Source organism: Nannobrachium achirus, assembly GCF_963921795.1.
Source record: "Nannobrachium achirus genome assembly, chromosome: 5".
Taxonomy (NCBI): domain Eukaryota; kingdom Metazoa; phylum Chordata; class Actinopteri; order Myctophiformes; family Myctophidae; genus Nannobrachium; species Nannobrachium achirus.
The window spans coordinates 12,531,815-12,675,993 of record NC_137814.1 but is presented as its reverse complement, the minus strand read 5'-3'; the positions used below and the strand labels follow the sequence as shown (position 1 = coordinate 12,675,993).

Below are 144,179 nucleotides of genomic sequence, written 5' to 3'. Positions count from 1 at the left end.
TTTAAGCGAACATTTGTAACTCAAATTTTGCTTCTGGGGGGGGGGGGGGGGGGGGGTCCCTGGAACTAAATATTTTGAGATGGGGGTCCGTGGCCAAATTCATATCATTTTGGGGGTCCTTCACATGAAAAAGTTTGAGCATCACTGACATAGAAACATGGGTTTCTTGCACACATTTTCACAATTTCACAAAAATAGCAGATCTACAAGCTTGCAGCGCGGCACTTGGTGCCGCGCTGTGAGCTTGTATATCTGCTATTTTTCAATAGTTAACATTCATGGGGGGCCCGCAGTGAATCCTTGTACCCAGGGCCCAGAGTTTGGTGTGACGCCCCTGATTGTTGCACGTTAATAGTGCGACGATTCGTAAGGATCAAAGCGAGTTCAGGGGGCGGTCCCAAGGGAGCGCGCGTGCGGAGGGGGGTGGGTCACTAGGTCCTGCCCCCCCCCTTACCCATAGTTCTTAGGGAAGTCAGATGGTGGGACTCAGTCTTGTTGCATAGCACTGCATGCTGCAGTACACACACAAGTGCCACACTTGTTGCTTGCAGGTAGCTGTGCTGTTGCCCACCGCTTGGAGAGGGTGCCTAACTTGGCTGAGTATTTCTGTCTGTTTCTGCTATTTTTCTATCGCTCAATTCATGTATGTTCAATGACCATACATGAAGCTAGTTAACATTTGTTTGTTAGGTTTCTTTAGAACTTGATTATATTGTGTTTTTCTCTAGATAGATATCCATTTACATTGTTATATTGCTGTTAATGTACTGACCTATTATCTTGTTTATTATTGCGATGTTGTATCTGCTTATTGTAAGTCGCTTTGGATTAAAAGCGTCTGCTAAATGCCTAAACTGTAAACTGTAAACTGTAAACTTAGCTGCCAAACTAAGAAGCTGTGTTCTTGGCCAGGTTGTATGGGAAGTTTGAGATTGTTATTCTGGTAATCGCTGAATTCTAAACTGCTGTTTCAAGGTTCAGATTTCTTGCTATCGTTGCTGGTGCCTAGCTGATTTCTGTACTTTCAGTTTGTTGCTAAAGCTATTTCAAAGGTGTTACAGGCTTGCTAAAGTTGCTAAAGGTAAACTCAGTATCATAGAAGTTGGCTGTGGCTACGGGCTAAATGCTAACTTATTTCGTGCCCTGGTGGGCCTTTACTGGGCTACCATGAGTTAAAGTAATTTCAGTCGTTGGGTTTGTCGATAACCATGTCAGTACTTTGCAACGGCGCGCCGCGGGCCGTATCGGCTAACGCGGAACAACAGGTTTAATGTATAGTCAGCTAGGAGCTAGCTGGTGGCTATTGCTAGCCGGCTATTTCGGTAAGGATGCTGTTAGCTGGTAAATCAATGTGCTAGCCATGTCAAGGCATAGAGCGGCGGCCCGCGTGAAAACACAGCCCCGTAGCAGGTAATGAATCACGCTAGGAGGATTCAGTTTGTAGGTTGCAGGTGTCTGTAAACGGCAGAGTTCACCTAGCTCCTGAGCTAGCCGAGTCACGTCAAGCGGTGATTTACGGCATGACGTTCGGCAGCAAATACTAAGTGCTGCGTGTGGGAAATGTAGTTCTCTATCATGCCAAGCCTCGGCGTCGTGCTAGTAGCAAGCTTCGCCCGCAGCGTGCTTAATCTAGTTAGTATGGGGCCTATATTGCTTCTGCCTCGCCTCGGGTTATGTGTATGTTTTCCTCTTTTTGCACTGTCTGGCCGTCTTAACAGCTGCTGCTTATGAGGTGCTAGTTGCTATACCTTAGCAGCTACTAAATGGTTCCTGTCGCTTCTTGGACCATAGTAGGGCTGCTGCCATTTACCGTGGCGTAGAAGCCCTCGCGGGAGGAACTATTAAAAACAGTAATCGCCTCTCTTTGAGAAGCCTATTAAGGATGTTTTCCGTGTGAGCTCCTGGGAGGAGGAAAACCCGCAGGCTATACAGTTTACGTGCGAACTTGTTTTGCTTCCGCTAACACAGTCGTGCCTGTCTGTCCTGACGTCACCAGTTGAACTCGCTAGTGCATGCAGGGAATCGTAGTCTACTCTAAATGCTCGATAGACCACCCTCCCTCCCTCCTATCCAGCTAAACATTCTCTTTTAGTTTCAGCATCCATCAGCTGTAGCTTTTCCTCGCATCGTAGGCTTTTAGTTGATAAGTTCTAAGTTGTCAGCGGTACTGCTATACTAAATGCTATAAAAACCAGCAAGTGATTGTTTCTACTGCATGTCAAGCTGTTACCAGGGTGTTGAGTGTTTTCTGCTAACATGTTGTCATTAATGCTCCAGTATGGCAGCTCCAGGCTAAAGCGGCACAGGTCCAGCTAAATCACTTTCTTAACAGCGTCTCGCTGCGGCGGCTATAAGGGCGCAGCTAACACCAGGTCTACGTTTTAACTTCAGGTTCCTAACCTAACATTGTGTTTATTTTTCAGGTTTCCTAACCCTAACATCAGGTCTATCTTTCAGCTTCGGGCTAAAGCCGACGCATAGCGACAGCTACAGCAGGTCGTCTTTGCAGCGTCGCACGGCAGCTGCGGGGTGTTTCTACTGCATGTTAAGCTGCTACCAGTGTTTCAGAAGTTAAAGGGGTTTAACTCAAATATTTGTTGCAAACTAAGGTTATAGTACTGGGTCACATAGCACACCGTATGTTCTAGTGGTGTTTCCGTAGCCGCTGCACTTGGCTCCAGTACTGTTTTCCTTCAGCTCATGCTAAAGCTAATACTTGCTGGTTGCTATTCATCCTGTCTATTATTCCAGCTTCAGGCCGGCGCGGCTGCAGGCCCACGGCTAGGACAGCAGGTTATCATGGCAGCTTTAGCTGCAGGTTCCACTAATCATGTCATGAAGGTTATGTTTCTAGCTTCGTCTAATGCTGTGTGCGGCTGGGAGTCCAGTCGGGAGTCGGTCGGCACCACGGAGGGTATCGCTGCGACGGCCACAGCTGCTTCCGCTGCTGCCTTGGGACAGCCGGCCCGCCAGCCTCCTGACTTCCCGGCGGCCCGCGAGCCCACGACGGAGGCACGTAGGGCACAGGCTCATCTTCCGGGGGGAGCGGCACACCGACACCGCCGTCACGCCGCAAAGGAACGCCAGTTCTAGCGCCAACGGCGGGAGCCAGTTTCTCGCCAGCGACGGCTGCCCTGGAAGCACGGCGGAGCCAGACTCTAGCAGGTAAATAGCAGCGCATTTGCTTGTTAAGTTCTGTCAGGGTGCAGTCGCTCTAAGCTGGGGAATTTACGCATATCGGTTGGGCCACGTTTTGGTATGGTTTGACTTTAAAAGTCAAGAGATGGGTTGTAGAGTTTCTTATGTGTGCATCAGCAAACTCTGCAGCAGAACTAACTCACTTTTCCGTCCTGTATTTCCATGCTGAAACACCTGGCTGTCCGCCCGATGTCTGCCCCAACGACCCTCTGTTCCATGACGCATGCTGGTTCGCCGCGAGACTGAGGGAGCAGGGCCAGAGTGAAGGCGTCGCGCCATCTCTCTACACGCCGCATTCCCTGCGGAGCGGAGCAGTTTCGGCAGCGGTGCCCCGGGCGCGGAGCAGCTTCAGCGGCGGCGCTCCGGGCGCCCTCGGGCTCAGCCAGATGCCCTGAGGAGCCACACTCTAGCAGGTAAATAGCAACGCATTCGCTTGTTCGATTCTGTGAGCGTTCAGCCGCTCTCTAAGCTTGCTAATAATAGGCAACCATAGTTACATGGCAGCGTCTTACTTGTACTGAATGTTGGGCTTTAGCCGCTCTCTAGGCTTGCATAGCTTGCCTTTAAAGGTCAAGACGGTCAAGAATCTCCACGTATCTCGTGGAGATTCTCATATGTGCAGCAGCAGACTCTGCAGAGCGCTCCGTGGGCTGCGAAAAATTTCTCTGTGATCCTAAAAGTCAGCGTCCTTAGGCGCGGTTTCATTGTTATGGTCAGCTAAAGCTAAGATTGTAATTTCTGCGGCAAGCACATGCGGTCACCAAGGCCAGGCTTAAGATGCGACTAGCACATGGCCTCTGAAGATTGCAGCTCGCAGTTTAAGCAGGGAAGGTACACCAGTGTCAGTCGCAGAACTAACTCTCCTTTCTGTCCTTTCATGTCCATGCTGAACACCGGGCCGTCTGCCCGACGTCCTCGTCACACGACCCCCGGAGAGAGCTGCCAGATTTGCGGCCCGCCCCTCTTCACTCTGCATTCTCTCCGGATCGGAGCAGCCACACCACCAGCACTTCTGGTGCCCTCAGCTAACTCAAGATCCTGCACGCCAAGCTATCAAGCACACACAACACAGGACTGACCGAAGCGTAATGGTTCCAGTTAACGCTTCTGCTGCTGATGTTAATAGTGCTGCAGGCACTATTAGCAGGGTTGTTCCATAGGGTTTTTATTTGCTGCTTCTGTTGCGTTACTCGGGGCTCGCGCCCCTGATAGGTTGCGGGCCACGATAAATATTACGCTTTAATATTTCAATCTTGCAAAAGCTAGGTGGTTGCTGGGGTGTTAGTTAGGTAGGATGTGAAGCTGTATGACGCTGTAGTTATATGAATTAAAGGTTTCATCGCTGCTTGGTTCTGCTGTCTATATATATATACGTCCATGTTGCTGCTCCCGCTTTTCTCTAGGGTGTTTTAGTATGGCTTCAGTCAGATTGCAGTATATCGTTATAGTCAGCAGTACCACCTTCCTCACCGTTGGTTCGGTCTGCAGCTGCTAACATTCTTAATTATTAAATTGCTTTAGCAGTACTTATAGCGTTTTGGCAAGCTGCCAATATCATTGCTTAGTATTTTGCTTAGAATATTCGCTCTGCCAGATGCTAATATGCTTAATTAGTATTTTTGCGTTAGCAGGAAAGGCAGTTCATAGTTTGCCCCGCAGTAATGATAACTTAATCGCTAGAGTCACAGCAGAGCTGCCTTCCTCGCAGTTGGCTAGCACTGGCATGGGATTCTGAGATTTTGGCGTGCTTTGGGGGTTTGTAGTTTTGGGGGTATCGGGCCAGGGCTCGCTGTAATTAGATTATGCCCTCGATGCTCATGGTAACATGAGGATCGTGGGTTCAGCGAGCCATGGCCCGAGGCAGAACCCCATGCCAAACCATGCTAACTTAGGCTATAGATTCTATGCTGTCTTATAGTAGAGCTAAGGTAGGCTGCCAATACTATGCGCTTAGATATAGGCTTAGATTCTATGCTGTCTCTATAGTAGGGTGCTCAATATGCCATGTTGTGTGATGCTTGCTTTCTGCTTCATTCTGGTCAATAAAGTATATCTTAACCCAAGTGATCGTCTCCTGAAATAGTGCGACGATTCGTAAGGATCAAAGCGAGTTCAGGGGGCGGTCCCAAGGGAGCGCGCGTGCGGAGGGGGGTGGGTCACTAGGTCCTGCCCCCCCCCTTACCCATAGTTCTTAGGGAAGTCAGATGGTGGGACTCAGTCTTGTTGCATAGCACTGCCCCGCCACCACCCCAGCGCCACCTTCAGGTTCTGCCTTAGATCCCCCTCGGGGGGTATCGGGCCAGGGCTCGCTGTAATTAGATTATGCCCTCGATGCTCATGGTAACATGAGGATCGTGGGTTCAGCGAGCCATGGCCCGAGGCAGAACCCCATGCCAAACCATGCTAACTTAGGCTATAGATTCTATGCTGTCTTATAGTAGAGCTAAGGTAGGCTGCCAATACTATGCGCTTAGATATAGGCTTAGATTCTATGCTGTCTCTATAGTAGGGTGCTCAATATGCCATGTTGTGTGATGCTTGCTTTCTGCTTCATTCTGGTCAATAAAGTATATCTTAACCCAAGTGATCGTCTCCTGAATTATATTGCACAGCGCTAACAACGCATGTTTCATCTCTGTTTCAGATGCCCTTCGTTCTGACCAAGGACTTCATTCCTGATGATGAGAGAGTGGATGATGATGGACTCCAACTTGAAGTGCCTCTCCTTGGTTGTATTGTGAAAATGACGCCAACACAGTATATCACATACAGAATATATACATGTTGTAGACCATATTATGTTACATCAAAGTGGTTCTTTGAGGACCCCCATAATAGTCCGATAAAATTAAGGCAGAGGTTGGTCAACATTTTATTATTTAGTTTTTCAACTGATTCTGTTAGGAAATTAGGTCTACTAGCCAGGATAAAAAAATCTACCATGATCTGCTCACTGCAAATACCCACAGTGGCCAAATCAAGTTGGGCTCCCATCGACTTTCTATAAAATACCCAGAAAAAGAATCTGCTTTAAGTAGGATGTGAGGGGTCTAACTAGGGGTTTGTCATGATGCTGAATCCATTGCAAGCATTTGTTTTGCACAAAAAAGAAAACGCCAACAAAAGATGGTTTTCTTTGATGACTCATCACTTTTCATCACTAAACCATCATTTTCTGGGGCCATTTTTAGCCCAAGGAATGTTTTTTGTGCAAAACAAAAAAGGCATAAAAGCCAATCAAAACAAAAAGCGGGGGAAAAAAATATGTAATAACACCAAGGGAGGGAATCTATCTTTTATTAGAATGGTGCTCCATTCCTTCAGTACATTCCACTTTATGTAGTTTTTCTTCCTTTAATTTGTCACCCGTCTTTAGCTATATAAATCCACACAAACACGTGCACAGACACACACATGCACAGACAGACAGACAGACACAGACAAAATAACCACAACATTGTCCAGCGCTCCATCTTTGCCCTGTGGACATGCTGCCACTCTCCCAGAGTCATTACGTCCCTGTCCAGCGTTGCCCTGACCTCTGCGGTCAGCATGAGTGACATCCCCGGTTGTGTCCCTGTCCGTGGGCATATCTGTCTGTCTGTCTGTCTGTCTGTGTGTCCGACTGTCCCTTCCTCCCCCGGGGGCCCCTGACTCATCTGTCATCTCCACTCACGCTCAGCCCCGCCGCCCCCCGCCTCGCCTCCTCCTCACGCTCAGCCCCGCCGCACCCCGCCTCGCCTCCTCCTCGGCTTGCCTCGGTGAACATTCAACGCTGTCGGTGAGTTTGGTATGGATCACACAAAAACCATCGACCGTTGACTGTGCCCCGCGGCACGCCCCAGCATCAGGAACGCACGCAAGGGACAAGGATGGCCTGCCCGCGATGGAGCCCAAATGCAGCCCAGCACTGCGAAAACCGCAAATTATTCATGTAGACCGCGGGGGCGCGGGCACGCACGCACGCAATCGAGCCGAGCAAGCACGCAGATGCCCACAAACACAGTCACACACACACACACACACGCGCATTTGTATTACTATATACTTTTGAGGACCACAACCCATTTTTAAGCCTAATTCTAAAACCCAAAATAGCCAATATACTGTATAAGCGTCATATTGAGACGCTTTGTGGGCTTGTAGATTGGCTATTTTCAGTGCTCGACACTGGTGCACAGCTAAGTATAAATCATGCATAACTCTAACTCGAACCCTAAGCCCTGAACCTTTAACCTTTAAATGTCTCGGCCAAACCCTGACCCCAGCTTGCATCTTTTCCTATTTCCAACCATAAAAACCAGAGAAGACCAGAAAAATTCTACTACCGTATGTGTGGGGATATTTTCATCCCTCGCAAGTAGAGTAATACAAGCACATACTCACATATACATATAATATATCACATACCGGTAGACCCGCGCACACTGTGTTCCACTGTACCCCCAAAAGGACCAAAGGTCACAATCAACATTCATTGCTGTCGCTGGGTTGGACTGTGTGGAAAAGCTCACTGAACAATGAGTGCAACTGTGGCCTAGATCTGCCTGACTCAAGCCTCCGACCAATAAGCCTACAGTACAGTACTACCGGATGTGAAGCGCTCCACTTCTTTACAGTATCTATATATCGTTGTTGTCGGGTGCAAAACCGTTTGTTTTGTATTTATCATTTAAAAAAAAAATATATAAACTAGTGAAAATAGCCGATCTACAAGCACACAACGCCTCGCAACGCAAGGCGTTGTGTGCTTGTAGATCTGTTATTTTCACAACTTTTGTGCCACAGTCTTGTATGATGAAGCAGGGCTTTACTTTACGAGAAAAAAAAACGTACACATCATTTGAAACTTGGAGATACAAGGTTTCTGCCCGACAGTGTCGATATATAGTATCTATACCAAGTATTGTTTCCCCCTCCCCCCTTTCTATATTTCTCCTTTCTTCCCCTCCTCCCATGTCTCTGGTAGTCTTCAGGGGAAGAAAGAGAGGGAGAAAGAGAGAGAGAGGGAGGGAGGGAGGGAGGGGAGGGGGGACGGACGAGGAGAAAAAGAAAGAGACACAAATAGACTTCAAGTTGCTGGCGTTTTCCCCCCATCCTCCCCGCTCTGCTCTCTAATTGGTGGTTGTGTGTGCAGCGAGGAGGAAGGAAGCCCAGTGAATGTGTAATCATTTGGAGTCTTCTCCTTTAGCCCTCGCTTTTTTGTTTGTCTAATTATATGGTGGGGTCCAGTTAACCCGCTCTGCATGTGTGTGTGTGCGTGCGTGCGTGTGCACGCGTGTGCACGAGAGATAGAGGGAGAGAGAGAGAGAGAGAAAAAACTAGAGCTAGGGAAAGAAAGAGATAAACCCAGAAAGAGGGGGAGGAGAGGATTATGACACCTACAACATGATATTCCATAGCAGTGGTTCTTCTCAGCCTTTCTCTGCATCAGCAGGGCCCACTTATCCCACCCGTCTGACCACTCAGCACGCTCTGATGGGTGGGCCGCGTGCATTCTCAGCTACCTATGATCAATCAATCGATTGCCTGATCCGGCTTGGATCAATGGTACTATGGTACACTTCAAGTTCCTTTTTTAGCAGCATCAAACTCACTTTTCAAGGATTTTGAAGAAGAAAATACCATACCTAACCCAATACCAAAAAATAAATAAACATTTTAGATATTATGATATATTATCATTGAAATCTAAGTGTTTTTGTGTGTTATTTGGGGGCCCCACGTAGCAATATCCTCAAGCCCACTGGTCGAGAACCCACATTTCAATTGTCATGAATATACTTTGTTATAATCTGTGTGTGTGTGTGTGTGTGTGTGTGTGTGTGTATGTGTGTGTGTGTGTGTGTGTGTGTGTGTGTGTGTGTGTGTGTGTGTGTGTGTGTGTGTGTGTGTGTGTGTGTGTGTGTGTGTGCGTGCGTGTGTGTGTGTGTGTGTCTGTGTGTGTCTGTGTGTGTGTGTCTGTGTGTGTGTGTGTGTGTGTGTGTGTGTTTGTCTCTCTGGGTGCTGCTGCTGCTGTGCTGCAGCAGTCGTGACTTCACTCCCAAGTTAAAATTAGAAATTAGATCATTTTCACCTTTCCTGACTGAGCCTGCCGTCTCATCCGTCGCATCATTATCGGCGTTTGGAGTTTGGTGAGAGACTGTCTGTCTGGCTGCCTCCCCCTCCTCCTTCTACGTGCGTGAACAGCCGTGCGTGCTCACGCGCGTATATGTGTGTGTGTGAGCTTGTATCACTATACTAACTTATGATGTAAAAACGACATTCACAAAGATCGCCTTCACAAAAATATTGCTGTCCTCACAAGCATGGTAAAGACAAACGTGTGTGTGTGTGTGTGTGTGTGTGTGTGTGTGTGTGTGTGTGTGTGTGTGTGTGTGTGTGTGTGTGTGTGTGTGTCTGTGTGTGCAGTGATAGAGGACCCGTCTGGCTATCTCTGCAGTGCAATATCGTCTGTTTCGGGCAGAAACCTCGTATCTCCAAGTTTCAAATGTGTACGTTTTTCCGTGAAGTAAAGCCCTGCTTCATCATACAAGGCCGTCGCACAAAAGTAGTGAAAACAGCAGATCTACAAGCACGTGTGATTGTAGATTGGCTGTTTTCACTAGTTTCATCATTTTCAAAATGATAAATACAAAAGGAACGGTATTTGGACATACAAGGTTTCCACCCGACAACGACGATATGTTATTACCTTCTCCCCTAATGCCTGGTCCCTGCCTGCAGACTGTAACCTTGGCTCCCTTCAGACAGTCTGGGAGGAGGAGGTGAAGGAGGTGGAGGAGGAGAGGATAGGACCGGGGCCGGCCCGTCCTTCATTATGCCTGCTCCGTATCGGCTATCTCACGCCGACTCCAGTCCGGCGTCGCTGACTGACTGACTTGCACAGTCGTGTGCAGGGGCGTCACATCAAACTCTGGGCCCTGGGTACAAGGATTCACTGCGGGGCCCGGCCCCCCATGAATGTTAACTATTGAAAAATAGCAGATATACAAGCTCACAGCGCGGCACCGAGTGCCGCGCTGTGAGCTTGTAGATCTGCTATTTTTGAAAAATGTGTGCAAGAAACCTATGTCAAGGACCCCCAAGATGATATGTATTTGGCCACGGACCCCGATCTCAAAATATTTAGTTCCAGGGACCCCCAGAAGCAAAATTTGAGTTAGAAATGTTCGCTTAAAAAATACATATATTCAAAGATTTTCACACATTATTCAAAAATAGCAGATCTACAAGCTCGCAGCGCAGCACTGTGAGCTTGTATATCTGCTATTTTTCAATAGATAAAGTTATTAGGGCCCCTCCACCTTGGGCCCTGGTAACTCAGTCCCACTTTCCTACCCCTTGTGACGCCCCTGTGCACAGTCGTGTGTGTGCGCACACGTGCACTGCACTCACACAGACGGACAGAGCGAGCGCACGTTATGCATTCATTATACACACACACACACACACACACACACACACACACACACACACACACCCCCACACACACACACACACACACACACACACACACACACACACACACACACACACACACACACACACACACACCACTGTTTCCCCAACAGTGGGGGTCTGGGGAGGAACCCATGTCGGGAGCGATTGTTTATGGGTCGCGAGTAAAATGACCCCTATTCTTCGTGTCCTTTTCGGCTTAGAAGAAATTTAAAGAAATATTTAAATAAAACAAATCATAATTTCAAATTATTTCCATTAAAAAAAATGTTTAAGAAGTAAAAGATCTATAGGCTCACAACGTGTTGTGAGTTGTAGATGCCGGGCACACTTCTAATCTCTCTTTTGGGTCTTGAGCTAAAAGGTGCATTATACAATTCAATTCAAAGGAGCTTTCTTGGCATGAGATAACACATTTATATTGCCAAAGCTAGTGTCAAGCTAAAAACAATTAAATAACAGCTATGTCCCATTGCAACAAACAACAATCTTTCTCAATTTGATATAGCCTATACTGTACATTTAGTCAAGCATAGTTTGATGTAAAGACTTTTTAAACAAATAACATTTTTTTCCCTCCAGGAATTTGCAGGACCGTGATGTATACATACCTGTACAGTGCATAATAATACAGTCGGTGCTCAATCACATTTGATGAAAATAAAGGAGATATTTGCCATATGGTATGAGGACATGGTATGAGGACAAGGATTTATCTGCTGTGTGACTCAATAAAGGTTGAATCAATGCCCCCAAATGATGAGGTGTTTGCTGGTTATTTGCAGGTTCTGAAGAAGTTTCAAATAAATACATGAATTGAGTACAAAGGACCCCAATGGAAACAAGCCTTAGGCTTTCTTGGGCTTCTTAAAATCCTCTTAGCAGACCTTGTATTAAACTGTACTTTTCTGATTATTTTCTTTTTGCAAACTGCTAATAGTATTAAAAGTATTCAATCAATCACAGTGGTTCCCAAGATCACAGTTCTACCCCAAGCTTTTAAAACTGGTGTTTGTGACCCACAAAAGTCCCTCCTGTATCTCTTGCTTTCCTAACATTGTGCTGTCTCTCTCCATGTCTTTTAAGTAATCAACCACCCACCCACCCACCCCCATCATGCCCCCATTCCAGTCCCAGAATCCCCCTCTCTCTCTCTCTGTATTATTCATAGAGAAGCACTCCCTGTGCAGTCGTGCAGAAGAACAGTGATGATGATGATGATGATGATGTAATAATGTCTGGGAGCATGCATGGTTCTGGGACTGTCGTTTGGGATGTATTCATGCATGCCACCGACCAGAGAGAGGAGGAGGAGGAGAGAGAGAGAGAGAGAGAGAGAGAGAGAGAGAGAGAGAGAGAGAGAGAGAGAGAGAGAGAGAGAGAAAGCACAGTTTACAGTTTGTTCAGCTTTGAAGATTTCGTCCACTTTGGGCACGAGTTGGACAGACAGACAGACGGCTGACAGCTATATTTCATGAACCATGCAGGCGAGTCTTCTGTAGTCTTCTTTGTTCATAAGTATTGCATGCATGCTTTGCTTTGGAAAGACTGTTTGTTTGTTAAAAGCCCAGGAAAGCCACTTAATCCATAGCCTAATACTACTACGACACGTAATACTGTAGTCTGCTATTATGCACACATTGAAGGGGTTTATTTTTTTATTTAACCTTTATTTAACCAGATAAAAACACATTGAGACATGATCTCTTTTTTTGAGTGTGTGACCTGGCCAAGAGGCAGAAATTACACAATCCTTGCTTACATACAAGACATCACAACAAAAAATAGAACATCCATGATACACAAACAGATACCTAAGAACTCCAAAAATACAAAATGTACACTAAATACTAAACTAGTTTACAATTCACAGGTAACAGTACACGCGCAGTATGCCCAATGAATGTACCCAAAGGAAGAGATCACAGAGCAAATTAATGACAGGTCTGAACAAGTGCAAGTGTTTGTAGATCTGTCTAGAGTGATTCTCTTAAAACTTCTCAAAGGAATAAACACAGACAATTTGAGTCTGGACTGAAGGTCATTCCATGACCAGGGGCCAAAAAAGGAGAGGCTTTTTTTGCCTCCCTCAGATGAAAATACAGGTACTACACAGCGTAACCAGGCATTTGATCTGAGATTTAGCCCATTCTTGACCCGTACAAATTTGGAGGAAATGTAAAAAGGAAGCTCACCAAGTAAGGCTTTGTATACAAAATTCAACCAATGTTGTAACCTGCGAGATGTCAATGAAGACCAATCAACTGCAGCATACAACATGCAGTGATGAGTCCTGAAAGGCGAATTTGTTATGAATCTCAGAGCTGCATGATAAAGTTTAAAATACACTTTTCCCCCTAGCCACTGTCCTACTCCTCTTGTCCCCCTATAGCAGCATCAGCCATTTAAGCCCTATTTTTCCACTCTCTCTCTATCTCTCTCTATATATACTGTAACATTTTCAACAAAACAAAGATTCCAAAATGTTGCCTATAATGAAATGCTCCAAATAAGGAAGCCAGGGATCCAAATTATCCCTGCCATGAAAAAGCTTCTACACAGGGGAAAGATGTCTTAGCTTTAGATTTTAGTGCGCAAGAACATTAAAGGGGGTGTAAATTATAATATTATAGTATTATAATGATTTTGTAAAGGAAAAAACGAAATAAAATGGTTTGGAACACATTTAAAGCTCTATATTCTGATAATAATCATTGTGTTCATCAGCTTAATTTATAGTGTTCCAGTTAAAGCGCCACTTTCACGAAGTGTTGCAACATCGCCATCTAGTGTTCAAAAGCCTCAGAGCTAGTCCAAGGGAGAGCAATTAAATGTTTAGTCTGAATACAGGTGGTATAACCTACTACTATGCCCTCATTTCTATTAATATCAGTATTTTGTTGTGTTTATATTTGTGTGCTTAAATATGTTCATATTTTTTTTTGCATAGTAGCCTACACACGTTTGTGCGTATGTTCAAAGATATTTGCAAAAGCGTGCTATGAATGACCAGTAACAGCATTATTTACCTATAGTCATGATGACATACTGTATGGTTCTCTTCTGGTCTGGGGACCACCAGAGGTCCAAATGGACCCTTCTGAGAGTGTATAAATGGAACCAAATGGACCCTTACCATGCGTTATATGTTGAGTATAGTAATAACACTATAATTAGAGTTATAAGCACTCATGAAGCTTTATGGCAATCGTAACACATTAATAAAGCACTTCATAAAGACAGAAGATCAAGTGTAAATGCATTATAAACCGCCTAATGCTTATTGCGACCGAAGGTCACAATTTACCGTGAGAAATGTCACAGCTTGTCCGTGTCCGAGACACATTTACACATTTTTGCGTTCTATGGGTTGGTTCCCGTGACATCACCTATGTAAAAGTCCATATATGGGTATTCCCCAGAATCCCTTTTGTGCCCATATATGAAGATCCCTGATGTCATCGATATACATCACTGATGGCCAAGACATGGCCCATATCTGTGTGGCTGGTTCAGATAGGGATCTCCATGTATGGGCATAAAAGATATTGTATGTTGTGATGTCATGGGAACCACTCCAACAGAATCCCTTTTATGCCCATATATGGAGATCCGGAGATCTCTGATGTCATCAATATTAAGCCCATATCTAACAGAACTTCATATGGGAATGCCCATATATGGAGGATGACAGCCCATATCTGTGCGGCTGGTTCAGACAGGGATCTCCATGTATGGGCATAAAAGGGATGTACTATACAGTACATGGAACTCCATATATGGGTAACTGGTTCGATATACATCACTGGCCAGATGGTCAAGAATTGGCTCGACCTCATCGCAAGCAGAGTGCACAAGTACTGTAATCGTATGTATGTATGTATGTATGTATGTATGTATGTATGTATGTAGGTGTCTCCCTTTTTTGAAGACCGTAGCCCTGAAATGGCTGGGATTCTGGGAATGTATGTATGTACATCGGTGTCTCATCATTAACAGCCAATGAGGGACCAGCATTCCTGGTGATGCCACTGGTGATGTCAGCAGAGTTTGGTATATAAGAGCATTCTTGGCAATGTCTTCATTAACATTCATTGAGGCTAGCAGCGCACACCTCATGGCGTGCTCTGCTTGCTCACAAGTAGGCCATGTGTAGCCTACACTCTCAGAGTTATAGAACCATAAGGGTCCATTTGTAGCCTACACTCTCAGAGTTACACAGACCCATGTGGTTCCATTTGAATCCTACACTCTCAGAGTTACCTGCTGTACTATAAGGTACCTACAGTGGAAATACCTGTATTTCTACTTCCCGTAAATCTCCAGTCCACGTCGTCAGCACTTCCTCATGCTGATGTCACACCATGTCACACCATCACTGCTGGAATTTCTCTCCACACAGCCACCGCAACCCATGTAGAACATAATGCTACATCATGGTGAGTGGCAGGTGTGTGTGTGTGTGTGTGTGTGTGTGTGTGTGTGTGTGTGTGTGTGTGTGTGTGTGTGTGTGTGTGTGTGTGTGTGTGTGTGTGTGTGTGTGTGTAGTGTAGTGCACAGTGTTGCGTGTTGAATGAGTGATTTCTCAATAACAGAACCAATATTCAGTGCAAACGTTAAATCTGGGTAGCACTTTCTATGCAGCCCATGTTTATAATGCATATAAATAATAATACTAATAAAATGCTTATAGTGTGATTAACACGAAAACGTATACCGGTAAATGCTTATAACTGCAATTAGACAGTGTTTTAAGCAGATTATACTGGATGTACAGTATACTTACTGTAAGTCATAAGTCATTATAAAGTTCTTTATAATGTGTTATTTTTTATAAAGCTTTATGAGTGGCAAAAACTATAATTACATAGTAAATGGTAAATGGTGCATTTATATTGCACCTTTATCCAAAGCAATTTACAATGTGCATTACATTCACCCATCCACACACACACATTCACACACAGGGACGTGCTGGGCCCCTGATTCAGCCCGGGAAAAAGAGATGGAGAGGCCCTCATTTGCCATTTCAGATCATGACAAGTGACAAGCCAGTGGGCCAATTACTGTACATGAGTTATATTTCGTCGTTGTCGGGTGGAAACCTTGTAGGCCTATGACCCAAAACCGTTGTGTGCTTGTAGATCTGCTGTTTTCACTACTTTTGTGCAACGGCCTTGTATGATGAAGCAGGGGCTTTGCTTTGCAAAAAAATTTACAAATTTGAAATTTGAGATACAAGGTTTCTGCCTGACAGTGACGATTTACTTTGTTGGCCGCCCAAAATGGAACGAAGGCCGACATTTTATGTTTAATTTTTTCCTAATGGCCGGCCGGGAATGAACCGGCCGTTCGGGAGTTGTCCCGCTTTTCCCAATGGCCAGCACGTCCCTGTTCACACACCTACCACAATGGAGGGAAGCATGCATGCAAGGCACCCAAACTGCTCACCGGGAGCAGTTTGGTGTTACGTGTCTTGCTCAAGGACACTTTGACACTACCGAGGGCAAGCCAGGGATCAAACCAGGAGCCTTCCGCTCCTCAAACGAGCCCTCTCTCTACCTCCTGAGCTGCTGCCGCCCACTACGTTGGCTTATATCAGTGTTTGTAAGTACTGTAGTTTGTAATGGAGTACAGTTTGATACTCTTGCCATCTTTGATAATTGGTGTAACACCCATGATTCACAATAGTGTAGCCTACTGCTTTCCGTTGCATGCGGTATGGCCTACACTGTACACTTTGAACCTATAAATCAGGTCACTGAAGAGATGATTCATTCACAAAGCATTTATTGGTGCCAGATACAGTAACAGTTACAACCAGTTGCAACTACACAAACATACATTTGCAACATATATGCAGTAAGTAAAACACAAATATTGTGTTTGATGCTCTTAAAACCGAGCATACACAACTCTCTATTGCATAGCAAAACAGTTTTCTTTTTAAATTATTAACAGTATTTTTTGTTTAACAAAATACAGACAGAAGTTCAAGTTCTAAACAGGACATGGAAGCCTATAAACAGTAGTACAGTACAGGATGGAAATGTAGAGACCAAAATATAAAAGTATAAATTATAGTACAAAATAGCATCCATCCTTAGGAGCCAACAGGAGTTCATTTGGAAGTCTTGTCATGCATCTTCTGTGCTTTGTTCCTGAAATAGCAATTGTATAATTAATAATAATAATATTATTAATAACATTTATATTTAAGTATGCAATGGTGTTCAGTTATACATGTTGCTAAGATGAACACAGAATGTGTTTACGTCTTTTATTTTAAAAAAAATTAAACCTTCCTTACCTTAAACGTTCAATGTAGTTCATCACCCAGTCCTCGGATGGGTTGGCGCATGCCTCTTTGCCCTTTTTTGTGTGGAAGCTGCAAAAGACACACAAGACACGAATGATTAGTGCACTGAATGCATGCCTAGTGCATTCCCCCAACCTGCTGCAGACCCCGATATATTATAACTCTACAGTATGTGCAGACCACAGCCAAAGATGTTACACTTCTCCACCATGGAGGTCAGAGGTCAAGCATCCACAAGACTGCACACCACTGTTAACCAAACATCACTGCCCATGCATGTTGTGTCCCATTCTTATACGTAGGTCATGAGAAGCAAAGACATTTCTGAAAGAATGTTTCAGAAATGTTCAATTAAAAAGTGAAAATGGTGACAAATCCAATTGCATGCATTGTCTGAGCATGTAGATTGGCTATTTTCACATTAAACAAAATAGGGCTTAAATGATTCATTCCTTTTCATTTGTATACTTTTACTAATTTCGCTTTTACCCTGGGAACGCCTGCAATCAGGGGCGTCACACCAAATTCTGGGCCCTGGGTACAAGGATTCACTGCGGGCCCCCCATGAATGTTAACTATTGAAAAATAGCAGATATACAAGCTCACAGCGCGGCACGAGTGCCGCGCTGCAAGCTTGTAGATCTGCTATTTTTGAAAAATCGTGAAAATGTGTGCCAAGAAACCTATGTTTCCATGTCAGTGATGCTCAAACTTTTTCATGTGAAGGACCCCCCATCTCAAAATATTTAGTTCCAGGGACCCCCCCAGAAGCAAAATTTGAGTTACAAATGTTCACTTAAAAAATACATATATTCAAGATTTGCGCACATTTTCACGACTTTTCAAAAATAGCAGATCTCTACAAGCTCGCAGCGTGGCACTCGGTGCCGCGCTGTGAGCTTGTATATCTGCTATTTTTCAATAGCTAAAGTTACTAGGGGGCCCCTCCACCTTGGGCCCTGGTAACTCAGTCCCACTTTCCTACCCCTTGTGACGCCCCTGCCTGCAATAGACAGAAGTGACAAGGCAGAAGGACAGCTCTGTCAGTCCACAGTCGAACTACGTTCAGTCCATGATACTCACATGATAGCATTGATGGAACAGTTCTCCTTGTCCGTCTGGACTGAGTAGCCTCTGATGGCACTGAATGGTATCACGTTGCCGTAAGTTGTACAGCAGCGGCGTCGCGAAGGTGCTCGTCCTGCCAAAACAAAAGACAATCAGATTGTTATAAAACTGAGATATTAAAATTCCTTTTGACACTAATTACCTCCTGTGTGCATATAGGAGACGTGAGAAACAAGTGCAATGTAAATGTTTTATTTTACACTCTGTGTACATAGTACAGGTGCAATAATTCATAGATATTTATCTGCCAATAATCGGAGCCTCCATAATCCATAATTTTCACTCTGATTATGATTCTGAACCAATGGAAGAAACACCAATCCCGGAGTGTTCATTCAAAGTGGTAAAAATGTGTCCCTTAAGAGTTAAATGACACATCCGGATTTCACTGTGTGACAAACAAAAGAAAACAGAGGCATACTTACTTGAAGGAGCTGCATGTGTTGCGAGCAGGCCGACTGCCAGGAGCATGAGAAGGGATAACATTGGAGCCCTGATGTGCACCATGACTTCTGCTGTGGATGATGATTAAGTTCTCTTCTGTTCTGTCTTGGAGGTGTAGAGCTGCTGTTTTCTCCTGTCTTTGGGTGTAGGAGTAGATCCCTTGTGTTCGCCCGTCTTGGAGGTGTAGATATCTTGTGTTCTCCTGAGGTGTAGTAGAGCTGTTGTGTTCTCCTGTGTTGGAGGAGGTGTAGAGGTGATGTGGAGAGGTGCTGGCCCAAGCAGCCTTATATACAGTATACTGCAAGCCGGAAACTTTAAACCCTCATGGGGACATGCGGGTTTTCCTGACTTGTGTGCTGCCTACGCCGGCCTTGTTAACTATTACATCACAAAACTTCCCCCTCACTTTCCCCAGTGAGAAAAGGGAAGGCCTGTCAGTCACAGTGATTGGAGGAATGTTAGAGAGTAATCTTACTCGCTTCTTGCATTGCATCTAATATCTGTCATGTAATTTTTTCACCATATTCACATGTTGACTGCAATGTGTGTGTAACTACTACAATGTGCTGCATAACAGATCATAGTAGTAATGTATAGTTAGTACAATTGCCATTTTCATTTAAAGTGATATTTTATAGAGATCAACAAACTGTTATTGACATAATGAGGCAGACTCTGAACTATGGACCTGTGAACAGTCACCTCTTAAGAGCTTCATGGATTAATTAAACATTGTCATACATAGTGACGCAACATGAGTTACACGTTTTTACAGTAATATTATTATGTAACATAATATAATAGATGGCGTAGGAGTACAGTAGAATACATGGACAGTACAGTACAATATAATAAATGTAATCAAAGAGTAGATCTGTGACGCAATTTTAGTGTTATGCTACAGCTTTGTTTGCAAACCAATTCAATTTGTTTAGCCTAAAGCTAAAAACTAGTTTTGCACTCCCACGCATTCCTCAAATCTGTTGAAGTGGTGGGAATTTTATCGGGGAATTCAACGCCAGGCTATGAGGAAGTTGATATGCCCATATAGTGTAATGTGACCGTGTGTTTACAGAAGTCAAACAGTTCTTTTGTTTAGAGTCTAAACACAATAACCTTAGCTTAGACAATTGCATAATCTGCTGATTAGATGCGGGCTGCTGTACTGTACCAGTGTGGCAAGTCTTTTTCTGGGCTGATGAATTGTTTCTAGGTCAAAGGAACATGCAGCAGCTTCAACCATGAGCAAAGGGGAAAATGTATAAATATCAAATAGGTCAGAAGAATGAATGGCATATACTGTTGAATATCATAACCTTTTCTCCGAAACCACAACCTGGTTTTATACGTGCAATTTATGTGTGACACTGCCGCAATGTTGGTTTTATAATGTTTGACTTCTATTTCATGCAAGCACTATAGTCTAGTAGCCAGAAAGTGAACCCGGACATTTTGAGTACCTAATGTCACAGTAAAAAGTTAAATGTGACTTTTCTTTGTTTTGTAATGAGATGCTGCTAATAATGGTGTTAACATATAGTTTAAAGGCCCAGTCAGTCGGTGATACAAACATTAACAAAATAAAAATAAAATAACAATGAAGACATGTTCATCATCTCTACATAAGTGAGTGTGAGTATTCTACTTGTATTAGATGTGCAGCATTTTGTTTACATTTACAAAATAGAACTACAGCATACATAATAATGCATGAAAGTTCAAATAGCATTTCTTTTATCTACAAATCAAACTCCTTCAGAATATGTACATGTGTACCTTCACGTAGGCATATGTTCAAAACAATCCCGTATTGGGCCTGGCAATATCACATTCAAGTTTAAAAATGTAATCAACTTAGATACAATAATCTGTAAATACTATTCTATTATTTATTTCATGCATACACATGCTTTCTCACAAAACAAGTCAAAATTAATTGGTTAACACAACCAATAAACGTTGAGAGTGTGACATCGTTATGATTCTAAATATGATGAAGCAGATTCATATCTACTAGAGTTAATAATCTTTGACCAACAGAATTTGCAATACAAAACAGCCTTAAGCAAATGTAAAAAGGTCACCTTGTTATTAAGAGACAACAGCATGGAAATATGGTAAACATCTGTTATAAGACAGTCATTACATACACTCAGAGAGGAAGGGGCTTTTGCACCCACTTGTCACGCTAGCAACCTGACCCAAATACTGTACAATTTCAATAAACCCCTGCCCTAAATGAATGTGGTTATGTGGTTGCAGAGGAGCACTGCATCTCCATCTGAGATGGAATGAATGGTAGATCTTTCTACCAGTTCATCAGAAGTAGATCTGTGGGAAAGATTGCAAGACTCACACTGTCTCTCCAACCTTACTGGTACTCATTCTTGGAAAAAATAATCCCATTTCTTTAGTATTAATACTGCAATGTGGAAATACTCTGTTACGTGTGAAAGTCTGTTGATTGAAATTGAGTTGAGTAAAAGTACAAAAGTATTGGTATCAAAAGTACTTAAAGTACTCATTTAGAATGTTCCATTTCAAATTTCCATCCATCCATCCATCTTCACTTAGCCGGAAACTGTTTCCAGTTCCAGTTTCCAGTTCCAACCGAGATTTCCAGAGTTCCTTATCCCGACTCCCGAGCAAATTTCACCTTTTTAAATGTATGAAATGTATACAAGTATTTTGAAAATAGTAAATTTATAAGTCCACAATGAACATTGTGCCAAAATGCCCGAAATGTATACAGAGCTGGTTAATGTATGTTTCATTGTAACTAACTAATAATTAAGTTGTCAAATAATATTTTTGTCTGAGTTGTGGTGGAGTAAAAGTAAAAAGCACTGAAAATTGTAAATACTACAGTAAAGTAAAAATAATACCTCCACATTGTACTTAAGTACTGTCAGTACTTGATTAAATCTACTTTACACCACTGCTGGTACTGATTGTGGCACTCGTACCCTGAAGAATACAAATGGAGTAAAATGGAGCCATTTACATTCTACAAAATGTAGAGTGTCCAAAAGGACCCTTGCAGTTTTTCAAATGGACCCTTAAGGGTTTTTCAGGGGGTCTTCAGAGTTACATTAACACTAAACGATTTCACTGTGTAGCAATGGGTCAAAGCAGCTTTAAGCAGGCCTCACATTTTCATTCTGTACAGTCATACACCATCCTAACACTGCAGTGACGTCATTACTTGCGCATCTTTGATTGATTGATTGAAGACTTTATTAGAAGTTTGCATAGGAAAAGGTACAGTTTCATGACGGTACAGTTCACTGGTACAAGGTCTACTAAAAGGAGATCCATGAAAAGACTAAGCTTATTTCCACTGGAAACCATTGAAGTATCTCATATAACATTGAATGACAGACAAATAGAACACAGTACTATGCAGTAGATATGTAAAGAAAAACAAAAAAGAAAACAGTAAGTCTAAACAAACAGTATATACAAAGAAGGGGCAGGGGAGGGTAGGGTTGGGCTAGGTTCATTTTTTTACCAGTTGCGAACGGCTGCTGCCTGTAAGTGGTTTTTCAGGGCAATTTTAAAGGATGCTAGTGATCCACACTCCTTTATGGCCTTCGGTAAGGCTTTCCACATTTTGGTGGTATAGCAGAAAAACGAGTTTGACCCTTTGTTGGTTTTGACTCTGGGTTGGAAGTGATCTGTGGCGCTGCCTCTGGTGTTGTAATTATGGACATCCTTAATGTTTATAAAGTATTTTGACAGGTACTTGGGTATCATAGTGGTGTAGTGTATCTTGTACACCAGGCCCATTGCAAGTTGCTGTACTCTGTCATCTACTCTGAGCCACCCCACTCTTAACTGGTGAGTAGCGGTGAGGTGAGTCTGATAGGGAAGGTTAAGCAGGACCCTAATTAGTTTATTTTGGGCTGTTTGGAGTTTAGTTTTAAGGGCTTGTGGGGCGTCACGATACCATACGTGAACTCCGTATGGCATCCCGCATCAAAAACTCATTCAAGTCGCCCAGGGACTCATTCATGTCATGGTCCTGGGTCCCCGGGGATGCGCCTCCATTGGAGTCCATGTTAAAATAATTTACTTCTTCTACTTAAGTTGCTATATTAGTTTAGATAGTTTAATTCGTTTTTTAATGTATTGTGTAAGATAAACACTGTAAAGATTTATTATCAGTTAAACCTGGAACAGCTAAAAACTATTTTCACTAGTGGTTCTCAAAGTGGGGTCCTGGGTCCTTGAGGGAGTTCCAGGGGGTCCCAAGATATATGATAGTTAGGAACCAAATAGAACTTTATGGGTCTGTAACTCGGTGAACAAATGGAACCAACTGGACCTGTTCCATTTGTACTCTAGTATTTTAACATTTAATATAAATTGGGGTCCCAGTTAGCCTAGTTCCAGACCCTGAATCGCTAGCCACACCCCTTTAATTTTTTTGTTTTGGCGAAATGTCAATTCAGGCTGAGTGTCAGGCTAGGTCCCAGTGATATAAATATAATTAAATGGGTATCTGTAGCCTAGTGTATTTAGAAATCCTAGTTCTAAGTTCAAACATTAGCCAAATTGTAAAATAAATATAAGAAATAGGCAAACATTTTGAAAATAGCCGATCTACAAGCTCACAGCGCTCGAAAACATTGTATTGAGGACTCATAAAACTTTTCTGGGACCCATTTGAATGACCACCTGTGGGTCCCGGGACCCATTACATTGAAAACCTACCGGTATCACTGCACTGTGATAATACAGGATGCATGATGAGACTGTCATGTTAGATACACTGATAGGTCTATTTTTACATCCTGTGACCCACCATCATTATGATAAACAGAAGAATGGTTTTTTGGACGACCTTTCTCTCAGTGTGCTATGATATGTTGCTTCTTTGTCTTGGGAAATTCTGCAGCACAGAATACAATGAAAAGCAAATCCCATGAGGATGCTGAAACAAGACACTGAAGCCTTCCTGCTTCTGCTATCCGTGTGTGGCTGTGTGTGGGTGTGAATGGGTGAGTGTAACACACGTGGTAAAGCACTTTCAATAAAGGCACTTTAGAAATACAGACCATTTGACATGATTGAATCCAAGTGGTCGCAGTGGTCTGCAATGTCAAGGCTGTGGTGTAAAGCAGTGGTTCTCAACCTTTTCAGGCCGCGATCCCCAAAATAATCATATTTTAAATGGGGCCCCCACCCCGACGAGCACTAAGAGTTGAGGCATTACATTCTGTATAACACGGTTGGCGTTGTGAGCATGTAGATCTGCTATTTTCACAATTTCTGCCTCTAATATTTGACAAATTGACCAATGTTTAACTTGTCATTTTAGAGGTATTAACAAGTCCTTAAATTGTCACTTTAGAAATGTGCAGATACTCTCACCATACACTTAAACTTTATGTTGGTTTGTTTACTGTTGAGTGAGAAAACAATGTTGCACATTAAGTTAATCATCTGGGGACCCCCCAAAATAATTTGGGGAGCCCCCTGAGGGTCCCGACCCACAGGTTGAGAACCACTGGTGTAAGGAATGACATTACAGTGCCTATTATTAACTATTTCATCACTCAAGATGTGTCGCACAAAAGTAGTGAAAATAGCAGATCTGCAAGCACACAACACCTCACAATGCGAGGCGTTGTGTGCTGGATTACTCTTACATTCTCCAGAGACATTTAGGCCTATTTATACCACTGCATAAGGATTTTCCAGAACGGGCGATCCCCCAAGGTGGGGCATGTATTCCCAACTTTCCCAACTTGCATTGTATCATTGAGTAGGGCGCCAGTGTAGTACTATGAATTTACTGAAGATATTGCACTCTTTTCAGTGTGGCAGTAATTCCCTCGGGCCTGTCCTATTGGAACAAGTAATTCAAGATTAAGTTCTCTTCTTCTTTGCTGGGGTAAAGAACAACCTAATTAACCTCAAGGTATCACTGTAGCTCTTACTGGAAGAATGCATTTTCACTAAGGAGCTCCACCCCTTGTTGGTAATGACTATAGCACAATGTAGAAAGTTTGATCAGAATTTGACAATAGACAGCATTGGGAGAAATATGCAAAGACAATATATTATGTGAATTGTTATAATGTGAATTGTTTTTAGGATTAATGTAGGTGTATTTAACAAAATGTATTTACTTTCAAGCAGTTTTCTAACCTGTTATTTAAACATTATACCCCATGAAATATACCGGTATTAGCCAATAGGCATTATCTTTTTCTCATTTCTCATCATTGTATGCATGGTGCATTGTTAAAGCACACACATTAAACTGAGTATTGACCTGTTTGTTTCATTTAATAAGGATACAGTAAAATACCAATGGCTAATAAATGTCATTATCTTTCCATAATCATGTTTTTGTATTACTTTGTTTGCATTAATGTTAGGAAGTGGTGGAAAAAGGTAGGCCTACTCAAATGTTTTACTTAGTAAAAGTATCAATACTGCAATGTCGTAAAAGTACAAAAGTATTGGCATCAGCTTAAGGTACCAAAAGTAGAAAGTACTCATTATGTAGAATGTCCCATTTCACAATAAATTTGTATAAAATGTATACAACTCTTTTGAAAATAACAGCTCTACAAGCTCACAATGTGTCGCATCGTGATACATTGTGAGCTTGTATGGGCTATTTTCAAATGGCTGAAATGTAGCCTATATGTAGGGCTGAAGTAGCTAGTTCCAGACCCTGAATCGCTAGCCACACCCCTTTAATTTTTTTGTTTTGGCGAAACGAAATGTCAATTCAGGCTGAGTGTCAGGCTAGGGCTGAAGTGGTTAATGTATGTTTTGTAATAATAATCCAAATCTACAAAGTAACTAGTAGCTAAAGTTTTCAAATAAATGTAGTGGAGTAAAAGTAGAATATTTGGATCTGAGATGTAGAGGAGGAGTAGAAGTAAAAGTAGTGGAAATTGGAAAAATGCAAGTAAAGTCAAAATACTTCAAAATTTTACACAAGTACAGTACTTAAGTAAATGTACTTACATGGCCACAGTTACTTACACCACTGCTGACAATCAAATCAGAAATACAGCTTACCCAATATGAACGTTACCACTGTGTGTAGTTATAACATACGTCCACTGGGTGGCGACCATACCCAGCAAAGGAAGGATTCCCATGCGTTCAACAAAAGGTGTCATTCCCGGAAGAGGCGTGACGAATAATATTTTCTTTCAGAACAGATGTCGCTGCGCTTAGCGATAATGCACAACTTTACGGTCCTTATGAGGATAACGTTATGATAAGCATATTTTACCCATTTTATCTTGTATATTTAGTGTGAGTAGACGGTAACATACATGCGTGTAATGATTAAGCGACGTGGAGGCGATATGTCCATGTTTTGATGATGAGCTAACAGACGCTATATAGCTGGATGTGTTGTAATAATGATGATCAGCAGCAGCACCAAGACAAAACGCCCTGAAGTGATGCAGGACCAGCGAGGTACGGTAACTATGGCAACAGAGGGATGCTGTGCTTCCAAATTGATGTAGACTGACAGACACGTGGTGATGACATGTACCCGGAGTTCACAAAAATAACCAAATGCAATTAAACTAAGACTCATTTGTATGTACACACAGGGGCGTCACAAGGGGTAGGAAAGTGGGACTGAGTTACTAGGGCCCAAGGTGGATTGTAGCTATTGAAAAATAGCAGATATACAAGCTCACAGCGCGGCACCGAGTGCCGCGCTGCAAGCTTCTAGATCTGCTATTTTTGAATATATGTATTTTTTAAGTGAACATTTGTAACTCAAATTTTGCTTCTGGGGGGTTCCTGGAACTAAATATTTTGAGATGGGAGGTCCTTCACATGAAAAAGTTTGAGCATCACTGACATGGAAACATAGGTTTCTTGGCACACATTTTCACGATTTTTCAAAAAATAGCAGATCTACAAGCTGCCGCGCTGTGAGCTTGTATATCTGCTATTTTTCAATAGTTAACATTCATGGGGGGCCCGCAGTGAATCCTTGTACCCAGGGCCCAGAATTTGGTGTGACACCCCTGTGTACACATTAAGGTCAGTTATTACTTTACTGTGGGTTACTGTTTATCATCTTTACCTTTGTTCTCTTTGGAAGGCACATTCGTCCCAATTACAATACCTCTTAAAACATGCTCATTTGATACAATGACAATTGTTATTTTTTTTAGCAATAACCCCTTGAGTTGAAGCATCTCATTTTCGAGGTGGTCCTAAATACAGCAATACAATATAGTGTAAAACATACAATACAAAAGAATAGCAACACATGTGAAAAACGAAATATCAACCAGACCAAAACACAACACATAAGACCAGACAAAAACAGGGTATTATATTCTTAAGCAAGCACAACAAGATGGATCATTCATTCACAGTGAAATATCATTGTCATCATTTTCAATGTCAGCGTTGGCATACAGTTGATTTGAAGGAATATTTAGTCGGTTATTATGATGTGAAATTGTGAATGGATGCAGTCAGTGTATTGAAATATGAGCTGAAAGGGTTCATCACACCTCCTTAACCCACTGAAATATAGCTGTGTGTTTACAACTGGTGCTGCAGGAGAATGGATGAGCTCTCAGATCAAACATGGCAGGGGCCAAGGCGTGCAGTTCTGAAACAATACGGGAGAGTGTTTTCTGCTGGTGTTTCAGTCCGAGTGTATCAAAGGGTGCGTTCGGAAATGCGCACCGGTTTTGGTTAGGGTTAGTTTTAGGCATAGTTTTACTGAGGTTAGGGTTGGTTTTAGGCGGTTAAGGCATAATTTTACTGAGGTTAGGGTTAGGTTTAGCCCAGCGGAAAGCCTGGTGACGCGAGGTTAGGTTTAGGCACTCACTACACTGAGCACACACCCTTTGATACACTCGGACTGAAACACCAGCAGAAAACACTATCCCGAAACAATACATCGTCTCTGTCAGGAGAAAACCTCATAATGTCCAAAACTGATGTACTTTTCAGGATTTAAATTCATAAGCATCAAAAGTAGCAGATCTACAAGCTCAAACAGTGTTTCGAGCTTGTGGATCTGCTACTTTTGATAATTGATTGATAATTGATCTGCCCGACAGCATTGATATTATGAAGACACAAGCTGATCATATTGTGCTGTTGTCATATTTAGGTTCAGGCTGAATGAGGGCCGGGGCACATAAAGGATAAATCACTTGTTCTCAATGTCTGGTCCACGGATGGGCCTCTTTTAAAACATATATTTTATTGAATACTTTATTAGTCAGAAATGTAAACAGCACATGGTACAGTAACGTATTAAGGCTAAAAGTCCTGTGGACATGTTTCCATTGTTTTCAATTCATCAACACACTGTAGCATGGTGTCAGGGAATTCCACATTTCAGATCAGTAGAAAACTTTCCCATGTTTGTTCTACTAGCCCTTACCCGTTCAAAGATATGAGCTCCAAAATGATGTGCAGTGTGTGGGTTATGGGATGTGCACTGTGCACACAGTATATGAGGGATGGAAAGTAACTTTAACTGGTGCTTGCATGATGTAGGAGCATCAATGTAAGAAACCCGTTTCGTTTAATGGCTACAGAGATACTGTAGTCTCTAGTGTTGTTCCCTGAAGTAGTTAGTTAGACAGGTATGAGGGTATTATTGAGGGCACTGTGCTTTTCACTCTTCAGTTCAGTTCAGTTTGATTATTTCCAGCTTTTGGACAATAAAATACATAGAGTATATACAATGTGCATTAGTGCAATTTAAGCTAGGCACAATCACAAAGAAATTAAAGGAAAGTCCAATGCAGAAGTTGTCAAATCCATTTGACATAATAAAGTGTCCAAGATGCTGGAAAAGGGGACAGGGAGAAGCATAATGATTATCAAGCCCTACCCCTGGCTCAGTTTGCAAAGTAATAATAATAAAAAAGAAATACATTGACAGTGTTCACAGCACACTTCAAAAAATGCGTAATTGATATGGTATATTTGCATTCATACAGCATATCTTCCCACACATGTGACTCTCGCTCTCTCACACGCACACACACAACTCACTACAACTCACTGTCATATGAGAGACAAGACAGCAAAGAGCTATACTGGGCATGTCTATCACTGTGGAATGGGTGGCGCAGGTCTCACTTATACATACAGCAACATACGGCAACTTTTGGGCAAAGAGATTTGGTAGAGAGTGAAAAAAAAAAATACTCTATCAAGTACGTCATTTCCAGGTCCGTTTTACCAATTATAGAGGGTTTAAATGGTACCGCATATGCAGCTTGGCAAATAAAAGGTGAATTGATTCCAGTGCATGACGGAGGATCATTTCACGATAAATTTAAATCTCCACGATATGTTTGTTTTTATCACGATAAACGATAATAACGATTATCCCATCCCTAGATGCAGTACAGCTGATCACAGCCAGTTGACCCCGACGACAAAACACAAAACCAGCCAGGTGTGGAGAAGCCAGCCAGCACTGCAGCAGCCATGAAGGACGAGGAGGACTGGGATGGAAGCAGAGGTGAAGGTCTCTTCGAGGACCTCCACTTCCCCGCCGATGACAGCTCCTTGTTCTCTGACTTCTCCACGCCCATCGCCAGGCTACAGGGTGACATCGTCTGGCGTCGCCCGCAGGTAACTAAATAAAAAAACAAAACCTTGGTTGTCGTAAATCTGCTTGGCCAGTAATCCACTATGTAACTTTCCTCTTCTTCTTTGAACCCAGTTTGCTACGCAAGTGCAGAAATGTATTTTTTTTTACCATTGATGAATCTTGACTATCAGGTCAAAATCCGAGTTAGATCCTGTGTCTGGGTGAGACATGCCCTTTGACACCATCTAAATGTCATAGAAGAGCAGGGAGATAAAATACAACCACCCCAATTGTATCAGTTATTATTGTAATAACAAATGCTACCATACAGATTGGACAGAATTTATATTTTATTCATTGAAGAACACTATTCAACTACTAGCAGATCTACATGCTCACAACGCCTTGCAACACAAGGCGTTGTGAGCATGTTAGATCTGCTATTTTCACAATAGAACAGTGTTACACAAAATGTAATTCCTCAAGTCTTAGTGCTCGTCTGGGTGTGGGGGGGTCCCCAGTTAAAATATGATTCTTCTGGGGGTCACAGCCTGAAAAGGTTGGGAACCAGTGGTGTAATGAATGGTCATGGATGTGCGGTCCTCTCCAGGAGATCAGCCAGTCTCCTGCCCTGCTCCCAGACAACATGAACCAGGGCCACGCAAAGCAGGGGCTGCTGGGAGACTGCTGGTTCCTGTGTGCCTGCACCGTCCTGCTGAAGAACCAGCATCTGTTGGACAGGGTAATGCCATCTGTTACATCATGTCAATGATTTGGGGGTCCGGGACCCCTTGGCTGAGGGGCACACAGCTGAGGAAGGCCTGTGTGGCCGAAACGTCCACTTGTCCTGGCTGCTGGGGGAAAACTATTTAATAAACAAGAAGAAGTCTATCTAAAGTGAGTGCTGGCGTCCTTGCTCTAAGTTCATTGTTCACCTGAGCCGTGCACCCTAGACGAATGTTTATGTGAACCACTTTTTTGACGAGTGCTTCTCTTCTCTCTTCCTGAAGGGTCCTCAGAGTTACCACATGGGGGGGGCACCAAATCTTTTTTAAGATTTTTTTGGGGGGCTTTTATGCCTTTATTGATTGATAGGACAGTAGACTGATAGGAAATGGGGAGAGAGATGGGGAGTGACGCACAGCAAAGGTCGTCTGGAACGGGACTCAAACCCTCAAACGCTGTCAGGCATCAGAGCCGATGTGGTATGCGCCTGGACCGCTAGGCCATATCTTTGTATGATGGGAAAAACAATAAAAACACTTAAACCCTAGCATCCCAACTCTGAGGGGAACATTAGCCCCTAAACCCTAGCATCCCAACTCTGAGGGGAACATTAGCCCCTAAACCCTAGCATCCCAACTCTGAGGGGAACATTAGCCGAAAATAGCAGATCTACAAGCTCACAACTGCGAGGTGTTGTGAGCTTGTAGATCGTCTATTTTCGGCCAAGAGGTTTGATGTAGAGGGGGATAAAAAGCAAACCAAGTACAAGATTTTTTAAGTATTGAGGGTTTAAGTGGTTAATTGTAAATACACATTAACATGAATCCAACACAACACTACACAATGACAGCGCTGTCAAACAAGTCTATGAAGCTATCTATGAAATCTATGAATACGTTTAATCGGCAACACATTTTTTATACAATATGTAGTGCTATGTAGTGGGGGTCCCTGCTTCATCTCTCTCTTGGGTCATGATTTACAGGACAGTCCGACCGATATAACAGCTAATTTTGGCCTATCACAGATATATTGTGGTTGCTGTGTTGCTAGAGCGATATATATCGGAAACCAAATCTGGCTTACCATCGTCAAAGTTCCTTAGAGAGAATCTGTTCTCGATAGATATCGGAAACCTAACCCCTATTATTGGTATCGGCTTCGGCACCTGCTTTGATTGCATATTATGCATGCTAGTTTCTTTTGTTTTAACGTAATCCATCCTGTGTTGTTTTTGTACTGTACTGTATGTATGTATGTATGTATGGAATGTATGTATGTAGGTGTTACCCCCAGACCAGCCACAGTGGGGCGCTAGCGGGTACCGAGGCTGCTTCTGTTTCAGTCTATGGCAGCAGGGTCGCTGGGCAGAGGTAACCGTTGACGACCGGCTGCCCTGCATCGGCGCCACGCTCTGCTTCTCCCGCTGCCACGCCCCCAATGCATTCTGGGTAGCTCTGCTGGAGAAGGCCTACGCCAAGTGAGCATCCCGTGAACGGGCATTTACAGTTACTTTTGTGAAATTTAACAAGGGTTTGAATTTGACTGTATGTGTAACACATTCTGTGAGGATGGGTGATGGAGGCACACAGAGATCTGAGGTCAGTGACACGTAAGCCGCTTTCCAATCCGAGGGATTCACACTTTGAAGTGCGCATTTCAAGGGCTATTACGTCACTGGGTCGCGCCAAATAGCGTATCTACAAGCTACAATGCGTTGCGTTGCGACGCATTGTGAGCTTGTAGATCTGTGACCAGTGACGTCATAGCCCTTGAAACGCGCACTTCAAAGTGTGAATCCCTCGGATTGGAAAGTGGCTGTAGAGTGCGTGGTCGCTTGATGGGAAGAACGAGCGGTGAAGGACTGAGTACCATCGAGCGATGCGACGCATTGTGAGCTTGTAGATCGGCTATTTTCAATTTCAAATGGCCAAAATGGATATAGGGCTGAAGTGACTAATGTATGTTTGTTTAGTATCAAGATCTATAAAGTAACTAGTAACTAAAGTTTTTAAATAATTGTAGTGGAGTAAAAAATACAATATTTGCCTCTGTAGTGGAGTGGAAGTAAAAGTACTGAAAATCGGCAATACTCCGAAGTAAAAAGTAAAAAATAGCTCAAAATTTAACTTAAAGCTATACTGTGTAAGTTGTTCAACTAGTGGTCAGTAGCAGTAGAGCAAACCGCGGTCGCGTCTGCTTTTTTCGGCTGTTTTTCGCCACGGACCGGGCATTCAGACCACCGCGTCCGCCTCGCCTTGCCGAGACCTATCCATAGAGGTCTCTCGTGTCCCTCTACGAGCCTCGGTTGGGGAGTTACATGCTAGACTCCTAGCCCAGTGTAAACACTGCAGTGTACTTCCTGAAGAGCTCAGCAGTGTATGATCTGGGCTTTGATTGGCCGGTAGGGAGACACGTGTACAGAATGATGCATATGACGTAATTTTGCCGGGGAAAAACAGCCCCGGTCACGGCCACCAGGGCTCAGTAGAACACATATAAAGAAAAGGCTTTGGGAGCTGAAATGAACAGAGTGGGGGTTCTAAAACTTTAGCGATTTAATAGTTAGGACAATTTTAAGATATGTTTTATAAAAAAAGTTACATAGTATAACTTTAAGTACGGTACTTGAGCAAATGTACATATTTACTTTACACCACCGTTTCCCAAACACTGGGTCGGGACCCATTTGTGGGTCGCCGACACATTTTTATGGGTCCCTTAACTCATTCCCTGCCAGGCCCGATAGTCCCGAGATTATTCCAATGTCTTTCCCCGCCAGGCCCGATAGTCCCGAGAATTAAAAAAAAAAAAAAAAAAATTTTTTTTTTTCAAAAAATTTTTTTGACCCCCAAAAATGGAGTAGGCATGATAGCAATCGCGAAATTGCATGTTTAACCCCCATAGCAACCCCATCTTTCAAGCATGGCAGCCATTTTGGCAGCCATCTTTGTTAAACATAGTGGCTGTTATCTCATGAATGCCTGAACGGATTTCCATTCGGATTTTTTTGTTTGAAAGCTGTGAGCAATGTGGACACACGTGGTGCATTATCTAGGCATGGGTGTGCATGATCCGTGCACACCCAATTACATGGAAGTCTATGGAGACGAATGGCAGGTGGGAGTACGGAGGTATGTTAAAATGGCGGTCAATGTGTTAATTATTCTATTTTGTTTCCTATATTTAGTTTTTAATATTATTTCAAAGCATTTTCAAAAAACATTCCCAAAAAGGCTAAAAAAGTTAGTGAATTAAAAAAACGAATTCAATGATTTTGAATGGATTTAATGGATACATAAAATTAAAATCTAAGAAATTCCATAAATTAGAAAAACAAATGTTTAAGAAGTATTGAAAATAGCTAATCTACAAGCTCACTACGCGCTTTGTGTGCTTGTACATCTGCTGTTTTTACTAGTTTGGGTTCCGGGCAAATGTCTAATTTAATTTCTCTTTTGGGTCTCAAGCTAAAAGGTTTGGGAACCACCGCTTTACACCACTGCCCTCCTATTAATTTCTAGGCTCCACGGGTCGTATGAGCGCCTCTGGGCAGGCCAGGTGTCTGAGGCCCTGGTGGACCTGACCGGAGGCCTGGCTGAGTGCCGGAGCCTGGGGTCCGGCGGGCCCCCAGGGGAGGAGGAGCGGGGGTCCGGCGGGCCAGGGGAGGAGGAGCGGGGGTCCGGTGGGCCAGGGGAGGAGGAGCGGGGGGCCAGCCAGGACAGCGAGAGCCTGGGGTCCGGCGGGCCCCCAGGGGAGGAGGAGCGGGGGGCCAGCCAGGACAGCGACCGGGGCCGGAGGAGACGCCTCAACCTAAACCAGCTGCAGGCGGTCAGAGATGGCTGCGCTCTCAGCTGCTCCACTCACAGCACCCCCGCAGGTCAGGAGGGGGCTTGATTTATCTCTTGTAGATCCCAGAGATTAGTGGAACTTCTCGATATCGAGTCCCCGAAGTTAATTAAAGCTGTCTTAACGGCATGTTTTATTTATAATCTGTCTGGGAAACGTCCTTTTTTTATGTTCAGAGGAGATGTGTTTTAGAGAATCATTCATGCGTCATTCAGGGGTTCCCAACATTTTTCCTTGGAGCCCCCCTTACTGACAAAAGCTAAGACCCCCACCCTCTTTTTTGTTCTTTTATTTTTTTTTACAATTTCTTTGCAATACAACAAAATAGGGAACACCAGATTGAAAGTGGATGTTATGATTTTGTGCAACCCGTTTAACATGCTGGGCAAACAGAGGCCTCACGCCCCCATGTGATCTTGCCTGTATGACCCAGTAGGTGGCGGCGGTGAGCTGGCTCAGCAGCACCACGCCCTGAGTGTCATGGAGTGGGTGGACGTGAGGAGGACATCGGGTGGGACGGTCAGACTGCTCAGGATCCGAAACCCCTGGGGAAGACGCTGCTGTGGAGGGGCCTGGACTGAGAGGTACGTGTGTGTGGGTGTCTTTCATCAACATTATAAGTGACCCTTTTCAACACCAGGAGTTCCTAACACGTTCCCTCACGTATTAACGATTCCCCCCTGGTTACCATGGTAACCAATACCCCCCGCACTACCGCGGCCGGGAATGAGGGAAAAGACTCAGTTTCCCATGATGCCTTGCGAAAGCCACTTTCGGCGACTTCTGTTCGTCCATTGAATTGTGTTCATCCTGGCTGCAGGAAAATGCATATATCTCCTTTTACACATATTAAAACATAGCTACAGTCTGCAAACTCAGGGGCACGGTGGCGATTCCCGCGGGGGACGCTGTGTGCACTGGGGGCGTGTTCTCTCCTCCGTGTCATCAGTGCCTATACCCTAGGTTGGCGAAAGGACCTTTCTATGTGGAGTCTGCATGTTCTCCCTGTGTCCCCTTGGGTAGGTACCCTCACAAAAACATGCCGTAATCCTGGTCTCTATAATGCCTCCCCCTGGCCAGCCGGGGTGCCTGATGGAGGGGAAAATAACTATTTGGAATAACGCGCTCCTTCCGCGCGCTATGTCCAAACCGGGGAAGCTCCCCTCTGTCATGTGATTAGAAGCGGCCTGCTCACTCCTCATGCACTGAAGGAAGCATGAGCAAAATCGTGGGATAACATTTTTGAAAAAGAAAAAAGTGTTTTAGGTCTTGAGTGCTTGTGTGTCTCCAGTGGGGAAGGCTGGGGCTCTGTGGACCCTGTCTGTGCTCTGGGCCTCCAAGGCAGGACGGAGGAGGGCGACTTCTGGTTGGACGAGGCTGAATTTGTGTCGCAGTTTGACGATGTCACCGTAGGCTACCCCATAGACCAGGAGGGCCACCTGCAGAGCATCTATACTGGTAATCATCTCGTTTTAGCGCGATTCAGGATGTGTCCACTAGTCGGTTAAAGGTGATACACCATGAAATTTCACTTTTCCTATTTTAAAACCTTTTTTTGGGGTCCCACTACCACCTTCTATCCTCACAAAGTCCCATTTTAGACCGTTGTGTCTTTCTCTGGTTTTGGGAAGGTGGAGGTTAAAAGCATCCCACGGGTTCTCAAAACAGGCTGTCCAGATTTGCTGCCGTCGATGATGTCATCGACGGCCGTTTTTGAAGAAAAAAATATGTTTTTTTCAAAAAGATTTTTTTTTTTCAAAAAGATTTTTTTGGGGGGGGGGGGGGGGGGGGCGGTTCAGGCCAAAGGTGGTACTGCAGCTGCAAATGCTCTGAGCCATTCAAAAATGAGAGGCTCTCTATTCAGGAGTGGTAATTTAGCCTCAAACCTTTTGAAAAACGTTTTTGGGACATAAACAATATGACATAAATACTTTTTAAATGCATGGTGTATCACCTTTAAAGTGTTATTTTGTTTAACCAACTCTGTTAAACCATTAGGATTTTACTGTGTAGTAGACCGGGGCCCTGGAAATTGTAAAAGACCATATCAAACTATGCAATTGTACGTATATCAAACTGGCGATCCCTGAAATTGAAAGGCCAGGTGTAGGCGTGCTCAACTCAAACAGCTTCAGAGGTCAACCGGGTTGCAGATTCTTAACAACCCGAACAAAAAGGCAACGCACCTGTCCTGCACTCATGGAACGAAGTTAACACATATGGTGCCAACCCCGAGTTTCCTAAGTTTGTATTGGTACCACCGCTGTGCCAACCCCGAGTTTTTTTCAAATTTTCTTTTTCCAAAAATGTTTTTTGGACCTCCAGAAATGTGTTAGGCATGATCGCGATCGCGAAATTGCATGTTTAACCCCCATACCAACCCATTCTTTCAAACATGGCAGCCATCTGAAGAAAACATAATGGCTGATAAATCATGAATGCCTGAACGGATTTCCAAGCGGATTTTTTTTGTTTGAAAGCTGTGAACAGTGGGCACACACGTGGTGCATCATCTAGGCATGGGCGTGCACGATCCGTGCACTATAAATTACATGGAAGTCTATGGAGACCATGGCATCGCGGGACATTGAAGAGAAAAAATCATGGCACCAAAAAAGTTAAAAGAAAAAACTTTAATATGCCGCCGTGGTCATCAAACAACGTGCGTGTTTCCACATATTGGCTTTCGTCCAGCGTTTCTGAGCGCTGACCAAAGGCAGGCGGGTCTCGAAGCGCTTTCGTTTTTCGACGACGACGACTGCTGCAGCAGCATATTAAATACTTGTTTAGCTTTGTTCGCGGTGTGTGGACGGTTCCTTTGTTGTTCCTTAGAATTAACCCATTCAGAACGGGTACACATTATTGTGTATCATTATTTCATGCTTTAACTATTGAAAAATAGCAGATATACAAGCAGCGCGGCACTCGGTGCCGCGCTGCGAGCTTGTAGATCTGCTATTTTTGAAAAATCGTGAAAATTAGAATTTTGACCCGATTCTATAAGTGTCTTTTGAATCCTTCTAAGATTTTTTGAAAAACCTATGTTTCTATGTCAGCAATCTGGCCAGCCATCGTCAAAGAAAAGGTCCTTTTTCACGTAACTGGAGCTCAGTTAGTCTGTTCTTGAGAGACTACTATGTCAGTGGTTCTCAAACCTTTTCATGTGAAGGACCCCCAAAATTATATGTATTTGGTCACGGACCCACATCTCAAAATATTTAGTTCCAGGGACCCCCCCCAGAAGCAAAATTTTAGTTACAAACGTTCGCTTTGAAAAGACATACAGTAGTATATTCAAAGATTTGCACACATTTTCACGACCTTTTCAAAAAATAGCAGATCTACAAGCTCGCAGCGCGGCACTCGGTGCCGCGCTGTGAGCTTGTATATCTGCTATTTTTCACTGGTTAAAGCATTCAATGATTCTAGGCCTAAATGGGTTTTAAAATGATGGACGAGAACCACTAATGTAATTGGAACGCCCTCCCCTCCCCCTCCAACAGGAAATGTGCTGACTCACAGTACCCAGCTGGTGGGCCGGTGGATGAAAGGCCACTCGGCGGGGGGCTGTCGGAACAGCAGCAGCTACGGCAGCAACCCCAAGTTCTGGCTGAACGTGTGTGAGAGAGGAGAGGTGCTGCTCTCCCTTCTGCAGCACGGGAGAGGCAGGCACATGGCGGCAACGCAATACGCACAACGACCACAAGAGGGCACCAACAACACTAACCACCAGCACTACCAGGCTATTGCTCTTCACATGTGGAAGGTTCGTTAGTATGACATATATTTGGCTGTTCTAAAGAAAAATTAGAAGACAAAGAAAATACGAATCAGGTGTGTGTGTGTGCTTTGCGTGCGTGCGTGCGTGCGTGTGTGCGTGCGTGTGCGTGCGTGCGCATGCATGGATGGATTCAAGTTCTCAGTCGCAACGACTGATTTCAGTCATTGTACAATTTGGCCAGAATCCATTTTTGGTTATTTTAAGATTGGCACGTTTGAAAGTGGTCAATCTAGCAATAAGTTCAGAAGTATCTTCTTTTTCTTTTCTATTTTTCAAAGCATCTTCCATTAGGAGGAGATCTGATGAGTAGACAGATTGACCCGCACACTGCTGCTTGTCCGTTTCAGAGATTTTATTAATAATGCAGCAACGTTTCGGTCAAGAAAGGTCTTACGACCGAAACGACAGATACTCGTCAGATGTTTTGTTACCCATGCACCTGCTAGAGAGAAACTGGGTGTGCAAAAGCCTTCTCTTCAAAAGCATCTTCCATAAAATCATAATAGCCTGGGATATTTCATATAAAAGCAAAGGTTAAAGCCTCAATCTGTGATTTCTTCACCTGGTTGGCACAAAACAGCAGGAAAAGTATTACTAAAAATGCCATCATTTGACATAATATTGTGTTAATTGTTTAGGGAACAGTGCTAGTGTGTGTGTGTGTGTGTGTGTGTGTGTGTGTGTGTGTGTGTGTGTGTGTGTGTGTGTGTGTGTGTGTGTTTGTGTGTGTGTCTGTGTGTGTGTGTGTGTGTGTGGGGGGGGGGGCACCTTTCACACTGTTAAACAAATCATCATTATTAGGACTTGTTCACAGGGTTCCCACGGTCATGAAATTCCTGGAAATATTTTGAAATTAGAAAAATATTTTTCCAGTACTGGAAAAGTTTGGGAATTTATCAAGGGTCCTGGAAGGTCATGGAAAAAATAGCGATGCATTGTCTTTGGTCATTGATTTACCTCTTAAACATGGGCCAAATTGTCTTGCGAGGCGTTGTGAGCATGTAGATCGGTTATTTTCACAATAGAACCGTGTTATACAAAATTCCTCAACTCTTAGTGCTCGTCAGGGTGCTGGGTCCCCAGTTAAAACATGATTATTTCGGGGTTCACGGCCTGAAAAGTTGAGAACCACTGGCATACACTACCTGTCTTTGGGCATTGCGCATAGGAGTAAGCGACCTGTTATTGAGCTGAATTATTGTTATATAGTCCTGGAAATTGGGTTAAATATTCTGGAAAAGTTTGGGAAATTAATTGGTAAAAATGTGTGGGAAGTTGGAACTCTGTGTTCATCATACAAACATATTCAGGCATTTTCAGATTTTATCAGCTTTGATCCATCTGTGTGTAGGGCTGTCACGATATGACATTTTATATGACGATTAATTGTCACTCAAATAATTGCGATTAACGATTTAATTGTGTTTTTTTTCGTTGATAATTACATTTCTGTTTGGCTTTTAGGCTTTGAAGTTGTACATGGTAGATATGACACATAACCTAAATATACAAATAAATTACTGACATATTTGACAACTTACTATTTAAAAAATAACTTTGATGCATCGCGACGCGTTGTGAGCTTGTAGATCTGCTATTTCCACTATTTCTGAAAATGTTTGTAAATGTATGAACATTTTTCAACATTCACGATTATGACGATTATGACAAAATATTTGCGATTATGTCAAATAATTGCGATTAGACGATTATGTAATAATTGTGACAGCCCTACCTGTGTGTCTGATCCACCGTGTCCCTCCCAGGTGGAGAAGAAGCGTCTGAACCTGGCCAGGACACTGAGCAGCCCTCCCTGTGCGTCCTCTCACTGCCACGCCTACCAGAGAGAGGTGGTCCTGCACGCTCACCTGGAGCCTGGCTACCATCTGCTGGTCCCCAGCACCTTCCTACCCGGACACCAGGCCAGCTTCCTCATCAGGGCCTTCTCCCTCTCCCCCTTATCCCTCAGGTAACTGGTTCCCAAACTTTTACGTTTCAATGTCTCCCCTTAACACCCACTGAATGCCTGACTTTTATATTATTTAATGGTCCTTGTTGCCAGCCATTTTGTTTAATTTCGGCTAAACGGCTAACGCGCACGAGCGTGCACGGCCGGGCTATAAACATAGAACGGTTGGGTCGGCGAATTCTTTCTGTCTACATAGCAAAAAAAGTAAGACGATCCGATAAACGGTTATGGAGATATAGGCCAAAACGTTTATAATTTAAGCTGGTGTAAAACAATAACAGAGGAAATATGTCATATTTGAAATACGCGCAAAATTGATATGACATGATATGATATCATATTATATCAAGTTTGCGCTCATTTCCTGTATATAATGTATATAATACACCTATATAAGTGAACATTTTTAGTTTGAGTTGTTTTAAAACCATATTAAAAAAAAAGTGTGTTAAGTGTGTTTTTGGCACCGGGAACCCTTATTAAAAAGTGTGTAAAGTGTGTTTTTGGCACTCAGGGAGTTAACTCTGACAGTGTTGGAACCAAATGGACCCGTCCATTTGTACAGTGTCAGAGTTACAGACTTGTATGGTTGAATTTAGACCCCCCCTAAATGAACCCACAGATTCCCTGGAATCCACTTTGAGAAACACTGCACTAGCCCATTCTGCAAAAAAAGCCTTTAGTGGTGGAAAAAGTACTCAAATGTTTTACTTAAGTAAAAGTATCAAATATTGAAATGTAGAAGTACTCTGTTACAAGTTAATGTCCGGAATTCTACATTTACTTGAGTAAAAGTACAAAGGTATTGGTGTCAAAATATACCGGTACTTAAAGTACCAAAAGTAGAAAGTACTCCTATGCAGAATGTCCCATTTCAAGTTTTCAAATGTATAAAAATCTTTTGAAAATAGCAGATCCACAAGCTCAGAATGCGACGCATTGTGAGCTTGTAGATCGTCTATTTTCAAATGGCCGAAATGTATATATAATAGGGCTGAAGTGGAAAATGTTTGTTTTGTGATAATAATCCAAATCTACAAAGTAACTAAAGTTTTCAAATAATTGTAGAGGAGTAGAAGTATATTATTTGCCTCTGAGATACAGTATAGTGGAGTAGAAGTAAAAGTACTGAAAATTGGAAATACTCCAGTAAAGTAAAAAAAAACTAAAATGTGTAAAATTCACTTAAGCCCCTTTTCGACTGCAGTTTTAACACCACACCACACCACACCACACCACACTACACCACACCACACCACACCACACCACATAAAAATATCTACATTTTCCATTACACAAAAGTACCCCTATCGGTAAGAAACAAATTGACCCTTTTAACTGTGATTATAATACATAATAAATTTGTATTACAACTATCCTAATTATAATGCACTATAATGGATTATAACTGTGATTATAATACATTATAAAGTATTAATGTATTACTATGATAATTATAATATACTATAATAGATTATAATAGTGGTTATAACACAATAGAATCTATTATCATGTATTACAACTATATCCTGGTGGTCTAAATGAAAACCCAGTGAGTGATCAGTCATTATGATGTGTTTGGCCCTGTGTGGCCTAGCTCAGACCTACTCTAGAGTGGATACTTTTTAGTACCCCGTTTAGTACCACTTTTACACCACTCTACCCAGGACCTTGTAGTGGAAAACCTCACACAAGTGTGGTGTGGAGTGGTGTGGAGTTGGGCCAGTGGAAAAGTTACTTTACACCACTGCCTTCCTTTACATAAACGCTAAATTGGTGTTCATACAATTGCAATGTTAACAATCGTCTGGCTGCTTTTTTGTGTGCGTCTGCCTGGATGCTTGCATAAGAAACTGTGCTTCCTCCTCCTCAGTGCGCTGAAAGCTCCGGGTCCGTCGCTACCGCCGGCTTCAGACGGAGAGTGGGAGACCAGCGTCTTCCGTGGCGCGTGGGAGGCGGGGACGACCGGCGGAGGAAGCAGGAACTTCCCCTCTCACTGTCGCAATCCCCGGTTTCCGTTCACCGTACGCGAAGAAGACCCGGCACCGAAGACGGCGGGCGCCAATAACGTCAGAGTCCACCTGCACCAGAACCGCGCAGACACTGACCTCCATCCTATCGGCTTCCACGTCTATAAGGTCCGCCGTTCGTTAGTTGATGCTTCTTGTTTGTTTTTTCTTTCTTTTTGCCTTGTATTGCTGTACAGTGTACACAACAGCACTTTTTATTTTTCTTACTCTTTACGTGTAACTCTGTAACCTTAACTGCCGTGCCACCTCTGGCCGACTGAATTTCCCTCGCAGGATAATAAAGATATCCAGGGGGCACGGTGGCGCAGTGGTTAGCGCTTCGCCTCACAGCTAGAAGGTCCTGGGTTCGATTCCCGCCGGGGGACGCTGTGGGTGCTGGGGGCGTGTTTCTCCCTCCGCGTCATCAGCGCCCACACCCTAGGTGGGGTCGGCGATAGGGCCTTTCTGTGTGGAGTTTGCATGTTCTCCCCGTGTCTCCTCGGGTTGATACCCTCACAAAAAACATGCAGTAATCCTGGTCTCAATAATGCCTCCCCCTGGCCAGCCGGGGCGCTTGACGGAGGGGAAAGGAACTGGTTGGAATAACGTGTTCCTTCCACGCGCTACGTCCATCCCGGGGAAATCCCCCCCTGTCAGGTGAAAAGAAACAACTTGGACTACTCATGCATTGAAGGAAGCATGAGGTCAGTCTGTTGTCTCCCCAGGCACGGCAGAGGGAGAGCAGAGCCCAGGATTACATAGGCAATTGGCACTGGGTGAAAATGGGTTGCAAAATCGTGGGATAAAAATTATAGAAGTAAAAAAAAAAAAAGGATAATAAAGATATCTATCTGTCTAGCATTACTTTAATCTAGCTGTGTTTATGTTAATGTAATACTAAAAGCAACTGTTGTTGAAACCATGCTAGGCTCAGCTATGCATAACATCAGTATGTTTTTGCGCTTGTTTTGTCTCAGTGGAAAATCAATTTCCTCTGAGGACAATTACAAACCTAACTCTTAAGCTGTGTTTCAGGTCCCGGGGGAGGGAGTGCCTGAGCCAACTCTACCCAGGGATGAGGAGCCAGTGGCCAGCTGCCTTCCTCACTGCTACATGCAGGATGTGAGCCTGGCCTGCCGTCTTCCTGCAGGCCACTATGTCGTAGTGCCCTCCACCTACCAGCCTGACTGTGCAGCCAGCTTCACTCTCACCGTGGCTCTCACAATACACAGGTAAGCACTGTCTGTTTGTTGCTTTGTGGCCTGTTACTTTGATGGTTTTTTTTTTTTGTTTCATTTTTATTTTTGTAAAATTTAGAGTAGCCAATCATTTTCACCCCCTTTTTTCTCCCAAATTTAGTCGTTAATATGCCAATTAATTCCTTCCCACACACATTTCTGTGTTGAGCCCCCACCGGGAGGATGTAGGGCCTACGTCCCGCACTAGGGCCTCTCCCCGCTGAGAGTTGCCGCCCCCAGCTCGTAGGATTACGTGCAATCAGGGGTGTCGCACCAAATTCTGGGCCCCGGGTACAAGGATTCACAGCGGGGCCCCTGTGCTTTAACTATTGAAAAAATAGCAGATATACAAGCTCACAGCGCGGCACCGAGTGCCGCGCTGCGAGCTTGTAGATCTGCTATTTTTGAAAAAATTCTGGGCCCTGGGTACAAGGATTCACAGCGGGGCCCCTGTGCTTTAACTATTGAAAAAATAGCAGATATACAAGCTCACAGCGCGGCACCGAGTGCCGCGCTGCGAGCTTGTAGATCTGCTATTTTTGAAAAATCATGGAAATCTTTGAATATTTCAAATCCTTCTGAGGTTTTTTGAAAAACCTATGTTTCTATGTCAGTGGAGCTCAAACCTTTTCATGTGAAGGACCCCCAAAATGGTATGTATTTGGCCACGGAACCCCATCTCAAAATATTGAGTTCCAGGGACCACATAGAAACAAAATTTGAGTCACAAATGTTCGCTTAAAAAATACATATATTCAAAGATTTGCACACATTTTCACGACTTTTCAAAAACAGCAGATCTACAAGCTCGCAGCGCGGCACTCGGTGCTGCGCTGTGAGCTTGTATATCTGCTATTTTTCAATAGCTAAAGTATAAAATAATTAAGGCCCCTCCACCACCTTGGGCCCTAGTAACTCAGTCCCAATTTCCTACCCCTTGTGACGCCCCTGCGTGCAACGATCAATATCACCCTCCCCGCCCGGCTTCCTTCACCTGAACACTGACCATTTGTGTGAGCATAGACGCCCGACAAAGCCGGATGCACCACCGGTGTCAGTTTTTATTGACACTTGCGGTGCAATAATAATGTTATTAACAATATAGATTTTGTTTGTTAAAGTTCAATGCAATCCATGCAATCCCGGGTAGATTAAAGTTAAGGATTGCAGCCTTGGTATTGTGCTGATGATGAATACGTTCATAGTAGCCCAAGTCATAAAGGATCTTCTTGTCTTCTAGGAGAGTGGTGAAAAGTCAGGAGAGGCTCGGAAGATCCATACAAGAGGTCAGTAAGATGGTAGTGTCAAGCCAGTTGAGAGCTGCTATTTTTGGTACCTGACACCGACCTTGACAAAAACTAAAACTAAGGACATTTTCTCTATTTTTGTTATATTTTTCTGTTTTTAATCAATCAATTAATTGTTGTTGTTAACTAAAGCCGGGGTTCTCGGCCTGTGTGTCGAGTCCTCACATGATTTGAGGGGTCCCCAGATGACATTGAAAGGATTTTTAAGACCTTTTAAAAAAAAAGAAGAATAAAGACTGCATCAAAAGTAATCAACGACATTAAAAGAATTGTCAAACATTGGCCAGATTGTCAAATAATAATAAGAAAGATTTTTTTGAAAATATTTTCACAATATTTATCTGTGGAACCGAGTCCGATAAAACTTGAATGCCTCAACTCCTACATTCCAAGTGCTTGGGGTTGTGGGTATGGAGTTCAAATATGGTTCTTTTGGGGGGTCTCGGCCTGAAAAGGTTAAGAACCACTGAACGAAAGTGTTATTCCCCCCCCTATTCTAGATTGAGTTATGTAGTTAGATAGATAGATAGATAGATAGATACCTTTATTATCCCAAGGGGGAAAATTTGTTGCCCAGAGGCAGCACAGCAGTATAAGGTTATTTACAAAGTTACAGAGAAGTATGAAAAAGATAAAAAGAAAAAACAAGAACAGAGTACAGTAAGTACAGTAAGAGCAAGGTACAACAGGAAAGGGAACGAATAATATATATACATAAAGTGTCTTAAAGCACGACTATCAAAAAATAATACAGTGCCCAAATCAAAGTGACCATAACAGTCAATGCTAGTTAGTGCAACAAGTATCTCTACATCATGTCAAACACAAGCAGAAATACTAAAAGAAAACTACTAACACAACCTAATAGTGCAGTGTCCAAAGGTTAGTTGTAGTTAACTATAATACTAACCCTGGTCAATAGATGGCACTATTGAATGCTCTCTCTGTGTGTGTGTGCGTGTGCGTGTGCGTGTGCGTGTGCGTGTGCGTGCGTGTGTGTGTGTGTGTGTGTGTGCGCGCGTGTGTGTGTGTGCGTGTGTGTCGGCAGGTCTCTCACATCTCGGTGATGCGGAGCTCGTTCTGAAACACTGCTGTGGGTTCACCTCTCTCTGCCTCTTGGCCCGACATCACAGGAGCCTGTTCCCTCCCCCCCCCCTTCCGTCTCCAAGGGCGCTCTGAAGAGCCACATGCTTTGTGCATTTTGTGTGTGTGTGTGTGTGTGTGTGTGCGCGCGCGCGTGCGTGTATGTTCCGCCGGTGGCAGACAACGTAGACAGGGAACATTATGTGGAAGTGTGTGTGTGTCTGTGTGTCCGTTTGTTCCGTGTGTGTGTGTGCGAGCCGGGACATTTCGAAACCCTTTCATCCTGAAGCGGCAAAGACTAGGACCAGTGGACAGTTTTACACGCACGCACACGCACACGCACACACTCACACACACACACACACACACACACACACACACACACACACACACACACACACACACACACACACACACAGAGTAGTGATTAGCACATCAGAGGTTGTCGGTGGGCTGGGCTGCTAATGAAGGATGACGGGGGCTGGCTGGTGTAAACAAACAGCCGCCATTGAAGAGGCCGATCTCTCTCTCTCTCTCTCTCTCTCTCTCGCTCACCCACCCACTGGAGCGCCTGTCGGCCCCACACACAAAGGGCCCTCTGATGAAGCTGCTCAAACTGAGGCCCAGGGGACGGGCTTCCAGACCAACCGAGCCAACTACACCGTGCCATACCATACCATGCCACGCTGTGCCCCCCAAAAAGAAAAACACCACACCACACCACCCAACACCACTCCACACCCAGTGGTGGAAAAGGTACTCAAATGTTTTACATATAAGTAAAATTATCAATACTGCAATGTAGAAATACTCCGTTACAAGTAAAAGTCTGACACATCGCGACACGTTGTGAGCTTGTAGATCGGCTATTTTTAAATAGCCTAGGTATAAAAGTGGTTTAAAGTGGTTATGTTTTATAATATTATACTTTATATATGCAAAGTAACTAGTAACTAAAGTTTTCAAATACATGTAGTGCAATAAAAGTACAATGTTAGGGTCCGGGATGTAGTGGAGTAGACGTAAAAGTATTGGAAATTGAAAATACTCAAGTAAAGTACAAATACCTCAAATTGTACAGTACTTAAGTGAATGTACTTACTTCGGGAAAGTCCTGTTCTGGCGAAGCCCGAACTGGCGAAGTGGGGATTTGTCTCCTACCGTAGCGATCTGGCGAATCGATTGTCCACGACACTGCAAGCGGCGCGAAGGCCAGCGGACCTTGGTCCTGCTCTTCGCCCCCGAGCGCCGCAGGCGCGAGTGGCCGCGAAGAGCGGGCCAGGGCCGCGCGGCCGGCGGAGCGCCGCGCGAGTTACGAAGCCGTGGTGAATGCAATCGTTATATTTATGACCAGGCCGTAAGGCCTGGGCAAGCGCACGATAAACGCCCTGTCCAGAAGACGTTCGCCAGATCGCTACGGTATCGGACATTTCCCCACTTCGCCAGTTCGGGCTTCGCCTAAAAGGTACGTGCCCCTTACTTCACACCACTGTCCACACCACACCTACCCTGCACAGCTCATGCACACCCCCACAGCGGCGATAGAGGGATGGTGCCTCGGTTCCTTCTCCTCGCTGACATTGTAACTTTTAACATTTTCAATCATGTATTAATTTATTTTGTATCTTTCTACATTCTTTTATTCTTTCATGTGTTTTTTATTGTTACCACAGCGTCGAGGAGCTTGGAATCAAAGAAAGTTACTCTTGTGTACCTTGTGTTCATTATGTGACGAATCAAATGTTGAACCGTGGACTGCTTGACTGAGCCCAGCGCAGAGTGGCAGGACTCTGTCTCCCACAATCCCAACCACTTAAACCCTATAATGTATGTATACTGTACTTTGTTGAGCGTTGTCCCCCAGGGCTCTATACTAGAATCTGTGGTGTTTCCCTCTACACCAAATCTCTTTGCCGAGCTTGTAGATCTGCTATTTTTTGCAGCCATCGCCGGATGTTCGCCCCTAGAATAGGGATGCTACAGTTCAAGTGAATTATCACAGTAGAAAACAAAAGCGAGCACTCTCAGTCTGTACGGTATATAATGCAGTTTGAAATGACCAAAACGTCACACTGGCAGGCAGGTTTCTGAACTGGTCCACACACAGCCCTCCTCTGAGACACAGAGCAAGGAGACAGAAACGCTGTCATCATCTTGTGCGAATTAGTGCGAGGACCAATTATATGAAGAGGGGTTGAAAATGGGTGAAGTGCTCCTTGTAAGTGTGCTATACCTCCCCAGACCAAGCATGCATGCCAGCCCAGCAACCTTAGCCCTCAGACAAACACCTTCTCAATCCCTTCATCAAAAACAGTGTTGTATCTGTGATTCAATGTTTGGGGGGGACGCAATTTCAATGACATCATGCACACGTCGTTTAACACCTACGTTACAGGAGTTAACGGGTCAGACAATGGTCTATTCATACAGGCTTGTTCCTTTGTTAAATCACCCTGGTGTGACACTTCAGCGTATGTAAACGTTGTCGAGGTGTGAACTTAAAGGTTGTTTTACATCGATGCATGTCCGTGAGCGTGAGAAGCGTGACACTGCTCAAAAGAGATACAGGACGGCGTCTACACACCGTGTGACCGGACCAATACAACACTGATCCCAAAGGCAGGTCGGGAGCTCCCCCTCCCACCCCTCTCCGGGCTCTCCTGACCTGACCCACTGTGTGAAGTGGCTGCAGGAACAGAGCAATGGAAGGGATTAAACATGGGCCGCAGCAGTGCATTAATAGAAGCCGGCTCTTATGAAGAAACCGCCACTTTTTCTTCTTTTTTTTTTCTTTGCTGAGCTTGCTGAGTTCTCCTGCTGCTGCTCATACCCCATGTCCATGCGTGCGTGCTTTTGTGCACTAGTCACACGTTTTTAAGCCTAATGGTTCTCAGACTTTTTAATTTCAAGGACCCCCGTTATAACTCTCAAGACTTAAAGCCCTCAAGGAACCCTGAGGGACCCCAGTTTGAGAATCACAGTTTTTAGACAACACCAGAACCGTGGTGGACAGACTTAGCCTAACAATAGGCTTTTAAATGATGATGGCGATGATGATGTATTAATGTTATTGGTACTGTACGTATTGCTGTGCCCGCACTGTAGGCTTGCCTACGTGCACGGTGTGTTTTAATTTGATCATGTGTTTACCTGTTAAAATGATGACAATTAAAGACGTCTTTAAAAGATGAGCATGTGTTTCTGTCCCATAAATCAGTGGTTATCCAGTCTGGGAACTCATCCCAAAAATGTCAAAGACGTTACAACAAACATCACGTTTATTAAGGCAGTAGTGTTGACAGATTCTGCTTAATGTGGCTTGGGAAATGAGTGTCTCTTAACGTTTTCATGTCAAGGACCAACAATTTGGGGGGTTAGTCCACACCAATGAAATGTCTTGCAGTTGCTACTAGTTGCATTTTTGAGGACTGTTAATAAGTAGCAATGTGGGGGCCAGTAGTTAAATATAGCATAGAAATCTGTTGAGCCACTTCAACCCTATATATAGGGCCTACTTGGGTAACTGGACGACTCACCCCAAAACAGGCTTGCCCCCATTATTTCCCCGCCGTTTCTTGTATTTGTTTTACTGAGGATAAAGGATAGAAATACGTTTAGGTTTAGGCATAGTTTTTCTTAGGTTAAGTTTTAGAAATAGGGTTAGGTTTAGGCATATGGTTTATGGTTTGGTTAGAGTTTTAGACATAGTTTATTGAGGTTACATTTGTGAATACCAGGTAGAGACCGTTCCGAGGTCACCGGATTTGTGTCCAGGGGCGACTGTGTTTTGGGGCGAGCATTTTGGTATTCCTTTACTTCCTCGACATTTGTCCGTGGCAAATCATAGATTTAGTTTTTTACATTTTAATTATTTTCATCACAAGACCCAATTACTGATGGCAGTCTCCAGGTTTTCTCCTAAATATGTATGACACGTTACTTATTTACTATTACACTATGGGATATTAGGAGTCCAGTGCCAGTGGTTCTCAAATGTTTTATTTTCAAGGACCACAACACTGTGCACAAATGGAACCAAATGGACATGTAAGGGTCCATTTGGTTCAATTTGTACACACTCTGTATGACAGACCTGTTATGGGCATTTAGGGCTGTCTCTTTATGTGTTTCTGGTAATATTATTGTCTTCCCATTTTGTATGTCCGTGGCAAAAATGTAATTTTTACAAAAGTGTCCACCACAAGCCAACATGGCGATGACCCTGGCAATTTAGTGTATGTACACTGACTATTTGGTAACATTAAGGCCATTTTCTTTAGCCTTAATTTAACAGTGCAAATCTGGTATGACAATTTCCATCTAGGGGCCATATACAACAATTCATGAAAAAGTTTGAGAACCCCTGCCATTTTAGAACCACTGAACTTTTTTTCCTTTACCTTTTTTTTTTGGTCTCTTTCTTTTCATGCACTGACTCTCAATGCAATGATTGCAATCACATTCCTGGCTGTCAGTCAGCGTGCACCCACCCCACGCCGTGCACGCACGTACACACACCGACGACGACGAGTGTACGTGCGTGCACGCGCGCGTGTCGGGGCGACGTGCACGCCGCCATTCCTGCGGAATTCATTGAGGACTGAGAGGAGGAGGCTGTGTGTGTGTGTGTGCGTGCGCAGGACTACTGGCGGTGGTCGCATCAGACAAGACTTCATATCCTAGTAGAGAATAAATAATGAACAACAAATTTGACGCGTGAGTAATTTAAGCCACCCGCGATTAATTAACGCTAATAGCACGGAGCAGAACGTCGTAGTGTTCAATAATAATGTTGTCAAAGTGTTGTTGTTGCAGCGGTGTGTGAGAAAAAGAGGTGTGTCGGCTTTTTTTTTTTTTTTTTTTTTGCAAGTGCTTTAAATTGTTTACTAGCGTAACGTTGACGCGTGTAAACACAACGACCGCACGCCGCCGCACTAATAGCGTGGCTTTATGTCAGTAAACAACAATAAAACATGACTTATAAAAGCTGAATTGGTCGTTCTGTGTTGCAGGAAGAACGCAGCCATGCTGCTGTCTGTCAGTGTGTGTTTTAGCAATATAGCCTTGCTGTTATTTCTGTACTTTAGTTGCGTGCCGGTGTCGTGCTCGTCAAATGGCTAGATCTACAAGCTCACCACGGGTCACGTACGTGACGCGTGGTGAGCGTGTAGATCTGCTATTTACTGCATGCGACGCCAGCACAGCACGCAACTGAAAGCGTAAACGAGCCTTTTTTAGCCTTGTTGCTTGCAACGCCGTGCACCAGGCCCTGCTCACCCCGGGGCCTGCGCTGAAGCCTCGGCGTGCCAGTAGGTTGAGAGGCCGGGTGGAGGTGCAGGCGAAGTCGGACGCAAACTATCTTGAGCTGCGTTTGGGACTCGTTCTTTATTGACACTGGTGAAGCAACCCATGACCATCACGTGTAGTTTGGATGGAGAATCAAATACACACTTTGTATTATGAGTGGGTGACATATGGGTGGGTGTGCAGCGTGCGTGTGTGCGCACTGCACGCACGCGCTATCATATGCCGGCCCTAGACAGACAGACAGACCAGGTCACAGACGACAATGCATTATTTGGGGACAGATTAGATTATGCCTGCTTTCTTCTCATTTGTGATGATAATCCCAACAACACGTAATCTGGAGCTGTTATATTTATATTGTAAAGAACAGTTTAGCAACCAATGCTGTTAGCAGGTGAGAGTATCAGTATGCCAATACTGCAGTGGGTGGAGGTGGTCTCCCTAAATCTTCCATTTGAGACAGTCAGAGACATTTACACCCTGGTGTCGGGTAGGACATCTACTGATTGACAAGCAGTGGTGGAAGAAGTACTCACATTTTTAAATCAAAGCACCACAATGTAGAAATTCTCTGTAAGTATTGGCATCAAATCGTACTTAAAGTGCCAAGTAAAAGTAGTCATTATGCAGAAAGTCCCATTGTCACACCTCACTTTTATTCTACCATGCATTTAAATGGGAATGGATCGTCTTTTTGCAGAAATCTGCAAATGGCAGCGAGCCACTCCATTCCCTTTGAAATTCATTGGCAGAATCCGCCCTCATAGGTAGAACAGGTAGGCGTAATCGTGCCCTTACAGGTTTCAGTCGTTTTTTGCTGAAAATAGCAAATAGGACGTTCGTCTGACGCCAGCGCCCACTCGGGACCATTTTGTAGGATGTGTTAATGTGTACCATGTCGCTTTTATTGGCTCCAATCGGGATGGCATATCTCTATCTCACCATCTTCTGAATTGCACCATCTTTTATAAAGCCGCTAACATGATGTCCTCTCTTGTGTGACAGTCTGAAAGATGACGACAGTGGGGATCACGACCAGGACCAAGGCTCACCGAAAGACGGTGAGAAGGAGAGGAACGAAGATGAGGACAAGGAACAGAACTCTGTCAAGAAGCAGCGGGTGAGATGAACATTTTTCAGGCCAAGGAATCTTTAGTTGATAGAGAGAGATGAAGCAGGGACCCCCAAAACATGTTCATAGATTCCATATAGTGTCATTGTTTGACAGCACGATCCTCAGTGTATTTGGGATTCATGTTAATTTTTGTTCTCGGGCATTTAACCACTTGAACTGCCAATACTCGCAGTTCTCCTCAGAATATGGACGCTAGGGTTCAAGTGGTTAATGTAGAAAACGTGGGAAAAAAAGCTCCCATCTCAAAAGATTTAGCAGACTCCCCATAGTAACTCTGAGGACCCACTGGGGGTCCAGGACCCCCTGTTGAATGGACAGTAATGCAGTAATGGACCAAAAGACAACAACTGACTCTGACTCATTTCATTTGTCCTGAAGACGAATTGCGTTTCGTCTCCTTTTCAGATCGCAGTGCCGGGAGTAGGAGAGCACACTCTTCAGTATAACTACACCTTCTGGTACTCCAGACGCACCCCAGGGAGACCCGCAAGCACCCAGAGCTACGAACAGAACATCAAGCCGATTGGAAGCTTTGCTTCGGTAGGCCTGTCACAATTTCTACATAATCTCCTTATCTGAGATAATGTTTTTTATTTTATTTTATTTTTGCATAATCATTATAATAATAAAAAAAAATGATCATGATATTTTCAAACATTAAATAAATGAATAAATAGTGGAAATAGCACACAGGTTTTGTGCATACAAGCTCAAAACGCGTCGCAACTTTTTTTGAGAGGATAAAATAATTGATAATTGTGTTTTGTCATATCTGCCCTTTACAACTTTGTTTCCGAAGCCCAAAAGCCAAACAGAAATTACATTTTTATTCATAATGTTCAATGACAGATTCACAATTAAATCTTTAATCGCAATTCATTTAACTTAAGTATCGTGAAAGCCCTATTCCTCGGTCAGTTCCCCGCATATATGCTTCATTTGTAGTCAGTAGTGCGATGGCGTCCACTCGCTGAAAGTAGCCGATGTACAAGCTCAATACATGGATGCTTTTACAGATCTGTTTACATTTACCGGGCATGAAACCCTGAGATTGGTCGAAAAATACAGGTTCCTGGGGGAATTGCATTACAATTAGGGATGGAAATAGGAATCGGCCAATATCAAAAATGACCTGCCAGTCACCGATTCGGCCGGTTTGATATCATACCTGCCGAATAGGTGACCGGCAGGTCAATGACATAAATACCGGTTTTATGCCAATTGTGTCTATGGCACTGCACAGCATGATGCTCTGGTCCTGTGACTAAAGTAAACATTAGAAAGTAGCAGCCAGTCAACTTAGTGGCAGCCTACAGAATACAGATGGTGCTGATTACCTTTGCAATGTAAGGATATATTCCATAATCCTGTGTCAATGTCGTCTCCAAAAAGAAGGGGAAAAAAAGCATGAGTCACCTGCTTTCCTCCTGCCTAGTCCAGACGGTCATATTAGACTGGATATTGTCTGTGATTTTGGATATTGTACTATTGTGATTGATTTGGCATTAGTGTTCTTCTAGCTTATTGGTACTCAAATTGAAGTATGTCTTGTAGGCCTACTTGGCCTGAAAAAAATGGTATTGGAGCAACCCTATTTTCTAGTTCTTAGCTAAAGACATCGGTATCGGAAAAATCGGTTTTGGCAGGTCAGACCTTCATAAAACCGGTGAATCGGTATCAGCCAAGAATTTTGCAATCGGTCCATCTAAGTCCCGCACTATAATAGACTTTCCTCCTACGTATCACGTACAGTTACATCTGCTGCTATCCTCTTGCACCTCTATATCTTACCTCAGGTACTATGTGTAAATATGTGTAGACAATTTGTTTTCTTTGATTGAGCTCTCTTCCCACCCCCTATTCTTTCTTTCTTTCTTTCTTTCTTTCTTTCTTTCTATGGAAATGACTAAATGATAGAACCTTTTCACTTCTGTAAACCTGTGATGTGACAATTAAGCTGATTCTTTCTTCCACAGGTGGAGCAGTTCTGGCGTTTCTACAGTCATATGATCCGCCCCGGGGATCTGACGGGTCACAGCGACTTTCACCTCTTCAAGGAAGGGATTAAACCTATGTGGGAGGTGGGTGATCCTGGCTTAACTCTACAGTCCTATGTGGGAGGTGGGTGATCCTGGCTTAACTCTACAGTCCGTACCTATGATTAAACCTATGTGGGAGGTGGGTGATCCTGGCTTAACTCTACAGTCCGTACCTATGATTAAACCTATGTGGGAGGTGGGTGATCCTGGCTTAACTCTACAGTCCGTACCTATGATTAAACCTATGTGGGAGGTGGGTGATCCTGGCTTAACTCTACAGTCCGTACCTATTTTCATCATGCATAATGGTCAGCAGGATGTCGCTTTTATAATTCTTTGTATGTACCGAAACCTTTTTTTTCCTTCCCATAAGCATATCGGTCGGTACCAACTCTTGAGTACGGATCCGATAACTGTGTAATTTAAAACAAATCTAGGACCATGGTTCTCAAAGTGGGGTCCAGGGACTCTCAGGGTTCCTTGAGGGTGTTCCAAATGAACCCTTGCAACTAAATGGAACCTAATGGACCCATACACTCTCAGAGTTATGGGGTTCCTTGAAATTAAAAGGTTTGAGAACACTAAATCAAAACAGTAGTGCAACATCAACTGAAGCATTGATTACTGTAAATGACATATCGTCATGTGAGGAATTGTGAAGGCCTTATGGTATTGTAAAGCCGTAAAGGTCTTATTGGGATGTTCCTTTTTGGACTGGATGCGTAACCGGACTGTGCTGCAATGCTGTGTTGTTTGTACTTGTCAGTGTTATTTCATGTTGTGTCCAAATCAATCAATCAATCAATGTGCCACACGGCACGAAGTGGATAGTAACAGGTAACGTGATAAATGATGTGGTATGGGAAGAGCAAAGACTGGCATACTCACCGATACCAATACCAGCATATTAATTATTTGCGCCCCAGTGTTGAGTGGCAGAAATATACAATCTACATGCTCGTACATCGCCTATTGTCGGTGCACCACATGGCACACAACCAAGTATAAATCGGGCATAACTGACAAGCTCACAGCGAGGCACCGAGTGCTGCGCTGCAAGCTTGTAGATCTGCTATTTTTGAAAAAAAACAAAAAACGATTAATGTGTGCAAGTCTTTGAATATATTGACTCGATTCTGTAAGTGTCATCTAAATCCTTCTAAAGGTTTTTATGAAAAACCTATGTTTCTATGTCAGTGATGCCCAAACCTTTTCATGTCAAGGACCCCCAAAGATTTGCACACAATTTCCATGACTTTTCGAAAATAGCATATCTACAAGCTCACAGTGCGGCACTTGGTGCCGCGCTGTGAGCTTGTACATCTGCTATTTTTCAAGAAATAATTCTAAGCCAGCAGACACGCAGCTCAAACACAAAACACTCCAATGATATTTGGTAGTGGAATTTACGAGTGTGTGTATAATGCACCATACATCCAGCTACCGGCTATACTGTACGTGTACAAAAATAAATGCTGTATCATACACCTATTGTACGTTTATAAGTCTTGTGTTTTTGGATATGTCCAGGACGATGCCAATAAGATGGGTGGCAAGTGGATCATCCGTCTGCGGAAGGGCCTGGCGTCTCGCTGCTGGGAGAACCTGATCCTGGCCATGCTGGGGGAGCAGTTCATGGTGGGAGAGGAGATCTGTGGTGCCGTGGTGTCTGTGCGCTTCCAGGTACACAGCAAACACACCGCGGCCTGTCTTTCCTTTTGAACCCATTTAGGACTGCAATTATTCTATGCTTTAGCTATTGAAAAAGAGCATTTCTACCACTTTTTGTGGTCACATGTTCAGATACTGGATTCTGATTGGCTTAAAACAGTGGTAAATCAGTCAACAACCTTGAGTTGGCTCATGGACCCCGCCCACTGTTTGTGTTGCAGTTCTATAACTAAATAACCTTGCAAGTTACAACTGTGTTTTCTTTCATTTATATGGTAGAAGTGGTAGAAAAGCAATTTACCATTCGAGGGTCGTGGGTTGTTGGCTGATTTACCACTGTTTCAGGGTTGTGGCACTTTCGCCTCGTGCCACAACCCTGAAACAGTAAATCAGCCAACAACCCACTCCCTCTCATGGTAAAGGGCTTAATTCTACAAGCTCACAGCGCAGCACAGGGTGCCCCGCTGCGAGCTTGTAGATCTGCTATTTTTGAAAAATCTTGAAATACTTAGCAAATCTTTGTATATAACTTTTTTAAAGCGAACATTTGTAACTCAAATATTTGCTTCTGGGGGGTCCTGGGACATGAAAAAGTTTTAGAAACACTGATTTAGAAGGATTTAGAAGACATTTATAGAATCGGGTAAAAAATATTCAAAGATTTGTACAAATGTTCACGACTTTAAAAAAATAGCAGATCTACAAGCTTGCAGAGCAGCACTCGGTGCCACGCTGTGAGCTTGTATATCTGATATTTGTATTAGTTACAGCATAAAATAATGGTTAAAGTGGTTCAAATCTAAAGTGACACAGATTTGCGTTCAGTAGCAGGCAATTCCTGCCTGGCTTGGATATGACTAAGAGAAGATAGGAATGCAAGGGCAGAAGAAAGCACTAACGGTTGCCTGATTGCCTGGGGCGAGTAAAAGAAATGATGTTCATGCAAATATGAGTTTGCTTCCTGGCTGCCTGAGTGAGCAATGTTGTGTACCGTCTTACACAACATGATATTAGGGGTGCAATAGTTAACTGAACTAATCAGTTTAATCGATTATAAAAAACAAACGAAAAATCACAAACAACATCGATAATTGATCTAAAAAAAAATAAAAAAATATTGAACTCTTGTCTCCATGGCATGACTAATCAATAGAAAAAAAAACATTTTGGGGGTGAACTACTCTTTTAAATCATGACCAAAATAAATTACGAACTAAAACAACCCTTTTTTTCCCTAACTAAATTAAAGTTAGTTTAAAAAGATGTTTTATCAATTATTCCTTTCAACGGAATAATTGCTATACAAATAATCAGTCGTTGCAGTCTCAAATATATTAAAGTAGATTCAGACAATATTTAATAATAGTCTTCGTACACATTTTTCATTCCATATTTTTTTCTTTGTGCTAGAGAACGTCCCATCAAGGGATATACTGTATAACATGAATTCTGCCATTTCACTTCCCCCACAATGAAGTAGCAGGACTGGTGGATTTGACAATATTTGCACAAGTCACATTGTTCAACCAAGTAGTAAAGTATAAACTATCAGCTGTGAGGGGAGCCTCACATGTACACCAAAGTAAACAGCCACGAATGTGTGCTTTCACACACTACTGGCAGATAGTATACTGATCAGCCTATTGCGAGACAGACAGACACGAGTAATGAAAAAATGTAATGGCAAAAATAGCCTAGTAGATCTATAAGCTCACAACGTGCCATGATGTGACGTGGTGTGGGCCTACAGATTGGCTATATTTGCACGCCACCATTGTACAACAAGGTGATTAATCAGATTAATTTAAATGATTTAGTCGATTATAATAAGAATTTATTAGCATTACATTATCTTGAATGAACCAACATGAGCAAAGGCAAGGGGGTTAATTGGTTCTAAATATCAGTCAGCTTTGATATCTTTTCGGTTAATTGCCCAGCTCCAACGTGGATCTATTTTATTTGTGCTAAAGCATTTTTGTAACAGTGCTAGTTTGTTACACGTGTGTGTGTGTGTGTGTGTGTGTGTGTGTGTGTGTGTGTGTGTGTGTGTGTGTGTGTGTGTGTGTGTCTGTGTGTCTGTGTGTCTGTCTGTCTGTCTGTCTGTCTGTCTGTCTGTCTGTCTGTTTTTGTTCACTGTTTCACAAATCGCAGATTTAAAAAAAAAAAGTTCAGCCGTAAGTAGGGCTGTCACGATTATGACATTTTACATGACAATAAATTGTCACTCAAATAATTGCGATTAGCGATTTAATTGTGTTTTTGTCGTTGACAGCTACATTCCTGTTTGGCTTGTAGGCTTGGAAGTTGCACATGGCAGATATGACACATAACCTAAACATACAAAGACACTACTGACATATTTGACAACTTTATACTTAGAAACGAACATTGATAGTGGAAATAGGCGATCTACATGCTCACAACGCGTCATCATGCGCCTACATTATGCGCCTACATCACAGAAAATGTGAAAATATATGAAAATCTTTCAACAAGGAAATATATGAACATTTTTCAACAAGGAAACGATTATGAAGAATTATGACAAAATAATTGCGATAATGTCAAATAATTGCGATTAGACAATTCTGTAATAATTGTGACAGGCCTGGCCATGAGATATAATCTTTGAATGCGTGCCTCCCAGGAGGACATCATCTCCATCTGGAACAAGACGGCGAGCGACCAGGCGACCACGGCGCGCATCAGAGACACCCTGCGGCGGGTGCTCAACCTGCCCCCCAACACCATCATGGAGTACAAGACGCACACAGACAGCATCAAGTATGTATGTTTGATCGCCAGTTTATTATTTATCTCTCTGTCTGCTTTCTCTTCTCATCATCAGTTTGTCATTTTATTTTGAGAGAGAAAAATAAGCAGATCTACAAGCTCGCAAACCCGTTGCGCCTCTGACGTGACACGTTACGAGCTGGTAGGTCAGCTGTTTTTGTGGTGCGATTCTGTTGCATGACAACGTGTAAAGTACTGCCTAAGTGGTAAATGTGTGAACCTATAATGTAGGTCGGGCTTTGTTGTAGACCCGTGTGCTAGCAAGTACCTGGTTACATGATACATATCACGATAGCGGTGGTTACGACTCAATTATATTGCAATATACTGTATGTTGATACTGTTAAAAAGGTGATGTATAATTAAACACATTACCACACATTACCATATGCATTAAAACAGTTTTCTTTTTCATGCAATCAGAACAGTGGTATCTGCATTTGTACTTATCAGTCCCTGGATGATGATGATCCAACATCACCTTTTTTACAATCTAAGCAAAAGCATTAACATTTTCTTATCTCTAAGAATGGAAAAGTCATAGAGAGAGAGAGATACATATATATATATATATATATATATATAGTTTTACTCAATGCCGTATCATTCATATAACATGTCATTACAAATGTATTGATATTTTCTTGCAGAGTCAAGTCCTACCTGTTTTTGTTTTGTATGTGCCTTAATCACTGTCACGTTCTCAAAGGGTTCTACAGGCTTTACAGGTTTAGCAAAGGAAACCAAATGACACTCGGCTTGTTGTGTTTAACGTACTTGGTTGATATTCGCTGAAACCATGTACTTAGTAAATCACTCTGATTAGTCTGAATTGTACATTTATATTTGATCTAATCTCGCACGCAGACACGCACACGTGTGTGTGTATATATACTGTTCCTGTGAAGAAAATAAGCCCACTTCCTCGCAGGGAAGGATGGCTTGAAACAAATGTGTTAATTTAGTTAACTTTTAAGGACAAATAAAATCAAGATTCTGCAATCCTTCCCATATGATATTATGATGACTGGTTTCCTTTTTATAAATCAAATAATACTGTGCATTGTCTGGTATAATGCAATGACTGGCTGGATCCATAATGGAATCAAAACGAATCGTGTTAATCCAGCCCAGTCCACCTGTTATCTGTAGATGTTACTGCGTGTGTTTTGTGCTTCCAGAGCCTGGGAAGACTTCCATGGTCTGGTGACTGTTAGCGCACACGCTAACGCCGGATACTGAGATTCCTTGCCAAGGGTAGGAACACTCTCCGTTCAGTTCATTTTTATTTTCGGATGCTTGTCATATATCGTAAGAAAATAATATACAGTTCAAACAAATAACTAGAACGGCACGCTGTCGAGGTGCCAACTTGCGCCTTACGCTCAAGCAGGCCACACATGGCCTACTTGTGCGCAAGCAGAACGCGCCACGTGGTGTGCGCTGCTGGCCTCATGTCCCTAATGTCTTCGCCCGTTAATGAAGACATTACCAAGAGCGCTCTTGTATACCAAACCAAAAGAATTGGCTGTAGGGGGACACCTGCATACTGTACGTACGTACGTACGTACATACATACATACATACATACATACATACATACATACATACATACATACATACATACATAGATACATACATACATACATACATAGATACATACATACATACATACATACATACATACATACATACATAGATACATACATACATACATACATACATACATACATACATACATACATACATACATACATACATACATACATACATAGATACATACATACATACATAGATACATAGATACATAGATACATACATACATACATACATACATACATAGATACATACATACATACATACATACATAGATACATACATACATACATACATACATACATAGATACATACATACATAGATACATACATACATACATAGATACATACATAGATACATACATACATACATACATACATACATACATAGATACATACATACATACATACATACATACATACATACATACATACATACATACATACATACATACATACATACATACATACATTCACAGAATCCCAGCCGTTTCAGGGCAAGTAATAATCATAATGATAACAACAAATAAATCAAAGTAAACTAATTTGGTGATTCACATCTGCTATTGCAGATAAATTGTCCAAAGTACCCGAAAAAGGCATGGTTGCAATGTGCAAGGCACCTTTCATCTCCGTTTTGTTAATTAATGCCCTGCTTCTATCATTCTGTCACACAAAAGTAGCAAACTTGCTGTTTTTTTTTTTCTTGCTATTTTTGAATTGGAATACTGTTTTCTTTTGTTGTTGCTATTTTTGAAGTAACATTTTTTTATTTCAAATGCATTTAATTATACTCATGTTAAATGTATGAACTTAAATACAAATACAAATACTTTGGACATAAAAAAAGACAACTGCAATGCTTATTCTAGGTTTTCATTATGTTGTTTAATTCAGCATTCCACAGGAGAGCAAACTATAAAATCGCTATGGGTTTCATGCCCCTTTGACGTGCCATGTTCAGGCATCTGCCGCTAAAACGCTTTTTTTGTTGTCTCTTTCTTGTCTGTGCCCCGCTCCCGCCCAGATGTGTACACTATAGCCGATGAATTGGGGAGTTGGGGAAGTCCAAGGAAGGATACCTCGGTATGGATTGTTGCCGTTGTCCTCGGTGCCAGAGTGAGGGTCAGAGCCAAGACACAGAGGCAACGAGAGTCATTCCTTGTTTCCCTTTGCACATGGAATCCAATGGGCGCAAAGTAACAGGACTCCCATTCAACACTTAACATGGAATGGAGCTGTCTGCTTGGAGAGAGCAAAGTATGTGTGTGCGCGTGTGTTTTTTTTTTATCTGTCAGAGAAGAATCTCTGTGGATGTCTTTAGTTTTTGTTTTGAGACATCACTTGCTGGCCACCAGAGGGAGCCTGCTGCGCTGCAGATGGTTGGTGATCTGCCTCTGACCAATTATCTTTGTGACAAAAGAAGAGTCCCTTCTTTTATAAATGTAACAAACCTGAACAGTGATAACACATAGATCCGATTTTTATTGTGTAACAAACATAATCACAGCTCCCTCTGTTGAGTTTGTAGACGTACATCTATCGGAACTGTTTTATTGGGACTCTGTAATAAAACAGGGTTGCAGGTACAGTACATGTAGATGTTATTTTATTACAGTCGCTGTATTTTAACTACAAATCCTCTTTGTCATTTGAACCAGAATTGCTATTATTGTGTACAAAAATATATTTGTAAAAAAAAAAACACAAACAAAAAACAAAACAACCAACATCAACCAACTGTCCAGTGTCCCACTTCGAAGATGACTCAACGGGAATGCGGTGACGATTCTTTCAACTTTTTGGCCTGGAAGTTGAAATCCCAAAGGACGAGGACCATGCTTAAGGTGTGCGTTTAACCTCTAAACCTCTTTAGAATGGACTTGACCACGCTGCCTGTATCACTGTGCCTGGCCCTCGAGCTCCACCACCCCCAACCATGTTTCTGTTCTGACACCCCCCTCAAATCACCACCTGTGGGACGAGATCGTCTGTGATTTCCCCCAAAGTCTGCAAGAACAGCGCCAAAAACACTGATCTGAAATCAGTGAGCCTGACGACGTCTCCTCCTAACCAGACTCCCATTTTGTAATGAAGAACTAAAACTGGGCCCGGGGGGTCTGGGCTTGGGGCGCAGTCTTATCTCCGCCCTCCCCTGTTACAGTTTTGAATCAATTCCCTTGGGAGTATTTTTTATTTTATTTTGAACTGTTGAGGCCAAATTGAATTCATGCACGGAGGCAGAGACTAGCTAGACCTCGCAAGTGAACTTGTAGGTCTGCTACTCTCTACGCGCAACGAAGTATGAATCAGGCTTTAGGATAAAGAGCCTAAAGTGGTTGTAAAGAAAAAATAATGTCTTTCATGAGAAAAGAAAACTGTAATGCTGCCTAGGTTTGGATAAGGTGCTGGGTAACGGCTGTGTGTCCACAGAGAGGGAACGATCGTGCTGTGTGATCTACACCTGATGGATTATAGCAATAAAATGTCAAATATGCATCTGCTGCTATAACCTGGTTCGTTGTCCTTTTCTGTTAAAGTCTGGCATTTTATCTGATGTGTTGCATCAGGCCATTCTCTGAACAAGGTCCACTGACATGCTCTGTGTGTAGTGATAAGTGATGATGACTTTATTTATATTTGCCGTTGGCTCATTTCACCCATCAGCTCATCTCGAAGAACATGTGATTCTACGGGAGAGAACAAGGCAGAGGTGGTCAGTTATAAAAGCCAGGTCATGTATGTATATACAGTAAATGGTAAATGGTGCATTTATATAGCGCTTTTATCCAAAGCGCTTTACAGAGATTGTGCATTACATTCACCCATTCACGCACACATTCATACAACGGTGGCGGAGGAAGCCATGCAAGGCACCAACCTGCTCACCGGGAGCAATGTGGGGTTCAGAGTCTTGCCCAAGGACCCTTCGACATTAACTCAGGGGGAGCCCGGATTCGAACTGGGAACCCTTCGTGCTCTAATGTCGGTTTCTCTACCCCTGAGCTATGCCGCCCCAGTAAAGTATGTAGTCATCATTAGGGATGAGCGATTAATCGGTCGCATCGACAATTTTGTCCGTAGAAATTTAATAACGGTATCGAATCAATATCAAAATAATATAATCTGTTTTAGCCAATATATTATGTTTGAATGTGAATCTGAAAAAAGACTTGTAATGCTGAAGGCTGCAGATTTCATCCATTTTCTGGGGAAGCTTTCAAAAGGGTCAAAAAGTTGAAAACACGTTAAGTAAGAAATACTACATTAAGTAGTTTGAACTAATAAGTGCATTTAGAAGTATTTAGAAGTCTTGCATCGGCACTCAGAGTAACCGTTACGGGGAACATTGAAGGTGTAAGTAAGGTAAACCCCTCTGGAAACCTGTACCACAATATTGGTATCTGTTGAATGGACAACATGCTATTAATAAACCGTATCCGGATATCGGCCAAAACTTTGATACCATGCATCCCTAAAGGCCCTTTTCCACCGGCAGCGATAACGATGACGATCGCCATAAAATATCACAGCGATAATTATGCCTTCACATTGATGTCCGATAAAGTTATCGGACGGACATCAATGTGAAGAGGCGCCAATTAACAGCCGCTCGCGCAGAGCGCACCTCGAGCTGTTTGTCAGAAACCCAGTTCCATATCACTGTGATCTTAACCACATCGTTGTTGATCCTAATGATGTAGTTGTCGGCTATCGTTGTCTTTATCGGTGTTGGGTGGATGCTGCCGATCCACTTCAATTGAAAACCCACCTTTTTAAATCGTTATCGTCATCGTTATCGCTGCCGGTGGAAAAGAGCCTTAATAGTGAGTATAACGTTTTCATTGCAGAATTGCCACACTTAATTTCCAGAGAGCCATAGTTTATTATGCAGACGTCAGCTTACCAATAAGAAGGTGGCAGCCAGCAGCAGTAGTTTGGTGTTTGAGTCCATGTTGAGCGGCACTGTGGTTGAAACACATTTACAAATGGTTGAATATGAAAAATGGAAATGGCACAGCTGGCGTTACTGGTATTCCTTACTGTACATACAATTGGTGATATCGTCTATACATCTACCTCAGTGGTTCTCAAAGTGGGTGCCGTGTCACCAGGGGTGCTGCAGAATACTTTGATAATATTTTTTAATCTATATCACTTCAGTTTAACCACTTAAACCCTCTATGCTTTGTAAGACGGACCACCAAACCTCCTCGACAAAAATAGACAATCTATAAGGTGTGAGCATGTAGATCGGCTATAGGGCTGTCACGATATGACATTTTACATGACGATTGTCACTCAAATAATTGGCGATTAACGATTTAATTGTGTTTTTGTCGTTGATAATTACATTTCTGTTTGGCTTTTAGGCTTTGAAGTTGTACATGGTAGATATGACACATAACCTAAATATACAAAGAAATTATGGACATATTTGACAACTTTCTACTTAAAAAATAACATTCATAGTGGAAATAGCCGATCTACAAGCTCACAACGCGTCGCGATGCGACGCGTTGTGAGCTTGTAGATCTGCTATTTCCACTATTTTTCACTTAAAAAGAATATATACGAAACATTTTCAACATTCACGATTATGAAGATTGTGAAAAATAATCGCGATTATGTAAAATAATCGCGATTAGACGATTATGTAATAATTGTGACAGCCCTAATCGGCTATTTTTGGTGAATGTTCCCCCCAGAATGGGGATGCTGGGGTTCAAGTGGTTAAATATCAAGTATGAAGTTAATTTTCGTAATGGAAACTACTATTCTCTCAAGTTCTCCTCGTGACACATTACTGTATCTTAGGGAAAAGATTTACATATTTACGTACCGTAATATGCAGGGGCGTCACACCAAATGATGGGCCCTGGGTACAAGGATTCACTGCGGGCCGCCCATGAATGTTAACTATGGTGCCGCGCTGCGAGCTTGTATATCTGCTATTTTTGAAAAAACGTGAAAATGTGTGCAAGAAACCTAAACCTAAAAATCTAAATATTTAGTTCCAGGGACCCCCAAGAAGCAAAATTTGAGTTAGAAATGTTTGCTTAAAAAATACATATATTCAAAGATTTTCACACATTTTCACAACTTTTCAAAAATAGCAGATATACAAGCCGCGCTGCGAGCTTGTATATCTGCTATTTTTCAATAGATAAAGTTATTAGGGCCCCTCCACCTTGGGCCCCAGTAACTCAGTCCCACTTTCCTACCCCTTGTGACGCCCCTGGTAATATGACATAGATGTAAGGTTCTATTAAGTAATAACAATGGAATTGGCTCTTTTTCTTGGATGAAAAAGGTTCTTTACAGGGGTGACCTGAGACAAAAAGGTTTGAGAACCACTGATCTATCTAATGATCTATATCTTATTCAATCTAATCCACTGACCTTCCAAACCAAAGTATTCATGGTCCATGTTACATTCGTCATTAAAGCCAGGCCATTTCTTCCATATTGAGCCGATTCTCTCGCCAATCATGGAGACAAGCTGGTTGATTGACAAAAACAAGACAGTCTTTAGATTGTGCTATAAATAAATGTATCTGGGAACCCCAAAAGATTGATGATGATGGCACTATATATTACAGACAATCCATTTTCTCTAGTGAACACACTATAACCTGGAATTCCTGGTTGGAGAGACAGCGACATGGACAGCAGTCACCCTGGATTCTGATGGAAGCGGTTCCCTCTGAGTCACACACTTCTAGGAGAGGCGTGAACATGCTCCATCTGATGGTACACACACACACACACACACACACACACACACACACACACACAGGGGCGTCACAAGGGGTAGGAAAGTGGGACTGAGTTACTGGGGCCCATGGTGGAGGGGCCCTAGTAACTTTATCTATTGAAAAATAGCAGATATACAAGCTCACAGCGCGGCACCGAGTGCCGCGCTGCGAGCTTGTAGATCTGCTATTTTTGGAAAAAGTCGTGAAAATGTGTGCAAATCTTTGAATAATGTATTTTCAAAGCGAACGTTATAGTAACTCAAATTTACTTCTGGGGGGGTCCCTGGAACTAAATATTTTGAGATGGGGGTCCGTGGCCAAATGCATATCATTTTGGGGGTACTTCTCAAGAACAGACTAACTGAGCTCCAGTTAAGTGAAAAGGACCTTTTCTTTGACGATGGCTGGCCAGATTGCTGACATAGAAACATAGGTTTTTCAAAAAAAACCTTAGAAGGATTCAAAAGACACTTATAGAATCGGGTCAAAATTCTAATTTTCACGATTTTTCAAAAATAGCAGATCTACAAGCGAGTGCCGCGCTGCGAGCTTGTATATCTGCTGTTTTTCAATAGTTAAAGCATAAAATAATGAAACACAAAATGTGTACCCGTTCTAAATGGGTTAAGAATGATAATATAACACCGGTAAGACGGCAAATGGTGAAAAGAGAGGTCGCGCCATGTCTTGGCCATCTGGGCCAAAGGGATTTGGTTCCCCTGGCATCACAGGGATCTCCATATATGGCAATAAAAGGGATTTGGTTCCCCTGGCATCACAGGGATCTCCATAATATATGGCAATAAAAGGGATTTGGTTCCCCTGGCATCACAGGGATTATATATTGGCATTCACAGATATGGGCTTAATATTGAAGATATATTGACGTATTCTGCAGTATTCTGCAATACTGGAGGTTAACGTTTTGACTTGGGCAATTATTTGACTTGGGCAATTATTTTGAATGTAACAAGCATTCTGATAGGCTGAGAACATAGGCAATAAGGCAGGAGGAATCAGCTGGCCAAGACTGATCTGCTCTGAGTGCAGCTTTCTCTTGGAGATGAACACGACAAAATGAGTGCGTGCGTGCGTGCGTCTCCCTCCCTCTTTGCAGGCAGCTGTTTTGTTTTGTGTGTTCATCCTCCCAGTTTAAACCTCACCCTTGCAGGGTGAAACAACGGAGAGCTGCCCCCTGCTATTTACAGACAGGCATCTATCATGGTGGTCCAATAGGGTTGGAGGCCATGGCGTACAGTAAGTACTAATGTAATGAGTAGAATGGAAACATGTTTAAAACCCATTAAAAACAGGAATGCATCAGTGCAATTTTAGATTTTGGCTATATATACACACAGTATACAGCACATTGGTTCTCAAAGTGAGTCTGCTATTCAACAATATATACAGATATACAAGCTCATCATAGCATGTCACTTTGCGCTATATGCTATGAGCTTGTAGATCTGCTACGCCTCCGAGGGACCCCAACACTATGACTCATGGTCTGAATTACTATTCAACTCGGGTGACGCCGAGTCGACTCATGGTGACTTCGCAAAGCTCGGCACGGCAACTTGCTTGCTTTAGCTCACTCCAAATCAAATGGATTCAGATCTGAGCCAAATTGTCCTGCAGGAGGCACATCTGAAGCCTGTCCTGGAGTCTCCACACATAAGATGTATAGTGTATAGAGTAGGGCTGTCACAATTATTACATAATCGTCTAATCGTAATTATTTGACATAATCGCAAAATATTTTGTAATAATCGTCATAATCGTGAATGTTGAAAAATTTTCATACATTGATAAACATTTTCAGAAAGAGTGGAAATAGCAGATCTACAAGCTCACAACGCGTCGTGATGCGACGCGTTGTGAGCTTGTAGATCGGCTATTTCCACTACCAATGTTATTTTTTAAGTAGAAAGTTTTTAAATATGTCAGTAATTTCTTTGTATATTTAGGTTATGTGTCATATCTGCTATGTGCAACTTTACAAGCCGAACAGAAATGTAGTTATCAAAGACAAAAACACAATTAAATTGTTAATCGCAATTATTTGAGTGACAATTAATCGTCATGTAAAATGTCATATCGTGACAGCCCTAGTATAGAGCCAATGAGATGCTTATCTCTGATGTATAGAGCGTGCGAATCCTAAAAGCACCCTGGTTTAGTGTGGTTCTTGTAAAGGAGTGCTTGTTTTCGGTGGAGATGACCGAAGCACGCCGTCTCGGGCGACCTTGATCCACGCGAGACACCGCCGGGCGAGTGAGTCACCGTGTCGAGCGTTGCGAAGGTCGCATGAGCTGACTCAGCGCCGTTAGAAGTTGTAAATCAGGGGGCCAGAATAGTAAATCTATGCCCCCACTTTCGCCACCTCCGCACCGCGTGGTCCAAGTGAACAGAGCGGAGCGCTCCCTACCTCCAGTTCAGCCAATCACAAGCTTCCGCGGGTGGGTCTTAACTGTACCGGGGTGCCTTCTGGATACATGCGTATAGAGCCAATGAGATGCTTACCTCTGATGTCGAGCCAATGAGACGCTTACCTCTGATGTATCGAGCCAATGAGGCGCTTACCTCTGATGTATCGAGCCAATGAGACACTCACCTCTGATGTATTGAGCCAATGAGAGGCTTACCTCTGATGTATGGAGCCAATGAGACGCTTACCTCTGATGTATCGAGCCAATGAGACACTCACCTCTGATGTATCGAGCCAATGAGAGGCTTACCTCTGATGTATGGAGCCAATGAGACGCTTACCTCTGATGTATGGAGCCAATGAGACGCTTACCTCTGATGTATGGAGCCAATGAGACGCTTACCTCTGATGTATAGAGCCAATGAGACGCTTACCTCTGATGTATCAAGCCAATGAGATACTCACCTCTGATGTATCGAGCCAATGAGACGCTTACCTCTGATGTATGGAGCCAATGAGACGCTTACCTCTGATGTATGGAGCCAATGAGACGCTTACCTCTGATGTATGGAGCCAATGAGACGCTTACCTCTGATGTATGGAGCCAATGAGACGCTTACCTCTGATGTATGGAGCCAATGAGACGCTTACCTCTGATGTATGGAGCCAATGAGACGCTTACCTCTGATGTATGGAGCCAATGAGACGCTTACCTCTGATGTATGGAGCCAATGAGACGCTTACCTCTGATGTATGGAGCCAATGAGACGCTTACCTCTGATGTATGGAGCCAATGAGATGCTTCTGTGGGGTGTAGGCCCTGATCTCCATCAGGCAGCAGCCCAGGCAGCAGGCGTCGGCCCGGAGGGGCCTTTCAAAGTGGAACACCTGGCATCCCTGCTGGTCGAAGCCCTGCAGGGAGCAGGAGCGAGCCGGACCACAACACTGCAGACACAGGCAGGAGCTCTCTGGGAGCAGGGAGGGGACAACAATGTCTTATAGACCAGTGCAGGGGCGTCACAAGGGGTAGGAAAGTGGGACTGAGTTACTGGGGCCCAAGGTGGAGGGGCCATAATAACTTTAGCTATTGAAAAATAGCAGATATACAAGCTCACAGCGCGGCACCGAGTGCCGCGCTGCGAGCTTGTAGATCTGCTATTTTTGAAAAGTTGTGAAAATGTGTGAAAATCTTATGAATATATGTATTTTTTTAAGCGAACATTTCTAACTCAAATTTTGCTTCTGGGGGGTCCCTGGAACTAAATATTTTGAGATCGGGGTCCGTGGCCAAATACATATCATCTTGGGGGTCCTTGGCACACATTTTCACAATTTTTCAAAAATAGCAGATCTACAAGCCCGCGCTGTGAGCTTGTATATCTGCTATTTTTCAATAGTTAACATTCATGGGGGGCCCACAGTGAATCCTTGTACCCAGGGCCCAGAATTTGGTGTGACGCCCCTGGACCAGTGGTTCTCAACCTGTGGGTCGTGACCCCCAGGGGGGCGTCCCCAGATGATTTACTTAATGTGCAACATTGTTTTCTCTCTCAACAGTAAACAAACTAGGGCATTAACGAAAAAGTCAACAAGTCGACTCAGTCGACTTCATTACACAAGTCGACTCCCACCAGAGAAAGTCGAAGTTGAAAAAAAACAAAAACGTTCTATTGTGAAAATAGAAGATCTACATGCTCACAACGCCTCGCGAGTGTGAGCATTTAGATCGACTATTTTCACAATTTCTGCCTAGCTATATATTTGACAATTTGGACAATATTTAATTTGCCATTTTAGAGGTATTAAAAAGTTCTTAAATTGGCACTTATATACATACACATATACCCTCTATACACTTAATGTTTACTGTTGAGTGAGAAAACAATGTTTCACATTAAGTTAATCATCTGGGGGGGTCGTGTGTGATGTGATGACGTCATCAAACGATAAAGTCGACTTCAATTCAACTTTTCACTGAGTCGAGTCGACTTGCAAAAATCACAAGTCGTTAATGCCCTAAAACAAACCAGCATAAAGTTTAAGTGTATAGAGGGTATCATCTGCACATCTCTGACAATTTAAGGACTTTTTAATACCTCTAAAATGACAAATTAAACATATTGTCAAATATTAGTTTCAGTTTCAGTTTATTTTTTATTTATGGTGCAACATCACCCAAAGGGGTCTCTGTGCACTTCACAACAAGGCAAACAGCAAACACAATAGCAAAGAAAAGGGAACAAACATTAAAAAGTGCCAGCACACATGGTCAAACAATTTCCATGCAGCAGTACACAGCTGAAGATGCATACGTCAGCAAAGAAATGAAAGGAAAAACGAAATAGGATAAAATAAAACAACATAATGTAAAAGACACTGAGCAGGGTTAGGTCATATAAGTGAAGTTCGGAGATTAAGGCAGACCGTAGTGTAGGCAAAAGATACGTTAATGTCTAAGGCTGGACTCACACATATGCGTGAAACATCTTCTCCGTATCGTCTGAGAATGGCCACTGGGGCGCTGTACTAATGCATTGTCAATGGAAGGTTGTTTGGTTTTTTTCTCGTTGCCGTGTCTCAAGCTCAACCGCAGCCTGTCTTTTGGCCAAGAGACACGGCAACGACAAAACACCAAACAACCTTCCATTGACAATACATTAGTACGGCGTTCCCAGTGGCCATTCTCAGACGATACGGAGAAGATGTTTCACGCAAATGTCTGTACAGCGCCTAAGGAGTCTGCATCCCTGACAGCTTGAGGGAGTGCATTCCAAAGATAGGGCTCTACCCCCAACTGTTACTTTGTTGTGAGTTGTGACCGGCATCCTGGGAGCGTAATGGTCTCGCAGGGATGTATGGTTCTATTAAATCTGACATGTAGGTTGGGGCAAGACCATTTTTTAGAGCTTTAAAGGTCAGGAGCAGCACCTTGAAGTCGTCGCTGGCCATGTATCGGCAGCCAGTGTAAGTGCAATGAGTGTTGGTGGTGATGTGGTCAAATATTAGAGTCAGAAATTGTGAAAATAGCCGATCCACAACGCCTCGCAAACGCGAGGCGTTGTGAGCATGTAGATCTGCTATTTTCACAATAGTACCGTGTTATACAAAATGTAATGCCTCAACTCTTAGTGCTCGTCAGGGTGCGGGGTGTCCCCAGTTAAAATATGATTATTTTGGGGGTAGCGGCCTGAAAAGGTTTAGAACCACTGTTTTAGACCAGTGGTTCCCAAACAGTTGGTCGGAACTCATGTTTGGGTTGGCGAGTAAAATAACCCCCCCTTTTTATTTTTTATTTGTTTCCTACATTAAAAAAATATATATATTTCAAAAGATTTTAAACAAAAAGTTAAACAAAAAACAAATTCACAACTTTTCATCAATTTAAAACAATTCCACCATTTTTTTTAAAAGTATTTGATAAATAAATAAAAACAACGTTCAAGAAGTAATGAAAATAGCTGATATACAATTTTACAATGTGGTGCGGCGAGGGGCAAACCCTCGAGGAATTGAAGCTCACTTCTGGGTTCTCGTTCAGCCTGCTGTTCCTATTAATGGCCCAAGAGATGTCACCTTCTACCGTTACCACAAAAATAATCTCAATACGAGTCAATGAGGTGAGTCTTCTGCCGTGGTCTGAAGGCGCGTTGTGTGCTTGTAGATCTGCTATTTTCACTAGTTTGGGCCGGGGAAACATCTCATTTCTCTTCTGGGTCTTGAGCTAAATTTTGTTTGTGAGCCACTGATTTAGACCAATGGTTCTCAAACCTTTTAAAGAGGTGGTGCCATAGTTTTGTACTTTTTCTGTTTTTCATGTTTCTAGGAGGTTGAAAGTACTTCATTAGACCCCCTGATGTGTTTTTTTTTTAAATTATGTATTCTCTTAGTATTTGTTTGTTTTCTCTTGGAGGCTGCCACCTTGAGGCCAAAAGTGTCAGTTAAAAAACACAGATACTAAGGGTGTCACAGTATCAACTCCTCCCCAATTGCCATTCACCCAACACTGTGGGGTGTGGCTATATCAGCTGGGTCACCACCCACCATGCCATCCATGCATACTTAATGAACTGGGGGTGTGGCCACATAAAAACCCAATTTTAACTCTTTCTGTATACTTTTTTGGAAAAAATCTTCCTCCTGGTATAATCATAATACCTGATAATCATGTTTTAGAGGGGGGGGGGGGGGGGGATCATGGCACCACCTCTTTAATTTCAAGGACAAGCATAACTCTGAGACTCTGACCAAATGGATCCATATACAGGTCCATTTGGTTCCATTTCTATGCTCTCAGATTTACAGACCAGTAAGGGTCCTCAACCCCCCCTCAAGGAACCCTGATGGCCCGTGGACCCCACTTTGAGAACCACTGATTTACACAGGTGATTAGCATACCTTCCACAGCCACAAACAGCTGCTCTCTGCTGCCCCCTGTGGCGATGCTGTAGATCCTTCTGGGAACACACTGTAGACCTGCAATAAGTGAAAGGAAACGTGAATTATATATATATATATATATATATATATATATATATATATATATATATATAATATATACTATATATATATAATATATTTCAACTTACACGTTTAGCTGTGTTGCTTCTTTACAAGTTAGACTGTACCTCGTTGTAAAGGTGACCAATCAACGATAAAAATTATATCAAATACAATAGCAAACGAATGGTATTATTGAAGTTGAGAATATAATCGACAAAGTTAAGTTTCCGAACTTTTTTTGCGGGCAGTTTACTTGGGCCTACTAACCTTGTAAGTCTGTTCTAGCTGTGATGTGAAGCTCACTGACGGTGTCCAGCATTGCACCAGAGTCCCCACCAGACCACTGCTCCCCCATCATCTCTGACCGGCTCGTCTGTCCCAGAGGAGGCCGCCCGCCATGACCGTTCTCCAGCGTACCCCTCCTCCCGGCGAGGTGCAGGTGTGATTCCTGGTGGGCATCGGGCCCTCCTGGCTGGGGCTGGGGGTCCTCAGGTGAGTCCTGAGGCCCACCGGGGCGGTGGAAAGCTCTGAAGAGCATCTGGATGTGTTTCTCTCTCTCCAGTCCACCGAAGGGTAGCGGCTGGCGGGTCACCGCTGACCCGGGCTGAGATTAATAACACAATAAATAACATACGTCGTGGTTGTCGGGTGGAAACCTTGTATGTCCAAAACCTTCCTTTTTGTTGTTATTTTTAATATAGTGAAAATAGCCAATCTACAAGCACACAACGCCTCGCATTGCGAGGCGTTGTGTGTTTGTAGATCGGCTATTTTCACTAGTTGTGTGTGACAGTCTTGTATGATGAAGCTGGGCTTTACTTTATGAAAAAAATTTACATATTTGAAACTTGGAGATACAAGGATTCTGCCTGACAGTGACGGTATACACTATGAATGAATGAATGAATGAATGAAAGAAAATGTTATTTCCGTGTCATGCCACAATATATATATATATATATATATATATATATATATATATATATATATATATATATATATATATATATATACTGTATATATAATATATATATACACACACACACACACACACACACACACACACACACACACACACACACACACACACACACACACACACACAGTATTCTCTACTGTGGTGGCTGCCACTAATGACCATTGTGTAGAGACTTGCACAAGTGACTGTGAGTGCATGCCACAATGTAGAAGAAATGCTGTCAGTGAAAGAGTGTGTTGTGAAAAAAAATATCTTGACTTAACAAAAAACTAACATTTTTACAAAACACACGATGCCATACTCTTATAATAAAGTTTCTATTATTTTACCAAAACAAAATATCAGGCTATACTGCTATACTGTACATATTCTACATAAACATCCTACTGTGACAAAAGTCATATAATATTACACTAATGTAATTTTAGACTCATTTACTAAAGAAAGGTCACTATACAGTACAAATTGTCTTTCTGACCAATGCTTGCTTTATTATAGATAGGACAGGCATTGAAACATCCCTGTGGCCCCTTCATTGTGACATACAACACAATATAATATACAGTATAGCTACAACTCCACAAAGGGATACACCAAAACAGAATGGCAGCACCAAAAGGTGAGATGATAAACATTTTACAGATAAACCTACACCCAACATATTTCCACTTTGGCAATAAACATAGCATAATAGAACAGCCCAATAAGCCAAAAACAATGGACAATAAAACACAAACTAGTTTCATACCATCTGCGGTCCACTTCCAGGCATCTACAGAATGTGAGAACACAACCCGAAGAAGACGTGTGCGTGAGAGTGGGGCACCGGGGCGAACCACTGCGAGGTCTTGGTGATCCGGAGGGGTTAAGCATGCGCCTCTCGTGCACTCTCTCCATGTGTTTGTGTGTGGGGCAGCCTTCAAGTGGCAATGTTTGGCTTGGTGTGCGTACGTTTGTACAGACCCCTTTGTGCAGCGGCGTGTTTGTCTGGAGACCCTCGCTCTCACTCACTCACTCACTCCCACCCCAGCTCTCTCCCCAGCTCTGTCTCAGTTTCCATCCCAACCAGCCCGGATCTGCCTTTTGTTGGAGGCAGAAAAGCACCATTCAGCCATGTAATTGAAATCCTGCTTCCAGAGATGGGGTGGGGGCTACAGTGAGGGGTAGGCTATGTGTTTTTGGCGGTGTAGGGTCTCCATCCATGTGCCCACCAGGAGATGGGAAGCACGCACTAATCAGTTTTCCACATAGTCACTATCAATGGTGCACAAAGTGTACATTTTATTCACGAAAAGCAGAACATTTTGGAGCACATTCAACGGAACTGTAAAATCTGTCCTCTGTCACCTAAGATGTTTCGGTAACACTTGCTATGCATTTATGAGTGCTTATAACTATAATTATGCAATGTTATATGCATTATCAACGTGAGATGCATGGCAAGTGTTACCGTTTGTCCGTTTCATATTGGCTTATGTCATTGCTTTGCTTTGGTCAGACAGACAGACAACCAGGACAAAACAGATACAGGTTCAGAACGTTCTGAGCGAATGAAAGAAAGAAAGAGGGAAAGAGAAAGAGAGAGAGAAAGAAAGAAAGAAAGAAATAGAAGTTATCAACGAATCAAAGTTATTGCAAAAAGGGTTATGTATAGTTCTGGAAAACACTGCATTGAATGAGAGGGTTGATATACCTGATATATCTGCTCACTGAGAATGAGCGATCATAGTGTCATGTCCTTTTTTGTTACACAGACTTGTGTAGACTATCCACTATCGAGCGTTATGAACTGTCAATACTGTCCATACAATCCTTTATCATGACAAACGTGTCACTCAACTTGTGATAGTCCACAGATCCACATGTAGCCACCAGTGAGTAAAACGTTGAAGTATGTCACCTCATTGCTCAGGAGGTGACATGCACTATTGATGTGTTGGTACCGTATACAGTATGTACAATATGTATGTACCGGTACTTCATATTATGCAGTATTTCCAGCTTATGTTCTCTACTCAGTCTCTCTCAGAACCCCAGCTGTCACGGTGAGCCTCTCCAAAGGGAGGTCCTGAGCTGTCCAAGGGGCCAGAAGAAGAACCGGTGAGTCCCTGTTTTTAACTGCTGGCTCAGCTCAGTCGGGTGATATTCTGAGCCAGGTCGCCGAGATCGGTGACATTGTCCAAGGGGGGCAGATATGTCCTGGGGTCCCCGTAGAAGGGCGTGGACGGGGCCTGGTTGAAATGGCCCATCAGGAAGATCCCGGTGGTCCCGAAGAAATACACAGTGGCCATGACGATGAAGCACACCCTGTCGATGACCCGGGCGACCAGGAACCACTCTTCATTCTCCTGGAGAGGTGAGGTGAGGGGGGGGGGGGGGGGGGGAGTGGTTCAGTTGAGTAGGTTAGCAGTGATGGAGTGACCATAGTTAAATGAAACACTTGTGTTAAAAAGAATATAAATAAATATATTATAAATGTGTCATCTCACACTCTGGAAGTCGTTCTGCTTTCTGGTGGTCTCTGCGATGTGCTTGCAAGACTCGACGCACTGTCTCACTTCTGGAGAAACCGTTGCTAGGCTGTCTTCAAGCTTCTGGGCTGAACCGTTCTCTAAGCCGTTATCTGTGTGTGTTTGGGGGGGGGGGGGGGTACAGTTTAGTTTTTTCACATATAAGGCCAGTTCATGCTTCACGACGACATTGTCTTGCAGCGAAAATAACCGGCATACAAGCTCGCAGTGCGCCGTGGTTTAGACGCGTTGTGAGCTTGTAGGTCTATTATTTTTGCCGCCTGATCGTGTATCGGTACATTATGCAGTAGCCTATAGTAACTTAACGCTTACCACCATCACTTCCAACTTGCAACACAGTGAAGAGTTGGGCAAGATGTAGCGTGACGGGCTCCCGGAGCTGTCACGCTGCTTTTCAACATTTCAGGTTGTACCGCTTCGTGTGACAATGGAATGCTGACAAGCGTTCTCACTTCCAACTCGTGATACAGTAGGTTGACGACGAAATGCTGAAAATGTCTGCTGCTTGGTCAGACGTTGCCCAGCTCATCACTAGGACATGACACCATTGTGCAACGAAGCATAATTGCTATGTTTATTTTATGCTTTGTGAGCTTGTAGATCGGCTATTTCCACTATAACAATACATTTTATGGGAAATTTCTTTGAGACTTTTTTATCTATAATGACATGCCCGATTAAAATCATGCTTAATTATACAACAGGTAGTTCCGATGAAGCAATCTGATTGGTTGAAATATCTATCTACCCGTGATGATAATGAGCGTTATGGAACGGGTCTAATCAAACATAGAAATCGGCTGTGCCGGGCTCCCTCTCCCAACACTAGGCTAAGCGGTTACGCTAGCAGTTTTCATATGAAGTTCAGGGACATAGTAGCTAAATGTGGCATTAAAAAATTCAAAATTTCTATCGAATATCTTAATTACAATGAAATGAAGTTGACGTGTTTTTTTTTTAAGTGTAATTGTTGTACAGTATAATCACAATATTACACTTGAGGGTCGTGCTTCACCGTGATTATTGGCACTTCAGCCCTGCCTGCGAAACTCGGCTATCGCCTTGTTCCTGCAGCAACGCTGGCGTGCCGATAATAACGGTAAAGCACACCCTCTTGTGTAATGTTGCTTAATTAATGATCGATTATCGACGATGTTTTAAAATAATTCATTACTTCCGATTAACTGTCAAACCTTTTGAACGCACACGCGGCCACGCGCGATACCCCCTCCAAACGACTTACGTATCTTCTCCAACACCGACTTCATGAGTCCTTCTCTCTCCCGCAGTCTGGCGAACATGAGCTCAGTGCGCGCGGTCTTCATCACGTACTCCTCGGCCTTGACGATGAGCCCCAGGGAGGTGCGTCTCCTGCAGGGGTAGAGCGTGGCCTCGTTGGTCAGCGCCTCGCCGTCTCCCGTCGCCTCTGAGCCGCCGCCGCTGCTGCTGCCCGTCTCTGAGCCGCGGTCATCGCTCGGCGTCCAGGGCCGCATCTTCATCCGCAGCAGTCGAGGCACGACGTTCAGAAGGACCTGGTGGTGACGGCATGGGAGGCCAGGGGTTAACCCCACCGTATACTGTAGGCTACATTGTCACTCTCACAGCAGTATTGGTTTCGTCTGCTAAAACTGACTCCCTTTTTTCACTGACGAAATCGAAATAAAAACTAAGCTGTGATGACATATATAAATAAAATACATACATTGACAATTTACTCAACACATAAAAACTAGACTAAAATGTTAGGGAGGGGCGAGTGAAGAAGAGATTCAGAAGAACTGAAAAAGTAATTTTAGGTTTGGTTGCGCTTGGGTGTTGCGCTCTGAAAATAGCAGATCTACAAGCTCACAACACCTTGTAAGGCAGTTTTTACACTTGCAACCAAGTGTCAAATCGGGCATTACGATACCATCAAGGCCTGGCAAAGTACATTTTTTTTAGATAAAATCTGCAGATTTAGTCGACTAAAATCTTATGATATAAAACTAAAACTTTTCAGATGGCTAAATTGTTACATAAACTATAAGGATTTTTATTCAAAAAGACTATGACTAAAACTAAATAAAAGAATTCTGTCAAACTCAGTGGTTCTCAAACGTTTTCATGTCAAGGACCCCCCAAATTGATACGTATCATTGTGTCTCACCCTTCGTATTGTATTGGTCATCTTGTGGGTGTTGGGGGTCCTCAGGGACACGTTGAGCACTATGACACAGTTCATGACCACCATGGTGGTCACCGACATCACAAACATAAGGTATCTGGAGACAGGAGGAGAATGCCTTTAAAAAGGGACAAACTGAATGGAGTACAGTACAATATAAAAGACATCGTCTGACTGTGTTTGGTCATGTTATTACTACAGACCCCAGCTGGTTCATGAAGCAAATAAGGTTGAGAGACATCAGGGGCGTCACAAGGGGTAGGAAAGTGGGACTGAGTTACCGGGGCCCAAGGTGGAGGGGCCCTAGTAACTTTAGCTATTGAAAAATAGCAGATATACAAGCTCACAGCGCGGCACCGAGTGCCGCGCTGCGAGCTTGTAGATCTGCTATTTTTGAAAAGTCGGGAAAATGTGCGCAAATCTTTGAATATATGTTTTTTTTTAAGTGAACATTTTGTAACTCAAATTTTGCTTCTGGGGGGTCCCTGGAACTAAATATTTTGAGATGGGGTGTCCTTCACATGAAAAAGTTTGAGCATCACTGACATGGAAACATAGGTTTCTTGGCACACATTTTCACGATTTTTCAAAAATAGCAGATCTACAAGCTCGCAGCGCGGCACTCGGTGCCGCGCTGTGAGCTTGTATATCTGCTATTTTTCAATAGTTAACATTCATGGGGGGCCCGCAGTGAATCCTTGTACCCAGGGCCCAGAATTTGGTGTGACGCCCCTGAGAGACATACAAGGTTTTTGACATACTAGGTTTCCACTGACAGCGACAATGTACAGGTAGGCTATTATATTATATTGTTGCTGACTGTCAGGCAGAAACCTCCTAACCTCCATATTCTAACTTTTTGTGTTTTATTTAACGCCTGGCCCTACTTGATCCTACTACAGTGTCACACAAAAGTATCGAAAGTAGCAGATCTACAAGCTCGAAACGCGATGCGAAGCGCCACGTTTTGGGCTTACAGATCTGCTACTGTTGCTACTTTTTGAATTTGAATCCTGAAAAGTAATATTTTTGGACATAATATGAGGTTTCCACCCGACGGAGACGATATGTCAGGCTTTAGAGAGTGATGCATGTTGGCTTACTTTCCAATGAGAGGCACAGCCCTGGATGTCTCCGGAACCTTCTTGGCAAACAGGAAGAGGAACACGGTCTGTCCCAGCAGAGTAGCGATGGACATGGTGCACTTCTGACCACCAGCTGATGTGCCAAAAACACACAATAATCAATCATTATCAGGATAATGAACCTATTTTGGGCATGTTGTTACAGGCAAAAACTCTCCAAAAATATGTTAGGCCTATAATATACGGTATGTTTAATTTATACACTGTCATACTGTATGCCGGTGGTGTCACACATCGGAAATGGCCGATATGTGAGCTTGCATTTCGGCTATTCTCATTGTATGACGTGTCAGCTTCTAACGAGTGGAAGAACTTATTGGGGTGGTAAAAGCATAGAGTTATAATACGTCTAGAGGGCGGAGGTAGACGCCCTATTCATTTCAATGAAGCACCCAGAAGAACACTTTACTTTAATTCTGCATTTATCTCGATTTGGGCACCACATTTGGTGCTCAAAGGCCGAAGACTTGAGCACCAAGCAGGCGCACTAGGATTTCAAAAGGTAGACGCACGGCGCACGCAGTAGCCTTTTAAATGCGGAAGCCGTGCAATCCCAGATTTGACCACCAGGCGACGGCAACTTGACTGTTATACAGCGGTACTGCAGTCTGGGCAGTGTTGATTTCATCGACTAAAACTATGACGAAAAATGTTGGTTTTGATGTCATGGACCCTAGCTTGTAGATCAGCTATTTTCGGCATGCATCTAAGTAAATATCAGCCATTTCAATGCTATTACATTTTAGTTGACTAAATTTACTGTAGTTTTAGTCGACTAAAACCTTATGATATTTTGTCAACTAAAACTAGACTAAAACTAAACAGAATTTTATTCAAAAGACTATGACTAAAACTAAATCAAAAGTTGCTGTCAGAATCAACACTGTAATTCTGGGGACTCAAAGTGGATTCCAGGGACTCTGTGGCTTCCTTTTAGCCTAGTAGTAAACTAGACCCCTAGTAAACTAGACTCTGATTAAGAGTCTGGTTTACGAGGCTAGGTTCCTTTAGGGGGGTTTAAATTGACCCATACAAGTCTGTAACTCTGGCAGTGTAAAAAAATAGATGTGTACAATGCCAGAGTTAAGGGGAGACTTTGAAATGTGAAAGTTTGAGAAACACTGGAGTAGGGCTGTCACAATTATTACATAATCGTCTAATCGTGATTATTTGACATTATCGCAATTATTTTGTCATAATCGTCATAATCGTGAATGTTGAAAAATGTCAGAAATAGTGGAAATAGCAGATCTACAAGCTCACAACGCGTCGCATCGCGACGCGTTGTGAGCTTGTAGATCGGCTATTTCCACTATCAATGTTATTTTTTAAGTAGTAAGTTGTCAAATATGTCAGTCATTTCTTCGTGTATTTAGGTTTTGTGTCATATCTACCATGTGCAACTTCAAAGCCTAAAAGCCAAACAAAAATGTAATTGTCAATGACAAAAACACAATTAAATCGTTAATCGCCAATTATTTGAGTGACAATTAATCGTCATGTAAAATGTCATATCATGACAGCCCTACACTGGAGTAAAAGATCAAAAAGTACCCTTGGCAGGCAGGAAGTAGACGAGCAGGCCAAGCGAGGAGAAGAGCACGCAGGGAGCGATGATGTTGATGATGTAGAAGAGAGGTTTCCTCTGGATGATGAGGTAGAACACCAGCTCCTGATACTCCAGGTCATCTTTGGTGTACTCGTGGTTGATCACCTTCTTGGCTGGCCTATGTTTGATGGCCCACTCTCCGTTTTCTATACGTGACACGACAGGATTTCTTTTAATTTACCCTGTAAGGCCCCCTCGAACTCAATATGCAATATGCAAACACCATAAGTCAGAACGACATGAAAAGATTAGCCGGGCAGAGCCATGGGATACGTTTTTAAATAGTTAGTAGAAATTAGTAATACATTTACCAAATCATTACAATATTAATGTATTGATTAATTAGAGTATGTCATGTTGCTTACACATATACACAAGTATACACACAATTTTACTGTGCACTAAATGTATCTCTCTTTCTTTCCCAAACGTTTTTTCTTCTTTTTTTTAAGCTCACAGTTGGTTTTCACAGCTCTACGGTCCATCACTGTACCTGTGAAGGCCTCAGGGTCGATGTCCACCCACTCCCAGGTCAGGTCGTCCTCCTCTTTGAGAACCAGTTCAATCTCATTGGCGCTATAACTCTGGGAGCTACACACGCACGCACACGCACGCACGCACGCACGCACGCACGCACGCACGCACGCACACACACACACACACACACACACACACACACACACACACACACACACACACACAAACACACACACAGGGAGAACACAGGCACAGCTTATTATCCACAACACCATGGTCTGCCACCACATCCATAAATACAAACCGTCCATTATGTTTTACAAGACAACTGGCTGAAAAGGGTGATTTGCATGTGAGCAGAGTATTGTCCTTGAACCTGACTAGCGGGGGCAGATTGTAGAAAGCATACGTTCTAGTCCATGTATACATGGTACATACATTTAAATACTGAATATAAAAACAGGTTTTGGTGTATATATGTCACCTATGAACTTTCTAAGCAACCATAAAGCCTACAAATAAGGTACATTCATTCATTTTATAGCACCCATTCTTGAGAATTGGGATAAAATCTTTAATACAAAAAAATACAAAAATTAAAACTGTGTAATGGGCCAACCTCCCACCATTTTTTTTTTATATCTGAAAACCATAAGATCTTATCTGATGGAGTTGACATAATGTTATATAGTTTTTTTTTAAACAAAGATGATAATAATAGTACTTTCTTACACCCATCAATACACATGGATAGTTTTTTTTGTTATGTTTTTAACAAAAAACAGAACTGAACAACCAATTCTGAAGATTTGCTCCAGATTGGCTTGGATTTTCCTGATCTGATATGGGAGTGATCAAAATTCCCAATCCTGATTTTTGGTTTTGGACATCACAATCTGTATAGGGTTTAAATGCAGCAGATATACAAGATTCTATGTACCATTAGTCTATCCATAATTCTGCGTACCCACCGGAAGTTCATGGTGCAGTTCTGCCAGTCAAAGGGGAAGTAGTTGACCTTGATGGCACAGGCACTGCGGTAGATGGCAGGGGGCAGCCAGTACACACAGCCGTTAGGGGACACCAGCGCGTTGCAGTACAACGCCACCTCAAACTGGCCATCCACACTGCTCGCAGGACACAAGACAGACAGACAGACAGACAGACAGACAGAACGACCGTTAGTCATCCCATGAGAGAAATGCAATTGTAATGGCGGTACTGCAGGCAGGTTAAGCAGCAAGTGTTGGGTGGGAGGAGGAGGACGGAGGCTCTACGTCCTCCCGGTGGGGGCTCCTTACTGGCAGGTGACTCAGTAGGATACAACAGCAGTAACAACACAGAAACAGAAATGTGTGAGGGGAGGAATTAATTGGCATGTCGGCTAAACAGGGGAGAAAGAAAAGAGCTGCCAGGCCTCTGCAAATATGCAAATCTTTTTTTATTAGCAAGACGATAAAGATGTGTTTTTGACAGGACGGTGAAGCAGATGCCATCACTCTGGATGGAGGAGACATCTACACAGCTGGAAGGACTAATTACAACCTCGCTGAGGGCTAATAGCTCAAGTAAGATGCATAACTGTAACTGATTATGCCACATTGTATTTCATGAATTATCACTATTAACCACTTTACCCTATAGTATCATTCATGTGGTTGTCCACTAGGGCACACACTATAGTTCTAGTGCTACTTTATTTATTCTTTAATTCTAGATAAATCTTTAGCCAATCAGGAAGCAGCATTCTCGGTGACGTCACCATTATAGAGTAAGTCAATGGGGGAGTGGTGCTAGCTTGAGGATTGGTCAAGCTTCACATGGTAGTTTGGCTATCCAGACAATAAATAGGCAACCACACTCGCAATTTCCCCGAATTTTATTCTTTCTATGTATATTTATCATATGTATATTTATCATAGGGAGAACCCGAAGAGGGGAAATAACCGATCTACAAGCTCTCGACACGTCAAGTTTGGGGTCAAACTGGGGGTCCCGGTTGAGAATCCTATATGTGTATTAAATGGTGATTGACTGACTTGTTCTCCAGGATGACGTCAGGCAGCCAGATGCTCTTGGAGGGGATCCGCATCTCAGAGGTGATGTTCCCATACAGCTCTGAACGGGGGGGCTGGTCCCATCGCAACCTGTAGTCGCACCATTGCTGCATATGCACACACACACCCACACACATTGGGATCGAGTCCGAAAAATGAGAATCTATTTTTTCCAGTAAATATTATTACTGTGACGTTACAGGAATTTAGGCTAGCAAATGTTGACCTGAATAACAATTAGAAATGTAATGCCAAAAACAATAATACTATTCATCATCACCATCATTGCAGGGAATAAAATAATGGTTGTTGTAATATTGAAGAATAACATTACCATTTCTATCCACACACTGGTTGTCAGGGCTTCCTCCTTTTCATTCTGAAAACAAATGAGGATTTTTTTTCTTTCTCAGTACATTTATATGAACAATCCTTACTCGTACAGTCTAACCATAAGACACACATATACAGCCAGACACATACAGTCTTAACCATAAGACAAACATACATACAGTCAGATATACACTCTCATAAGACATACTGTTGTTGTACGACAGTTTCGCATGCCGATAATCAAAAGCGTCATTTCAGAAAAACCTAGAGGTTGGCAAAAAAAAAAAGTGACCACTTAAAAATAGCAAAAATAGCAGATCTACAAGCTTATACGTCTGCTATTTTGAAAATACAAAATATATTTTTATTTTATTTATTATGTTTTGTCTATAATGATGACATGTCGCCAGGTTGAAAGTGGTTCATGAATGTACGGTTAGGGCCCCCACCCACTGAAATCAAAATACTAAAATCGCTAAAACAATAGAAAGCAGTACATTAAAACATTTTAACACTCATCTTTTCTTTTAACTACTACTACTACTATTTTATCTAATTACTATTTAAAATATGAACGCTTGTTGTAAAAAAAACAAAGTTGTCCTTTAAAGGAGCTATAGTCAACTTTTTCTTGAAAAACGGATGCTAAAATAAAAATAATGTTTCGAAAATATGTTAAAAAGAAATAAGCTTCATAAATGTGTTTCTATTCAAAAATGACCACAAAAAGCGTAAAATAATGATAAAATAATCATTTTGGCCATTGTCAGACCGACACTTTGTTTACATTCTAGTCTATAGACTAGGATGTAAACAAAGTGTCGGCCCTACAATGAAAAAGTTGACTATAGCTCCTTTAAGAAAGACTTATAGATAGCATACACGCGTCGCTAATCCATGATTATTTTTTTGCTTAATGTGCAACTTTTTTTCTTTTTTTCTTTTTTTTCTCACTCTGACACAAGCAGAGGCTGGTGGACTATGTCTTGTCTTCTCACCAGGGAGATGAGGTTGGTGAGGGTCATCTTGATCTGGACATGTGTGATGTCTCCACTCTTCTCCACGGGCCTCACGTTCTTGTTGTAGCCTTTCATCAGGTCTTTGAAGAGCTCCCCTTCCAGGTTCAATGCACACGCTACACACGCACGTGCACACGCACACGCACACACACACACACACACGCACACGCACACGCACACGCACACACACACACAGGGAAAGGGAGATTTATGTTATCTCCAAAACACTATAATGAGAGCTGATGTCTAAAGGGAACAATATCTAATATTCAAGAAATATTCCCACAAATCAACTGTTCCCCTAACATTCATAATTCACATTCATGTAAGTCATGTTCTCTCCCTCTCTCTCTCTCTCTCTCTCTCTCTTTCTCTCTCTAGCATTGATTGATTGAAGATTGATTGATTGAAGACTTTATTAGAAGTTTGCATAGGAAAAGGTACAGTTTCATGACGGTACAGTTCACTGGTACAAGGTCTACTAAAAGGAGATCCATGAAAAGACTAAGCTTATTTCCACAGGAAACCATTAAAGTATCTCATATAACATTGAATGACAGACGAATAGAACACAGTACTATGCAGTAGATATGTAAATAAAATAAAATGAGAGAACTAAACAGTAAGTATATAAGCATAGACTTGTTTGACAACACTATCATCTTTGCTGAAAACAGATGATCTGTTCTCCTCAGAATAGGGATGCTAGGGTTCAAGTGGTTAATGCAAAAATAATAATAATAATAATCCTTTCATACAAAGATTTACCCCCCCCCCCCCCCCCTAATAACTCTGAGAGCCGCTGTTGCAGACCTCTGCTCTACCATGTTGAATCTGTCAAAACCCCTAAACCTCCAAAAGTCCCTATTTCTGGGTTAGGGTTATAGTCATATATATGTCATAGATGGAAATGTCCCAAAAGAAGTGTAAAAAAGAAAGAAAAGGATCTTTGAAAACAGCAGATCTATATACAAGCTCATTTGTCAGCTTGTAGATATGCTGTTTTCACTGCATGACAACATAGTCACACAGCAAAATGTAATCCAGGGCAGCTTAAGCGGTTAACATTTAGTCCCGAACACAGCAGTGAATAGAATAGATCAGTCAGTCCTACCTGTTGCAGACATCATGGCAATAAGGACCAAGAGCAGAGATCCACAATCCATTGGGATGTGTGTGTCTTTAGATGAGACTAAACTAATCTGGTTTAACACTGTATGTACACTGGGAGTTAAGGTGCTTCCTGGCACGCGCTGGGCCTTAGTGGGTTGTGGTGTATGTGTGTGTGTGTTGGGGGGCTGGGGGTGGGGGAGGGGGAGGGGGTTAATAGATGGATGGATGGATGGATGGATGGAAGGCTGTGGTTGGAGAGTGAGTGATGATTGCTAACTGAGAGATGCAGAGATCCTCCCACTCTCCCACTTTCCCATCCCTAGCTGTCACATAGTCAGCTGTCACAACAATGCCATCCCCCTTCCCACACACACACACACACACACACACACACACACACACACACACACACACACACACACACACACACACACACACACACACACACACATGCAGTTGGAGACTAGAGAACACAAGACACAAGTTTGTATTTTAGGTTGAGGTACAATGTCGGTTGTCGGTGATAAGATACCGGAAGACCGCGAGGGATCAATAAAGTTGGCAGTGCAACAGTTATAAAAAATATATAGTGTACAACAGTACAACTGTACAGTATACATCCTCCACAAAGCTTGCGTTATGCAGGACAAAAGAGATAATAATTAAGAATACACACAAAATATAGATGGAAGCTATCGTTTCCCCTCATGCTCAAACATGCCCCACAATCTCCATGTGGAGAAAGTGCCATGCAGTAAGTTAACTCTCTCCGGGGCTGTAAAAAAAGCTATTGTCCCACGAGCATTCCGAACAGGCACATCATGCAACGAAACCAAAAATACCTCTGGTGGGGGGGCCGAGACTAAACCGCCACTTAGTGGCTTTAGTTTTTCCAACATCGGTCCCCTTGGGGGCCACCCGGCCACCGCACGCTGCACTGTTCTCCTTTATCTGTGGGATAACTGGATAGCTTAAAGCCCGATTTTATGCTCTTGCGGTCGGAAATAGCCGATCTACAAGCTCAGGACGTGCCCTGTTCGCCACGCGTCCTGAGCTGTATATAGCTGTTAAAGCAATCTCCTCTTATTGGGGTCCCTGGCATACCTTTTTCAAATGTGGGTAATACAGTATGTGTCAATTTGGGGGTCCTTGACATGAAAATGGAAGCAGGACAGACATTGACAAGACGGGACACCTGGGGGAACACAGGCGGGTGGGGGGGGTGTGGTACAGTACAGTAGGCCTGCTGCTGCAAATGGAGGCAGGGCAACAGGTGAGGGCAATCAGACCAAATTGTACCCCTAGCCTCTTTGATGGTTGATGAAAGTCTTGAATGACATGTCTGTCACTTGTGACTGTGTGTGTGTGTGTGTGTGTGTGTGTGTGTGTGTGTGTGTGTGTGTGTGTGTGTGTGTGTGTGTGTGTGTGTGTGTGTGTGTGTGTGTGTGTGTGTGTGTGTGTGTGAAGTCATCACAAAAATACTTTGTGTTCTCGTCAGAGTCGAGCACAATGCTTGGCCCCACCCTCACCTCGCCTCACCCTTATAGACACATTGCTGAATGGATTATTTATGACACCAATACAAAATATAGTTAAAGTACCAAAGTGTAAAAGTACTAAGCTTATTATGTAAAAGTACCACTAAATGTCCTAATTCACAAGTTCAAAATGTCTAAAAATATATATAAAAAAAAAAAAAAAACAATCAAAAAGTATATAGGCCTATAGGGCTGACATTGTTATTGTATGTTTTGTAATAATGATCTAAATCTACAAAGTAACTACTAACTAAAGGTCTCAAATAATTGAAGAGTAAAAAGTACAATATTTGCCTCTGAGTCGATGTAGTGTATTCGGAGTAAAAGTAAATTGGAAATAGCCTACTCCAGAAAAGTAAAAAATAGAGAAAATTACTTAAGTACCAGTACTCAAGTTAGTTAGTTGCTGTCCACCACTGGTGTGTTTGTGTGTGTGCGCGCATGCGTGTGTGCGCAAGTGCGTTCGTGTGTGTGTGCGTGCCGTGCCATGCCATGCAAGCAGGGGTGTCGCACCAAATTATGAGCCCTGGGTAAAAGGATTCACTCACATGTTGTGCTTTAACTATTGAAAAATAGTATTGAAAAATAGTATACAAGCTTGTAGATCTGCTATTTCTTTTAAATCGTGAAAATCTGTCCAAATCTTTGAATATTTCAAATCCTTCTAAGGTTTTTTGAAAAACCTATGTTTCTATGTCAGTGGTGCTCAAACCTTTTCATGTCAAGGACCCCCAAAATGATATGTATTTGGCCACAGACCCTATCTCAAAACATTTAGTTCCAGGCACCCGCCAGAAGCAAAATCTTAGTTATGTTCGCTTAAAAATTACACATATTCAAAGATTTGCAGATTTTGCACACATTTTCACTACTTTTTAAAAATATTTTTGAAAAGTTTTCCTATTTTTCAATAGCTAAAGTATAAAATAATGAAGGCCCCTCCACCTTGGGCCCTAGTAACTCAGTCCCACCCCCCCCCCCCCCCCTTATGACGCCCCTGCGTGTGAGTGTGGTCAGCTGTCATGCTCTTGTATCCCATGGATATGTGTGATTCGGGGCCAGTAGGGTAGGGCAGCAACAGGCTGTGTGTGTTTCTGTACACAGAGATTTGGAGGGCATTCTGGGATTGTGTTTCCATTGGTCCAGAGCCTGCCCTGCCAGCCTCCACTGTGCTCACTGTGCCAGTGGGAACCACACTGTTGCCATGTCTGCTTATTATAAGCCAGTGGTTCTCAAACCTTTCTTGTCAAGGACCCCCAAATTGATATACAGTATGTATATAATTTATATATATATATATATATATATATATATATATATATATATATATATTCAACCGCGGACCCCGATCTGAATATACATTTTTACACTCGAAATGATAACTAAAATGATAACTAAAATTGACATGTCAAGGACCCCCCAACATCTTATTGCATTTTACATACTTTGTGATAAGTAGTAGTAGTACAGTAGTAGTAGATAAGATTAGTTCTAGTTTTCAGTACTTTTACTTCAACTCCACTACATCTCAGACTCCACTGCAATAATTTGAAAACTTTAGTTACTAGTTTGCAGATATAAATGATTATATTATAAAACACACATTAATCCACTTTAGCCCTATTTTATACCTAGACTATTTGACAATAGCCGATCTACAAACTCACAACGTGTCGTGATGCGACGCATTGTGAGCTTGTAGATCTCCTATTTTCAAACGTTTCGTAGTTTTACTTTTGGTACTTTAAGTATATTTTGATCCCAATACTTACATACATTTACTCAAGTACATTTTGAATTACAGGCTTTTACTTGTAACAGAATATTTCTACATTGCCATATTGAAACTTTTACTTAAGTAAAACATCTGAGTACTTTTTCCACCACTGGTCTCTTATAATGAGCTGACCTGGCAACGCTGGGAACTGGTGGCCAGCCAGTACTGCTGGGAAGGACCTGTCTTGTACTGTTTACTATACTAGAGTGACGCACACACAGGGCACCATTTGGGGGGGTGAGGGGCGTGGGGGATATTTTCTTAACCACTTAAAGGTACGGCAACAGATGAAGATGTTTACAGTATACTACATAGTTCAGTGGTTCTCAAAGTGGGGTTCAGGGAATTTTTAACTGGGGATCACTTAGAATTGTAGGAGTTTTAGTGTGGTATACTATGTCCAAAATACAGCTCCCGTAGGATTTTTGTGCTAAAATTGATTTTTCTGCAGATTTTGGTTCTATAGGGTCCAAACTATCAGAAAATGACGGGGGTCAAATTTTCAGACCCCTCCCTTATTTCCTGGGGGCGGGTCACTTCAGTTTTGGCCCTATTCGGCTATATAGTCCCAATTTCCCATTGTATTTTTTGCTGATATTGATTTGTTTGCTGTTTTGGCTTCTATAGGGACCAAACTATCAGAAAATTACGGGGGTCACATTTCCAGACCCCTCCCTCATTTCCTGGGGGCGGGTCACTTCAGTTTTGGCCCTATTCGGCTATGCATTCCCAATTTCCCATAGGATTTTTTGCTAAAATTGTTTTGTTTGCTGTTTTGGCTTCCATAGGGAACAAACTATCAGAAAATAACAGGGTTGAAATTTTCAGACCCCTCCCTCATTTCCTGGGGGCGGGTCAATTCAGTTTTGGCCCTATTCGGCTATGCATTCCAATTACCCATAGGATTTTTTTTTCCCTTCTTTTTGCTAAAATTGTTTTGTTTTCTGTTTAGGCTTCTATGGGGACCAAAACTATCAGAAAATGACAGGGTTCAAACTTTCATACCCCTCCCCCATTGCCTGAGGCGGGGGGGGTCAGTTTTGGCCCTATTCGGCTCTATATTCCCAGAGATTTTTTTTTCTTCTTTTCTGTTTTGGCTTCTTTAGGGACCAAACTGTCAGAAAATGAGGGGTTTCAGATTTTGCATGCAATTGAAGATGCCAGGGAGGGCAGAGCAACTGCAGGAATATCTTCTATGTGTCCCATAGCATGATCTGACGGAGGACGATTATTCTGTCAAAGTTCTTATTGTTGATGCCATGGGGTGTGCTTCAGAACATGAAAAAGACAAAAAGTTGTCAGATCTTCAGGATGCATTCAACAAACGCATCATAACGATGATGGCTGGCTGTGTTGAGGGTCGAGTTGTCTTTGATAGGTAATATTAGGTATATGGATCAGTCATTAAAAAATACAAAGTCTTCATCCAGAGATGAAGCTCACTATGTCCATCAAGGAACTCCTGACTGTGTGATCAACCAAGGAGAAGTTGACATGTGTTAGGCCAGGGACTGCTTGAGTATTTCTCAAGGGACAGTTCTTTCATGCTCTTTGTCATATATGATACCTTCATCAAGGGACATAATTTTGAGGAGGTGCACACATCGAAGAGGCTGCTGACACCGATGTCCAATTGCCCTGAGCCCTGAGCTTCGACCAATTGAAGAGAATTGGTGGAATTCAGAGAGTGGAGTGTATGTTCCAGTCAGGTGTCTTGCCCTCCCTGCTCCAAAGGCAATACTTGAGCAAAGCAGGTAGCACGGGACAGTCAATCTCTGCAAGTGCTATGGCACTGGACTGGAGACTTTGACAACAGTATAAAGGCCCATTCCCACTGGGCCAGATTAACAGATAAAGAAATATCTTTCTCCATTCAAGTGGATGGTAAGACACAGATAAAAAATATCTGTGACAGATATTTTCAGTGATGATGAATAGATCCTGTATTTGACAAGAAAAATAACAGGTCAGAAGTATAAATGCTACCCATCCTCCTCACTTGAACTGTTCCTACCTAAACTATTGAATAGCCTCAGAATAATTTTAGCAAAATACTACTATGGGAAAACATAGCCGAATAGGGCCAAAACTGAAGTGACCCGCCCCCAGGAAATGAGGGAGGGGTCTGAAAATTTGACCCCCATAATTTTCTGATAGTTTGGTCCCTATAGAAGCCAAAACAGCAAACAAATCAATTTTTGCAAAAAATCCTCTGGGAAATTGGGAAAACATATAGCTGAATAGGGCCAAAACTGAAGTGACCCATCCCCAGGAAATGAGGGAGGGGTCTGAAAAATTGAACCCCCATCATTTTCTGATAGTTTGGTCCCTATAGAAGCCAAAACAGCAAAAAAATCTATTTTGGCAAAAGAATCCTTTGGGAAATTGGGAAAACAAGGCCGAATAGGGCCAAAACTGAAGTGACCCGCCCCCAGGAAATGAGGGAGGGGTCTGAAAATTTGACCCCCGTCATTTTCTGATAGTTTGGTCCCTATAGAAGCCAAAACAGCAAAAAAATCAATTTTAGCAACAAATTCCTACGGGAATACATAGCATACCGCACTATTTAGGGAATACATTTAGTTTGATTTGTTTCAACAGATACATATTGTGAAAATAGCAGATCTACATGTTCACAATCGCCTTCTTTTTTTTTTTAGATAATATAACACATTTTAATAATATTTGACAATTTGTCCATAATTTATAATAGTATAGTTTATTGATTACTTTTGACGCAGTAATGGTAATTATTTTGTATTATACTGTCACTTAATAAATGTGCAGATAGCCTGTATACACACAAACTGTATGTTGGTCCGTTTACTATTGAGCGAGAAAACAATCTTGCACATTAAGCAAATCCTCTGGGGACCTTCCTGGGGGTCCCGACCCACAGTTTGAGACCCACTGATGTTACAGTACAATGGTCTGAGTCACAACAGCCATTGACGCACCGGCGGTAAAGGTGGTGCCAGATTGGACTCCGGTTACAGTTTCCCCATAGGTGTCAATTGGGTATGGCAAAGATATGCCACCACTGAGGACCGCTCCTCAGTGGTCGCCATGCTCCGCCCAGAGCAGCTGCAGTGGCTGATGGGAACGCTAATGGACTTGGAGCTGTCAGTGTATAGACACTGCAGTGTCGACCTGGGTGGGTTCATGGAACTAGTGCTGCTAGAAGAAGTACTCGGATTCCTTTTTTAATCTAATTTACAAGCTCACAATGCGTTGTAATGCGATGCAAAATATTAATTGCGACGGTCGCAGTTACTATCAAAACCTCGACCAGCTGTCCGTCAGTCTGTGAGTCAGTCTGTGAGTCTGTCACACGTCACACTTTTGCCCTGCTCATATCTCCGCAACCGTTGCCCCGATCCATGCCAAATTTTGCACACACACTCCTTGCCAATTCTCACATGCCCCTCTTCTAGCGCCACCATGAGGCCGATTCTTGCAAAACACATTTTTGGACACTGCTCCTACAATCTTTGCCCTAAAATCACGCAAATCGCTACACAGTATATCTACACTCATCTCTTCAACATGGATCTGTCCCATTTAGCGCCACCTTCAGGCCGATTTTTTAAAACACATTTTTGGACACTACTCCTAAAGATTTTGCCCAAAAAACACGCAAATCGGTACACACTTGCTCTACACTCATGTCATCAACATGGATCTGTCTCATTTAGCGCCACCTTCAGGCCGATTTTTTTAAACACATTTTTGGACACTGCTCCTACAGAATTTGGCCTAAAATCACGCTGCGACCTGACGGTCGCTTATCTCCCGATTAGGGAGTCTTACTGGTATACACATATATTTTGGGAGGGTCACCGAAATTATGATTTGCTTAAGGTGAAACCAACAGGCTATCTACATATTTCTAAAGTGACAATTTAAAGACTTTTAAGACCTTTTTAATATCTCTTAACATTCCCCGTCTTTTGAAAATACCTTCGAACTCCCATATGCCATTCGTCTCCATAGACTTCCATGTAATTCATAGTGCACGGATCATGCACACCCATGCCTAGATCATGCACCAAGTGTGTCCACATTGCTCACAGCTTTCAAACAAAATGTCATCATCATTAGTGACATCATATTTTTTTTCAAAAGCTGTTTATTTGTATTTTAAACTTGTATTAGTTGCCTATCATTCATAAACTGTGAAATTATCCACAGTCTGTCTAAAAGTGTGGTTGTTTTCTCCGCTTATGGGTGATATTCATTTAATACAATTTTGAAATTCAAATTCATTGGTCTGTTCAGTATGGTCAATTCATAATCAAGTAAGCATGTGATTGGACACCATGTTTATTTTCTCCGACCTAAAGGGTGAACCAATCGGGTGCCTCTGTGCCTATGACATAATTTTTTATGACGTATTTTCTGCGGTCTAAACGCGTTCTAAATCAGGGTGAACCAATCGGGTGCCTCTGTGCCTATGACATCATGGACAAATCAACAGAATCGAAGTGTTTCATTGGTCTAGCTAACTCATGTCATCATCATTAGTGACATCATCATTTTGGTAAAAAAGCGGTCCATAGGAGCGGTTTGCACCCCTCAAAAAATATAAATATATATATTTATATTCTTGTTATAGTGCTGTACAACGATTAAATATTGTAACCGCGATTAATCGCATGATTTATCTAGTTAATCGCAAATTCACCAATTCACCAGTTTGTATCTGTTCACAATGTACCTTAGAGGGATATTTTTTCAAGTCCCCTATTAACATGGGAGTGGAAAAATATGCAGGTTTAATAGTCCATGGGCCAGGTGAGATCTCGGTACCATTATACAAACAGAGACAAACATGTGTGGTATCATTTTGTTCGTCTGACATCCAGGGGTGATAAAATGTATGATAGCAGTTTCAGAAGAGTAGCTGCATGAGTACCGTTTTAGGAGTATACTCTGAATATGCAAAACCACATAATTCATTGTTGTCTAAACAATATACTTCTGTTAGCCATACCGGGCAAATCCAAGATGGCTGCCACTATGAAGCGGGAGCGCATAGGTGAAATCATCTGGCCACTCTTTCTGACAGGAATGTGGTGGGCGGAAACCTTGCATGCAGCAGCCCAACCCACTAGTCCCTTTGAGTGGCAGTCGGTCGCAGAAGCAGTCCCCACAACCATATTTACTATTCTGGATCCCTGGTTTACAACTTCTAACGGTGCTGAGTCCGCTCAAGCGGACTTCGCAGCGCTCGACAGTGATTCCCTCGCTTTAGCTCGCTCGGCGGTGTCTCACGTGGCTCAAGGTCGCCTGAGACGGCACGCCTCTGTCATGGTCAATAACTTTACTTTATTGGCAAAAACAGTTGTCTGCAGTGGGCAGAAAAATAGTGTCACGCGTAGGATGTGAACCAGGGAGTTGTGGATTGAGAGGCACGCCACTGAGGCCAGTAGTGAGATGGGGCATTAGGTCTGTATTAGAATAGGACAACGCCCAACCCTTTAAAAAGAAAGAAACCCGCCCAGTAGGGGCTCAATGTTGTACCCCAGCGCACAACTCAACTCATCAAAACGTATTGTAATAAACATGTAAATGAGGATAACTTTAAGATAACATACAAACAATACACATACACACATGCCGGCAGTGTCTCAGGGGTAGAGTGGCTGCGATCCCAGGCTCCCACAGTGTTACTGTTGAAGTGTCCTTGAGCAAGACACTGAACCCCTCAAGCCCTTATCAGAGTCTGCGGTGAAGAGCCTATCACCGCAAATTGTAGGTGATAAGCTATCCACCTAAAGTGAGAAAACAAGTGGAGGCCATCATAGTCAGTCACGGTGAAGTCCTATCACTGTGACTGACTGGTCTAGACCGACCAATCAGTGAATGGGGTGATGGGCCGATCTGTCAACAGAGAGATGTGTCAGGGTTCGCGGTGGATAGCTCTTCACCGCAAGTATTGACGTAATGTTGTAGTTTTATGACTTAAAAAGACTACACTGCGGTGGATAGCTTATCACTGCGGTGCCTACTATTATAGGGGCTTAACTGCTCCTGATGAGCAGGTTGGTGTCTTGCCATCGGTGTATGAATGTGAATGGGTGAATGTAATGCACAATCTATGTAAATCGCGTTGGATGAAGGCACTATATAAATGCACCATTTACCACACACAATTTGAGAAGGGCAATAGGGTCTCATATGGGATTGTATTATATTAATAATCTTCCTTGATGCATCAGGACATCTAACTAGGTGTGACACTGCATTCCTTCAAATCCTGCCATGCTCTTACTGATCTAATCACATGTACAGTATCTGTTTCATCTGTCAGGTGTATTCCTTCCTCCATCGTTCCTTCAGCACGCACACCTTACTTCACATCTACTTGGCTTGTCAGGGTGGGGGGTCCCCAGTTCAAAATGATTAGAGTATTTTCGGGGGTTGCAGCCTGAAAAGTTTGAGAACACCTGCTATAGAAGTGAGTTAATGTCGAAGGGTCCTTGGGCAAGACTCTGAACCCCACATTGCTCCCGCTGAGCAGGTTGGTGCCTTGCATGGTTTCCTCCGCCATCGGTGTATGAATGTGTGCGTGAATGGGTGAATGTAATGCACAATCTTTGCAAAGCGCTTTGGATAAAAGCGCTATATAAATGCACCATTTACCATTTACCAAGTTCTCTTTTTTTTTGTATAAGCTCACAATGCTTTGCAATGTGATACTTTTGTTAATAAATGTTTTGTATTAATAATCTAAATCTGCAAAGTAACTATCTAGCTGTCAAATTTGGAGTAAATGTTTAAAGTATAAAAAGTAGACATACTAAAGTAAAAGTACCTCAAAACTGTAAGTACAGTACTTGAGTAAATGTTTACTTAAAGCCTACTTGTTTACTTTCCACCACTTGCATGCAACCTGACCAGTGGGAATTCAAACTTGTTGAGAGCAGAAAATGCGCTGCTTGGCAGAGAAGCCACATACTGTAGACAGGCAGCAATGCACTATGGGATTAGCAGCATTACTCTCTGTTGGCTTGATCATGTGATGTTAAAAGTTGAATTCAGAATGGGGTTCCCAAATGGGGTTCCCAAACCAAGCCCACAAATGGCACATAGCAAATAGCAACAAAAAAAAAAGTTGCAAAAAATAGTCGAATGAACAATTGACAACATGTTAGGAACACCAATTGTTAATTTGGCAAAATAATCTCTTCATTTAATTAGGGAACCGTGGATTTATTTGTGTGTCCGCCCTACCATTGTAGGCCTAGTTGTCCAATTGTCTCCAAACTTTGCACAAATATAGCTCATTTGTCTTATCTGGGCTTTGAACGGGCAACCTTTTCTCCTTTCAATTTGCATAGAATTTGTACATAAAAATATACACCACCAGACCCAGATTATGGCCACTAGGGGGCCAGCCATATGCAGGTAGGAAGGAAGGGGGTGGGAAGATATGGGGTATATGGGGAGGTTCTAGTGGGATAGCTGCCTGTATATGGAGGGTATGTGGGGGTGTAGGGGGAGTTATGAGGGCTTTCAGGTAAGGAGGGTCCAGATGCCCAAAGGTCACTTTTCTTTCTGTGTCTTATGAATTTAACTTGAAGTGAAACAATATTAATATGTCACGACCATGGACTGTGTGGCTTGTCATGTAAGCCCTGCCCTGTTTAGGCGCACAAGTAGGCCATACATGGCCATGAGTGCACAATGGCCATGAGTGCACAAGAGGCAAGTTGGCACCTCGACAGAGTGCAGTCTAGTTATGTCTGCGTTTGTCCTGAGAGTTTGTCCATAGGTTTAGTGTGGAGCAGGGACGTGCTGGCCATTGGGAAAAGCGGGACAACTCCCCAACGGCCGGTTCATTCCTGTCCAGTGCAGGCCGGCCATTAGGAAAAAATGTAAGATAAAATGTCAGCCTTCGTTCCATTTTGGGGGCTGGGCGGCCAACAAAGTAAATCGTCACTGTCGGGCAGAAACCTTGTATCTCCAAGTTTTCAAATTTGTAAATTCTTTCACAAAGCAAAGCCCTGCTTCATCATACAAGGCCATCGCACAAAAGTAGTGAAAACAGCAGATCTACAAGCATACAACGCCTCGCGGTGCGAGGCGTTGTGTGCTTGTAGATCGGCTGTTTTCACTAGTTTAAATCATTTTTAAAATGATAAATACAAACAAACGGTTTTGGACGTACAAGGTTTCCACCCGACAACGATGAAATATAACTCATGTAATTGGCCCACTGGCTTGTCACTCCTCATGATCTGAAATGGCAAATCTTTGAGTAGCAGCAGCGCTATAGAGAGAGATCACTCTCTATAGCGCGCAATGAGGGCCTCTCCAACTCTTTTTCCTGTGCTGAATCAGGGGCCCAGCACGTCCCTGGTGTGGAGAACTTTGCTTACCCTTTCAGTGCCCTGCAGGCACACCTCTGTTGTGAGTGTTATTAGTATGTTTATGTTTATAATGGCTCTTTGGTTCCTGAGGGTTCTGCCAGTGGGTCCTTTGTTCCTGAGCCTTGACGTCAGGGAGAGGCCCTCATTGCGCGCTATAGAGAGAGATCTCTCTCTATAGCGCAGCTGCTACTCAAAGATTTGCCATTTCAGATCAAGTGACAAGCCAGTGGGCCAATTACATGAGTTATATTTCGTCGTTGTCGGGTGGAAACCTTGTATGTCCAAAACCGTTTGTTTTGTATTTATCATTTAAAAAATGATTTAAACTAGTGAAAACAGCCGATCTACAAGCACACAACGCCTCGCACCGCGAGGCGTTGTCTGCTTGTAGATCTGCTGTTTTCACTACTTTTGTGCAACGGCCTTATATGATGAAGCAGGGCTTTGCTTTGCGAAAAAATGTATACATTTGAAACTTGGAGATACAAGGTTTCTGCCCGACAGTGACAATTTACTTTGTTGGCCGCCCAGCCCCCAAAATGGAACGAAGGCCGACATTTTATTTGTATTTTTTTCCTAATGGCCGGCCTGGACCGGCCGGGAATGAACCGGCCGTTCGGGAGTTGTCCCGCTTTTCCCAATGGCCAGCATGTCCCTGCTTGACGTGACACAAATATATATATTATGTTGTTTACTATGATTTTTCTTTTCTTCCGCTTTCCCCTTCCCAGTTGGCCCTGATGACAGCCCCCACTTGGAAAACCACTGGGTTAGTGAATGCAGATACCGGTATGTGTTCAGATGTGTCACATTTAAATTCAACACCACTGACAAACATCCGATAACGTTTATTCCAAATTTTATTCTTTCCCGCTCTTTTTCATTTTCATTTTTTTTTACAAAAATACAAATAATTTTCTCTATACAAATAAATATTGTAATAAAGATAATTGGTTAATTACTGTATGTACAATCTGTGCGCTTCACAAGAGGCTCAACCTTTGCCAAAAAAAAAAGAAAAGAAAAGAAACCAGACATGATATGAATAACTTAATTATTTTGTACACTTGCTCATAAGTTAAGAACAGACTGGTGTGTTTAACTCAGTTACACTGACCTACAGTCATAAACAAAACACACTCTCTGTGGCTTTCATGATGGGTGGTCTGTCTTGTCGTCTTGATACATTCATGCTTGTGTGTTCTTTCGCTGTGAGACAAAAGTCAGGCTCTCACATCACAGGAGTGAAGTGTCTCGCAAATAAATGTGTTCCTTCCACAAGGGGGCGCAAGCCATAAAAGTCTAGTCAAAGCGTCTCCCATCTGAATCCACTTGTACACTCCAAGAGGGTACAAATTATGAGTCCATTTGGTTGTCTCCTGAGTCTGAGCACAGTGCGTCTCCAACCTGAAAGCACTTGTAACTCTGAGAGGGTACGAATGTAACCAAATGGATTATACGGGTCCTTTTGCTTACATTTGCACCCTCTCAGAGTTAAATTAACAAGCGTACAATCCCAAAACACAGTAGTTCCACTGCCTTCCTCTGACCTCTCTCTCTCTCACTCTCTCACTCTCTCTCTCCTCGCGCTGTCTCCCGGTATCGTAACCACCGGAAGTCATGGCGAAGGCTTTCCTCTTTGCGGCGTTTTCGCTCCACGTCGATTTCTGGGGGAGAGGGGGCGGGAGTTACGTTTTGAGGCCGTCCAGCGCCAGAGCGATGATGCGCGGCATGCTGCGGTAGAAGGACTCGTTCTCCAGGCCCACCAGGCTGTAGAAGGTCAAAGGTCGCCCCCCCACCAGGACCCGGACACGGGCCTCGTACAGACCCCGGTCGTTCTTGGAGCTGAGATCCACCAGCACCTGTAGCAGCACAGAGGGAGAGAACATGACTAAGTGACTAAGCACCTTTGTTCGTTTACCAAAATATCATACTGTATAGATTTCTTACATTATTTGTTTCAAAACATGATGAAACATATAAACTTAAAAGAAGAAATAGATTCCAAAATCATTCTCTGACCCTGGGAAATCCGTTTTCGTTTTCAAACCTCTTTAGGCCTATTACTTTTTTGGTAAAATATGGAGAGATAAGAGGTTTCTGTCCAACAGTGACGATATCCTATGTTGTTTTGTTCTTTGGAAAGCTCAGTAAAACTCTTCGTATTTGTAAGGATTTTGTACCTCTTGGAAGGTCATGTGAAGGTTCTTCGTCGGGATGCCCAGGACCCAACGGTACGAGTCTTGGACCTGGTTGACTCGCTGAGAGGACTCTGTCACTACGGCACAAACTACAACAAAGAAGAGGATGCACTTCATTACCGGTATGTAAGACCAAGATCTTCTACCTTAGATTGGCTGGTGAAGGGGCATGAAACTGGCCTTGGCTGATTTTGTAGTTTTGTTTTACGGTACAGGTTAAAAACTACAGATTAAAGGTTAAAAAAACAAAACACAGCTGCAGCTAATCAAATGCATAATGGGTGTGTTAGATAGGTCATGCCCAGAGCCAATGTGCAAGCATAGACAGTAGGCTAGTCAACAACATTGATCAATGCTTTCACATTGGCATGCCTAATATAACATACGCATTGACTTGATTAGCTGCACCTGTATGCTTACAGGTCAACCTGCCATGTTCTGAGGGCCATCAGTCCATATTGAAAGTCAAGTGGTCAACTTTGGAGAGAGGTTGGGTCTCTTCTCACTTCTTTCACAGGTGTTATCAATAATACTAATGCTAGTCAAACAGAGTCAGGGTGCTGATATTGTGCATGTTGGCTCACTGGAAACTCTCTGCCACACCAGTGGATCTCAAAGTGTGGTCCAAGGAGTATCATTGCTAACACCTTTGAAGGAAGTGAGAAGAGACCCAACTTCTTTGGGTGTGTGTAGCTCATATACCGTACCTTTCCCATTGGATCCAGGTATCTGCCTTTTGCGAAGAAGAGGACTCCTCCTGCGTCTCCTGTGCAGCCTGAGGGCCTGGCGAGGGAACAACCCGCCCAATGCGGGCGTGGAGGACGTCGTCATGAGGCGGTCACCTTCTGGACCTCCTGGGCCTGGCCGATCGACGCCTGCGGTCGCCGGGACTGCGACCGACGGGGAAGGAGCCTCCGACGCCGAGGGCGTTCCGTCCAAAGAACCGTTTGCGTCGGACGCCGACGTTTCACTCTTCCGCGTCTCGCCGTCGCCACCGCCTGCCGACGTTCCTTCTTGTTTGTTCATTTTCTGTATTTCACTGATGAGGATGGTCAGGGACGCGTCGGGAGCGTGGAAATCCTGGAAGGAGGAGGAGGAGGACGGATCGGCGGGGTTTGGCGTCCCTGAGGCGTAGGGAGGGTCCTGCAGGAAGGAGACGGTGTCCAGGTGCAGCATGGGAGGAGCGGGTTTGGAGTCCAGTTTGGAGCGTAGTGATGAAATGACAGACTGGTACTCTCCCTCCAGCTGGTGCAAGGAGGGCTCTGCTGCCTGCGGAATACACACAGGTTGTGGGTTTTAGACATCAGTGGTGGAAGAAGTACTCCCATTTAGGGCTCAAGTAATGGTATCAAATGGCAATACCACAATCCATGATAACTTTAAAAATGAATGCATTCAAAATCTTAAGTCAAAGTACAAAAATATTGGCATCAAAATATACTTTCAGTTAAAAACTTTTTTTTTTTTTCAAAAGTTTTCAAAATGTGTCGGAATCTTTTGATAATAGCAGATGTACACGCTCTCAGTGGGTCGCATCATGACCACCTGTTATGACCTTGTAGATCGGTTATATTCGAACAGACAAAGTATAAGATAGCCAGGCCCTAATTGGTTAATGAAATGTATGTTTTGTAACAATAATCTAAACCGGCAAAGTAACGTGTAACTAAAGTGATCAAATAATTGTAGTGGGGTAAAAAGTACAATATTTGACATCCACAAGTATAGTAAAAGTACCTCAAAATTGTACGTACGTACTGTACTTCAGTGTTCATTTCCACCACAGCTATTTTACCTGTAAAAAGAGGTTTTCCTCTCGTCTGAGTGGTGTGGAAGGGGGGGTGCTGTGTGCTGGTTGCTGGTCTAGGTTGTCGGCCAGGCCTGTCAGGTACTTCTCCCAGTCCTCCACCAGGGGGCCCACCTCTTTGAAGAGCACGGGTAGAGCAGGAGGAGGTCTCCGCTCCTCTGACCCAACAGCACCTCCTAGCTGTTCTGCAGGGAACAACACCACTTTACAATGATGGTGGACCACAACACATTTCTGTGAAATCCAACTGTAGTCCCAGGATTCCAGAAGGTGGCATACCTGGCAGAGCCTTTTCATTCCCTTATTTTGTGCGTGAGTGGGAGTTGCAATTGGTCTAGCCCAGTGTTTCTCAAACCTTCAAATGTCAAGGTCCCCTCTTAACTCTGACAGTGTACAAATGGAACCAAATGAACCCGTTAGGTGTTCATTTGGTTCCATTTGTACACTGTCAGATTTACAGACTTGTATGGGTCAATTTAGATCCCCCTAAAGGAACCCACAGAGTGAGAACCACTGGTCTAGCCTGTCCTAAGGCAGACTTTGGTTTTGAGGGGCGGATTAAAAGAAAACAAGCAGGAGATTTTATTGGTTCACCGATCTGCTCACCCGCCCCCACCCCCCTTCGCTCCCCTCCCCCTACCCTATGCCCCGACGTCACAACATTTGGAGCGATGCCCCCTGCACTCTGGTTGGTTGGGGAAATGGAAAGAACGTCAACACGTTAGCCCAGGGTTTTCTTTGAACATAAAAGCCTGGGTACCAAGGCTACAGTTGGTGTATTATTTTTGCTTATCCACAAAAGTCTGGTGTTAATTCAAAGGGGGTCTATTAGTGAAGTTTGGTTTCAAGAAAGTTATGTAAATGTAAAACTGTTTATTCCATACGTAGTAGTTCTCCATCAGTTATTTAGTAAAATGAAAACACTTCCTGGTCATGATCCCAATTGTATCCAATCGGGAGATAGGTCCCCACAAAGACAATTAATCAGCTTCAATTTTACAGTATTCAGTTTGCTATTTAAAAAAAGTTTTTTGTTTGTTTCATCACTTGTTATCTTATCTCTCCTCACTGGATGAAATTGGTATGAAAAATGTACTTTCTGTTTACTAAGGAGCTGTTACTCTGTCACCCAACCAACGATTATATCAGATGCAGAATGGCTGGTGTACCTGCAGTGTGCGTGCGAGCCAGCAGGTCCCGGTGGTCTCGGGTGCGAGCCAGGTGGTCTCGGGTGCGAGCCAGCAGGTCCCCCAGGTCCCGGTGGTCTCGGGTGCGAGCCAGCAGGTCCCCCAGGTCCCGGTGGTCTCGGGTGCGAGCCAGCAGGCCCCCCAGGTCCCGGCGGTCTCGCGTGTGGGCGAAGGCGGTGCTGTAGATGTGCTCCACCAGCTGAGGGAGGGTCTGTGTGAAGAAGGTCAGGTCCACCTTGTCCCTGATGTAGTCCTCGGCCCTCTGCAGGAGGTCCAGCAAGGTCTGCAGGAAGGAACGCAGCTCTGGAGCACAGAAGAGAAAGACCAGACCAGAGTCAGAATCAAGTTTACAGAAGCAAAGCGGGAAGCGAGACCTCGACGGTTTGGAAACGTTCGCGAGGAGGTACGTTCCTTGATGGATCACTAATAACTAATAAGCACGATTAATACTGCAGTCCTGAACTCATCTTAATGAATAAAACATGATTTTAATAAATCTGTATGGTAGAATAGAATACAATATATCGTCGTTGTCGGGTGAAAACCTTGTATGTCCAAAAGCGTTCGGTTTGCATTTATCATTTTAAAAATGATTTAAACTAGTGAAAACAGCCGATCTACAAGCACACAACGCCTCGCACCGCGAGGCGTTGTGTGCTTGTAGATCGGCTGTTTTCACTACTTTTGTGCGACCGCCTTGTATGATGAAGCAGGGCTTTACTTTGCAAAGGAACGTACAAATTTGTAACTTGGAGATACAAGGTTTCTACCTGACAACGACGATATACTAGTTAAGTATTATCTTTGTGGGGTTCTCTCTCCTGATTGGATAAAATTGATATCCCTGAAAATGGATTTTCTGTTTGCTAAAGAGATGGAGAGACAGTCAGGGGGCCCCTGTTACTGAATAAACGCTCTATCTATAGCAATGATTATTACTATGTTTAACCTTTTAAAAACCATATCACTCAAACCCCCTTCAAAATTCCAGTCAAGCAATCACTGTCGATTTGATCAAAGAAATTAGACATGTAATGGATAATGGGTAATGTAATGTAATGGGTACTGGTTAATGTAATGGTAATGTAATGGGTACTGGGTAATGTAATGGTAATGTAATATAGTTACTGGGTAATGTAATGGGTACTGGGCAGGGCCGTCACACCAAATTCTGGGCCCTGGGTACAAGGATTCACTGCGGGCCCCCCATGAATGTTAACTATTGAAAAATAGCAGATATACAAGCTCACAGCGCGGCACCGAGTGCCGCGCTGCGAGCTTGTATATCTGCTATTTTTGAAAAAATCCTGAAAATGTGTGCAAGAAACCTATGTCAAGGACCCCCAAGATGATATGTATTTGGCCACGGACCCCGATCTCAAAATATTTAGTTCCAGGGACCCCCAGAAGCAAAATTTGAGTTAGAAATGTTCGCATGTATCCAAAGATTTTCACACATTTTCACAACTTTTCAAAAATAGCAGATCTACAAGCTCGCAGCGCGGCACTCGGTGCCGCGCTGTGAGCTTGTATATCTGCTATTTTTCAATAGATAAAGTTATTAGGGCCCCTCCACCTTGGGCCCCAGTAACTCAGTCCCACTTTCCTACCCCTTGTGACGCCCCTGGTACTGGGTAATATAATGGGTACTGGGTAATATAATGGGTACTGGGTAATATAATGGGTACGTACGGCACTTTTTGAAGCGGGTGAGGCACTTCTCCTCGGCCATGTGGTTGCAGCTGGAGACAGACTGGCCTGGCGGGCAGCTCACGGCGTAGAAACGACAGAGGGAGCTGAACTCCGACCTCTGCTCCTCCTCCGACATCTCTGTCGTCTTGAGCAGCTCCGAACACGTTGGCTCTCGACTCCCGAAAGACTCTAGAAAAATGGCGTTTTGTTAGTTAAGAAAGAGGTGGGGGAGTTTGTGCTCTAAAAACCCAAGGCTTACTTGAGCTGAAAACGGGTGCGAGGGGCCAGCATGAAAGTCCATGAACAACAAAAAGGCCTGCACACTGAAACATGAGAATTGAGGCTCTTTGGATGCACAAATAGTCCCATCATCAACACTGGTTTGTGTCACTTTTATTTTTTTATTTTTCTGTTAACAAAACCACTTTCAATCTGGCCTCTGTATTTGGGCATGCCGTTATAGACTATTATGATTTCTGCCTTGGAGAGGTTAACTGGGAAATATGCAAAAGTGCGACATCTAGTGGCTGAACGTTGTCCAGTGCCCCTTTAAGTGGTAACTTTAACTGTATGCAGTTATGTCCAGATTGTATTCAGCATTTTACCACAGCAGTTATTTTCTTCATATATGAGACAGTTTTTAAGTCAGTACAACGTACTCTGTATCTCAGCCTGGATCCAGTCGGAGAAAGCAGTGACCCTGGTATACACGCCAGGCTTGCCCTTCTCTCCACAGCCGTCTCCCCAGGAGGTGATGCCGTAGAGCTGGAAGCGGCCTGACGTGCGGTCCTGGTAGATCAGAGGGCCTCCCGAATCTCCCTGCACAAAACATGAAAGTATAATTAAAACAAATAATAATGTTTAATGTGCTAAATGCTAGTTTATCTCTAGATCAGTGTTACCCAAACAGTGGGACCCATTTGTATGGGTCGTGACTCGTGAGTGAGTACATTACCCTTGCTTGTTTGTTTGTTCAAACTCTTTTCAAAAGAATGTCATAGATGGATTAAAAAACAAACAGTGTAAATCACAGATCTACAAGCTATGAAAATCGCAGAAGTACAAGCTCACAACACATCATGCTGCAATGCATTGTGAGCTTGTAGATCTGCTATTTTCACTAGTTTGGGTCCCGGGAAGACATAAAAATAATTAATATTGACTCATACTGCGGCTGCCCTCCTAATATGTGAGGAAGTTGTGTTTTTTCAATAATGTTGTAAAAATAAAAAATAAAAAACGACCAAAAAACAACGAAAGAATTACCTTATTACAATCTGAAAAAAGGGGGAAAAACAAGTTTGGGTGTTTTCAATTAACTTATCATGGTTAAAATGGAGGTTAAAATGGAGCTTTATAAGAGGTTTGTATAGGAAGGGAGGCGTGTCTGATAAAATTAACATCAAATATCTAAAATCCCAATCAAGCAATTGAAAAACCGTCCTGGGTGTTCCCAAAAGCCTGATTAGACGATAAAATGACCAAAAGATTTTTTGAAAGTGAAATATCCCTTTTAACCCCTCCAGAGGACTACATGTTGTGTTGTTGGTGTGTTGCAGCTGGGCCCACCTGGCAGGAGTCGATGCCTCCAGAGAGGTAGCCGGCACACAGCATGGTGTTGGTCACCAGGTCTTTGCCCAGGGTGCTCTTACAGGTGCTCTGAGGCAGCAAGGGCACCTTGGCCTCCATCACCACGTCAGCTGATGGACCGTCTGGAAGGAAGGAAGACACACGGTAAATACTGTATGAAACCTCTTATCTCCATATTTTTTTTTTTTAAAGATTTGTTTTTTGGGCTTTTTTTTTGCCTTTATTGGATAGGACCGTAGACTGACAGGAAATGGGGGAGAGACAGGGAGTGACATGCAGCAAAGGTCGCTCGGATTGGGAATCGAACCGGCGACGCCGACAGGCATTGATGCCGAAATGGCAATGCCTATATGGTATGCGCCTGGTCCACTAGGCCACCAGGCGCCCCAATTTTAATTACATTTATGCAAATTAATGCCTCTACTTGATCAACTACGGCGTCACTCAAAAGTAGCAGATCCACACGCTCGAAACGCACTGCGAAGCGCCGCGTTTCGCGCTTGGAGACCTGTTGCTTTTGCTATATTTGAAAGCTGAAAAGTGACTGTTTTGGACCACCCGAAACAAATTCAAATACAAATTGGTAGCATTTCAGATGAAAGGATCGTTTAATAAGACGTGAACGATGTGGAGGGAAAAAACAACAGCAACGTGCTGTTCTGATCTTTACCTTCAAAGAGGGAGCCCCAGCCGGCCACCAGACAGGGGCTGCCGGTGGGGGGGTCCATGTCGGAGGGGAGACACACGGGGGTGACGCGCTCCGACAGGACCACCGGAGACGTCAGCTCCACCAGGGCGATGTCGTTGTTGAATGTCTTTGGGTTGAACTGCACAGAGAGAGAGAGAGAGAGAGAGAGAGAGAGAGAGGGAGAGAGGGAATATGGGATTAATTTAGTTGGCTGATATTCTTTATTTTAGCTTTAGCTGTTTGTTGTTTTGAATGAGGAGGATTGTTTTCACTGGAGGATTGAACTTGTTGTGACTCTCCTGGTGACATTAACTGACCCTCCCCAAAGTGAAACTTTTTAACAGACTTTAGGAGAGCGATTGTCCTTTTGGACAGGCATGTCAAAGCAGTCACATTTGTATGACATTCCCCTCCTCCCCTGGACTCAAATTAAAAACAGTATTGCCTCGCGTGGACAAAAATGTAAAGATCACACCTAGTGTGTGAAGTGAGCAGCGCTATTTATGGGTTAATTTAATTAAGCGTCACACAAAGGTTGGCCAATGTGACCCTGGGTGTACAACAAACTTTGAGCGCTTTGTGCCAAGATGTAAGCCCACGCTTCAGTGCCCGGACATTTTTTGAGGCCTGGACATTTTTTGGGGCCCGGACAAAGCCAGATGTTGGAGCTTAGCTCCTTCCTTTAAACACCGCTCAAAAAAACGTGATCCTCCCCGTTTTGATCCAGTGGAGCCCTCCCACAAACCTTTAAACGGTTCCTAATGGGCACAGTGATCTTTACTTTTTTTTTGTTTGAAAAGAGGAACAGAGAAGGGAAGAGACAGCAGGTTCTGGCAGGGGCGTCACACCAAACTCTGGGCCCTGGGTACAAGGGTTCACTGCGGGGCCCCCCATGAATGTTAACTATTGAAAAATAGCAGATATACAAGCTCACAGCGCGGCACCGAGTGCCGCGCTGCGAGCTTGTAGATCTGCTATTTTTGAAAAATCATGAAAAATGTGTGCAAGAAACTTATGTTCCTATGTCAAGGAGCCCGAAGATGATATGTATTTGGCCACGGACCCCCATCTCAAAATATTTCGTTCCAGGGACCCAACCCAGAAGCAAAATTTGAGTTACAAATGTTCGCTTAAAAAATACATATTCAAAGATTTGCACACATTTTCACGACTTTTCAAAAAATAGCAGATCTACAAGCTCGCAGCGCGGCACTCGGTGCCGCGCTGTGAGCTTGTATATCTGGCTATTTTTCAATAGCTAAAGTTACTAGGGCCCCTCCACCTTGGGCCCCGGTAACTCAGTCCCACTTTCCTACCCCTTGTGACGCCCCTGGGTTCTGGAGAGAAGCATTTTAACCCCAAGAGGTGTTGGGGTTGGGGGGGTGAGAGGCTCTCATAGGCAGAAAAAGTGAGGCCACCAGATTGATTGATTGATTCCCCAACCCTAAAAAAAAGCTAAGTTAAGGGCTCATGGTGCAGGATAAAGGTGTCTTGAATAAAAGCAACTGACCTTGGGATGAGCGATAATGCGGTTGACCTTGAGGACCTGCTCATCAGGGTCGGTCTTGGTGATGTCAAACTCCCCCATCACAGCCGTCCAGTAGCTCTCACTGCGGCTTCTACACGTCAGAGAGGGACGGTCAGTGACACTGATCATTTTAAAAGGAATACCAGTCACTTCGCCAAAAATCAAACTCGCCAAATCAACTTGCTAGGACACCTCGCCAATGAGCAGGGTTGTCAACATTGGACTGTCAGTCCAGGAGAATCCAGGAGATTTATTTTTAGGGGGTGCGCGGAACTCCCCAACAGGGGTCTGGTGTTCCTCCCCCCCCCTTCTTACAGATATATATTTTCCTGTGTTCTGTTGAATTTTGTGCATGTTTGATACTTTTATCAGGTTTGCTTTACTTGCATAGGTACAATTTCAGCCTTAAAATGCCAAATGTAGGTGTACAAATGTGATGACTGAAGCAAAGTAAGACATCCTTAATAATGACTTGTCATCTGGGGGTCCTCCCCCAGAAAATATTTATCATAGTAGATGTAATTGCCAATCATCCTGGCGAATCCAGGAGCATTGACAAGCCTGCCCAATGAGCCTGGACAATTTGGCGAGTTGGGTTTTTGGCGAAGTGACCGGTTACCTTTTAAAAGACGTATAAACATTTTTGACATACCGTATGTGGGTCCTTTATACTTATAGGATTTCATTCCTAAAAACCATGCTATTCATGATAGTTACAAATGTCTGATGCCTCTCAAAACATATCGGACGTCACATTGTCCATGAATTAAATACCAAGGACTTCCGACGTGAAAAAGACCGTAAAAGGTCTTATTTGGGATGTTCCTTTTAGGCAGGGTGTTTAACTGTACTTTTTGTATTGACTATACTTGTACTGTTCTCCATTTTTGTCTAATAAAATAATAAATCAATAATCAAAAAACTAAACTTAACAAACTGAATCAAAATAAGTAATTTAGCTTGATTGTGGCATAAGTAAGTACTGTAAGTAAGTCCAAAATGCATGTATGTGCATGGGGCAGGGAGGTGGTGAGCACAATGCACTTCCAATTTGAAAATGTGATGACACCAACATCAGAATAGTATTTTGATGTAAGTGTGGTACGTTTTGAGTGATTTCGAGGCCTCACATGTCAAAAAGGCTGGCATGCCCACCTCCCTACCCCTAATGAACAACAACAAAGGACCTTACTCATCAGTCTGATGAAGAGCCGGTAAGGCTCGAAACACCACATCCAACGTCGTAAAGAAACCGACAAATGTTTAACTTTGGAGCACGATCCAGTGTGCAGACTACATCGTGTTTGGACTCTGACCTCTGCCCGGCACCTGGCTGTTAGTGAGTGTGGACGTGCGTGCCTCACGGTTTGTTTCATATATCCTACACAGACTCACCCTGCAAAGCAGTGAGCTGCGGTGACCACCCAGGAGCTGTCCACCAGCACCCCTCCACACATCAGCCCTCCGTCCAGCTGCAGGTTGACCAGCCAGGGCCAGCTGCCTGGCGAGGCCGGGGAGCCCCCCACGATCCTGGAGCGCGGCTGGGTGACGTTCTGCACCGGGGACGACCGCTGGCCACACAGCGCTGCACGGGGGGACACACCGAGGACAATTCATGTGGTCAGAAAATGTTTTTGATACTAGTTGATCGTACTAACAGCGTCACACAAAAGCAGCTTTCTGAGCTTCTAGATCTGCTACTTTTGATGTTTTAGATTTTGGATCTTGAAAAAGTAACAGTTTTGGACATAATGAGATAAACATATCCTGTCTTTTAATTTCTTCCTTTCTCGTTTAAAGATGTGTTGCAGTGTCAGCTCGTTATTATTCTTCCATAATGTATTCTGGTGTACATTCAATGCACTAGGTCAGTGGTTCTCAAAGTGGATTCCAGGGACTCTGTGGGTTCCTTTAGGGGGGGTCTAAATTGACCCATACAAGTATGTACTGTAACTCTGACAGAGTACAAACGGAGTTAATAGACCTGGACATTTGAATGTTTGAGAAACGTTGCGTTAGGTCACCTTGTGTGCGTGTCTGCGTGGCGGGCTCCAGGTTCTGCATGGTGTTCAGTAAGCTGCACTGGAGCACGCGGGCGCTGCAGCTCTCTCCCATCACCCTGATGCAGCTCTCCCTGTCCAGGTCGGCGGGCTGGCAGCGCCGCTGGTAGAAGCCGCAGGCCTGGCTCAGAGCCCAGCTCCGCTCGCCCTCGTCCGGGATCTTCTGGGCCTTGCTGATCACGTCGCAGCTGGGCTCGGACGAGGCGCGCGTGGGAGAGGCTGGTGGGTGGAGAACAGTGAGGCTTTTTAGACCTTTTAAAGTGGTGGCAGAGCCAGTCATTATGCTGAAGTCAAGATTCAGCTGTTTGAAAGTGCAAATTTCTTTTAAAACAGGGGTGTCCAAAGTGCGGCCCCGGGGGCCAAATGCGGCCCGATGTGACAAATTTGATATGGCCCACGGCTTCATTTCCCTTGTTCACCTACATTGTGTTGTACTTGCTCGTCTGCTTACATTAAGGTATTGCGAGTTGCTTGTGTTTTGTTCAGAGCACACACCTGACAAAAGACCACTGATATTGATGTTATGGTCCGACCGAAAGTACATTTTGTCAGGAGATATAGTCGGCCCTTGGGTGTTTTAATATTTTCTAATGTGGCCCCCTTTGAAAAAAAAACTGTTTTAAAAGATTAGTGCATTTCAATTCAATTTTCAACTCAAAGGAGCTTTATTGGCACGAGAAAACACACGTTTACATTGCCAAAGCAAGTGTCAAAATAAATTAAAAACATTTCATGGGACCACTTAACGCGGCACGCGACTTGCAACGCGAGGCGTTGTGAGCACGTAGATCTGCTATTTTCACTATAGAACCGTGATATACAAAATATAACACTTCAACTCTTAGTGCTCGTCAGGGTGGGGTGGGGGGTCCCCAGTTAACCCATTCAGAACGGGTACACTATATTGTGTATCATTATTTTATGCTTTAACTATTGAAAAATAGCAGATATACAAGCTCACAGCGCGGCACCGAGTGCCGCGCTGCGAGCTTGTAGATCAGCTATTTTTGAAAAATCGTGAAAATTAGAATTTTGACCCGATTCTATAAGTGTATTTTGAATCCTTCTAAGATTTTTTGAAAAACCTGTTTCTATGTCAGCAATCTGGCCAGCCATCGTCAAAGAAAAGGTCCTTTTCACTTAACTGGAGCTCAGTTAGTCAAGAACAATGTCAGTGGTTCTCAAACTTTTTCATGTCAAGAACCCCCAAAATGATATGCATTTGGCCACGGACCCCCATCTCAAAATATCTAGTCCCAGGGACCCCCCAGAAGCAAAATTTGAGTTACAAACGTTCGCTTTGAAAATACATATTCAAAGATTTGCACACATTTTCACGACTTTTTCAAAAATAGCAGATCTACAAGCTCGCAGTGCGGCACTCGGTGCCGCGCTGTGAGCTTGTATATCTGCTATTTTTCACTGGTTATTAAAGCATTCAATAATTCTAGGCCTAAATGGGTTTAAATAAGACTACCGGTATTTTGCAGGTCGTGGCCTGAAAAGGTTGAGAACCACTGTAAGAGAGTAAGGTTGTCTTACAGCAGGAAGTGGAGCGCTGTCCACAGTCCTGAAACAGACAGGGGACACAATCCCTGCAGTTGGTCTCGGCCCGGCTCCTCTCGGACGTGGCGCGCTCCAGGGTGGACAGGGCGCTGGTCAGCGCAGCCTCCAGGACCACCGTGCCGCGCTCGGACAGGGCTGCAGAGAGAGGCGAGGGAGAGGAGGGGAGAGATGGTCCAGGGAGACCCCCGAGAGGGACAACAATGCGGGAGAACGGAGAGGATAGGATAGGTAGGAGAGAGAGTGAGAGAAGAGCACAGACATGCTTAATTCATGTTGCGTAGCCACAACACCGGAGTTTTTTATCTAGTATCAACTGATCAGACTGTTGAACAAACCCTAAGCTTATCGCCTTTGCCTTTATTGAATGCTCTTTTATTACACTTTGGGCCGTTGTGAGCTTGTAGATCTGCTATTTTCGTATAAGCCTGGCTAGAGGAGAGGAGGGACGGAGGCGTCACAGGTGACGTGCTGAACCCCAAACAACATGCACGGTACATCAGTACAGCTGCAGCATCCGTTCTGCAGTGAAGAGGCCTTCTTCGCCCGTTGGGAATTCATATGACGACCGGTCCAAAGTGTGGACACTGTCTGCCCGTTTCAGCCATGTTTAAACACTTTTTCCCCCCTTTCTTTAAATGAAAGATTTGGCAACGGGTCAAAAGCAAATAACTTCTAGGTCATTTCACAGAAGAGACTGTCCTTGGCTGTGGGAACACATCTATGTGTGTATGTGTTCTCGTATGAGCTGCTACGGCTTTCTGGTGTGTGTGTGTGTGTGTTTGTGTGTGCGTGTAGCCGCTCTTTTCTCTCATGCTGCTCTTTGAGCTCATTGCCAGAGTGTTAGGGGGAGCGAGCTCACGCTCAGCGCGCTGCTGAGCCTTCCACAGACGCACTTCAATGAGACCGCCGACCTCGCACCCCTCCCCCGTCCGCCACCGCGCCACATCACAGGGACTGGGGCCGCTAACGACGACTAACGGCGCTGATTGAAAACTTAATTAGAAAGGCCAGGGCTGAGCGGGCACAGAGAGGCTGGCCGGGTAAGGGGACGGGCCCCGGGGTGCTGGGGGACACACAGGCTGGCATGAAGCTCCAGGGTGCGGCACGGACCCCGTGGCCCTTGTTGTAGTAAAACACTCTGACACGACACACACACACACACACACACACACACACACGCACACACACACACACACACACACACACACACACACACACACCCAGTCACACACACGCAGAGCTGTGCAGTGGCAGGGTTCTGCGGTACATGGCATGTCATGTCAGTGAGGACCAGAGAGTTTGCTTTGGAATTATGCAACATACTGTATGTATCTCCATAAGAGAGGCCCACTGTGGGATGACATGGGCCTACTGTAGCTGTGTGGGAAAAGCCCAGAGCTGTGAAAGAAGACAACTTAATGCACTCAATGACAGCGGCCCTCACCCTGACATTAGGTTCAGTTCATTTCAATGAATGGTGAAACAGTCATGATAGTCATTTTTTTGGGGTTTTAGATCACTGCATTCCATCACTGTCCTGCATGGGGCTTAGCCACCTGTTGCTCTCCGCTTTAGACTCCATCAGTCTCAAACTGAATTAGTCCCAACATGAGCCTGATCAAATACTGTACACAATCGTTGTAATAGATGGAAGCATGATACTCAGGGCTATGATCTAGACTGGAGCATTTATAGGGTATATAGGGTCAGATTCATTCTCTTCGTAATGCGGCGAATCTGACTCTGCCTCGGTAGTGTCCGTGAACAGATTTCTCATCTTGCCGCTTTTGAATAAGCGATGCATTGGAACACTGGCTCTTCCACGTTTCTATGTTCTCCAGCTCACTTCCAGTAGCTGTCAGCTCCCCCCGTGGCCATTGCTCCAACATGCTGAGTTTACCCAATACCAAGGTCAAGATGCTGAAGAGCCATCTTACACCCTAGTTGAACCGGGGTCCACCAGGACTCCAGGCCTGCTAATAATTTTCCTCTGCACCAAATCTACACCAAATCTCACAAAAAACATAGCAGACCTACGAAGCTATTCTGCCCACGTAAAGGTGACGCTATACAGGGGTTCAAGTGGCTAGACAAAGGGCCAACGCATACTCTCCACTTTTAGAGCAGAATCTATTTGGGTTCGGTTCGGGGAGTCACAAAATCTCGGCAGCACCGAACAGCCGAATTTATGACAGTACCGCCCTACGAACCTCTAAATGACGTCATATTGTAGTTTAGAGAGAGCCGAGCCGAAATAAATCCGTCTCTAAAAGTGGAGTATGCGTCGGCCCAAAGCGGTCACAGGTCAAAAACGTTGCGGCCGCAAGCTTGTTATCAATGGCGGCTTGGGACCTGTTACCTCTGAGCGTGTTCTGTGGCATCCTGTACACCTCTCTCCCCGCGGCGGGGGCTCCCAGCACCACCGCGCAGCGGCGGGACGGTCCCAGCAGCAGCAGCAGCGGCAGCAGCAGCAACGGCGAGATCACCAGCATCCTCTCACACCATTAGAGACGGGGTCCACTCTGGCTGAAGGACAACGTAGAGGAGGGATGGGAGCAATGCAGGGGCCGGTAAACTTGAGGAAGACGCAGATGAGAGAGGGGAGACTTGAGCCTGTTGCAGAGAGGCTGTGGCTGTAATAATGTCCAGGGTCCCGCACCGGCTGGCTGGCTGGCTGGCTGTGGCTCTAGCACTGTCACAAACCGTCCGCCTCCGCCTGACTCGCTTGTCTCCAGCACTGGCTGTGTGCGGGGGCATCTGTGTCTGTACGTTTCTATGTAGAGGGAACAATGGGGTTGCCCCGGAGTGGTCCCTGAGTATATATAGAGAGAGAGTGTATGTCTCCCCCCCCCCACCCCCCCACACCATGCAAGGGGAACACCAAAGAGGGGGAGGGGGGTGCAGGGAGGGAGGGGAAAAGAGGAGAGGAGAGAGAGAGAGAGAGAGAGAGAGAGAGAGAGAGAGAGAGAGAGAGAGAGAGAGGGGAGGGGGGGACGATGCTCCCATGACCAATGCACAAACAGACGAATTCATTAAGACTTGTGACAAGCGAATCGGGCGCAACTTGCCAAGGCTGTTTATTACAAAAGGGGGTTGGTTCTGTTGAAAGCAGAGAGAGAGAGAGAGAGAGAGAGAGAGAGAGAGAGAGAAAGAGAGGGGAGGGAGACGGTGAGAGATAAAGAGAGGGAGGGAGGGAGAGAGGGAGGACAGGGATGGTGGTGTGATTGGACGGGAGGGCGAGGAGGAGGAGGGGGTGTTTGAATGTATCAACATAAAAATAATATGGAGAGAAGTTGTGCGGTTAAGGGTAACTATCTATCGCCTGTTGTGTTGGTGATGTGGTGGCATGCACAGAGAGAGAGAGAGAGAGAGGGATAGAGAGAGAGAGAGACAGAGAGAGAGAGAGAGAGAGAGAGAGAGAGAGACGGAGAGAGAGAGAGAGAGAGAGAGAGAGAGAGAGAGAGACGGAGAGAGAGAGAGAGAGAGAGAGAGAGAGAGAGAGACGGAGAGAGAGAGAGAGAGAGAGTGTGTGTTTTGGGGGAGGGACAGTATGTGAGAGAGAGGATGGGAGAGAGAGAGAGAGAGAGAGAGAGACGAGAGAGAGAGAGAGAGAGAGAGAGAGAGAGAGAGAGAGAGAGAGAGAGAGAGAGAGTGTGTGTTTTGGGGGAGGGACAGTATGCGAGAGAGAGGACGGGAGAGAGCGAGGGGAGAGGGAAGCGTCTGCCATTCTCCGTGCCCCTCAAAGGGGGCATTGTCCTCTGCGTCCCTCTGAGGATGCCCACATCAAAGCCGTCCCCCGGGCATCACTTGGATGCCGCGCCGATTGATCACTTACAGCGCTTCATCCCCCCCATTAAAATATTGTCAGTTCACATCACTTTTGTCTTTCTCAGCTGAACTCACGTTTTTTTATGTTACGTAAAAACAGCATGTTTTTAACAGTGATGGACCTAGTTGTTGTTTTTTTTTATTCAAGTAAAAGGACCAATACCACAATGTAGAAATGTTCTTTTACAAATAAAAGTCCTGTACTCAAAATGTTTACCTGAGCAAAAGTGCTGGCATCAAAATATACTTTGTAAACTTAAAAGTACACATTTTTTTAAATGGCGTGAGCTGTGAGGTGAAAATGTTTTCTGAAAAACTATTTAAATTAGCACACAATTACATGCTGTTGAGTTCCGTCTGGGAAAAAACAATGAAATGTAACTGACTCCATTTGCTTTGATATTGCAAGCTCGATGGGTACAACTGTAGAGTTGTAACTGTTATATAGCTAGATAGATGTTCTTTTGTTCTAACAAGTGTTAAATAGCTCTAGTATATTACTGAAATCATTGCTATATATTATATGCTATATATTTGCAACTTATTGTTTTATTATATATCAATATTCATCACAAAACATTTTCTGGAATACATAACAAATTATAGAATACTGTAGTAAACAGAAAACACATGTTCAGGTGAGGATACCAATTTCATCCATTCATGAGAGAGAACTCATACTACAACACAATTGTAACTGTTAAGGCTCATTCATACTCCAGAGAAGCTGAAGAGCAGTTCACTGCGGTGTAGTTTTCTAAAGTCAGAAAACTACAACATTGATAGATAGATACCTTTATTATCCCAAGGAGGAAATTCAGTTGTCCAGTTGTAGCACAGCAGTATACAGTTATTTACAAAGTTACAGAGAAGTTAGAAAAAAGAAAGATAAGAGGAAAAAAACAAGAGCAGTACAGTACCAATAAAGAGAAGGTGCATCAATAGAGGGGGCGAATAATATATAAGTATATATACATAAAGTGTCTTACAAAAAGAGACCGTAGCAGTCAATGCTAGTTAGTGCAGCATCATTAGAGCGCTTCACCGCAAACCCCGACACATCTCCCCCCTGTTTTTACTCTCCGACATCACCGCATCACCCCATCACCTAAAAAAGTGAGGAGCAACTCACTTCAGCCTAGTATGAATGAGCCTTAACACTATACAATTGAAGCTGATAAATGGGTTCTCTCACCTGATTGAAATTCATTTTCTGTTTATTTAAGAGTTCGAGAGACTTGTAGACCCATGTTACTGAACTCTCTATAGCAGGGGTCTTCAACGTGTTCAGGCCAAAGACCCCTTAGCTGAGAGGGAGATAAAGCAGGGCACACATTGTATAACATTGTGTTGAAGATTTTCATCGACTTTAGACAGCACTGTTACAGTCTATGTTGGATTCATGTTAATGTGTATTTGTAACCACTTAAATCGTCGATACTTAAATAGACCTTACGTAAATTTGACCTTTCACTATGTACTTGGTCTGATCTTTTTTTTTTTTACTCTACACCAAACCTATTTGCCAAAAATAGCCGATCTTGTAGATCGGCTATTTTTTGCTGTAGTTCTCCTCAGAATGGGGATGCAAGGGTTCAAGTTGTTCGTTTAAAAGATTTATCCTTATCACACAAGGATTTGGTAGCCCCCCTGCAGTAACTCTGAGGACCCCCTAGGGGTCCCGGACCCCCTTTTGAAGACCCCTGCTCTATAGCATTGATTACCATCACAATATAGAGCTTTAACCTTTTGACAAAAAGCACGTTTTGTATTATCACCTTAAAGATCACCTGAGAATCCAGGTGAAATCTATGATCAATTATTGATTTCCACTATTAAATATACACCTCAATGACAGATCCAAGTGTTGTAAAGCTGAGACATGGAAAACCTAAAGTGTAAATGTACTAAACTAAACTAGTACTAAACTAAGCTGCATTGTGTCTGAAACCTCACATAGAATATCCTCCTGTTGTACTGCTAAATAGAATTTAATTCTGACTGTAGAAATTGACTCATTACAGATTACACCCAGGATTTTGCAACACAGGAAAATAGGTGCTCTACAAGATTGCTGTTTTTCTGCTATATACAATTTCTTGTTGCCATTTTTTGATTATTTTCATCTATGGCATGCTCAAAATAGTGACACCAGGGTGTACAGTGTCAAAGAATGAAAGCTCAAGGCCTGCATGAAATGTCCCTATGCACACTAATAAAAGATCAAGTACATTAGCACACTTTCTGTTGTACTGCCCATTTTATTATGATTTAAGAAAACCACTATTTGACAAATTGCATGTAGCTCTGTCCCTGGATATAGTGAATTAGTCTCAAAAGTAAAAAAAAGAAAAAACATTCATACACATACAGTAGGCAGACCAATAACACCCTAATAGCACAGCAATAAACACCAGATGCATGTAGACTAATGACAGTGAGTCGCTATAGAGAGATCTCTCTCTATAGTGCGCAATGAGGGTCTCTCCAACTCTTTTTCCCGGGCTGAATCAGGAGCCCAGCACGTCCCTGATGGCTTCAATCCTAAAACTAGATTAACCCCATTGCACAGTTCTGATTACAGGTATAGCGTTTCATCTCCTCTATCACCTGATGTGCGTGCAGACGTCATCGCCTGCACAATAGCATGAGGAGGTTACATGAAGACAACACACTGGTAATGCTGCAAAAGCACTGCTGTAGTTTTTATACACGTCGTATAAGTCCCGAGGAATATCACTGAGTGATCGAAACGTTGACAGAAATAGAAATCAGTGGTGTCCGGTAGCTCTGTCCCTGGATATAGTGAATTAGTCTCAAAAGTAAAAAAAAAGAAAAAGAAAAACATTCATACACATAGGCAGACTAATAACACCCTAATAGCACAGCAATAAACACCAGATGCATGTCAGACTAATGACAGTGATGTCTGCAGCAGACGGTGACAGACAGACAGACAGACACAATGTTCTGTACATTTGTAAAGGAGCTGCAGAAAGAGGGACACGGTCACTCTGGTTGATGAGTCTGTGCTGACCGGACCGGTAAAGCACCAAAGGAAGGGGGACACAAATTGGAGTCATCTTGGAGCCAACTTAACTGGCCCAGGGATGAAACGGGCCGTCAGAAAGGGCCGGCCTCTGACGGGGCCACATCAAAAAGGCCGGCTTTCTGGCGGGGCAGCAGTGTTGCCATGTCTGCTTATTATAAGCGACTTTGGGCTTGTTTGGCTGTTCAGTAGTTGCTTGTAAATGTTTGGTAGTTTGTGGGTTTTTCTTGGGGCTTGTTTCTAATTCCTTGGTTCTTCTCCAGTGTTTTCATGTCAAGGACCCCTAAATGAATATGAACTTTCGTGCCAGGGACCCCAAGATTTGTGTTTGATAAAAAAATATTCCAAATATAATTTTTTATATTTTTGAAACTAGACGATACTACTGCTTGCTTCTTCTGGGCTTGTTTTCATAGACCCCCGGACGTGTGTTTCTCTCACAGAACCTGGCAACGCTTGCGGGGCGGGTATCAAAGCGGCAGGCCGCCGCCCCTCCCCGGCCCCATGCCAGCGGCCAAACGCTGCCGGCACGGCTCACACTGCCAAACGGACGGCGGTATGTGTGAGAGAGTGTGTATGTGTGTATGTGTGAGAGAGTGTGTATGTGTGAGAGAGTGTGTATGTGTGAGAGAGTGTGTATGTGTGAGAGAGTGTGTATGTGTGAGAGAGTGTGCGACCGTGTGTTTACGCTCCAGACCAAAGCCTTCTGTGCGCGGCCGACTCAGGCTTCCATGTCACGGGGTCAGGCTTTGAAGTCGTCGCGGGGTGCGCTGGGTACGGGTGGGAGTGACAACTTCACGTGTACGTAGAGCGGGGTGCGCTGGGTACGGGTGGGAGTGACAACTTCACGTGTACGTAGAGCGGGGTGCGCTGGGTACGGGTGGGAGTGACAACTTCACGTGTACGTAGAGCGGGGTGCGCTGGGTACGGGTGGGAGTGACAACTTCACGTGTACGTGGAAAGAAAATGAAATAAATAGAAATATACGCAGGTCATGTACACAAAGGACGGTCTCCACCTATTTGAACTCTTTCTGACACCTGTGTGTGTGTGTGTGTGTGTGTGTGTGTGTGTGTGTGTGTGTGTGTGTGTGTGTGTGTGTGTGTGTGTGTGTGTGTGTGTGTGTGTGTGTGTGTGTGTGTGCGCGCGTGCGTACGTACGCATACTTTTGAGACCACAAGTCCTCACAAGAATAGTAGGATTTGAGAATTGGACATTGCGAGGACCAATCGGAATTATGCCTGATTTCTACTTTAGCTGCGCGCCAGTGTCGTACACCAAAGATAACAGATCTTCTGCTTGTAGATCTGCTATCTTCGGCATTAGGTTTAAAAATGGCACACATTCATAAAGTATAAAACGTTGATGTCCTCACAAGTATAGTAATAGGCTACAGAGTAACCTGTGTGCTTGCGTGCGAGCGTGCGTGCGTGCGTGTGTGTGTGCCGTGTCCCCGCGGGGGCACAATAGGCCCAGAGATCAGAGTGCCGGTTCGGGCCAAGCGGAGAGGGGAGAGACGAGGCACAAGCGGCGGCTCCCTTTCATCCCTGCCCAGTCCGAACATCCATTTGCCTTTGATGTCCTTTGATTAATCTGCCTTCTGCCTTCCTCTCTTCCTCCCTTCCTATCTGCTGGACACAGTGCACTGTAGCCTCCCCAACCCTAGGCTTTTATCTCACCGCCTCTGGGTCAAGGTGGTTGTTATGGTTTTGACATTTTCATTCGTTTTTTTGTTTTCGCTTTGACTTTTGGTTTTGCTAATCTCTCAAGACAGACTCTGATGCTACGCAAGTCATCTCAATCTCTGGGAAAGCTAGATAAATTCGTCTTTTTACAAATCCAGTCGGCAAAACATGCCAAAACATCTCGCTGTCGTCGCCGATCTATTAAATACGTCTAACGCTATGGACCAGAGCTAACCAGCAAATAGCTTCTCATCCACAGTAGCCATGTTGTGTTCCATGTGTAGTAGTACCGCCGTGAAAATTAACGAAATCATTCATTCACTGAAATGAACGGCTTTGCACACCACTCGTTCCGTTGGGAGAGGTTTCAAAAGGGAACAAAAACAGGCTTACAACCGGAAACAGAACGCAGAATCTTTCTCAGAACGCGGAGTTCCAAAGATTCCTGCCCCTTTTTTTGGCGTAAACCAGAGTCAGATGAAAAGGAACAAAACAGAGAGTGCGTTCCCTTTTATTTGATGCAGGGGAACACAGATTTGCATATTATAACCACACCTGGGGGTCTATTAGAGTAATGTTAACTCCACAGCTGCAGCCACATACAAAACAGAAAAAGCACAAAACTATGGCCCCACCTCTTTAATGAGTCAGAGGGTGAAAGGACAAAGTGATGACCACCAGGAGTTGGAGCGGGCCCACAGGTCTGGAAGGCTTGCGCTACAGGTATAAGGTTCTCAGCAAAGCCAAAGCCCTGAAAGGCCCTGCCATCTACATAAAATGAAGATTTTCCTGCAGCTGTTCGACTGAAGTGAAAAGAACTCCTTCCAGCCATAAGGGCTGCTAGGGAGAAGGGGGGGATTGCCTACCTGTATGACCAACCCATTGTCCACCCACCATCCCAGACATCTGCAGGTGAGGGTGAACTGCCTATGCCGTCAGCTTTAACATTAGACATGATACACATTCATATTCACACATGCACACACCTCTTTTTTATTGCATCTTTTATTTGGCTTTAGTACAATAATAATAATAATAACTTTATTTATATAGCACTTAGTTACAAAGTGCTGAACAACAATAAAAATGAAGCATACAGGAGAAAAACAATAAGAACCATAGAAACTAAACAATTAAGAGCAAGCAATAAAAGCACACAACATAAAACCAAAAAACTAAGGCAATTTAAGCAATAAAAATACACAGGCAATAAGGACACACAACACAATTAAGGCAAATGAGGTGATCTAGGGGAAGGCTTTTCTGAACAGGTGTGTCTTTAAAAGTGATTTAAAAGATGCCAAGGAATCAGCTTTCCTGATTGCCATGGGTAGGGCGTTCCATAGCTTGGGTGCACGTGCGGCAAACGCCCGATCACCCTTTGTCACCCTTTGTGTGTTTGTGACAATAATAACAATAATAACAGTACATGTTTACAGAGTGAATGGATGGATAAGAATCCAGGCGTGCCTTGAGATGCCTTTTGGTGTGTCACAAAAAGTTAGAAAGCCACTGGCCTACTTATAGTCCAGGCGTTTCGGGCAGTATTTTGATGTAATCGTGCACTTTATGAAAGAAGCATGAAATTTGGCACACAGTTAGAACATACCATATGGAACATTTTTGGCTATAGGGGCATCGCAGATTTGTCTTGGGAAACTTGTGGGAGCCAATTAAAGTTGGGCTCTCATAGACTTTACTATAGAGTAAAATAATACAAAAAATACATAGCTTTAAGTAGCATGTAAGGGGTCAAACTAGGTGTTTTGGGGGATTCTGAATCCAATGCAAACATTTGTTTTGCAGGAAAAACATTCCTTGGGCTAAAAACGGACCCCATAAATCTATGGTTTAGTGATGAATCATCACTTTTCAAAGTTTAGTGGCGGCCGTTTCTCGGAAAGGAATGTTTTTTGTGCAAAACAAATGCTTGCATTGGATTCAGAATCCCGAATAACACTTAGTTTGACCCCTCACATGCTACTTAAAGCATATTTATGTTTTGTATTTATTTGACTCTATAGTAAAGTCTATGAGAGCAACTTTGATTGGCTCCCACAAGTTTCCCAAGACAAATCTGCGATGCCCCTATAGCCAAAAATGTTCCATATGGCATGTTCTAACTGTGTGCCAAATTTCATGCTTCTTTCATAAAGTGCACAATGTTTGCCTGAAACGCTCTGACTATTAGTCATGAATTAAAATAACATGCAGGTCCATCAATGTCAGCCCAGTGCAAGTGGACCACTCCTGATGTTTGTTGTGATACTTCATGGGGCTTAGTGTGGGAATTTCTGCTACCATCTATTAAGTTACAATAACACCTTGTGATGTTGTATGGCTTCAATCCTAAAACTAGATTAACCCCATTGCACAGTTCTGATTACAGGTATAGCGTTTCATCTCCTCTATCACCTGATGTGCGTGCAGACGTCATCGCCGGCACAATAGCATGAGGAGGTTACATGAAGACAACGAGTGCATCTCTCCACTCCGACATGTCTCCTTTCCGACATGTCTCCATTCCGACACTAACCCTATCTCTAACCCTAACCCTAAACCGAACCCCCATGGGAGTGTCGCCACTCCGACAATAAGAAGTCAATTTCGGAGTGGCGACATCATGTCGGAATGGAGAGAGCCTCCCGAAGACAACACACTGGTAATGCTGCAAAAGCACTGCTGTAGTTTAATACACGTCGTATAAGTCCCGATGAACATCACTGAGTGATCGAAACGTTGACAGAAATAGAAATCAGTGGTGTAAAGTGACTAAGTACATTTACTCTAGTACTTTACCGGAGTATTTCCAATTTTCTGTACTTTTACTTCTGCATCTCAGAGACCAATATTATACTTTCACTGCACTATAATTATTTGAGTTACTAGTTACTATGGTTACTAGTTAATTTGTAGATTTTGATTATTATTACAAAACACACATCAACCACTTTCGGCCATTTGAAAATAGCCGATCTACAAGCTCACAATACAAGTACATTTTGAATACGCAACTTCTACTTTAACAGACTTCAACGTTTTCAGGCCGGGGACCCCCAAACTGATGGGGAGATGGAGCAGGGACCCCCTACCACCTCGTAGGGTGGGGGGGGGGGGGGGGTTTAGGGGGGGTCGGGGCTACGACATATTTTTTATTTTAAACATGTACAAGTTACAGCGAGCAGGGTGGGCCATACCACTACCATTTCTAAACATACTACTTATTAACTGAGAACCAATGTCAATAATATCAACAATCTGTCAATTGCATAGTAATCATGTATTCAAGCTATTCAAAATGGATAGAATCATGATTTATTTTTTAGCATAAATGTAAAAGAAAAAAAAAAGAAAAACTTTTAGATTTTTTTTTTTTTTTTTTAAGCAATAATTTCGGACCCCCTGCAGTACCTCCGCGGACCCCCTAGTGGTCGCGGACCCCCTGTTGAAGACCCCTGAGTATATCTACAGTACATTTGCAATATTGATTGTTTTTCTTAAAATATTATTTCCACCACTGTAAGTAAGTAAGCCGGGCTGTGCCATGTGGCCCAAAAGGCAGCAGGAGCAGCTTCCATAATTTGTCTTTTTGCAAAAGTAGTAGCACATCTACAAGCTCATATCACAACTCATGTGCCACAGTAGTATTTTAAGGCTGTGGTTGCATTATATGTTAATTTAAAGTGTTTTTTATATTTGTTTAAATGCGTTGTATAATCAAAGTTAAATGTGCTTTTCATACATTGACGTTTGATACACATTTTAAAAAGATGGATTATTTGCGTTTACTACTGTATTTATTGTTAAATGTTCTCCAAAAGAATCTAATCAAATCTAGGTTTTTGGACAACCTATATCAGTCAAAACAACAACGCAAAGAATCTCCCAAGTTCAGGATCGGGCATCGGATCCAAAGGATCTGGCAACAGTCAGGCTCCACTCAACAACAATCGTGTAGAATAACACGCAGGTATTGTTGCCATTATGAAACCCATTTCTCCCATTGTTTCACACGGCAAACAATTGAAATGTAGGTCAGTGGGGTAACGCGAGCGAGCGCTTGCCTTCCGACATCTCAACACAGGATGGCCTGACAATAGTCAAACAGAAACAACTTGCATTGTGTCGCATGCTGGTACCAGCTCATTGTTAGGCATTATTAATTCATTTGTTAGGCGTTATTAATTAGATCTTGTTGTGTTACGTCATGTCATGTTGACTAGTGTTAAAACGCAACTTCACCCTGCAGGGTTACAGGTCAGGTTTGGTCATGCTAAAATATAATAACATTGAATTGATCATTTCAGCAACATTAACAATTTAGAAATATGCCCCCCCCCCAAAAAATAAATAAATAAAAAAATAATAATCTGAGCACATCTTTCTGAGCTCTTATAAAACTTGAAATGAAATGAATGAAAAATGGGCTCGATTAAGAGAAAGGCGATAAATATAATTGTCAAGTCAACCAATAAACAAAATATTCCATTCCCTACAAGTTTATACAAAGCAACATCATCTTCCAAAAGAAAGTAAAAAGTAAATGTAAAAGCTTATGTTCTCTTCATGGCTCACTATTTATGAACTTGGATGAATTATGCAAAACAGTGAAAGGCCCTCTGTGTCTCAGGCCCAGACCCCCAAGCAATTTAATTAGACCATTTTTAATCTGGGGCGGCCGTAGCTTGGTGCAGTGGTTCTCTAAGTGGGATCCAGGGGACCCCCAGGGGTTCTGCAGAGGGCCCCCCAGCAATGTCAGGATCTGCATTTCCGTGCCTTATCTGAAATATAGTGGAGTAGATATAATAGTACAGAACATTGAAAAGTAAAAAAGTAAAGTACAGTAAAGTAAAAATACCAAGAAAAAAATATATACTTAGGTACGTTACAACACTGATTCCTGTCATTTAATTGCATCATAAATCTCCTGTCACCGTTCCAAACTTGCACAACCAGCCCATCCCATCCCCTATTCATCTGTACAATACCTGCCTTTGTGCCTTAATTAAAAAAGGTCCAGGAAACAGCCACACTTACGGTAAAGTGTCACTTTGGTATGTCCTTGTGTGCATTGCAAATGATTAGATAATCACTTTGCGGAAAATAGAAGCAGTTTCGGTGGAACTAGTTTAGGGACATTTATAGTTGGCTGAAAGTTGGAACAGATCGTTCACTTTCACTTGTGAGCAGGCACGTGCACACATAGACATCAATGGGGGCTTGAGCCCCTGCCCTTTTATCCGTCTGTAAAAAAGTGCCCTTTCCAGACCATGAATGCAGTTTTTACTATTGTGAAAGAAATGCAAATACCCCTTTTCCATGCCATACCTGAAGGCAGAATTCAAGGGAATTGCCTTGTCCAAACTCTCCTGAACTTGAATGCAGCATCTTATGTTGAAATAATTGCCCTCTCTGTGTAGAAATCAAGCTTCGAAAATAGCCGACCTCCAAGCTCACAATGCGTCGTAGCGTGACGCGTTGTGAGCTTGGAGGTCTGCTAGTTTCGATATTTTCACCAAAAGGCCCTTTTAGAAATGTCAGCCCCTGCCTCTCTAACATTCTCTGCATGTCCCTGCGTGTGGGCCATAAGGGGTCTGTATTGATAAAAGCGACCCAGGCTCCCTTCTGAGCTCTTGAGGGTGTTTGTTTGAAAAATTGCCATGTTTTAATTATGTGTCAAGCATCCTAGACAAATTACAATCTAATAACTAGAAGCTCGGACGCCCTTTGGGCGGCCGAGCGTCTAGTCGGCGCCCTGGCCAACTAGGGAACAATGTAAATAGGGAATGAATGCCCCGCCCTTTAATGCAAACCCCATTATACCTGTTGTCATACGATCTGTTTTGACCATCTGTTTGCGTGTGTCCATTTATGCCCATATATGGAGATATCTGTCTGTCTACGTCCATTTTATGCCCATATATGGAGATCTCTGTAGGACCCGTTTTGACCATCTGTTTGCCTGTGTCCATTTATGCCCATATATGGAGTTATCTGTCTGTGTCCATTTTATGCCCATATATGGAGATCTCTGTAGGACCCGTATTGACCATCTGTTTGCCTGTGTCCATTTATGCTCATATATGGAGATATCTGTATCTGTCTGTCTGCATCCATTTTATGCCCATATATGGAGATCTTTGACCATCTGTTTTCCCGTGTCCATTTATGCCCATATATGGAGATATCTGTATCTGTCTGTCTGCATCCATTTTATGCCCATATATGGGCATCTATGCAGACACAGTGCCAGTTCCGGAAAACCCTGCTGTCAGACAGAATCCGAACCTTTCGAGCTGGTTCCAGAAAATCGCGTATCGGGTCGGGTCGAGGCCGGGCACTGCACTACCTGCTGCGGCGGGGAACGCGCATGCCGAATTTGAAATAGGGAATGAATGTCCCACAAACTCTGATGTCAGACATCAGCTCCGCATACGGGCATCCATTTTATGCCCATATATGGAGATCTCTGTGAGTGCCCTACCCATTAATGCAAACCCCATTATACAGTACATGTTGTCATTAGAGCCGTTTTGACCATATGTTTGCCTGTGTCCATTTATGCCCATATATGAACATCAGAACACGTCATACTGATGACATTCAATACGTAACCATGGCATTTTTTGTTGACTCGAACGCAGAGACTTCTCGCATTTATTGTAAGATAACACATTTCCGAATGTAATCTGGGCTCAGTATATAATTATGCTTATTTTTCATAATCTGATTACGTAATCCCAATTACATATAGTTTAGTTACTAACTTTCTAACTTTTGCTTTTGGCTTCATCTGCCCTTTTTTCTCTCCTCACAATTCTAACTGTGAGAGAAAATGAATCTAAGCTTTACAGAGATAAGAAGTGATAAGGAAGCAGGTCTCTTAGGCGCTGTTATTGCGACCGTCAGGTCGCAGTTACTACCAAAACCTCCACCGGCTGTCTGTCAGTCTGTCAGTCTGTCAGTCTGTCCGTCACGTCACACTTTTCACCAACTCATATCTCCGCCACCGTTGCCCCAATCCATGCCAAACTTTGCACACACACTCCTTGCCTCCCTCCAGGGACCTCCGTAACTCCAGGGACCCCCTTCCGCCGCCGCCAAAAAGTGCAAAAATGAGCAAATGACCACCCCAATGGGGCTGAATTCCCGGGGACCACTGACTCCTGGTGCTCCAGAATGGATGCAAAAGTGGTCGCACCCCCTAGTGGAGGACCCCCGCCACTGCAGCGCACATAAAATGCCGTAACTCAGGCTAGGAGCGACCGGGAGAGCCGGGGCCGGTACCCACGCGTCTGCCTCGGCGGACGCGTGGGTACCCATATAGCGCCACCATCAGGCCCATTTTTTCAAACACATTTTTGGGCACTGCTCCTACAGATTTTGCCCTAAAATCACGCAAATCGGTTCACAGTATGTCTACACTCATGTCATCAACATGGATCTGTCCCATATAGCGCCACCATCAGGTTGATTTTTCAAACACATTTTTGGACACTGCTCCTACAGATTTTGCCCTAAAATCACGCAAATCGGTACACAGTATGTCTACACTCATGTCATCAACATGGATCTGGCCCATATAGCGCTACCATCTGGACGATTTTTTCAAACATATTTTTGGACACTGCTCCTACACATTTTGCCCTAAAATCACGCTGCGACCTGACGGTCGCTTATCTCCCGATTAGGGAGTCTTACTGGTTGTTATGTTATTTCATACATTGGGCACTTCCACTTTGGACAGTATCACATGACTTCTGTGTGAGAAGACAAAACGTGTATTCATTGATGCTCTGGGAAGAATAACCCAAGTTGGCAATGAGATGAAGGATTGCAGAGTTTGCGAAGGGATTGAATATCATCTATTGTGAAAGTGGACATGGTGTCTCAATATTCAGAATATCAGATTGGTAAGTCTTCATGATTTTAATATATTGTATCAGAGACATGCAGAGAATGTTAGAGAGGCAGGGGCTGACATTTCTAAATGGACCTTTTGGTGAAAATATAGAAAATAGAAACCTCCAACTCCAAGCTCAACACGTCACAGAGCGACACGTGGTGAGCTTGTAGGTCTGCCATTTCCCGTGCTTGATACCACACTGAACTAAGCATTATCAAGTCAATACTGGAGATGTGGCATAACAGCATGGATTTCTACACAGAGAGGGCAATTCTTTCAACATAAGATGCTGCATTCAAGTTCAGGAGAGTTTGGACAAGGCAATTCTCTTGAAAGCCGCCTTCAGGTATATGGCATGGAAAGGCATTTGCATTTCTTTCACCATACTGTAGTAAAAAACTGCATTCATGCTCTGGAGAGGGCATTTTTTACAGAGGGATAAAAGGGCAGGGGCTCAAGCCCCCTTTGATATCTACTGTATGTGTGCACGTGCCTGTATTGTATTATAATATTTCGTCCTGTTTAGTTGTTGGGGGCATTTGCTATGGTAGCGGTCAAGAGGTGCATGCACATTAATGTATAATTCGTCTTCTGCATTTACCCCCAACTATAGGAGCAGTGCCGGGGAGCAAGTTGGGGTTTAAGTGTCTTGCTCGGGGACACATCGACACATAGACCGGCCAGGCTGAGAGTTGAGAGTTGGATCCATGTATCCATGTTCTCAGGGTAAAATTCATTACAAGCTTGTAGATCAGCTATTTGTGGTGACGAGATCTGGTGTATAAGGGGAAAAAGCGGTCCAGTTGCAACTTGGGTAACTCATATAAGTGGTGAATTTAGTCATCAACATTCTTAAGCCCAACCGCTGACTCAGTACATATTGCATGTATGGAATTTGTTATGGACAATGTGTCCACTGTAAAGACTTTTGCACTGCCAGTATTTGTTTTCAATAACATATCGTTGCTGCACAAAACCTCCATATTTTAACTATTTGTGTTTTTCCCCCCCGTAAATGAACACCCTACCTGATCACACTACAATGTCACACAAAAGCATGAATAGTATCCAGATCCACAAGTTTGAACATGCTTTACTATTTTTGAAATTGAATCCTGAAAAGTTACAGTTTTGAACATGACATCCGACAGAGACTACTACTACTACTACTACTACTACTACTAACTACTACTACTACTACTACTAACTACTACTACTACTACTAGATGATATTCAGAATTCAGAAAGTGAAATCAATACACATCTTATCATCATCATCATCTGTTTTAAGTCCGCTTTCCAGGCACCGCTGGGTTGGACTGGCTTCTCGCTATGGCTTTCTTCCACCGGGAACGGTCCATGGCCGCCTCATGGTCGATGCCGAGTGCCCTCATGTCAGCCACCACGGTCGTCTGCCAGGTTCTTAGGCCGGCCACTGGGTCTTGTCCCCTCTACGTTAAATGACATAACTTTCTTCAACCAATCATTCTCCTCCTTCCTCACTACGTGTCCGTACCATCGCAGTCTGCCTCTCCTCACCACATCTGCAATAGCCTCCACTCCCATCTTCTGTCTCAGCTCTGCACTGGTCTTTCTGTCCCTCAGTGACACGCCACACATCCATCTAATCATCCTCATCTCTGCTCTGTTCAGCTTGTCTTCATGCTCCACCTTCAGGGCCCATGTCTCGCTTCCATACGTCATGCCACTTCTGACGCAGGCTGAGTACACTTGCCCTTTCATCTTCAAGGATGGAGCCTTGGATGTTAGAAATGGCATGAGTTCCCTGAACTTCTTCCACCCACTTCTCACCCTTGTGGTCACCGCTAGGTCCACCCCCCCATCAGTGTTCAGCATGTCTCCCAGGTAGCAGAAACTGTCCACCACTGCATACGTCTCCCCGTCTACTACAAGCCCCTCTTGCTCGGCTGCATCTGGTTGTGGGACTTCTCCTCTGCACAGCTTGCACTGGAATGTTGCAATTGCAGCTTGCAGGCTGCCTTTTACACCACTGCATCTCCGGACCCATTTCTGACAGTCCCCGTACTGGATAGAGTTTGCTTGAACTCCCTTCCCACAGACTCCACATGGCCATGCTCCTGACTGCGGTATAACTCCCAGGCCAGCACCACCAACCATGACCTTTGACTTATCCGCATTCACCTTCATCCCTTTCACTTCCAAGCATGTCCTCCAGGCCACAAGCCTCTCTGCTAGGTCTTCTCTGGTGTGGGCCATCAGTACCAGGTCACCTGCATAGAGAAGCTCCCATGGTAGGCCACCCCTCACTTCCCTCGATACCACATCCATCACAATAGCGAACAGCAATGGGCTGAGCACTGATCCCTGATGCACACCCACCCTCACTTCGAACCCATCACTGTCTCCAGATCCCGTTCTAACTACTGTGCATGCTCTACTGTAAAGAGCCATAACCACCTTGACCAGTCCCTTCTCCACTCCAGACTTCCTTAGGGCCCACCTCACCACCTCTCTTGGCACCCTATCGAATGCTTTTTCCAGGTCGACAAAAGCATAGTACAACCTCTTCCTCTTCTCCTGATGTTTCTCCTGCATCTGTCGAGTGACAAAGATTGCATCTGTTGTACCTTTACCGGGCATGAAGCCAAACTGCATCTCATCCACCTCTACCTGTGTCCTCATAGCTAAGCAGGATAATGAGGGAATCGTTCACTTTGTGATGCAAGCATGAAACTTGGTACATATACACTTCGAATCCCACTCTTTTCAAAAATAGCGGTAGCCAAGCAAAATTTCAAGATGGCGGCCCCGGAAATCCAAGATGTCCGTCCAAAAATGTTGTTTTTCCTTTATAACTCAAATTGCATTGATTTTAAGACCCATAAATGTATTGAAGTTGAATATAAAGATGGGCATCGCGGATGTTTTGGTACCAAGTACATGTCTGTATCTATTACGGATCTTGAGATACAGCATATAGTCGGAGTAGATTAATAGCTAATTTCATAAGAATCGTTCACTTTGTGATGCAAGCATGACATTTGCCACAAATGCTCTCTAAGGGACCCTCTTATGGAAAAAGGCGCTGGCCACTCAAAATTCCAAGATGGCGACCGTTTTCTTCAAGATGGCCGCCACCTTAGCGGAGCAGATAGTGATATGATCTATCAGGACGTCATACAAGCGTGAAAAGTGCCATGAACCGTATCCATACCTCACTCAGACACATGAAATGTGAAGATGTTCCCAAGATGTTCCCAAGATGTGTGTTTTGCCAAATAGTTTTAATCGCATTTGCAACTGCACAGTGCTGAGCAGACAAAACCCAATTTGAAAAATTTGCACCTTCCGCTGCACCCAGATTTGCAGCCACATTTGGTGAGTTCTTGGCAACTCTCTGCAAGTGGTGAATTGGCTGTCCAGAAGATTTGCCATTCTTCACCAAACCTCTTCCATCCCCAGTCAGCTGGACTCTGTGATTCTGGCTGACGCAGAGCTTGGTGTTCTACCTACAATACATGCTTATGCCATGAAATATAAGAGTATACACATTGTCTTTGATGTGTACAGTCCATCAAGCCTCAAAATGGAAACAAGATCCAAACGAGGCCAGGGAGGTCGACGCCAAGTGACAAACAAAAATAAAGTTCCTTCAAATTGGCACAATTTTCTCAGACATAATGATAACAAGAAAGACCTCTTCCACTTTCTGGCTGACAAGATTGCACAAATGACTGTGCCAAACATGGTTGTTGAAACCAAGGGACCAGATGTCTTGAGCACTTCTGAAACCAGTCTGGTTAGTCTAAACAAATGTTTCCATGAAGTAGCTGATACGGATCTTTGTACATGCCAGGCATGCCACAGAGGAGGGTAGCAAAGCCATCCTGATCAAGGCCAATGATACTGACATTCTCGTCATAGGATTAAGCTTATTTCCCTCACTTCAGGTCCTTGGTCTCCAGCAGCTGTGGGTTGCATTTGGTCATGGTCAGAGTCTAAGGTGGATTGGTGTACATGAACTGTACCGCTGTATTGGACCAGAAAAGACAAAAGGCATACTGTTCTTTCATGCCTTTACTGGTTGCGATACGGTATCCGCCTTTCGCAATAAAGGCAAAAAGTCTGCCTGGCAAACAGTGTTGGGCAGTAACGAATTACTAATAATATATTACTGTAATATTATTACTTTATCCAGTAACGAGTAATATAAGGTATTACTCTGTCAAAACTGGTAATATGTAATGCTTTACTCCGCAAAAAAAAGCCCTCGTTACCCGTTACTTGAAGTTGCCGCATCATGCAAAAATAGAACAGACCTACAAACTATAACACATATCAACAGAGATGCTGTGTAGCTTATAGATCTGCCGCAGCTTGCGCACAGTTATGACGTAGCTTATGTGAGAGGGGTGAGCCGAGCGTTGCTGCCTGTCCAACAGTCATAGAAGACAGGCTGGACAGCACAACATTCTGTCGTCCACAGTGCACGGCGCGCGACACAGCTCGGCCCCAGAGCCACCTGGAGGGACGGGGCCGGCTCCCAGGGGGTCCCCGAGGGGTCCCCCACCCTTGGGGACCCCCGCGGACCCCCTCGCAGCCCGAAAAAACTAGGCCAAAACGGCCAAAAGCGGCCCGTCCACCGCATCTATAGCCGATCCCCAAGCTCGAAAACGCTAAGTGGATGGCTGGGACATTTACATTTAAAAAGCAATCGGGAGCGTGGACAAAAGCACGGCTTCGCAAATTATGCTTTGCATATCACCACAGCACATCAAGCCTCAAGCAACGCAATGCGATGTTGCTGTTTAGCCGTTAGCTTAGGGGGTCTTTAAGGTCTTTAGCCTCCAGCCCTCCACTAGACTGAGCCCTTGTGTTAACTGCTAGCCTCTCGCCTGTTGTAAAATGTAAACATAAGAAATACACATAGTTTCACTACTCACCGAAAGAGACGGTTTTAGGGAGTTGAAAGCCTACTTTCCTTAGTGGGAACCCCCCCAGAGCCCTCCACATCACTTATAAAATACACCTTTAAGCCAGAAAAGAAAATATTTATTATAAGGATAATATAGGCAGGGGTCTTCAACATGTCGTCCGGGACCCCTAGGGTCCTCAGAGTTACAACAGGGGTCTCCATATATCCTTGTCTAATAGCTGATAGGACCCCTTTCTTTTATTTACATCACCACTGACTAAACCCTAATATTTATTTATTCTGAGGAGTAGAGTGTAGAGGGGAAAGAGCAGTCCAAATACAGAGCCTAGGATCAAAATACTAAAGTACTGGGGTGTTTAAATGTAATAAAAATAAGCAATGTGTTGTTGCTTAGCTTATATATATTAATTATTAATTGATTCGCTTGTATACCAAAATCCATTAAAAAGGTTTATCACTGTTCCCAGGTCAAATATTGATGTGCGATTAAAATGTGATTATTTGCGATTAATTAATTACAAAGCCTGTCATTAATTATATATATCTTTAATTGCATCCCAGAGACTCTTATTTCCAATAAATTTGATTCAGTTCTAAAAGGAGCTGGCTAAACAGATTCTGTTGTAGGCCTACATCTATTTTCTTTTGCGGGGTAAAAAAAAAAGTAATATAACTTAATATATTAGATATTACTCTTGATTCCAAGTAATAAGTAATATAATATTATTACTTTTTCCAAGGTGTAATAAGTAATAAGTAACGATTACTCTCCCAAGTAATATTGCCCAACACTGCTGGCAAACATGGGATATTTGCTCAGAGGTTTCTCCCATCTTCACCAAACTCAGCCAATATCCCATTGAACTTAATGAAGTTGACCTGAAGACACTGGAGCGGTTTGTGGTCCTTATGTATGATCGATCAAGCACAGCTGTTAGTGTGGATGAAGCTAGACTGGACATGTTTGCCCGAACCTCCAACAAGAGCAGCTCTGCTTCAACACACTAAACGTGCTGCGTATCAGGCAGGCTGCATATGGGGTCAGTCCACCCAGCGTCAGCCAGAATCAGAGAGTTCAGCTGACTGGGGATGGAAGAGGTTTGGTAAAGAATGGCAGATCTTCTGGACAGCCAATTCACCACTTGCAGAGAGTTGCCAAGAACTCACCAAAAGTGGCTGCAAATCAGGGTGCAGCGGAAGGTGCAAATGTTTCAAATTGGGTTTTGTCTGCACAGCACTGTGCAGTTGCAAATGCGATTAAAACTATTTGGCAAAACACACATCTTGGGAACATCTTGGGAACATCTTCACATTTCATGTGTCTGAGTGAGGTATGGATACGGCCATCTTGAAGAAAACGGTCGCCATCTTGGAATTTTGAGTGGCCAGCGCCCTTTTCCATAAGAGGGTCCCTTAGAGAGCATTTGTGGCAAATGTCATGCTTGCATCACAAAGTGAACGATTCTTATGAAATTAGCTATTAATCTACTCCGACTATATGCTGTATCTCAAGATCCGTAATAGATACAGACATGTACTTGGTACCAAAACATCCGCAATGCCCATCTTTATATTCAACTTCAATACATTTATGGGTCTTAAAATCAATGCAATTTGAGTTATAAAGGAAAAACAACATTTTTGGACGGACATCTTGGATTTCGGGGGCCGCCATCTTGAAATTTTGCTTGGCTACCGCTATTTTTGAAAAGAGTGGGATTCGAAGTGTATATGTACCAAGTTTCATGCTTGCATCACAAAGTGAACGATTCTTTTGAAATCACCCATTAATCTGCTTAGCTATCACCCTCTTTTCCAACACCCTTTCCAGCACTTTCATTCCATGCTCCAGCAGCTTAATTGCCCTATATGACCCGCATGCAAGTGGGTCACCCTTCCCCTTGAACAGTGGCACCAGGATGCTTTTTGTCCAGTCTTCTGGAATGTGCCCTTCAGCCACGACACTGTTACACAGGTCAGTCATCCACTGCACACCGACATCCCCTGCCGCCTTTAGCATCTCTGCCACCACTCCAGATGGTCCAGCCGACTTTCCCTCCTTCATGGCTTTCAGGGCTTTCACCACTTCTGTTGGCATGATCGGGCAGCATTCACCCTCCACTATGTCACATCCCACCTCTCCATTCCAGTCATTCTCCACATTCAGCAGCTTCTCCATGTACTTTCGCCATACTTCCTTCACTCCTCTGTTGTCTGTCACAATGTTACCATCCTCATCCTTCACACAGCTTGCACCGGTTACATCCCGCCTATCCTTCACCATCTGCTTTGCTATCTTGAAGAAGCTCTTTTGCCCCCTCTCACTCTCCAGCTCACTTGCAAATTCTTTCCTTTTCGTCTCTTGAGCCTCATACTGCTGTCCGTGCCAACCTCTTTGCTTCTACATAGCGTACTCTGTCTGCCTCATCTCTAGATCTCTTCCATACTTTATGGCAACGCCTCTTCTCATTCACTGCTCTTTCAACAGTGTAATTCCACCACCACGTCTCTCTTTGTCTCGCCTCACCCCTTGACCACCCACACACCTCCTCTGTTGCTTCCAGCAGGGCCTTCTTCATTGCCTGCCACTTGCTGTCGACGTCTCCTGACTCCATCACTTCCTCCACTTCATCAGCTCTTTGCTCAATCTTCTCCTGGAACTCCTTTTGACTTTCTAGCTTCTGTAGTTTCCACACCTTCAACTTGGGCAGACGCTTTTTCGCCCCCACCTTCTTAACTGGGGGCGATCTTAAAAAACTGAATTTGAGACCAGTTACTGCTGCTAATCGTTATAGTGTTATTTTACTGCTATTGTACAGCAATTGTAAATCGTATTATGTGCCAAATGAACCGTGTTAAATTTATTCAAATAATGGCAAAATCCTAGTCATCCTGGCACACTAGACCAGTGGTTCTTAAAGTATCTTAATACAGCATCACAGTCATTTGAACCCTTTTATACATAATTTAGAGGCTGGCTATTCAAAAATAGAAAATACTGTAGCTCAGAATGCGTAGCGTTGTGCCGCACTGAAAGCTTGTATAATTATGCTATTTTTGGACGTTTTTAAAGTGTTTTAAAAATGTTGAATAATGTAATCTTCTCTTCTATAGGGGGGTCCCTGGCACAAAACATTTTCAGATGGGGGTCCGTGGCCAAATACAATTTGGGTGTCCTTAAGTTGGCACGAAAAGGTTTGAGAACCACTCCCCACACTAACATTTCCATAGCCTGGCGGAGCCCGACGTCATACTGCGTTCACTCACTCATTCCTTCCACAGTATAACAGGAATGAGTGAGTGAACGCAGTATGATGTCGGGCTCCGCCCAGGCTAACATTTCCATACTTGAATGCTTTTCATAACAAGTTTGGTAGGTGGAACCTGTTATGGTATGGATTACTAAATATGTTTACTGGAATTCTGAGCCTGTAACCTCCTACGATGAGGAAACATTGACAGTATTTTCTTCCTTGTAGACTGTCCAGCCCACATGGATGTTTCCCTATAAAAGAAGCCAGGTGAAGTCACCACACCCACCGTACATCCATGCTGCAGTTTGATGCTGTTCTGACCTGGAGACTCCTACTGATCAACATGCTTCTCCTTCTGTCCTTGCTGCTGGGAAGCGCTGGTAAACATGATGACTTTTTAATACTTATTATTATCATTATTATCATTTATTATTATTATATCGTTGCTGTCGGGTGGGAATCTCTTATCTCCTTTTTTGTGTTTTTTCATAAATTAAAGCCCTACACACTACAACGTTACACGAAAGCATCAAAAGTAGCAGACCCACAAGCTTGAAAAATGGCACTCGTTTTGAGCTTGATCTGCTACTTATGAATTAAATTCCGGAAAAGTAACAGTTTTTGGACATATAAGATTTCCCCCGACAGCGCTGTGCAGCTTGTTGATCTGCTATTTTCCCACCCCCTAATGGCGAAAATGAGAAGCTTCTGGGAACCCAGATTACTATTTTCCTGCAAAAGCATTCCCCACAATGCGGCTACGGTTAAAATGGTTAACCACTTAAACCCTTTATTAACGGTGTCCTCCAGGGTTCTAACTAAAGCGCCTTTCAGACGGGAGGAGGTTGACGTGCCCTAGTAACTCATTTTCAATGAGAGGCGGGCGATTATTTGGGACGCGCAGAGAAGTTGAGGAGCGGTCCCGTGAAATTCTCGCGTGCACAAACGAGCATGCGCTCTCGGGCGGCAAGAGCTGGATTGTGGTCATCTTTGTGAAATTCCGCCCAGCGTTTACTCGCAGAGCGATAGTGTTTGTTTCTCCACCGCGACGCGATCCCCGCTGATCCAAGCGAGAAAGCCCCCGGCAACCGCACGTGCCCCGTCTGTAAGGCGCTAAAGCCTGCTCTTTTTTTCTCTCCATCGACACCAAATCTCTTCGTGGAAATAGGTCGGTCTCGTCGATCGGCTACTTTCGGCGGATGTTTGCCCCAGAATAGGGGTCATGTGTATACTTTCAATACAAATAATATAACTTGTTATTACCTACATTTTTTAATTTTTTCATCCTCATCCACAGCATTTACATCTGCGGCTAATCCCACCAGATGGTGTGTGAAGTCCTGCCAGGAATACCAGAAATGTAGAGCCCTGCAGACTGCTACAGACTCTACCTTCTCCTGTGTACTGAGACTAGACACTCTAGAATGCATCCAGGCAATCAAGGTGAGAACGCTCCTGTGTTAAAAAAAAACCCCCATCTAATCCACAGTAGGGATGGGAAGATAAGTGATATTAGTCCACTTGCCAGAATGTGAACCCTGGCATATTGAGTACACCAAGGTTTTATGTTAGAAATGTTGATAAGGGTCCCCAGCATGTAGAAACTGCCGGATGCTAACTTTCATATGTTGAGCAATTTGCATAATTTTCATAATTAGCTTTAATAGGCATAATCACCTATAATAATGGAAAATATGTCAAACACTGATTGGCCGATTTGAACAATATTGGAGTGGTTTGGGGGGTTATTGAGGATGCAGAATCCATGTCTGACATTTTCTAAATTCAAAATGGCCATTTTAAACCGGAAATGGCCATATACCAACTTAAATTGGGATGATTTTGATACTTTTTTGTTGATTTTCCAAATGATGACGTGACTATTTTTGATAGGCTATTGTGGCAGTCATTGTTCAAATAATTAGTGTAGTTTTGTCTATATTTTGCTTTTGAAATGCTGATAATGTATAAGCATATAAATAACCACATCTATAATTTAATTCATAATCAAAATCAACAAAAAAGTATCAAAATCATCCCAATTTAATTTGGTATATGGCCATTTCCGGTTTAAAACGGTTGTTTTGAATTTAGAAAATGTCAGAAATGGATTCTTCGTCCTCAATAACCCCCAAAACCACTCCAATATTGTTCAAATCGTCCAATCAGTTTTTGACATATTTTCCATTATTATAGGTGATTATGCAAATTAAAGCTAATTATGCAAATTATGAAAATTGCTCAACATATGCAAGTTAGCATCCGGCAGTTTCCTAATGCTGGGGACCCTTACTACACATTTCTAACATAAAACATTGGTGTACTCAACATGTCCGGGTTCACAATGGGGCTCTATGGGCTGGCAAGTAGACTATATTATCGTTTATCGTGATAAAAAACACTCACGATAATCGTATCGTGGAGATTTAATTTATCGCGATATCGTCCTCCATCATGCACTGGGATCAATTCACCTTTTATTTGCCGAGCTGCATATCCCGGTACTTGAACCCTCTATAATTGGTCAAAGATACTTAGAATATACATACTTGATACAGTCTTTTTTTCACTCTCTATCAAATGTCTTTGCCAAAAAATAGCCGATCTACAAGCTCACAACGCGTCGCAAGATCAGCTATTAGATCAGCAAATGTTCCGCCCCAGGATAATGGATTTTGATTATCGCAATAATATCGTAAATCGTGATAATCGTCATATTCATAACGTCCCAATCCCTAATCCACAGTTTCATTTAACCCATTAAGACCGGGAACGCGTCTGTGTCAAGTTAGATTTCAACCACTTTAACCATTATTTTATGCTTTAACTATTGAAAAATAGCAGATACAAGCTCGCAGCGCAGCTGTATCTGCTATTTTTGAAAAATGGCGAACATTTGTGCAAGTCTTTGAATATTTTGTCCCAATTCTATAAATGTCTCCTAAATAGCCTAAACAGGTATCTGAAAAAAAAAAACTATGTTGTCAGTGGTGCTCAAACTTTTTCATTTCAAGGACCCCCAAAATGATACCCACGGAACCCCATCTCAAAATAGTTAGTTCCAGGGACCCCAGAAGCAAAATTTGAGTTACAAAATGTTTGCTTTAAAAATACATATATTCAAAGATTTGCCTGGAAGGACATACAATTTACAGATTGCAGTTTTAATCTTGATAGCTATCAAAATAATATAATGCACTACTACCGCCATGCAGTACCATAATAATAATAAGGACGCCATCAAGTTTTTTCCACAAAAACTACATTGGCCATGTTGGTGTTAAGAGAGAGCCACCAGGCATCTACAAATCTTTAAATGTTGTTTAGTAGCAACTAGCAAGACGATAAAGATGTGTTTTTGACAGGACGGTGAAGCAGATGCCATCACTCTGGATGGAGGAGACATCTACACAGCTGGACTGACTGAAGACAACCTGCACCCCATTATTGCTGAGGACTACGGCCCAGGTAAGATGCACTAATTATGGCTAGATTTGTTATTTATTAACGCGATAATTCTTTTTGCACCATAGAACCTTTCTCCCTGGGTTTAATTTAAATAAAATGGCTTCTCAGGTCAAATATTTATATGCGATCGAACATGCGATTCATTTCGATTAATGAATTACAAAGCCTCCAATTAATTAGATGACCCAGTCCCAGTCCATTTTTTTTTTTTTTTCATAAAATGTGTTGCCTATAATAATGAATGACGTGCGCCAAAATAGGGACAGCAGGTTGGTTAAATCAATGTGACCCTGTGCCCTCTGTATTGGACCAGACTCAGACACCTGCTACTATGCTCTGGCTGTGGTAAAGAAGAGCTCCAGCTTCAACATCAATGAGCTGAAAGGAAAGAGGTCCTGCCACACTGGACTGGGAAAGTCTGCCGGCTGGAACATTCCCATAGGAACTCTGCTCTCCATGGGAGAAAACCATGGCATCCAGTGGGCCGGCGTGGACCAGCAACCTTTGGAAGAGGGTGAGTTTTGTTTTGTTTATTTGACTGATATGAAAGTTAAAGAGTACAAAAACTATCAAGGATAAAACTTGTCCAGTCCAGTAAGATACTTTCTGCCCCTGTTTGTCTGTCCCTGTGTGTGTGTGTGTGTGTGTGTGTGTGTGTGTGTGTGTGTGTGTGTGTGTGTGTGTGTGTGTGTGTGTGTGTGTGTGTGTGTGTGTGTGTGTGTGTGTGTGTTTGTGTGTGTGTGTGTGTGTGTGTGTTCGTCTGTCTGTCTGTGTTGTATACAACTAATCTCTGGTACCGTTCAGCGGGAACATGTGCACACACTCTCCCTGGATGCCAGAGCAGAACCTCTGCCTCAAAAATGTTTTTTTTTTTTTTTTTTTTTTTTCACATTGGCCTGGTTGATACTACTTATACAGATGTTGTCCAAACATCACGCTAACCCTGTCGGCAGGGAGGATATTACAAGTGGGAAATAGTATAAATAGTTTTATTATTTTTATAACCTGGCCAGATGGGGCGGTATTTTGTTCACAATATTGTGAACTTAACTTTTGAACTCAATACCGCCCCATCTGGTGGAGGCAGGTTACTATTTTTAGCCATAGGGGACACGCAATTTTCTTATTTGTGTCTTCTTTCTAATTCTTTTCAATCCTTTGTGCACCACAAAGGAATGCAACAAAAACTAAAATCCTCCATTTTATTCAAAGCTTCACGGGGTAAGTAACTGGTAGGGAATATATATATATATATATATATATATATATTATATGTTTTAGGCATAGTTTTACTGAGGTTAGGGTTATCATTCACCAGGTTAACATTCACCAGGTCAGCTTTCACCTGGTTAGGTTTAGGCATAGTTTTACTGAGGTTATAGGGTTAGGATTAGGGTTAGTTTTAGGCATAGTAGCATTCACCAGGTTAACATTAACCAGTGTCGGCAGTTTAGCATTCACCAGGTTAGCATTCACCAGCTTCGAACTGATGGGACGTAGGGTCTGACCAATTCCATGGCTTTAAACAAGCCTATGACTATCAATTAAACGTTTCTTTTTTTCTAGCGGTGAGTGACTTCTTCTCGGGCAGCTGTGCACCAGGAGCTGACCCTGACAAGTTTCCCAAGCTGTGTCAGCAGTGTCCCAGCGTGGCCTCATCCAGCCTGACAGACTGCTCTCGCTCACCGTCCAACCCTTACTACGGCTATGCAGGTGCATTCAAGTGAGTACTGTCTCCCTCGTCCTCATTGAAACATATGCATCAACCTTTTGAGGATCAGGACCCACTTGAAAATCTCGAAGGCGTTCACGGCTCACCCATCTGACCACTTAACTATTTTGTTGGGCTTTTCCACCTTAACTTTGACTGCAGAGAAGACAGCGAGACAGCGAGTGACACGCAGCAAAGGTCGCCGGGTTCGGGGATCAAACCTGCGACTCGCTGTCGGGCTCTGACATCACGCTCTGACATCACTGTGATGTCAGGGGAACCAAATCCCTTTTATGCCCATATATGGAGATCCCTGTTGTCATCAATATTAAGCCCATATCTGTGAATATCTGTGAATATCTATGGGTACCAGATGGCCAAGACATGGCGCTTTTCGCCCCCTTAGTACTTGGAGGAAGTCCACAGAAAGTGTTACAATTATGTTTTTATTATGTGGCCACACCCACCTGCTCATTAAGAATACCTGGTTGTCATGTGGGAGACCCAGCTAATGTTAGCCACACCCACAGCTGCAGTCGAATGGTAAAAAGTAGGGATGTCCCGATCACGTTTTTTTGCTCCCGATCCCGATCACATATTTTTGCTCCCGATTCGATCCCGATCCTTCCCGATCCGATCTTTCGGCAATGCATTAAGGAAAAAGAAAAGAAAAAAATGCTTCTATCATAAAAGCATTTTTGATAGAAGCATTTTTTTCTTTTCTTTTTCCTTAATAAATTAAAAAAAAAAAACTCAAGGGAAAAAAACATTCCCTTAAGGTTTTTAATTTATTTATTTAAATAACAGTATCCATTCTATCCAAGCTTCTTTTTTCACTTAGTGCAGCATTGTATCAAAACAAATAAAAAATAAAGCTCATCAGCTTATATATTTTTTTAAATATATAAAGACAAGGTGTTTCCCAATCTTTTTCTCCCGATTCCGATCTTTTGAAATTGTCCCCGATCTCCCCGATTTCCAATCTCCCGATCCGATCGGGACATCCCTAGTAAAAAGCGGAGGGGATGATACTATGATGTCATTATGTCAGTGTATTTCAACTGGGCCTTTAGACTCAGAGGCTTTCAGCTTTCAGGAAGAACCCAAAAATACACAGGGAAGACATACCTGGGGGTCTGAGTAATGTTAACTCCATAGACACTTATAAAACAGAAAAAGTACAAAACTATGGCACCACCCCTTGTTATGCCTTTATTGATAGAATTTTGAGGAGACAGCAGGGAGAGAGAGAGGTTGTCTGTAACGGCACTTGAACGTTATCGCTGCGTAATATCTGCGTTCTGTGTGGATGCACTCTTGTCTTGACACAAACATAAATTATTGTGAATTAATTGCACAAAATCAATGCCCCAGATGAGGGCATCTTATTAGTCACCCTGGATAAGAGGGTCTGCTAAATACCTAACTTGTACATTGGAATCATCTCACAGGTGCCTGAAGGATGGAAGTGGAGACGTGGCCTTTGTCAAACACACCACTGTTCCTGGTCAGTATTACAACATGTTCTACACTGATATGAAATAACTGCAGCATTAATATAGATTTTAGAAGGCAATACTAGTTAAGTAGTAGTCCTGTGCAGTGGTTCTCAGCCTGTGGGGCCCCAAATTATTTTGGGGTGTCCCCAGATGATTGACTTAATGTGCAACATTGTTTTCTCTCTCTACAGTTAACAAACCAACATAAAGTTTAAGTGTATAGAGCGTATCTGCACATTTCTAAAGTGACAATTTAAGGACTTCTAAAATTACGAATTAAACATTGGCCAAATTGTCAAATATTAGAGGCAGAAATTGTGAAAATAGCCGATCTACATAGATCAGCTATTTTCACAATAACCCTGTTACACAAAATGTAATTCCTCAACTCTTAGTGCTCGTCAGGGTGGGGGGTCCCCAGTTAAAATATGATTTGGGGGTCGTGGCCTGAAAAGGTTGAGAACCACTGGTCTAGTGGGTCAGATCAAACAACAATATTATGCATTTAAAGCTGCATGTTAGCCTGGTGTTCCAGACTGCAACACCACCCCCTGGTGGTGGTGGTTGCGACCGTCAGGTCGCAGTTACTACTAAAACCTCCACCGGCTGTCTGTCAGTCAGTCTGTCAGTCCGTCTGTCAGTCTGTCCGTCATGTCACACTTTTCCCCAACTCATATCTCTGCCACCGTTGCCCCAATCCATGCCAAACCTTGCACACACACTCCTTGCCTGCCAATCCAGAACCTCCACAACCTCCAGGGACCCCCGGAGCTTCCGCCACCACCAAAAAGTGCAAAAATGACCAAATGACCACCCTAACGGGGCTGTTCACTGGGAATTCCCATGGACCACCGACTCCTGGTGCTCCAAAATGGATGCAAAAGTGCAAAAGTGGACCCCCGCCACTGCAGCGCACAAAAAATGCCGTAACTCGGGCTAGGAGCGTCCGGGAGAGCAGGGGCCGGTACCCACCCACGCGTCCGCCTCGGCGGTGCCAAGAGGGCAGTCAACATGAATCTGTCTCATATAGCGCCACCATCAGGCCCATTTTTTCAAACACATTTTTGGACACTGCTCCTACAGATTTTGCCCAAAAATCATGCAAATCG

At 43.4% G+C, this 144,179-nt stretch overlaps 6 protein-coding genes across 8 annotated transcripts in view; 3 read left to right on the top strand and 3 right to left on the bottom strand.

Moving 5' to 3' along the window:
* Positions 1 to 16,438: 16,438 nt before the first annotated feature.
* LOC308284755 (C-C motif chemokine 20-like) lies at positions 16,439 to 18,864 on the bottom strand. Its single transcript, XM_080725485.1, has 4 exons — positions 18,532 to 18,864; positions 18,062 to 18,179; positions 16,970 to 17,047; positions 16,439 to 16,820 (listed from the first exon to the last, which is right to left on the bottom strand). Exons 1-4 carry the CDS (start codon positions 18,611 to 18,613, stop codon positions 16,781 to 16,783), a joined length of 318 nt encoding a protein of 105 aa, XP_080581611.1. The 5' UTR covers positions 18,614 to 18,864; the 3' UTR covers positions 16,439 to 16,780.
* A 7,004-nt stretch (positions 18,865 to 25,868) lies between these two features.
* On the top strand, positions 25,869 to 45,188 carry capn10 (calpain 10). The gene is made up of 14 exons (XM_080726239.1): positions 25,869 to 26,005; positions 28,928 to 29,164; positions 29,734 to 29,865; positions 31,133 to 31,329; positions 33,374 to 33,451; positions 33,575 to 33,729; positions 34,135 to 34,282; positions 34,990 to 35,156; positions 37,202 to 37,464; positions 39,246 to 39,448; positions 41,322 to 41,586; positions 42,493 to 42,689; positions 43,936 to 43,981; positions 45,051 to 45,188. Exons 2-14 carry the CDS (start codon positions 29,018 to 29,020, stop codon positions 45,084 to 45,086), a joined length of 2,034 nt encoding a protein of 677 aa, XP_080582365.1. The 5' UTR covers positions 25,869 to 26,005; positions 28,928 to 29,017; the 3' UTR covers positions 45,087 to 45,188.
* A 4,480-nt stretch (positions 45,189 to 49,668) lies between these two features.
* Positions 49,669 to 62,141, top strand: eif4e2 (eukaryotic translation initiation factor 4E family member 2). Of its 3 annotated transcripts, none has more exons than XM_080725387.1 (8): positions 49,669 to 49,801; positions 51,398 to 51,512; positions 51,933 to 52,067; positions 53,504 to 53,608; positions 55,097 to 55,249; positions 57,888 to 58,024; positions 59,215 to 59,290; positions 60,657 to 62,141. In XM_080725387.1, exons 1-7 carry the CDS (start codon positions 49,782 to 49,784, stop codon positions 59,273 to 59,275), a joined length of 726 nt encoding a protein of 241 aa, XP_080581513.1. In that variant the 5' UTR covers positions 49,669 to 49,781; the 3' UTR covers positions 59,276 to 59,290; positions 60,657 to 62,141. The 3 variants fall into 3 exon arrangements, with proteins under 3 accessions (XP_080581513.1, XP_080581511.1, XP_080581512.1); XM_080725385.1 differs by having other exon boundaries at positions 51,906 to 52,067; XM_080725386.1 differs by having other exon boundaries at positions 51,906 to 52,067; positions 57,888 to 58,028.
* A 151-nt stretch (positions 62,142 to 62,292) lies between these two features.
* LOC308284815 (phospholipid scramblase family member 5) lies at positions 62,293 to 74,067 on the bottom strand (the record flags this gene model as incomplete). The annotated part of the gene is made up of 8 exons (XM_080725542.1): positions 62,293 to 62,319; positions 63,537 to 63,595; positions 65,033 to 65,132; positions 65,266 to 65,377; positions 68,592 to 68,784; positions 72,212 to 72,289; positions 72,584 to 72,920; positions 74,044 to 74,067. 8 exons carry the CDS (start codon positions 74,065 to 74,067, stop codon positions 62,293 to 62,295), a joined length of 930 nt encoding a protein of 309 aa, XP_080581668.1.
* A 1,354-nt stretch (positions 74,068 to 75,421) lies between these two features.
* Positions 75,422 to 85,757, bottom strand: chrng (cholinergic receptor, nicotinic, gamma; the record flags this gene model as incomplete). Its single annotated transcript, XM_080725541.1, has 12 exons — positions 75,422 to 75,643; positions 75,785 to 75,918; positions 77,070 to 77,358; positions 77,973 to 78,087; positions 79,094 to 79,208; positions 80,690 to 80,890; positions 81,238 to 81,335; positions 82,193 to 82,348; positions 83,261 to 83,385; positions 83,613 to 83,657; positions 84,610 to 84,746; positions 85,745 to 85,757. The coding sequence occupies 12 exons, from the start codon at positions 85,755 to 85,757 to the stop codon at positions 75,422 to 75,424; spliced, it is 1,650 nt and encodes a 549-aa protein (XP_080581667.1).
* Positions 85,758 to 136,687: 50,930 nt separating this feature from the next.
* The window catches only part of LOC308284813 (serotransferrin-like), a gene marked incomplete at both ends in the record, with an annotated part of 16,048 nt that continues 8,556 nt past the window's right edge, over positions 136,688 to 144,179 (top strand). Inside the window, 6 exons of the mRNA XM_080725540.1 lie at positions 136,688 to 136,772; positions 137,690 to 137,835; positions 139,758 to 139,860; positions 140,174 to 140,374; positions 141,427 to 141,583; positions 143,023 to 143,078. Of these exons, the coding sequence (XP_080581666.1) occupies positions 136,688 to 136,772; positions 137,690 to 137,835; positions 139,758 to 139,860; positions 140,174 to 140,374; positions 141,427 to 141,583; positions 143,023 to 143,078 (748 nt within the window). The remainder of the gene's footprint in view (positions 136,773 to 137,689; positions 137,836 to 139,757; positions 139,861 to 140,173; positions 140,375 to 141,426; positions 141,584 to 143,022; positions 143,079 to 144,179) is intronic.

Bases quoted from the DNA above. Each gene is read 5' to 3' on its own strand.
- LOC308284755 (XM_080725485.1), bottom strand. From the start codon at position 18,613: ATGGTGCACATCAGGGCTCCAATGTTATCCCTTCTCATGCTCCTGGCA. The intron at 18,180-18,531 runs GTAAGTATGCCT...TTGTTTTGGCAG, and splicing joins AACACATGCAGCTCCTTCAA to GACGAGCACCTTCGCGACGC. The intron at 17,048-18,061 runs GTGAGTATCATG...TGTCTTTTGCAG, and splicing joins TGTTCCATCAATGCTATCAT to CTTCCACACAAAAAAGGGCA.
- capn10 (XM_080726239.1), top strand. From the start codon at position 29,018: ATGAAGGACGAGGAGGACTGGGATGGAAGCAGAGGTGAAGGTCTCTTC. The intron at 39,449-41,321 runs GTAACTGGTTCC...CCTCCTCCTCAG, and splicing joins CTCTCCCCCTTATCCCTCAG to TGCGCTGAAAGCTCCGGGTC. The intron at 41,587-42,492 runs GTCCGCCGTTCG...GCTGTGTTTCAG, and splicing joins TCGGCTTCCACGTCTATAAG to GTCCCGGGGGAGGGAGTGCC.
- eif4e2 (XM_080725385.1), top strand. From the start codon at position 49,782: ATGAACAACAAATTTGACGC. The intron at 51,513-51,905 runs GTGAGATGAACA...TTTGTCCTGAAG, and splicing joins ACTCTGTCAAGAAGCAGCGG to ACGAATTGCGTTTCGTCTCC. The intron at 58,025-59,214 runs GTATGTATGTTT...TTGTGCTTCCAG, and splicing joins ACGCACACAGACAGCATCAA to AGCCTGGGAAGACTTCCATG.